The sequence below is a fragment of the Pseudopodoces humilis genome, chromosome 7 (genome assembly GCF_049639895.1).
Source record: "Pseudopodoces humilis isolate 2021_Gansu_Grassland_sample_001 chromosome 7, ASM4963989v1, whole genome shotgun sequence".
Classification (NCBI taxonomy): Eukaryota; Metazoa; Chordata; class Aves; order Passeriformes; family Paridae; genus Pseudopodoces; species Pseudopodoces humilis.
The window spans coordinates 60354764-60476659 of record NC_142206.1 but is presented as its reverse complement, the minus strand read 5'-3'; the positions used below and the strand labels follow the sequence as shown (position 1 = coordinate 60476659).

General features: G+C 45.7%; 1 protein-coding gene across 2 annotated transcripts; it reads right to left on the bottom strand.

The window, feature by feature from the left end:
* Positions 1 to 2589: 2589 nt before the first annotated feature.
* Positions 2590 to 64028, bottom strand: DDHD1 (DDHD domain containing 1). Of its 2 annotated transcripts, XM_088057949.1 has the most exons (13): positions 63326 to 64028; positions 49305 to 49478; positions 44771 to 44872; positions 38597 to 38725; positions 36726 to 36873; positions 25188 to 25294; positions 24762 to 24868; positions 14399 to 14667; positions 12971 to 13046; positions 8821 to 8970; positions 7301 to 7553; positions 5361 to 5540; positions 2590 to 3208 (listed from the first exon to the last, which is right to left on the bottom strand). In XM_088057949.1, the coding sequence occupies exons 1-13, from the start codon at positions 64026 to 64028 to the stop codon at positions 3027 to 3029; spliced, it is 2580 nt and encodes an 859-aa protein (XP_087914075.1). In that variant the 3' UTR covers positions 2590 to 3026. The 2 variants fall into 2 exon arrangements, with proteins under 2 accessions (XP_087914075.1, XP_014112976.2); XM_014257501.2 differs by lacking the exon at positions 44771 to 44872.
* Positions 64029 to 121896: the final 57868 nt, after the last annotated feature.

The following is a 121896-nucleotide window of genomic DNA, read 5'->3' as shown; positions in this document are numbered from 1 at the left end:
CTGGCACTGAAGCAGGGAGGGAGTGAACACAAATGGAGAGGAAGCTGTAGCGGAACCAGGACAGAATAATTAGGAGCAAAGGGACAGAATTAAGAAAAAGAATAAAATTCATGCTCGTTATCTGCAAAAATGACCTTGTAGCAAAACCATTATAAGCAACAAAGTTGGACAAAGACCTCAAGGCCAAGTTTGGCAAACAGGTCAGTATCAGGCAGAAGACTGACAGCAGTGAGGAACCCTCCCCTTATCTTGGTTTCTCAAGAAAAAACACCACTCAACACAGCTTGGAAAGCTCAACATCGTCTTTGCAGAAGAAAACAAGTCAGTAATTGGAAGCCAGGACATTCCAGCTCTGTGTTATGCCACAAAGCATCTGACCAGAAAGTTTGAAGCAGCAGACGTGACCCTACATGCACCACACAACAGAAATGGGGCAACCCTTCCACCACCTTCAGCATCTGCTTTGCAAAGAGGATTTCACCTTTGCAGCAGGACGAGGGGTAGTTTGTGAGCATTAAAAAGATGAAAGCCTGTTGAACATCTCTGCATACAATTTAGAATAAACCTCCAGTGATTCTTTCAAGGTGCGCTTTATATTCGGAATTTAGCTTGGGAGATTAGTAGGTGGTCCAGGGAGTTGCTAATTAGGACAGAATCACAAATAAACACACTCATTAACTCAGGAAAAACACAAAGGGATGATCAGGTATTGGCTCTCATTATCCCTTCTCCTCCCAGCAATATGATTTACTCCTCAGCTCTGCCTTCTCCCCGGTTTTCCAAGGGGCACGGACCTAAAAGTCGGATCTCCTCCCTTATATGGAGCAGTCAGCAAGTACCAGCACGTTCTGAGGCCAGGGGAGCAGCAATTCCATAAATCTGAAACATGTCCTGGACAACAGCAGGTTTTCCACAGACCACAAGGATTGCAGGAATTAACCCCTTTTGTCTGCAGCCCTTAAAAAAGGATCCAGTGTGGATCCAGTGGTGGAAAGGGAGAAGGAGGCAGCACCACAACCCAGCTCAAAGCCCTGAAACACCAGCCACGCACATTTGGAAATGTTTTGCATGTTCTAAATATAAAAGGAGATTCTCCTTTTTTGTGTTTAAGTTGTCCTCATTAGGAGGAGCTGATTAAAGAACTTATCTGGAGAGCCCAGTCCTGTAAACACAAGGCCGTTCGCTGGAGCAGAGACCTCCTCCTCTCAGGGGGTTATTTTCCTTTCCTGGGATTGCTCATCCACCAAGGTAAACAGGTCAGGCAGGAGAGCTCCAGTTCTCCGAGGCCAGATGGAATTTTTCACAGATCCACACTGAATCAAGGTCCTTTCCACCATGTCAGTGTTGGATATTGGCTCACTGCAGAGCTGTTCGTGCCGTCTTCCCTTCCCGCTACTCCTCCCTTCCCTCTTTCTTTGTTTTTCCCCCTTCAGAATTATTCCTAAATCCCTAACTCCAGCAGAGAATCCTAACTCTCAGTTCTTTCACGGAAGGAGCAGCCCAAATAAATATAATCTGGGAGAAGAGCCTCCCTCTCCTCCCAGACAGGGAACTCTGGCGTTTCCAGCCACTGTTCTGGGCTGATGTTGCCACATCTGTGAGAACACAACGCTTCACCAACACCACAGCCTGAGTTTTTTGCTATTTTCACTGAAATTTAGGCTCTGCAGCTCCCACATGTGCCATCCAGATCATAAATACCTCAGGCAGAGTCAGCTCTGAGGGTAAATATCCAACACTTCTGCTCCAGAGCTTTCCACGTTGTCCTAAAATCTCAGCAATGAGCCTCCGGTGTTTTATTTGGAGTTTATTCCCTTTCATCCCAACACTTCCCTCTTGACTTCTGAATTAGTTTCAGATACAAACCTAATCTAAATGTTGGTATTCTCAGGCCTCACAGAGTTTATTTTACGGTGCTGTCTCTCCCCCTGCACATAAATATACACATCCATATGTTTTTATACAAACACACACACATGTATGGATTTAATTATGGTAAACAAAAGACAGCTGGATCCTCTGCAAACCAATCTAATGTGCCTGAGAAACACTTGGAACCTGAAAAAGCAAAGGGCACTTACCTCTGAGAAGAACGTGACTGATGTCATTTGTGTGAAACCACAAATATTTATTTTTAATGAAAAAATACTTAAAGTGTGCCACAGTGTCCATATATTCATTTGAATAGTAGTACAAAGATATGTATTTCTGAGAAAAAGTCTTAACACTGTAGAAAATAAATGTGGTTCTTAAATTATGTCAAAAGAAATCAGTAAAAAAGTAATGTTTTATACACTGGAATAAAATGGAACGATTAGAGAGAATAATAAATTATAATTACAGTATTTCAAATATTTGCCTCATGCTCTTTTTTTTTTTTTTTTTTCTTTTTTTTTCTCTTCAGCATTAGTTTCTTAATTTATCACATAGGATAGACCCTCAGAAGCCAGCAGTGAGAATGGGCTTCCAATGTAAGGATAATTGGATGTGGAGCTGAATAAAGTCCTGGAAAAATGACACCACCGCTTGTTAATCACGGGTACGTAAAACATCAGCACATGGCAGGTTTAGGTTTGTACTGAACATCTATTTTTGTTTTTTTTTGTTAATGCAAATTAATTTAGGTTTGGTTTGTTGTTGTTGGTTTTTTTTTTTGGTTTTTTTTTTTTTTAATCCACTATTTTTTTTTTTAATAGTTTAATGAACTAAACAGCAATTATGGTCATTAACAAGGATGTCACCCAAGCACAAATGCTGACGGGATGCTACAATGCTGTCTTGGCTCTTTGTACAGTCCACGTTGACAGGAATTTGGAATTCTTTCAGGTCTAATTCAGCACTGCAAAACGTTGAAAACTATAAAGTGCTTTGAAATACAAATAACCTCTCCTCTTTAGAAACAGCAAAACCCCCCAAACATGCACTTAAACCTGAAACCTCCATGCCACGGGTCCTGCAGCTCTGCAGTCAAATCCGTTTTGTGCCACTGGTTTTGAAAGTTTCCTCTCCTGTCCCCAGTGAAAAATTCACACAGTGTCTAAATTGGATTTGTCAGTCTCTTCTTGGTCTTGCTTGTACATGAAGGTGAGGAGGAAGAGGGCAATATCCAGAGATGACCAGTAAGCAGTGTGGGATGTGACTGCAGACCAGTATCTGCTCTCCACGAGACCTTCCCTGAGCTCAAAGTCGATCCTGTGCTCCAGTTCCACTGGAAAAAGAACAAAAAATAAGGAGCAAGAGGGATGTTAGAGCTGCAAAAACACCAGAGCGTTTTGGGTTCTGATTCTGTAGTACAAACAACACACTCAGCCTCTCCTGCTGTTTACATTTCACAGGGCACTCAACTAAATCAAGATTTAATAATACAAAAATAACATTTCAATGCACCTCGTGCATTTAGCACAAACCTAAGAGTGGTGCTGAAAAAAACCTGCTTTTTTCAGTTAAAAAAAAAAGCAAAAATAAAAAAATGGAACCAAACCTGCTCTTAGAGGTCTTTTCCAACCTGAATGATTCTGTGATTCTCAACTTGGGAAAAGATGGTTGTGTTTTTTTTTTCAAGCAGCTGTTTTCCTTATAGTAACTCTATAAATATATTTATTTATACTTGTTATGATAACTACAGAGAAATATCCAGCAAATGCTGAGGCCCCAATAGGAAACTTTCTGAAATAAATGGATTTCTTGCATTTTTTAGTGTCTATACAAGGAGACTACACCCAACACTACAAGCCCTTCCTGCAAAGTCATCCCTCCACAGCTCTGCCCTTTTAATATCCTGATTATTCCAAGTATATTTCAGCAGTTACCCTTTTATTTCAATGGCTGCTTTGATTAATGCCACATTCTAAGCAATTAGCACTGCATTTTAACTGGGCCAGTGTTAACCTATCACTAAGGCACTTCAGCAGTCAGAAAATCTCCACCAGGAGCAATAAAATAAAAAGGACAAAAAAAACCCTAAAAGCTTGCTGAGCTACAAAAAGCCAAAGCCCCAGACTGAGTCAAAAATGCAGCCATTTATCAAAGCCAGTTTGAAGGAATTTTAATTCTTGGCTCGAGGAGCACGGAAAGGGAGCATCGCACAAGCGCCGGCAGACACGGCACAGATCTCCCTGCTTCCCCAGGAGCATCGCCCCACTTTGCAGCAAGGACAGGGAGCCAGAGCCTTGGAACACCAGCAGACAACCAGAGTCATTTCCAAGAAGGAGAGTTTATCCAAAAAAACCCCAGTGGCTGTGCAGGAAGGCCGCTGGGAGAGGCCGTTACGGGAGCTTGGGCGGGAGCCAAACCCCACCACAGCCCTCTGCGAGCACAGCCTTTGGTGGGGATTGCATCATTCAGCTCCCAGCCCCGCTGGCCTCTGCTCAACGTTCTCCTTCTATGGAGCAGGGATGGGTTTCCAGCATGGAGGGATGTGGGATCCATGCAGGAAACCCTCAGTGTGCCAATCTCCCCTGAAAGGACCCCCTCGGCAGCTCCGTGATGTTCCCTGTCCTGCTTCTCTACTTCCCTCACGTCTGACCCAAAATTTCCGCCCTCTAACACTGACTCAGACAGGTTATCTGCTGAAATTAGTATGAACAGACAGCAATCCATCATGTGAATGCTGTCACAGGACACTTGTGACTCCTTAGATTGCAGAAAAACCCCGTGTCCTGCAGCAGTGCCAAGGGGGAGCTCAGAAATAAATCCAAGGATGAATTTCCTGAGAGGAAGTACCTATGCTTTTCAAAAATCCCAGCTGCTAAAATTGCACTTTCTGTTCTGAGCAGTTCAGATCAGGACAAGGGCAGATTCTGTTCCCAGTCATACACGTCCTAAAATCCAGATTGCTTCAGGATGGGAAATGTATGGGGGAATTGGGAGTTTAGGTGGAAAAAAGGGTTTAAGCTGTCAGAGGGCAAGGTTAGACTGGATACTGGGGAGAAATTCATGGCTGTGAGGGAGGTGAGGCCCTGGCACAGGGTGCCCAGAGCAGCTGTGGCTGCCCCTGGATCCCTGGGAGTGTCCAAGGCCAGGTTGGATGGGGCTTGGAGCAGCCTGGGATACAGTGGAAGGTGTCCAGGGGATGGGATGGGCTTTAAAGCTTAAATCCAACCCAGGAACAGCTCCACAGAATCCCAGAATGGTTTGGGTTGGAAGGGACTTTAAAAACCACCTCATTCCACCCTCTGCCACGACCAGGAACACCTCCCACTATCCCAGGCTGCTCCAAGCCCTGTCCAAGCTGGCCTTGATATCCAACATTTATTATTTTGTGGCAAACCCACGACAGCAAATCCTGTCAGAAGCAGTTCTGGCGCTTCCAGCCCCACACCCCACTCTTGTTTCCCTGGATCCACAGGATCACCACTCACCTGTGGGTTCGAGGAATCCCGAGCTGCTGTGAGGCAAAGGTGGGCTCCCAGCAGTCGTGGTCTTCTTCTCATCCCCCTCAGGTCCCTCTTTTCCCGTCTCCATGCTCTGGGGGGTGGCACTGGACCGGCCAAACCTGGAGAAGAGCATCCCACCGAGGCCCTTCCCGATGCTTGCAGCTCCTGCATCCAGCACAGAGGGAAAAAAAAACAGCCCAAGATGCATCAGTCAAACTGCAAATAAATTAAAGTCACTGCAATTTAAAGTCACTGCAAATTAAAGTCACTGCAAATTAAAGTCACTGCAGCACCTGTTAATTAGAGCTGAGTGAAGGAAAACACTCCTGATGCTTTCTGAGGGTGGGAATGTCTGACTGGAGTGGGCTCTGTTTATCCCCAAACTCGGGTACAGGCAAAAGCTGTGATTTGGAAGCTGTATTTAGGGGGAAAAAAAAAAATCTGCAGAGAGAAATCTGGTGCTTTGAAGGATATGTTGTGATTCCTCTTTCATAAATTCTAAGTCAAAAATGCTTTCTAACAATATTGGTGCCTTCTGCACATTTCTCTTATCAAGGGTCCATTGCCCTAACAGAACTTAAAAAATGTTACAGCATCCTTTAAAAGGACTATTTTGGATGCTCAGGAAGAGGGATATAAAAGTTAAGAGTAGTTTTGTCATGTTTTATCCCGACTCTGCTGCCACCTCATGGACAAGACATTGAAGTTATTATAGAAAGCCCCCCAAAAAGCCACTCTGCTCTGAAGTATTTCTACTTGAGGAAAAACTGTTTTTATATTCTTATTTGATTGGGAAGACTCCTGGTACTAGGCTTCTCCCAAATCCCACACAGAGAGCTAAAGAAAAGCCTTGAGTCAACAAAAACTGCAAGTGTATGATCAAGGATAAGCTCCAGTGAAGGGAATTTAAGCTCACTTAAACCAGGGCTTATTTTGACTCAGAAAGCCAGAAAGGAGCAGACTTTATACTAAACCAGCCTGAATTTCCTATTGTAGAAGCATGAGTTAAAGGTAACTGTAATGAGTTACATGGTGTGATTTTTCTGCTATTTGTCCACACCAGGAAATGGAATCAGAGGACAAATTTTAATTTAATTTTTATTCTTTCCATGAAGTGGAGTGGAATCTGTTGAATCACTGGGATGTAACTTCAATAAGGCAGACAAAAATAAGGCAGCAATTGCATGAACTACATCATCTCCCCCAAGCTGTGACTCCAGTGCACATCAACTGGTTTTTATTTCAGAGCAAGTGTCAGCTGGGATTAAAGCCAGACACCTACAGAACTCACTGAAACCATCCTCTGCCAGTGAGGATTTTGGGGGTTGGAGTGGATGATCTCCAGGGGTCACTTCCAACCTCATCCACTCTCTGATTCTGTGCAAGGGATAGGAATAGAATCATGGAATGGTTTGGCTTGGAAGGGACCTTAAAGCTCATACAGTTTCAACCCCCTGCCATGGCAGGGACACCTTCCACTAGCCCAGGTTGTTCCAAGCCCTGTCCAGCCTGGCCTTGGGCACTTCCAGGGATCCAGGGACAGCCACAGCTGCTCTGGAAAACCTCAGGGCCTCACCACTCTCACAGGGAACAACTCCCAGTTCCCAATATCCCCATCTATTCCTGCCCTCTGGCACTGGGAGCCATTCCCTGTGCCCTGTCCCTCCATCCCTTGTCCCCAGTCCCTCTCCAGCTCTCCTGGAGCCCCTCAAGGCCCTGCAAGGAGCTCCAAGATCTCCCTGAATCCTTCTCTTCTCCAGCTGAACACCCCCAGTTCCCATCCCATCTCCAGATCTGAGTTTCCTTAGGGCTGTACCCCAACCCCAGGGAGCAGCAAAACTCCCCGAGCATCTCCCAGCCCAGGGACAGAGGGGACATTACCCAAAATGCTGAATGTCCCAGCCCAGGGACAGAGGGGACATTACCCAAAATGCTGGCTTTGCCAATGTTGGTGATGGACTCCCCGTAGTGGCGCCGCACCATCACCGGGGACGTGGTGGGGCTGGGCGCTGCCGACGCGCTCTCGGTGTCCGGGGCTGAGGTAGGTTCTTTGCTGGGGTTGAGGAAACTTGGCTTCATGTGCTCATAAGGGAGGGGGTTGGCTGTGTTGTACCAGTGGATCTGCACAGGTGAGATGTTGCTGTAGTGTTTCAGGATTAAGGGTTCTAACCTGTAGGCCTGGAAGGGGAATTTGGAGCAAAGATCAGTCCTGGGAGTCCAGACTGGGGGGGAAAAAAAAATCACCTTCCCTTCCCATCCAGAGCTGTCTCCAACCTCAAATCCAGAGCACCTGTCCTAAGCAAAGCCTAGAAGGTGACACTGGTGCTGTCCTGGTCTGATTCACTTTTGGTTTCACCAGGAAGATTTATCAGCCACACAGGTTCTTGTGAGCTCACTTTTACACACCTCTATTACAACATTTGTACTACATATTGTTACCAACACACAGGTTACTAACAGATGGTTTTACTGAGAGAACAGATTTAAAGTTAAGCTGATTCTAACACAATAAAGAGGAATTGGCTATTTAATGTAATGGATAATAAATGTAAACATTCTGTTTGATGGCTCTTTGTTGATCCCTGTGCAAAACATGAGTTATGTTAATTTAAAAAAATATTTTCCTACTGATTATTTATTTCTCTTTGTCCATTTAGATGTAGAAAAGCATCCTGCATTTCTTTATTTTAAAACTACAATGAAGTTACTATTTGCAGAGTGGAACCAATTGTCCTTGAAAATCCAGGAAAATTCTGGAGTAGCTGGAGCTGAACGTGACCATGTTTGGATTGAAGTCTGAATATACTTAAATTCAGCTATTTTAAATAGGAAAGTATCCCCAAATTGCTGTTGTACATGAAATTCCCAACCAGACTTACATCAAAGAAGTTACCAAGGGGATGCAGATCAAAGGTCCAGTAACTGATTTGGTGACAGCCAACACAGGCTGCTGTGGAGTAAGGAAAAGGCAAAGCTACAGCAATAATCCTCTCCCAAATACTATCAAAAAACTTTTAGGATCCTTTGGGGGGAAAAAAAAAACCCAGTCTTTGCTTTTCTGTATTATCTTGGAAACTGTTTGTGAAGCCTTTTTTAACAGCAAAAATGTTTTTGGACAGATGATGTTTGAATGGAAGCCAGGAAGTTAAACACAAAATCCTTGTCTGAAAAAAGATTATTAAAAAAAAAAAAAAAAATCAGATTAATCCCAAGTTTTATGCTTATTACTATGAAAAGAGAAGCAAAAAATATGTTATTTATGGCAATTATTTGTAGGAAATGTAATTCTACAATTCCAAACCCCAAGCCATTGTATAATAACCATTAACAAATAATCCTCTGCTGGAACACATTCGTGTTGACTCACACACTTTGAAGATCCCACATCATCCCAGAGCTTAAAAACAGGCAAGGTAAAAGCTTGAGACTGCAATTAGAGACTCACCACTGGATCTGTTGGATGAAAAATGTTTAATAAGCGGTTACAGATGGTTCTGGGCAGGATGTGATCCTGGCTGCCGCTGGTTCCGGGACGGATCCCACGCAAGGCCAGGAACACTGCCAGTGGGGATCCCATACAGAAGAAATTCTCAACCTGGGGAGAGATTTCATCCACATTAATAAGGATGGAAATGCTTCCTAGCACTGCTGGATTTGATTTCTCTCTCCACCTGATTGGTTTTAACAGAGGGACTCAAAGTCTTGGTTGAAGAGCACCACAACGTCCATAAATGAGAGTTAAACTGCCCTTGGCTGCATTTTGGGGTGCTAAAACCAAAAATCAGGTTGGGTATATGAACTCAGAGAGGTCCACCAGCACTGGAAAGAATGCAGAAAGAAGAGTTTGGGAGACACTAAAGAAATGAGTCTGATTTCTCCTGGAGCTTCCCAAACCTGCCAGACCTCCTCATTCTCATCCTAACCAAGTTCTCCATGATTTTCTTGCTACACACAGCTGGGGTTAAGTGACCAGAATGGTGCTTGCCACCAGTGCCACCATGTCCCAGGAGCAGGCACAGCCCCCTGAGACACTCTGATGTCACCCAAAGCTGCTGAGACCTCACTGCCTTCAACACCAACTGAGTAAATCTGAGCTGCCACATCTGAGAAGTCACTGAACCTGCATTTTGGGGTCATTACAACCAACCCAAGGTCAGAATTCAACACTGACCCCCCACTTCCAACCCAATCCAAACCATCAAATAGAAAACTCGGTGGTAAAAGACATTTCCCTAAGTCAAAATTGCCTTTCAGCCTTTATTTTCTTACTTGAAAAATTAATTTTACCATTGCCAGATGCTCAGCCAGCAAGAGGAATTGCTGAATTCTTGCTAAAGGCACGTGGAGGATCATTGGATCCGTCTCCCTATGCCAGCACATGGAATGAGGGCATAGGAATAATGGTCCTTTTCATCTCTTTGATTCCAGTGCTGCACAAAACATTCCTCCTCCTCTGTCTTGGCACTGGTACCACACCTCTTCCTTCCAAAAGAAGTCCCAACTCGATGGAAAAAGAATAAACTAGACCTTCAACATGGTTATTCCATGTCACATGCAGAACAGCACTGCTCTGTCATTAAAATTATCACTTGGTGCAAAGCTCCTTTCCTTTCTTCAACCCAAGTTTTACACAGATCTTGTGTTTTGGCAGCTTGGACAAAAAGCTTTTTCATCTTCAAACACAACAAAAAGAATTTGAAATTTAAATTGAATAAGTAACCTCTAACCCTGTCCATCTGATATTCCCGTGTCAAGCATCTGAAAGGCACAATTATCATTGTTCTGCTTTAGGGAGGAATCAGACAGTGCCTGCCAGCTTGCCCTTAGCAGAGGACACTCAAAAGAGACTGGGAAAACCCTCAAAAGTTATTTGGTTTCAGTGGTTACACAGTGTGTGGCTTTTGTCCCACCATTTCTGTTGATAAACAGTGCTGGAGTCCCCATGCCTGCAGGGATTTTATGTGGATGTGGCACTTGGGGATGTGGTTTAGTGGTGGACAGGTCTTTTCCAAACCTAATTCTAGGATTCTAAACCCCAAATCCTTTAAGCTGCAGCCCTAAGACTGTCAGTGCTGTTGCAAGGTGGCTGAAGATCAGGCTGCTGTATTGTAAAACCTACTGGGAATAGAAGATCAGAATCTTTCTAGGCAGTATTTATTAATTTTGGTGTTTTTCCTGGAATCAGGAGTGGGGCATTTTCCTGTAAATATTCAACAACATAGGAGATGTGTTTATGAAATGACCTTGGAGAGCAGCACTCCTCTCCTGGTTATGATTCATAAACAGAAGACTTAATGAATTTATTTGTATTTTAAGCAGAAGCTGAGCCAAGTAGTCATCCATTCAACTTAGCACTGCAGTATTTTCATAATTAAGTGAAAAAAAAAAGCTGAACGAGTCAACAGAAGTGAGGCAGCAGAGCCCTTTTGTGCTGGGCACAGAGGAACGTGAGACAGGCTGGGCCCTCCTCCAGAAGAGTTTCTGCAGCCTTGCCTGAGTGAGAAGTGCTGAGGAACCCTGAAGTCTTTTGGGCCAGGACATTGAAAGGCCAGATTTAAATGGATTTCTGTGTCAGTCCTAAGGAGCAACTGAGGGTCCTGCTCTCCTCTTCCCTACCATGACTGAAAATCACCCTACAATAAAAGATTTCCCATTTTCATACACCAGAGGCGTGAAGGGGTCGCTGTCACACCATTCCCCAAGTTCCCATGTTCCTCAGCCCCTCACCCTTTAACTCCAGCTCCTCTTACAAGGCTGGTGGGGACAAGGCTGTGATTCTAAATCCTCAATTTACAACATTAATTAGGTGTTGGCTCTGCTTTTAACCCCACAGCTCCCATTGGTCCAGCAGTAATTCCATTATCCCAGCTGAGCAGAAGCAGAGGAAGAGAGACAAAGATCCCTCCCCCTCAAGTTCCCACTCTGGTGGCTTGTCCAGTTTATTAGAGTACAACACACCCCATATCTTCATGTTTTGTGGGGCTTTTCCTCCCCATGGAGTCAATAATTCAATTTCCTCTAATATTAAGCACGAACCAAGCAAGCTGCTGTACTACTTCTTGCATTTGTCTCGCCAAAAAGCAACTTTAGTGCTTGCTCAACATCCAGCTCAACTCTCCTTCACGTGGCAACAGTGACTCCATCCCATCCTGGAAACTCTAATTTTTTTTTCAGTCCAAAAAAGAGCTGACATGAAGAGCCAAGGGATGGGTGGTTGGTTTCTTAACGAGGCTGTTCTCTTTCAACAAACCAGTCACCCTCAGTGAGCTGGCCTGGTCTGCTGCTGAGCAATCCTGTTTCAGTTCATTTCCATGGAAAGCTTCTCCCTCTGGAGCTCTGTCTCAAGCCATGGGAGTCACCAGAGTGAAGCTTCAGAGAAACAAAACATCTCCCTGGCAGTAAGGGCAAGGAAAAGGATGAACTGCAGTGGAAACATCACCTGAAGATAACAGATATATTCCATCTATTTAGGTAGATAAAGTCCTCTTTATCTAAAGTTTTTTCCCCCTTTTCTCCTCTCCATCTAAAAAGCAACTGTCCAGAAACTGTCCTTCAGTTTAAATGCAACTGAGTGAAGCTTTCCCAGAGCTGGGGAAGGACCAGCCTGACTCCAGCTTCCTTGATGGGAGAGATAATAGCCTGACACATGCTTTCAAGCAGTGATGAAAAGGAGAAGGCTGTGACAACATGAATTATGGCTGGTTTCCTCTTTTTTTACAGCTCAACATTGACCTTGGCCTCCAAGAGCCCTTCTGAACTCATAAGGAAAGAAAAATGGCAAGTTAAGAAACAATAATCTATTTTATTCTCATCTATCATGTCACATTTTTATGGTTTAATACTCCAGGATGGAGTTGAGCGAGTAGAAAGTGTTGCACATCCCACCCAGGAGCTGGAAAATGCCTTGTCCCAAAGATAAGGAATTCCAGCAATTTGTACAGCTGATTAGCAAGCAATCTGCTGCCTGAGATTGAAAGTGTGCTAACTGTCAGAGCAGAATGATTTGGAAGGAAAATCCACTCCTGGAGGAAATTCAATCAGATTTGCTCAGAGATGTGGCATGTTAGAAGGAGTCCCCAAGGAAGATGGATTATTCAATGGAGTAGAAGTGAAACTGTTTAAAATACGTGATTGATGTAATCTGCCAAATAGTTTTTACCTTCCCACAGAATTGTGTGTGTCTATAATAAAACAACTAGGCTTATGTATTAAATGTATTTATATTCTATATATTTACACATATGTTTACATATAATTTTATAGAAACATCTATAATAAAATCCCAGAATGGTTTGGGTTGGAAGGGACCTTAAAGCTCAGCTCATTCCAACCCCCTGCCATGGGCAGGGACACTTCCCATTAGACCAGGTTGCTCAAAATTTATTACAAATACAGAATTTCAATAAATAACAATATTCTGTGAATACAACATTTTTGCATGTATGCTCATACACTTCATCCAACATCCAAATTATTCTGCCAAAACTATGTCTAGAGACATGGGAAAAAATAAAAATAAACAGAATGACTCACACTGCAGGTGTATTTTTACAGCAGGCAGAAAAGTTCAGTAGAAACCTCTTTAACATACATACCTTAAATTTTAAGACAGGTGGTTTTGATATGGTGGATGCCTTTAACTCATGTAACCTCTCTTCTATCTCTCTCAACCTAGAAAATAGAGATCTTTCTGAGATCCAATAAAAAATGCAGCTTTAACCTCTCTGATCCAAACAGGCATTCCTGTGGGGTCCAACAGTTTTGTCTGCTGGGAAGAGAGAGTGATGGTGTCAGTATTTCCTGCAGCAGCTCAGCTGATCAAGAATCAATGTCTGTCAAATCCTGTTTCTCTGGCCACAGAAGAGATCAATCAAGACATGTCAATTCCCCTGTTCACCACCCCAAGCATCTGCCCACCCTCCTTCATCAGGAGCAGCTGACTCACCTCCTGTTTCCTTGGTGATTTTGCAGCCAAATCACCTGCTTTATTTTGGTTTTAAACCTCCCAAAACAACAACAAAGCCACAGGAAATGGTCTGGGCATTATGGAGTTCTGTATGGAGGTGCAATTTCTGGAGGATGGTGTCTCACCCTTTCAACTACCATGAAGAAAAGGTCATTCAGCTGCTTTTCTACTTGGCCTGAATTAAAAAAGCAGCTACAAGGTAAAGCACATGTATGGATGGGTCAGACTGTTCCCAGTCCCAGTAAATTCCAGAGGTTACAAGATGTCAGCAGTCTATTTTCCATCATTTCACACAGAATTGCTCACTGAAGGGAGAGCCACTTTTTCTGTGCAGAAGTGCCAGTGTCAAATGATACTTGGGATTTCTGTGGAAGCACTTCAGAGGATGCCTAAGGAGCTGGAGCACGGGTGTGAAAATGGCCATTTCTCCCTGATTATACGTTTGTGACATGCCTGAAGGGTCATCTTATCACTGCAACACTTCATTAGGTTTCTAAATTTCCCTTTTCTCAGAAATGCTGCACTTAGTCCAGCCCTGCAGCTGACAGAGACATCCTGCACCCACCCCTAGTGAGACACATCCTGATTCCACCACAGCAGGGCTGCTGCTGCATCAATGCTTCCCAAAAACCACCAACACTCAGGCTGGTTTCAGGAAGGAACCAGAAACCTGTGATTTGTGATTTGTCACGTCCCACTTGAACGACAGAAGTCGCTAATTTTAGATTCTCTAATGGGTGTCTCACAGCACCACAATATCCCCAACCCTCCAAGGCCAGGTTGGATGAGACTTGGGAGCAACCTGGGATGGTGGAAGGTGTCCCTGTCCATGGCAGGGGGCTGGAACTGGATGATCCTGAAGGTCCCTTCCAACCCAAACTGTTCCATGAGTCTGTGTGGATCCAGAGCTCCCTGTGCTGTGTTTAGCATTTACCACCCAGCCCCAGCAGAAGAACAGCCACCAAAGATAAGTGCCCTGGTGGGTTGTGGAAACAGCCAGAGGGCATTTTCCAGGGATGTGGTTCTGTCCTTTGATCCCTGGCAGCGGGAGCATTACCGTTGTTTGGTTATGTAAAGTTCCTCCAGCAAACGCTGCTCCTCGTAGCTCATCCAACGCTCTTCCAGTTCCTCCTCCTCCTCCTCCTTCTGCAGCAGCTGCTCATAGAGCCTGACTGGATTCCAGCCTGTCATGATGTCGTAGGTGATGACACAGCCCAGAGAGTGGGACACGATGGACACCTTCCCTCCCTTCTCCTCAAACTCCGGGTTCCGGGAGCAGAAGAGGGAGTAGAGGCGGTTCAGCTCCTGCTGCAGCCCCTTCACCAGCTGTGCCAAAGGGTGAGGAGAGAGGGTTTAGTATCAACATCTGTTGCTCCAGTTGGTGTTCAGGGATGTTCCCAACCCACACTGACCCGCTCCTGATAAATCAGGCTGGGAAGATGAGCTCCATCCCATGTCCTGGCTGGTGGTCCCTGACTCCAGAGGTTCATCCCTCCTCTCCAGAGCCACCACACAGGACACGTGGTGCCCCTAAAACAGCTGCACTGCACAGCCCAAGGCATCAAACTGAAACAAACACTTCAATAAATGGCAGCTGTGCTTGAAGGACTCACCTGGGAGCTGAGCAACACCTGGCACAACAGTGATTGTTGGCACAGTGGCATTTCCCTTCTTGCTGCATTCTCTTCCATTTTCTGCAGCACTGCATTGAGCATTCCTCTTGTATCAAGAGGTTCAGCTCCTTTGTTAATTTAAGGAGGATGGAAGGAGCCTGAGCCACACATGACCTGGAATCAACTCATCTCTGCCATAACCTTGGCATCACCCTACCAACAACTCATACCCCTCCTCCCTCAGTCACTGTGAGCAACAGGGGGCTGGGAAGAGAGAAATCCACTGAAATGGATGTGCTGCAGTGAGAGCCTGGATGGCTTCTGGGAAAACATCCTCAGATTCCCTTTTGGGTCTCAGTAAAGCAGGCTTGGACTCATCATGCCTTTCATTCTCCTCCCCACTGCCCAGCCGAAAGGAGAGGCAGCTTCCTGTCCTCCTTCCCTTCCTGAACCTGCTGGAAATTATTCCCAAGGAATCAGAATGATGTGATGCTGCTAAAAAAAAATAAAAAGCCTCATCTCAGGTAAGAGGATGGTACGGGAGGAAAAAAAGGCAAAAGAGAGAAAAACAGAGCCAGAATTCTGACATTTGATATAAACAATGCTTAAAAAAAAACAGTTTTCTGCTTACAGGTTTCCAGGAGGGATTTTCTGGGGAAAAGCAGGGGTGCAACATGGCTCTTAAAGATCACAGACTAATCCTATAGTACTACAGCAATAAATATATAAATGCTGGTCCTGTGTTCATGCAGTCTCTGAGAAGCTTATCTGCTGCAAACCCTACACTGTAGGATAACAAGGTACATCTTCCCAGAAAGTATTTTAGAGAGAAACACTGGAAACCATGAGATTTGGGAACTGGCCAACACAAAAAAACCCACAACAAACAACCAAAAAAACCAACAAAAACAGCAACAAAAAAAGCAGCTTTGCCTGTGAAACTCAGCATGGAAGCTGAGCAATGTTTCCAGGCTGTGGCAGGGAGGAGGACAAACAAGAAGAGTGCAAATCATTCCCTTGTTAGCAAGGGGAAATTAAAGCTATGGAACATATAATTTCAACATGATTTTTCAAGAGCCTGAGTCATTACTGAATATAAATATGAATGGCACCAGAAGTGCCAGTGTTTGATACACATTTTACTGAGTGAGAATCCACACAACAAACCCTCTGCCTGAAGCACTGTGAAATGATTAACACAGCCTTGCAGCAGCTCGGAGGAAGGAGTAGCAGAACACCCATTTTCAATTATTTTTGACTGTGATGCTGCCTCTTCTTCCATTTGGGTCTACACAGACTGTGGGCACAAAGTTTCACACATGAACAAACAAGCAGAGGTTTCAGCAAGAGCTGGAGCTGAAAATGTCAATCAGGATGAGCTGTGGCTGGCTGGTATTTTCTCCATTTAAAAGGTTTTGATTAAAACCCAGAACAAAATAGCAAGAACCAGTTGAAATCAAAGTGTTTGGGGATTCCTGCCAGGATTCTTTAAATAATCTTCTGGCATCATGGTATTTCCATTATAAAGATCTGATCTTGCAATCTGAGGGCATAAAACAGAATATTCTTGGAAAATCCTGGTTGGACATTGAACCCAGCTTTGTTTTTAATTGTCCTCCTCCTCTAAAAACTTGCTGTGACTGGGAAGTGAAGCACAAACATGGCCATAACTAAGAAATCATTCATAGATCTTCAAACAAGTGCACATTTGCAATTTTGCAGACCAGAGTCCAAGCACTGAACTCAACCAAATCATCTGATGGAGATCATTTCTAGACCCCAAATCCCTAAGGTAATTGTGGAGAGGAAGGTCTGCTGTGGGAAAGGCTCCAGATTTCTAGGCACTGTGAATGGTCTGGTTTGCAGCTCTGCCAAACCTGCAGTGAGCACTTATGCATGCTGGTGTCCTGCCAACAGTCCTGTGCCAGTCCTAAGATTAGAAACTGAACCTTTGTGGTGCAGAGTAAGAGCAAGAAAAAAAAAAAAAAAGAAAAGCAGAAAAACAAAAAGAACAGGAAAGAAAATGAATATTCATTTAAAGTCCCAGCTTAAAAACTGTTTGGCTAAGCAGTATATGAAGTTAAGGTAATATTTATTAGGGGATGGAACTAAATGATGTCTAAGGTCCTGTTCAAGCCATTCTATCATTTAATCCTGATTTGCTTTCTTAGTCTTAAAAAACATAAAATATTGCAATTTGTGAAAGAAAAGTTTGGTTTCAACAGAGTTTTAGTCCAGTAAATGCAACATGAACTGCTTTCAAATCTTTTGTAGTTACAGCTTGATACGTCCTAAAAATCCATGTAAAAATATCTTCTGAAGACACTAAGTGGCTTTATATTGCCTAAAATCAGTGAATATTTTCATTGGATTTAAACATGAAAAATATGACTGCCTATCCATTTTTTCCTCCTAAATGGCATCACTATAATAAAATTTTTAAGAGTTGCTTTTTTTTTTTTTATGCACAGCTTGTCCTTCTACTCCAAAAAACGAAAAACCAAACAACAAAATAACAACTCCCTCCTCAGCCTCCCAAAGGCAGTGGGGAGTGGCTGCTCCACGTCTGCACCTCATGGTTGGGTTACAGGTAATGGGTGCCTCATCCTGAGCTTGTTGACACCTCCATCCATGGAATTCCTGCTGAAATCAGCCCTTTCCCCACTGGTTTCCCTGGTGCTCCTGCCTGTTGTTTGTTTTTTTTTTTTTTTAATTCTTTTTTATTTTTTCTTTTTCTTGATTCTGCTGCACTTCTTCTATACTTTTCTTCACTCCTTGATTTTTCAGTCCCCTCTGGGCTGAGCTCCTTTGGGATCCTCCCTCTGTTTATCTCAGATCTCTGGGTCAGGACAGAAACTCCAAAGCTCGTTGGGATCTTGTTTCTCGTGTTTATCAGGATGTCGGCACAGAACTTGGCAGGTCTCTCCAGACTCTCTGCACAAATTTAATTCACTGCAGCCTGGCACACTTTGGGTTCTGATGGCACAAAATGGCCCCAAACTGTGCAGCCTTTTTGTATTTATGTTTATTTTTACCCAATTAACGATAGACATGTGGATTATTTTTCTTAATGACCCAATGACCCATCACCTGTGTGCTGCACTGTGACATTTTCTATCCAATTACCCAAAAACCTCTAGAAAAAGAAAATTAAGAAGAAAGAAGGAGGAAAAGAAACAACACCCTAAATCTTCCATCTTGTCTTCTGCCCTCTAAACTAGTTTAAACTCTAAACTTTAACTTTTTCACCCAGTGACTTAAGAAACTCTCTAATTTACACACTCACACTTTTAGCTTTTCTATCTAACTTTAACAGTTGTTTTCATGTATCAGCATGAAAACACACACATAAATTTCACGTTGTATGAAATTCAGTGTTTTTCTGGATTCCAGAGCTAAGCATCAGAGACAAGGACACACACTCTGTGTCTCAGACTCCAACACTTGCTGGTCCATGGGATCTGTTACATGCTTGGGAAAGCACCTGCTGGTTCTGCCTGAAAACAGGAGAGGAGAAATCACCCAAAAAAATCCCAGGAATGGTGAGAAGAGCGGAATGCAGCATGACCAGACTCCTCTCGCTCTTTCCAACTCCCCTCTTCCACTCTCCCTCCCGGTTCTCAGCTCATTTTGGGGACAGTGGGAGCTGTTTCTCCATCTCAGGTTTATATAGGGATTTTTATAGGGCTTTCCCTACAAAAAGCCTGGAGATTCCTCGAGTTTCTGCCCAACCCATTTTACCACCTCCTAAGGCTTCTCCCACAGACTAAACAAGCTCAAATACCTCCCAGAAGAATAAAAGAGGCATCAGTCGACTGAGTTGATGTTTTTCCCTGTCAGCTGCTCTGCTCCATCACCCCCAGCTCATCCAGAGGGATCAGGGGGAATGCAGCACCTTCACCTCTCTGTTTCTGAGCAGATCAAACACTCCAACAAAGGGAACAATTCCTATTTCTTCTGGAAAGAACTGAATCAAATCCCAGCTGGCCCTCCTACCTCAGCACTCATTTAGCATCAGCCTGAGGACACTGAAATATTTCAAAGAAAGGGCCTGGAGTGACAGGAAAAGGGGGGAATGGCTTCTCACTGATAGAGGGGAATATAGATGGGATATTGGGAAGGAATTCCTGGCTGGGAGGGAGGTGAGGCCCTGGCACAGGGTGCCCAGAGAAGCTGTGGCTGCTCCTGGATCCCTGGAAGTGCCCAAGGCCAGGCTGGATGGGGCTTGGAGCAGCCTGGGATAGTGGAAGTGTCCCTGGGCATGGCAAGGGTTTGGAATGAGATGACCTCTTCCTTTAAGATCCCTTCCAACACAAACCATTCTGAGATTATCTCTCTTTATCAGCTGAAGTTTTGCCAAGAAATCCTCCTTGCAGGAAACCCAAGCCCGCAGGATCAAGTTGCTCCGAAGGCAGCAGCTCATATTCAGACTAACTGAGGTTAAAAGCTCCCTGCCCTTCAGAAACCAAATTAAAGGCAGAGTAAGGAATGGTCTTTCTGCACATTCATGGCATGAGGGCAATTCCAGGGGGAAGCCAAAAATCAGTGCTGATCAAGGAGCAGGAGGCTGGACTGGATGAGGCCAAAAATTCCCTTTGCTTTCCCAGTTATGTGCCTGCCTGGCACATGGCTTCCAAGAAATCAAAAAATAACAGCTTATCCCATCCATTCAGGAATCCTGGGGGCACAGGCCTGGGTTTTGTAAGGATAAATGGGGAGTCTGAGTCAGGTGACACGTCCCTGTCACCTCAGGCTGAAGAACACTGATAAAAAGGGCAGCAGAATCGTGTCTTTTATCACCTCCTGGGTGCTGGGCGAGACTGAACTGCTGGATCATGATGGGAACAAGAAATTGTGGAAGGAGAGAGACATCCAGAGGTGCTGCCCTTTTGTGCAGAGCATTAACAGCAACTTCTGCTGGGCTGGAAAAATCCAAACCTCTGAATTCCAGCACCAGCATCCCAAGCAGCTGTTCACCCTCCTCTGAGGAAAAGCAGCCTTGAAGATATCAGCATAAATAAGCATGGATGGCACGCTCCTGGCAAAGCAGAAGGAAACTGGGATGTGTGTGTGTGTGGACAAACACCCCCTGGATCCACACCAAGGAATCCAGAACTCCAGCCCCTGGTCCATTTTCTGGGCAGATTGCTGGGGCTGAAGGGGATTTTCAGTGCACACCAAAATTATCAGTGTAGAAAAATGACATTTTCCTCTCAATATCCAAGAAATGAGTTTTTTCCAGAAAACAAGGAGCAGAAAACCCCTGCTGGCACCTGAGCAGCAACACAGAGTTTGAGTGCTGCTCCTTTCTCTGTGCTGTCTCCATGGGATCCTCACCCACTGGACAATCTTCCCACAGTTTGAAGCCCATGAAAAAACAAAACAAGAGAGAGGTGGTGATGGAAAGGGAGTGCAGCACACCTGACCTCTGCACCCTCTCCAGCCTGAGGATCAGGGCAGTTTCTGCAGGCTTTGTGGGGAAGGAAGGTGATGGAGATCTGAAGAACGGCGAGTTCTGCTCTCTCCAAATGTCAAGAGAACTTCAGGAGAAAGTGCAAACTGGTTTGAAATTCAGCCAGCAGAAAACAGGTAGTGTGAGCCAGCTGGAGGGGGAGGAGGGTCCTTGAAAGCCAAGGGAGGAGCTGCAGCTCAAGGGAGGATTGGGAAGGGTTGGGAAAGCGAGGATGAGGAGTTGTAGCTCCACGTGGCCCAGGAGAAGGTGCCAGCAGAGCTGGTGAGGCTGCTGACCCCCAAGGAGACAACAGTTGTCACATTCCCTGATGGAATCACTGATGGGTGCCAGAGGAGTGTCACAACAACAGATGAGAGGCCAGAACGAGCTGTGCCTGTGGGAACAGACGGGAAGGGCTCCGTGTCTTAGGGATGAGACAGAAAAAGGATCTGTGGAATGCCTGAGTCTCTCTCCCAGGACCCCTCCTGCTGATGAAAAAGCTGAGTCTAACCCATTTCTAACAAGTCACTGTGCTCAAGATGAAGTTTAGGCTCAGGCACAGCCACTAACCAATCACTTTATAAAGCTGAGAATACACTCAAGGGCAATCAAATTAATTAAAGCAGCCATGGAAGTGCTGCCAAGCAGCTCCTTCACCATTAGGTTCAACAGGATATGCAAAACCAGTCCTGAAATAGTCTCAGCTTAAAATATCCTGCTTCCCATCTTGTTTTCAAACACACCTGAACCAGCTACCTTTTATTGCTGAAAGGAGTGCACAAGAGAATGGTGTTTCCATTGCAAAACAACCCAAGAGGGATGATAGCTCTGGCAAAAGCTAATAATTGTCCCAAATTTCAAGAGGTTAGTCATTAATTCTCCTTTTAAATATGTGTATAAGGGCAAACCATGGAGCCACTCCAAGGTCAGGGCTCTGAGCAACCTGTTCTAGTGGAAGATGTCCCTGCTCATGGCAGGGATTGGAATGAGATTATTCTTCATGTCCCTTCCAACATAAATTATTCCATGACTCTGAAGTGGACAGTGAAGCTTCTCCATTTTTATAGTGCAATATTTGCAAAAAAATCCTTAGAAATCTTGGGATGACGGATGTAAATTATATTTATTTATTATTTATTTTTATTTGTAAAAATATATTATTTTTTATTTATATTTTTATTTATTATTTATTATTATTTATTTATTATCCTGCACTAAAGGCATTTTCTACCAAGACATATATCAATAATTTACAGAATTACAATTAGCCTGCAAGTAAGTACAGGAAAGATCAGAAAATAGAAAACTAAGGTTCTTAACAGTATAACGAAGGTGACAACTCTGAATTTACTATGCAGCAATTAGTCTTTCTTATCTGCAACCATTTATTATTAAGGAAATATGAAGCTACAGTGACATAGATGTGAAACAAAGTCACCCACTGAGGACACTAAAACCCAAGATTACGTTACCACAGATGGACCAGTAAGGTCAGGGGCAGAATGTGAAATGACTGTTCATTTAGAAATAGGCCTGTGTGCATCACAATATCAATTTATTGCTTTTTCATATCTCTGGGTAATGTTTACAGAGGGATTTGGTCCAGAGGAGGATACAGCACAATTCTCCTCCACAAAAACACCCCAGCTGAATCTGAATCTGAGAGCAGACTGGGATGTTCACGGGGCTGTGCTGAATTAGTAATGCCTGCCTGCTATCACATCACACGCCAGAAGCACCTTTTGGATATTCTCCTGCCACACTGGAGAAGAAACAATGCCTGAAATCAGAGAGGGGCTCACCCACCACGCTCTGGGAGGGCTCCAATGAGCGCCCCTGGGACAGCTCTGTGCTCTCCCGTGACACCGACAGGACAAGGTCCTGGAAGGAGAGAGGAGCTGCCACGTGCAAACCCCTTAATGAGCTGCTTGAAGAGTGGTCAGGAGCTTGAAAGAAGAAGTTGTGATACTTCTGTGTGGGGAAAAAACCTTGAAAAGGGGAAGAAAATTCCTACCCAAGCATTGTGCCCTGGGTGCTCGCAGCCCAAAATGCCAACCTGGGCACTGCGGGGAGCAGGGAGAGGGGGAGGATTCTGCCCCTCCCTTGGCCACAGGAGAGCACAGCTGGAATGCTCTGCCAGCTCTGGGGCTCCCAAAGGCAGAAGAAGCTGCTGGAGAGAGTCCAGAGGAGGCCACAGAGCTGCTCCAAGGGCTGGAGCCAGGCTGGGAGAGCTGGGAATGTTCTCCTGGAGAAGGGAAGGATCCAGGGAGAGCTCAGAGCCCCTTGCAGGGCCTAAAGGGGCTCCAGGAGAGCTGGAGAGGGACTGGGGACAAGGGATGGAGGGACAGGACACAGGGAATGGCTCCCAGTGCAGGAGGTCAGGAATAGATGTGAGATTGGGAAGGAATTCCTGGCTGGGAGGGTAGGCAGGCCCTGGCACAGGGTGCCCAGAGAAGCTGTGGCTGCCCCTGGATCCCTGGAAGTGTCCAAGGCCAGGCTGGACAGAGCTTGGAGCAGCCTGGGATGGTGGAAGGTGCCCCTGCCATGGCAGGGGTGGAACGGGATGGTTTTTCAGATCCCTTCCAACCCAAACCAGGCTGGGATTCTGTGGCTGCTGAGAGACATCAGCTGAGCAGCAGCTTCACTCTTCTCTAGGCCGAGCTCACCACATTCCTCAATTTATTTCCCAGAGACAAAGGAAAGTTTATTAAGCTCCTTTTGAGATCCTTTGAGGATTTCTGGGTGGAAAGCACTGGAAGAGCCTGGAGTACACAAAGAATTGTGTTGGGATGATAAAGCAGCGAGCAGGGACATTAATTCTGAGCAATGTGTGAATCCTCAAAGACAAGGCTCATTTCTGAGCTGGAAGGAACAAAGTGCTACAAGAAAAACACACTGAAGATGGGAAAACCATCCAGAGGAATGCTCCACTTGACACTGTTGTGCTAAACTCTGCAAAGCTAGGTCACAGAAAAGAAAATGGGATAAGGAAGACTAACTTGTGTGTATTGTTGCAAACCTTTCAAGGAAATTAATTTGATGAAAAGAAACAACGCAGTATTTTGTAATCAGATCTAAGCAGGCTCCTTTCTATGTCAGTTCTCACACCCAGGGATGGTGATAAACCTGTAAAACTGCAGTTCTACTGAGCAATGAATTAAATTTTCATGCACTGCTGGCCAGCACACCTGAACTTTACTCACTAATCCATTTCCCATAAGATGTCCACAGACATGCCAAGCCTCTAATGCAGTTTAAAAATATCTGCTTTCAAGCTGCCAGAGAAATTTCCATTGATTGCCACAAAAGTTCATGTTGGCTTCAGGTACACAACAGACAGGGAAACCTGAGAGACAGAGCCCTGATCAATGAATTCTGCATTCCTAAGCAGGAAGAGAGGTACATATTCCAGTTTGAAAACTGTGTTGCCAGTCTAAAGGACTTAAGCACACCTGATTTGACTGAAAGGTAGCATCAAATAACCAGGTAAGACTTAAAAGTCTCAACTTGCCCCAGTCTAACCATGCTCAGGGTACCAGGGCTGCAAAAGGATTAACACTACAGCATAAATAACACAGCCAACACAGAAAAAAGCTCCAATTCCTACAGAAATTAATCCTAAAACATCCCCACAGGGCTTTTCCACTAAGTGTGATACACAAGGGATGCCACTGGCATGAAGCACTGCCCATGTTTTATGGGCTTCATTTATTCAGGTTATTATAATTTATTCAAGGCTTACCATTATTTGAAGGCCACTATAATTTATGATTGAATTCCTGGCTTTTCTCCTCTGATTAATGGGATCACTCAACAGCTACACAGATGGGCCAAGGTGGGATGGGAGCGTCCAGGATATGAACAGTCCCCTATTAAACTGAGTAACTGGGGATCCTTTTGGTTTGTGCACACAAATGCATTCAGACTGGCTTTGGTTGCTTGTGCTGCCATCCCATCTGTCTTCAGAAATAGCAAAAATGAAGTGACAAATATCCATGGGTTTTGTCAGGGGTACAAAGAACTTCACCTCTCTGGTCTCCCATGGCTCTAAATATCCAGGAATTAAGGAGAACAACATTAAACTCCTTCCCATTTCTCAGCTGTTGATATAGAACCATTTTAGACATTTCTGCTCTAAATAAATGACATGGATTGTACTTTTTGCTGTCTTTCTTCTCCTCTCATTCTTGAAACTCTGATTACTGTGAGTGATCATGACACACCTACACTGTTAACACTCTTTACACAGGTTTTCCTTAGAAGGGAGCTTTCCTGACATTCCCAAATGCAGATTTTTTTGGCTTCTATGCCCAGCTCTAGTGAAATTTACCTAAAACCATGTTTTCCACACTCACCTCATCCCTGTAAAGAGGACTGGTGTAGTACATGATGTCCATGGCGCTGCTGTTGAGCATGTCCCGTAAACCCCGCACTTTATCCGGAGTTATGGAGTCCACAGTGTCTGGGGAAAAAAAAGAGACTTAAATTACATCCAGGAGGATGATAAAATAGAATCATGGAATGGTTTGGGTTGGAAAGGACCTTAAAGCTCATTCAGTTCCACCCCCTGCCGTGGCAGGGACACCTTCCCCTGTCTCAGGGTGCTCCAAGCCCCGTCCAGCCTGGCCTTGGGCACTTCCAGGGATGGAAATGTTCAAAGCTGCACCAATAAAACCAAATTAAAACCCAAGCAGGGCACAAGCAGAGAACTCAGATGAATTCACAGGGGAGAATTTTGCAGCCTGCAGCCGCTGGAACAGCAGAAGAGCCGAGTCCTGTACCTCCATCGAGGGTCAGCTTTGATCTCCACTCCACTGGAAGGAATTCCACGTGTGTTGCAAGATTGGAAAAATACTTTTCTTCCACTTTTCTTGCAGTATCTCGCATCCTACAAAGAAAGAAATTCATGTTTCTCTGTAAAGACTACTCTTGGCACAATGCATTTCCTGAATTACTGCTTTTCCATCCCTACTAAAACATGTAATTCCCTCAGTTTCAAGCTTTTGTTATGAAATACTTAAACTCTCATATAATAAAAAAATTCTGTGCATGCTTCATTGCATGCTCAAAAGAGTCTGAATGTATCACAGTATGGGCTTAACATAATCCACCTAAATTCAATTCAAAGGTATTTGTAAATTCTGGTGCATTTGGGGCTGAATGTGAAAAGTAAGGATTAGAAAATTAGAAAAGAATTAGAAAATCAGAAAATAGAATATTAAGAATTTCACCTCTGCTTTTGAAATCTAGAATCCACTGAAATCAACCATTTGATTTTCAAGTTCAGTGCTTTTAAACACAAAGAAAACTCTTAAAAATATGGCTTGAAAGAGAAGAATTTTATTTTAATTTTACATACTGAAGTGGAAGGCTTGAGAGCTCCAAGGGTGAGAACCAGGATCACTTATGAGTGCTTTAACTTGCAGGAGCAGATGGAGAGGCTTTTAAAAGACTTTACATTTTTACAGCATATCTGAACATGAACACTGCAACTCTCTCAAGGGATGAGAAAAACTTAAAATACCTCAACCCCAAAGTATCTCTGACCCTCTCTCTGTTGTTTGGGGGAAAATGGGAATAATGGTAAGTTATGTTCTTTTAAAAACATGATTTTGTGTTGTGTGAAAAACCCATCATTGAAAAGGGAAAACTAGCATGAGATCAGACAAAATATTAAATATCCATTCATTCTATCAATGTCACTCAGAATCCAAAGTGAGGAAGGCTTTTATTTTCCTTTCTTTCCTTTACCTGAATCCCGGCCCCAACAATATTCCTATTTTTGTAGATGAGCACAACAAACCAAATCCAGCTCCAGTGTTGGGTTTCCAGCACTTGGTTCCCAGTTCCAAACATCAAGTTTTTTATTTATTTCAGTGTTTCAATGTGTTTTTTCCCCCTGTTTTTCAAAGCAACCCCCTTCTAAGTTAATTCTACAACCAAAGGCACAACGACATTAATCTTCCACCTGCACTAATGTTTTTTAATGAGTTAAATCCCTGAGCTGAGGCACTTTCTTTGGATGTATTAATGCTCCTCTGTTCTCCAGGAGAAATGAGACAGTTCAGGATAAATCACCCCCAACACCTGGGACAGGAATTGCTTGAGCTGCTCCATGTGCTGGGAATTCCTGCACTATCCAAAAATCCTATATGGATAACTCTGCCAAAACCCTGTCTTGAAAAGGAGGTGGATGGGGTAGGAAAGGGTATGATAGTCAGTGGTTTAAAAAAAAAAAAAACAAACAAAAAATATTTATCTACAATTATCTCTTATTCTTATTTTTTTTCCCCCCAGGAAAAGTTCATTATGCTACTGAAAAAGCAGATTAATCATGTACCACATTTTTGAGAGAGGCAGTGGAAACACTTTTCCATCACTGACACTTATTTTCTGATGAAAGAAAAGGAAAAAAAGGAGGAATGGGGAGAAAAAAGGGAGAAGGGAAATGAAATGGGGAAAGGGGGAAAGAAAAGCTGAGGAAAGGGGGGGGGAAAGGGAGGAAAGAGTAAAAGGGGGGAAGGGGAAAAATGGGAGAAAAGGGGGAACAGGAAAAAGGGGAGAAAAGGAAAAAAAGGGTGAGAAAGGGGAAAGAAAAAACAGGGGAAGAAAAAAGGGGATGGAGGGAAAAAAGGGGAAAGTGAAAAAAATAAGGGGAAAGAAAAAAGGGAGGAAGAAGAAAGGGAAAGGGAAAAATGGGGAAAGGGAAAAAAAGCAGGGAAAGGAAAAATGGGGGGAAAGGGAGAAAAAGGGGAAGTGAGAAAAAAGGGGAAGAAAAGGGGGAAAAGGGAAAAAGGGGAAGGGAAAAAAGGCAGGGAAAGGAAAAATGGGGGAAAAGGGAAAAAGGGGAAGTGGAAAAAAAGCAGGGAAAGGAAAAAAGGGGATAGGAAAAAATGCAGGGGAAGGAATAAATGTGGGAAAGGGAGAAAAAAATGAGGAAAGGGAAGTAGCATCCTCTACATAGTTTTTTCCCAAGCAGTTACTGCAGGCCTGTGCAAACAGCCAAGAAATGCAACTGCTCAGCATCTCTATTTTTAAATTAAATTGGTGTGATTGCACTCCTAATCTCCTGGATTCTTGTCCAACAAGATGGCAAAAGGTTTAAATAAAGCAGAATATCCTTCCCATGATAAGGGGGAAAAAAAAAAAATCAGCAAGAGGATCTGATTAAATCAGGGTTGATTTAAGGCCTGAGCTGAACCATCCTGGCCAAGCACAAAAACCTCCCTGCCATCCCTACACACACACACAAGGACATGTCAGAGCCCAGCTTCAGCCTGGAATTTCTAGATTATAAAGAAGATAAAATGCCAGTGAATATATGAACATTCTTGGAGCTCCTGAGTGAGGAAAATAAAGGAGATCTTTGAAAATGCCCACAACTCCTTGGTCTTTCCAAGTCAGCTTCGCTTTCTCTGCATGAAGGAGGTGGTGTTGGTTGGGATAAAGTTAATCTCCTTCCTGGTACAGCAAGATTTGGATTTAGGATGAGAATAATGTTGATATTTTGGTTGTGTTTACCCTAAATCAGGGATTTTTCAGTGTCTCAAGCTCTGCCAACAAGGAGGTGCACAAGAATATGACCAGGAGAATAATTATTATTATTATTATTATTATCATCATTATCAGCATTATCATTATTATTATGTTGTTGTTAAGTTAATAATTTTAATTATTAACTCTTTAATTATTAAACTCATCTCAACCCATGGGTTTTACCTTTTCCTAATTCTCCTCCCCATCCCACTGCAGCTGGGGTTAAAGCCTGACACCAGCAAAGAGAAACTCACAAACAGTTAAATTAAGGAGGAAATTAGCCAAGCAGCAAATTAAAGCTGCTCAGCTTAAAAACATAGAAATATTTATTTCAATATTAAGTATGAATAAGGCACAGATCTTTTACACAGCAACAGCCACCTGAAGTGAAGGAATGGTAAATAACCTGGTCCTATTAGAGCAGGAAAAAACATTCACATTATTTATACATCAAGAGCAGGTGGAAATACTGTGGAGGAACAGCTATTAGACATCCCTAAATCTTTAATTTTTTAAATACAACTACAACAGAGCTTTCTGCTGTTTGAAAGAGCCCAGTTCTTATTAAAGGTGTCACAAACTGACTCAGAGAGGTTTTTTTTTTTTAAATAAAAGTCAAAGCAAGAAAGAGGAGTTTGGAGAAAATAACGTGGCCTTGCAATTCTGCCAAACCTTTTGGGAAAAGCTTCAGGTCTCCCCTCCTAAAAACTGGGCTGGTTTCGGGTCTTTATCCAGAGCTTTGGAAATTTTACTCAGATGTGGGTTCACCTCAGGAAAATTGAGGTTGTCCTGCCTCCAGCACAATAGTCCTGAACTTGTAAAATCCCAGAAGGGTTTGACTTGGAAGGGAATTTAAAAATCATCCCATTCCACCCCTTGCAATGGGCAGGGACACCTTCCACTGTCCCAGGCTGCTCCAAGCCCATCCAACCTGGCCTGGGACACTTCCAGGGATCCAGGGGCAGCCACAGCTGCTCTGGGGCCTCCCCACCCTCCCAGCCAGGAATTTCCAATTCCCAATATCCCATCTATATTCCCCTCTGGCACTGGGAGCCATTCCCTGTGTCCTGTCCCTCCATCCCTTGTCCCCAGTCCCTCCCCAGCTCTCCTGGAGCCCCTTTGGGCCCTAAAAGGACTTTCAGGTCTCCCTGGAGCCTTTTCTCCTGCTGGAATGATCCTGAACAAACAGAAGCACTCAGGTCCATGAGAAAATGAAACTCCAGCTCTGCACATTTCCTCCTTTGGCCTCGCAGAACTCCTCCTGGTACAGGTGCACAAAAGCTCTGTTTCAACCCATTTTTGTCACCTGTCACTTGCTGCCAGAGCTGCACTCACCCTCCATCCACCTCCTGCTCACAGGAATCACTGAAATTCCCAGTGCAGCACATCCCATCCACATCCAGTAGCACTGCACCTCATCCCCCACTGATTCTGATCAGCAGTTTGACAGAAATGCTGAAAAAAATTGGGTGAATTTTCCAGGCAATGCAGCTACAGACACGCACACCTGCAAAAATCTGCTCTGCTAGAAAGATGGGGTTATTATTTATTTTTTTTCCTTCCTCTGGCTCTTACAAATCGATTTCTTTTTAAAATTTTATTAGATGGCAAATCCCTCTACTCACTTGTTAAATTAACACCAACTGAAGTCATAAATCCTCATCAAAACAGGCACAGAATTCACCTGATACAAATGCATGTTGAAATACTGACCCCAGAGCAACAATTACTTGAAGCTATGCATTGAAACAGAACAAAACTACTCTAATTTATGGTTTTCCTAAGAAAAAAACCCACTCATGCACAGATGCAATGCACACCTTAAAAAGAATTCTGAAATATTGCTGTTTTCCATGCAAGAAGTAACGGCCTGAAAATAGGTACTTTGAGATTCACCATGAATAAAATGTGCCTGGCTGCCTTTCTCTGATTAAAATAATAAATAACAAACTCATATTTTCCCAGATATACAGCCTTGCTGAAATTGAGTATATTCCAGAGATTTGTTAACATATTTAGAATTATTACTGTGGGGTTTTCTTAATCTCATGCTACTGTAAGATCCTACTTTTGTGTAAGATTTACAAAAACTCCATCAAAAACAGGGCAGTTGCAAACTGAGTTAGCTTCAGCTGCTTCCCAAATTTTGCAGAATGATGCTGATGTTAACAGAGCAAAATGCCTGAAAGCTTGAAGGAACTGTTTTAATTTCAAGTTATCTTTGCAGACTCTCTCCAGTCCAGATCCATGAGAGAGAAATAGGGAATAGTCTTTAATTTAAAAGACCTTAAATGTGTCAACTACTTACTGTGAAATCTTGATTTCATAAAATCATTGAATCCCAGACTGGTTTGGGTTGGAAGGGACCTTAAAGCTCATCCAGTTCCACCCCTGCCATGGGCAGGGACACCTTCCCAGGTTGCTCCAAACCCTGTCCAACCTGGTCTTGGACATTCCAGGGACAGGGCAGCCACCTGGCCAACCTCTTCTTCATTTCCAGGGCCTCACCATCCTCACAGTGAGGGAATTTCTCCCTAATATTTTATCTAAACCTGCCCTCTCTCAGCTTAAAGTCATAATCCTTTAGCCCATCACCCTGATTCTAAGAGGCATTGGGATGTCCCCAGGAAAAAACCACCTCAACTCTCACTGTTCCCTGCAAAGCCACGTGGATCCACCCCTGGATTTTGGTCACAGAACTGGTGAATGATGTTCTAAATCATCCCCCAACTGCTCTCACCCCCCTGTGGAGGAATCCAGAAACGGAGAGACATTTCTCTCTTTGTCCTATTCTCCAAAAAGGAATTAATCCTATTTTTCACTGACAGAAAGGTTTCCAAATATCCCTGGCTAAACCAGGATTTATAAAAAATTAAGTAGAAAGTAGTAGAATGTTTAGTATGTCACTGAAGTGAAAAAATATAGATTTCAGAGTGTTTAATACATGGAGTAAAGATAGAGGAAAAAAGGGGTAGTTTTTAGCTCTCCTCCTTCCTTCTTCTCCATAATTCTACAGTTTTTAAGAGCACAAAGAGTGATTGGTTGAAAGTTAGTTGCAGTTTTAGTTACATAAGTAGATACAGAAAACTTATTTGTTAATATATAAAAACAATACAGGTGTCTATAGTTAATAGGGTAAAAACAGATATAAAGATGAGATGGCTGCGTGGTTCAGGGCCATTTTGTGCCATCAGAACCCAAAGTGTGCCAGGCTGCAGTGAATTAAATTTGTGCAGAGAGTCTGGAGAGACCTGCCAAGTTCTGTGCCGACATCCTGATAAACACGAGAAACAAGATCCCAACGAGCTTTGGAGTTTCTGTCCTGACCCAGAGATCTGAGATAAACAGAGGGAGGATCCTAAAGGAATACTTCTCAGAGAAGCTGAGAAATCCAGGAGTGAAGAGAAGTGCAGAAGAGGTACAGAAGAATCAAAGAACAGATTAAAAAGTTACACCCTGGAGCTCCCTCAAACAGAGGGCAGCGCTCACTGCCCCTTTGAGGAAACAATACCACTTTATTGAGGAAATTTAGGGCTGGCTTGGGCTAAGTTTGCTAAGGTGAAGTGAGAGCAGCAACCATGAGTAATAAAAGCAGAGATTTGCTGAGAGATAAAGAAATGGGAGGGAGCTGTTTCCCAAAGCTGAGCTGCAGAAATGCCAACTCCAGTCTCTCAAAGAGTGACTGCAAGACACAAGTCATGTTCTGCCACTGCTGCTCTCAGAAAATTGCTGTGAAAATAATTGCTGTGAAAATTGCTGTGAAAATTGCTGCTCCACGACACACACAGACTCATCCTGCTTCAGAGGAGAGATGGAAACTCCAGGATGCAAACACTGGCATTCACGCTTCGTCCTTTGGAAGAACAACAGGATTTTGCGTGATCAGAGGAACTGAAGCTGCTTTGTTGGTCGATCACAAGATCCTGGGACAACCCTGGGAGATCCAGGTGCTCCAGAGTTTCTCCCAGCGCTGCTTTCCAAGGGCAGGGAGGTTTGCCCTGCAGGAGGAGCTGGCACAGAGCCCTGCAGGCACTCCACACCACCCAATCCCACCTTCCCCACAAAATCCCACATTTTTAGACCAGCTGGAGCGATCCAGTTTCCAGTTGTGATGGTGTGGGCAGGGAAAGGGCAGAAACAAGGGATGAGGAGAGGCTGGGAATGGGAACAGCCCTGGGGATACACCCAAATCCTGAACAGGCTGCTACAGCTCCTGTCCGACAGGCAGCCACGTGTTAGGTAATAAATACACACAAAACAAGCTGTTCCAAAAGCATTTCATGCCCTAACTATCACCTTTTACCTCGACCTGAACTTCTCTTGCAAGACAGGCTCAAGTTGAAACCTGTAAGCCAAAACTTAGCAGCTGGGTGCTTAATTCAGAATTAATACCTGCATGAAAGGATGAAAAACAAGCATCTAATATGTATTTAAGGCAATGCAAGCATTTAAATGGAACATAAAGCTAGCAAATACCTGAAGAGCTAAAATTACAGGAAAGGTTTTACAGGAAAATCTTCATTTGAGATTCCAGCAGCACACATCAATGCAGTGAAAGGTTTCTGAGAGGCTCTGCCCGGGCTCGCACATCAATGGAAATGTACCAAAATAGCTATTCCAAAGTAATTATCCTAATGATAATCCACAATTAAAATGCTTTCTAATGGGACTTGCAATAATAATGTAATTGTTGATTAGGCCAAGATGATGGTGCTTGTGCAGGCAGCTGTGTGAACAGCAGCACAGAAAAATGGGATTTTGGAGTCCAATTGGGATTTTGGAGTCCAAAGAGGAGATTCAGACAGAGGCAGAGCCCAGCTTGAGGCTGAGAGCACCCCAGAAGTGACACAACACTGCAGCTGGTATGGAAAACCACAGGAGAGACACTCCACTCATCCCCCAAGCACGGGAGCTGATGGAATTTAGTTCAGCCTAAAGGTCTGAACCCCGCCTAAGGCAGGTGAAAGGCCTGACCTTCACCAGGGTCAGGTAAAACAACAGGAGCCATGAAAAGGCTGGGAACATGGATAATAACATTCCTGGATGTCCTGAGGAGGCCACCACGATGAGGGATGGAGCACCTCTCACTTGAGGAAAGGCTGGGAGAGCTGGGATTGCTCAGCCTGGGGAAGAGAAGAATAAATGTGACATTGAAGGGAACCTTCAGGAGAGCTGGAGAGGGATTTGGGACAAGGGATGGAGGGACAGGACACAGGGAATGGCTCCCACTGCCAGAGGGCAGGGATGGATGGGATTAGAGGAAGGAATTCCTGGCTGGGAGGGAGGTGAGGCCCTGGCACAGGGTGCCCAGAGAAGCTGTGGCTGCCCCTGCATCCCTGGAAGTGTCCAAGGCCAGGCTGGACAGGGCTTGGAGCAGCCTGGGACAGTGGAAAGTGTCCCTGCCAAAGGAATCAAATGAATTTTAAGCTCCCTTCCAAGCCAAACCATTCCATGATTCTAAATTATACTCTTATTTTATTATGTATTTATATATTATATACATTATTTACTTTTATATATAATATATATAATATATATAATATATTATTATATTTATATATAAATTGTATGTGAGCAACATCTCTCCCTCCCATTCACCCTCAAATACAATGAAACCACAGATCAACCTCCATGAAAAAAATACATTCCAAATAACAACATGTGAGTGTGTACAGCAAAAAGACATCCCAAAGAGATTTATTTTTAAACCTAACACTCTACCTTATCATAAACCAAGGATTCTGCACCTGATAGCAAATAAAATCCCCTCCAACTAAAACACATTCTGCCATAATTCTTTGGTTTCTATTAGGCAGAAATACAGACTACAAAGCCTTCTCCCTTAAAGAAGCATCCCTGTGGTACCAGCACAGCTCAGAGCACATTATTCTGCTCATGCTGGGGCAGCTGAATCAGTGTTCCAGCCTGGAGGAGGGACTGTCTCCTCCCAGATAAGCTCCCAGTGAATATCAGTGCTGACAGGAGCAGCTTGTTGCACCAGCTGCCCTGCTACATTTAGATAATAAATGTGTTTAACTACACAGGGAAGAAACAAAATTATGTCACATCCACCACAGACTTGCTCATCCAAGCATCCAGAAGATGCATCTTCTCCATTTACCTACTCACAGGACACCCTGCAACCACAGCACCCAGCCAGGCTAATGAGGAGATTGAGTTCCAGTCCTTAATGAAATTAGCGGGGATAATTTGGAATTTCCCTGGACAAGGGCTCTGTTTTCACCTCTGTAACCAGCAGGATCTGCCTAATGATGCAGCAGCATGGTGTGAGCTGCACCAGCTTCTTCTCAAGGTGGTAACCTGAGGACAGAATGTGTCAAATGACCTCTGGTGGGGTCCAGCCACAGGTTTCCTACTAAAAAATGTGCATTTAAAAGGCAAAATATCCCCCACTGACATCTTCTCTCCTTAGTTTCCACTTTGAAGTGTGAATTTTTTTTCAAAAAATTGCTTTTCCTTATTAATTTTCTTTTTCAAAAGGCATTGCTGTGCCCCTAATGTAAAAGCATGTTAAAAAAAAAAACACCCCAGAAACCAAACACCACACAAATATCATGGATGAAGGTGCTAACAGACAGTGCCAGTATGGCTTGTGAGAGCTTGGCAGACATTCCTTCTGAAATCTCTCCCTGGAACATATGGGATGTTCCTCACTGAAAAGTTTTAAGCTGTTATTTAAAAAAAAAAAAAAAAAAAAGATACTTCAATCTAAAACTGATGCTTCAATTTGCAAATTTAGTGCAGAATGCACAATTTATGCCAATAATTAGCATTTTAAAAGGCTAGACAATGCTGTCTGGTATTTCTTGAGGATATGAGTGAGATTTACCAAAGCACATGAAGTCTTGTGTCCCTTTTTGAGAAAATATTTCTGCCAATTCGAGCAGGATTTATGGAATGAACATCTCTGCCCTGTGACCTGAGCTGAAGTTAATCCACCCACATAACCCCTGTATCTATGGAAAATGGAAGAGAAAGATAAAGCAGAAAAATTTAATGATTCCAAGGCTGAAGTTTTATTTCTGGTCACTGTTAAAACAGCAGCTTATACTGAAGCTATCTGCATTCCCAGTATAATTCCAGCCCACAAAAATGGACATTTTTAAATTTTTTAAAATTAAAATTTCGAATTAAGTTTTTAAATTTAAAATTTTACATTTGTTTTGGTGACTAGCTTTGAGCCAAGGGCTGTGGATCCTTTTTCTCTCTGCTCTGGATTGCTGGCTCTTAAACAAGGTGAATAACAGAGCAGTGAAGTGGCAGGAAAAGGGGTGGGGAGCTGCAGGTTGGTGCTTTGAGGTGACAAATGACCCACAAGTGACATGGAAAGGTTTACCTTGGCAGCCCAGAGGACCCTGGAGTGGCACAAAGAGCTGCAGGGACACAAGAAGCTGATGACACGATGGCACAGAGCGCACAAGCACTGACCTACAGAGTCATTCCGGAGGCAAAGGGAGGGTGACAAAGCTCCCATCACAAAATCCCAACAATCCCAGCTCTTCTCACAGGAAGACACACTGGGCTTGCTGGTGTTCCTGTCAGCGCTGATGGAACCTGGAGATATTTGGGACACACCTATTGAACCACCCAGATCTGTAATTAACACCTTTTCAGCCTCCTCTTTCAGCTAATGAAGGGTTCCTCAATGCCACCCTGTCCCCCACACAGCTGTCATCAGGACTTGATAACTTTTCTGAGATTCAAACTCATCTTTGCAGGTGCATAAAATCACAGATTGCTTTGGGTTGGAAAGATCTTAAAGACCATGAGGTTCCAACCCTTGGCATGAGCAGGATGCCACTGCAGGGCCCCAACCTGGCCTTGAACACTCCCAGGAATGGAGCAGCCACAGCTCTGGGAAACATCATTCCCAAGAACCATTTGCAAACAAACCACTCTCCACAAAAGTCATTCAGTGAAGAGATTTCACAGCCTTTTGGTCACATTTTGCTTTTCAGCTACAGAACTCCATGAGCAGTCTCACAGCAACAGCTTCTTCCACGAAGGGCTTCTGTCCTGTTAGGGATGACAACGTTCCTGCATCTCCCCATTCCCCCTCTTTCACAGGATGCAATTTGTTTGCCCTCTATCCCAACAAGCAGCTCTGAGAGATTCCACTCCAAAATTAACTCTCCCATACCACTCAACCAAAAATCTTCTGCTCAGGTGTTACACACTTGATCCACCACTTGGAAACAACATTCCCCTCGATTCTGACCAAATGAGAAACCTCTCCCTGCTCAGTGAATCACTGACCACAGGAGCCAGGACTTCACACAGAATCCTTTAGGCTGGAAAAGACCTCCAAGGTCAACAAGTCTGATCTGTGCCCCATCCCCACCTCGTCCCCAGCCCAGAGCTCTGAGTGCCACATCCAGGCATTCCCTGGGCACCTCCAGGGATGGACACTCCAAACCTCCCTGGACAGCTCCTTCCAATGCTTAACAACCCTTTTCCATGGAGAAATTCCTCCTGATGTCCAAGCTGAACCTCCCCTGGTGCAACCTGAGGCTGTGTCCTCTTGACCAGTTCCCCAAAAGCCACAAGTGCTGGTGATAAAATCAGAATAAATCTTTGCTCTTCTGGCTCACAGCTGCTCTCCCTAAGTCCACACATCCCAATTAACATAAAAAATGGAATACCCACAACAAAAATGACTTAATGACTCAGGAGAAGAGGAGGAGAAGGAAAACAAGGAAAGATTCAGCCCAAACAACAACAGCCTTACCTCAAGGCTGCCTCAAACATTCCAAAGCACTCACATGGCTGTGTTTTTGATGATCCTCCCTTGGTCCATTTTCTGCCCAATCCCATGCACAACAAACACAATGTGACTAGTCTGGGGTGGCTTGTCTTCCAACGTGGCTTCCTCTACGTAGCCTCTGTGTAGCCTCGTGCCACTGCTTGAAGCTGCAGGAAGAACATTATTCCCCCATCAACGACATCCTGCCAAGTTCAGCACTCTCATCTGCTGACAGAAGCTTGGCTTTTCCCAGGCCAACACATTGAAAATCAGATTATATAATAAAGAATCATAAAATTCAAGGATTAGCATCTATTTTTAAATATAGGTACTTTTAAAGCCCCTGAGAGGTTTGAGCAGCCAGGTGATATCAACAGAAATTTCCACTGCAAATGGAATTATTTTCAGGTATGATTTGAAGAACATTCTTCAGAAAACAATTGTGTAACTGTACACCCACTTTTACAACACAAAACCCTCCTCCTGGGTGTCTCAATCAACGAAATTCCTTCTGTCTCCACCTTACTCCCACAGCACAGAAGGATCATGGAAATGACCACATAAGTGATTAAATGTTGTTTATCCACACCAATTAAGAGAGCTGGTTGAAAACCTTTAAAATGTATCACTTCGATAGGGAAAACTTGCTTTATTTTCAGCTGATCCAACCTGAAATTTCCCCCCTTGTTCTCCAGCTCAAGCTCAGAATCGATTTCCCAGGGCAAATGTGGGCGTTTTCTCCCTGCACTGCTGACAAACCCACGGGCACAATGTGTCTCCATCCCCCTCTAGTGACACGCAGGGGACCACACCAGGCACCAGGGCTGCCCTCAAAAACTGGAACTAACAACTTTTTTTGGTTTTAAAGAGGAGAAAAACACCTCAAACCCACTAAGGGCATTTTTTCCCCCCAAGACAGATTTTGTTTATCAAGTCAGCTTGTCTTTGATATTCCTCCCCTACAAATCGTTTAGGGAAGATCTTATTATTTATTACACATTATCCCAATGGTGTTCTGGATAAATTACTGCATTTCTTCTGGAACTGAAGCACTGAATAATATTATTTTTTTTTAGGAAACATTAATTAAGCGTTCACCCAGGAGTCCTGGGGGGTGAGAGGGCATTAATTACAGGGCAGAGGGATGCAGATTAAAGTCAGACCTATGACCTGACCCTGTCCCTTCAAGGAACAAACCAGCTGTGTGGGCTCTTCTTCTGCTACCCTGCACAGCATAAATTCCCATTTTCTAGGCTGGCAATAATCTGTTTTCTCCTTGAGAGACACCATCCTCTCTTCCAACCATCTCAGCTTTGCTGCCTTTCTGACTGGGAGTTTTGAGCTTAAACGAGCCTGAATTCCTACTGGAAATAATTTCTGCCCTTTCCTGTCAGCTCATCCTTCTGTTTCATGAACAGAAAAAAAGGCTGGATGGAGGTGGGGAGAGGGAAGGTATGGTCATGTATTTCAGGAATGCATATTTATATATGGAAATACCCAGCAGTAAAACTAAGGTTGCAAAAGGAACTGTAATACTTATATTATTACAGGAATAATTCTAATTTTACAGTAGCTTCTGGACTCTGCTACTTTAATATTTTCATGTATTTGTTCTCTAGTGCAAACTGCAGCATCCAAACCCATCAAAATACGGAATAAAATTAAAATATAATAAATCAAATATGTGAGGTAAATAAAACTTTAAAATATTCACATCTGGTTACAATTATTTACACAAGCTGAGGACTCTGAATACTCATATAAAGTAAAAAATGCAATGGCCAAAGTGGGCCACTCGCATTAAAACTTGAAATATCCTTTTGGAGTTAAAGCAACAAACTTCAAATTCTGGCATTTACAATATTCATTACAAAGTCTGGGAAGGATTACCTTTGGAAAACCCCAACTTTTGTGTAACAGTCCTTGCAATTTTGGATGTCGTGGCGTCACTGTACAGATAAACTTCATCCACACTGTGCCAGTCCACGTGGTTACGGCTCAGCTTTAGACTATGAATAGCTGCAGCAAAAAGGAACAACACTGAATTTAGGTGGGGAAAAGGGGGGAAAAGGCAAAGCCTCTTTAAAAACACAAAAACAGAGAAGGGTGATTTACACACAGAATAAAAATCTAGAGCTCCATTATGCCTGATTTTGTGTTATTTCTTACCTTGAGGAATTTTTACAGCTGGGTTTTGTCTGGGCAGGACAAGCAGCAGGTTGAAGACCACCTGTGAGGACGCTTCACATCATTCCCCTCCCACCCTTGCTCTGCAGTGGGAAATACCCAAAATATTCCCTTAAAGGGGGCAGGATAATGGAACATGAAATACTAGAGGTGGGTTTCATGACCAGGTGGCTGCCCCAGGTATTTTCATCACTAAAAAAAGTGGAATTTCAGCCCTCTCTCCCATGAAAGCTGCTCTGCTCTAACACAGAGGCTCTCAAGGCTCCCTTGCTAGAAGGCTCTGTTGCATTTCTTCCCTTTCAGAAACATCTCAGAGCTGGAAACGCAGCTCAATGAGCCTCTGAATGAGCAATTTCTGGCACAGAACAGAATTTAGCTCTTTCAAAAGCCACTAGGAGCTCCAGCGGTTGGGATTTTTTTTTCCGTTCGCCGATTGTGTTTTTCCAGATTTGGAACCGATTGAGCTCCGGGCTCTGACCTCATGACACACAGCCTGACTGTCAGGATTAAACAACAGGAATGTTGTGATGCAAATCAAAATCTTAGGCTTGGAGCTGGCAGGAGCCAAGCAGTGCCACAGCTCACTTACAGGAATTTGGATTTCACCAAAATTCGCTGCTGAGGTTTTGTCGAACGCGGGGTACCACAGAATTTGGGGAGCTGACAACAGCAATAGCCCTGTGACCAAAGAAATTGTGATTTAAGTGTCACTGCTCTTGCTGGAAAGTCCAAAGTCATGGAAAACACCCAGAGGGGCTGTTTTGGGGGTTGTTTGTTTTTTCCATAGCAAGCAGAGCTCTAATCTGTCTCCTCCTTGAATCACCCAAATGAATTTTTTATACTCTTCTAAAACCATTCTGAGAAAGCCTGAGCCATCACAATTTCCAGTTTTAACTCTGCTACAGCACAAACCAGCCATGCTCAGCCAGATGTTGTGACCTTTCTCCTGCAGTATTTTTTGTTTCTTTGCCAAAGCAGACAGACTTGACCTAGACTGATGAAAAACTAAATGAAATCTGTAAGGAACACGGGGATTAAGAGAGGATTAGCTCTTATGTTGTGGTAAACAACTGATTCACCAAAATAACTGGAATTACATCGTTGTTTTACACTGACAGAGCAAGAAGAGGAAAGAAATAAGCCTGACTTTGGAGAGCAGAAATGGTCTGTCCACGAGGTCTTCAAGAATTGTTCCATCTGCATTCTGCAAAATCCCTCTCGGAGTATGATCCTGGGGAAGCTGGCAGAGGAGGGATTGAAGTTTGATGCCTTTAGAAGATGTTGTGCTCAGTATCCAACAAAAAGAAGAGGAGGAGATGTGGTTGAATCTCTTATTAGCACTGGTAAAACAGCAGCTTGTGGAGGAGCTGTCCTCAAATTCCTTCTGGAATCGAGTCCAGGAAGGAACATAAAGGAACAAGTAGATTTCCCCTACCCTGCATTACTTATTCCCACTTGGGAAGAACAAATTCCTTGCCTTTATCCTTCACTTCTTCTTCCTCAACTCTTCCTGAACGTGGACATTGTAAGGAATATCAACATTCAACTACAAAATGTGGAAGCACCAAAGTTCTTCAAATGAAGTTCAAAGGGCCAAGTGTGAGGTCCTGCACCTGGGTCAGGGCAATGCCAAGCACAGGTTCAGGCTGGAGGGAGAATGGATTGAGAGCAGCCCCCAGGAGAAGGATTTGGGGGTGCTGGTGGATGAGATCAACATGACCCAGCCATGTGTGTCTGCAGCCAAAGAAATGTCACCAGCAGAGAGCTGGGAGTGCTCAGTCTGGAGAAGAAAAGGATCCAAGGAAAGCTCAGAGCCCCTTCCAGGGCCCAAAGGGGCTCCAGGAGAGCTGGAGAGGGACTGGGGACAAGGGATGGAGGGACAGGACACAGGGAATGGCTTTTAGCTGGAAAAGGAGAGATGTAGGTGGGATATTGAGAAGGAATTCCTGGCTGGGAGGGTTGTGAGGGGCTGAGACAGAATTCCCAGAGCAGCTGTGGCTGCCCCTGGATCCCTGGAAGTGTCCAAGGCCAGGCTGGACAGGGCTTGGAGCAGCCTGGGACAGTGGAAGGTGTCCCTGCCATGGCAGGGGTGGACCTGGATGAGCTTTCAGGTCCCTTCCAGCCCAAACCATTCTGGGATTCCAGGGAATATTCAGCACTATTTCTCTCAATATTTAGTAACACTCTCAAAAGACATCCTTAAAAATTTGGCCTACAAAACTTGGTTACAAAAAAACCCAAAAGTCTAAATTTTGGTCTACAAAAATTTAACAAAACCCCACATGAAAGTGGCAGTGACCTTCAGCAGGACCAAACTTGTCCCCTGACTGCAGAGTAACTTCTGGGAGATGTGCTATTGATGTACACATTGCATTCAAGCTCAGATAAATTTCTTACAGCACTTGGAGTATGAGCTCTTCCTTTCTACACAGAAACAGAACAAAAAAAAATAAATTCATGTGTTGGTCCTTGCTTCTCAGTTTTCCTTCAGCCACAAAATATCAGGAGTTTTTTAGGTAAGTGGCAGGATCCAGAAGAGGAATATGGGCAATGCCTTCCAGAGAATCTACCAATTTGCCAATAAGGCAATAAATTTTGCAAGTTTAATTGACGTATTTATATCTCATTTTGATTCTTTCAGTAAATTCTGCTGACCAACTAATTCCCTGCTTTGCTTTGGAGCTTTTTTTGCTTTCTTTTTTTTTTTTTTTCAACCAAAAATCTATGGTAAGATTCTTGTCTTCACTTTTTAATTTCTATTAAAACTGTGATGTCTGTTCATCCTCATACCCTGGATGTGATGCCCACAAACCTTTTGCCTCAGGGATGGGGCTTGGAGCTACCTTGGATAGCGAGAGGTGTCCCTGCCCATGGCAGGGGGTGGAATGAGCTGGGTTTTAAGGGCCTTTCCAACCTAAACATTTCTGGGATTCAATTCTGTGATTATTTGGCAGTGAAGAGATTATTAAAACCCTTGAGAGTTCAACCCAAAGGAGCTTCTGCTGCTGACAGCCCCAGGGGATGTTAATAGTGAGACAGGGAACACAAAAATGTGTCTTTGGGGAGGATTTGACAGCAGCCTGAAAAAAAATCCTAAAAAACAAAAACAACAAAAAACAAACAAACAAAAAACCCCAAAATAACAAACATGAACAAAAAAATAAAAAAAAAAAATGAAAAAAATATCCAAACTGTGCTTTGCAGGCGTGGGATGTCAAGGACTGACACTGCTGGTTTGCATTACTGCAGACAGCTCTGTGTAGGTGCATCTTCCCCAGATGCAGAAAACCCCTGCAGACTTTTCTGGAGAAGAGAAAGCTCCAGGGAGATTTTACAGCAGCTCCCTAGAACTTGGAGGGGGCTTTTAAAACAGTGGGAACAACTTTTTACATGGGGAGACAGAGCTAGGACAAGGGGGAAGGGTTTTAAACTAAATGAAGAGAGATTTGGATTAGATGTAGGGAAGAAATTCCTTAGAGTGGTGAGGCTCTGAGGTTGCCCCTGGATCCCTGGAAGTGTCCAAGGCCAGGATGGACAGGGCTTGGAGCACCTTGGGATAGCAGAAGGTGTCCCTGCCCATGGGAGGGGGTGGAATGAGATGGGATTTAAGGTCCCTTCCAAACCAAACCACTCTGGGATTTTAGTCTGGGATTGAAGGCCAAGTCCTTGGAGATGAGGCCGAATTCTGGGTTGTTCTGTAGCCAGAACTTAGAAATGAAACATTTTTCAGGACTACCAAGACAGACATCTACAGTGTGAGTGTATGAAAAGCTCAACCCTGCTGGAGATGGAAGATGGGATCAAGAAAGGATTTCTTTCAGCTGAAGAAATCAGTGAAAAAAGAAATCACACAAACCCCCAGTTTCACCACGATGCATGAACACCGAGGGAAAACATCCCCCTAAAGAGCTGAAATATGAGAAATGAACCATAAAACACAGAACAGATCTTCCTAAAGCCTTGCAGAACCTGATCTCAGTCAGGCTTTTGACTCATCTTGGGTCAAAGAGATGGAGAACAACTGAGGAGCAGAAACCCTGCACTGTGCTTACGCTCATGGCAAGGAACCCGTGGAGAAGCCAGGGATGTTCACATGGAAACATCCTCCCATCTCCAGGAGCTGAACACCTCCTGGGGCCAGCTGCTCACAATTAAACACCTTTCCTAACTAAATCCCTGCTTCTCTAACTGATGCTTTCATCCACCTGCCAACACCAAAGCACGGGGTGGATCTTTCCCCCCCCGAGTTTGACGGTGCTCAAGTCAAAATCAATCCAGGGAAAAGCATCTTTGAAGGGCTCAGGGCTGACCCTGCCTCCAAGGAGACAGGCACTGTCATTCCAGTCAGGATAAAGAGCAGAGGAAGGATACAGACTCTCTTAAATCCTCTCCTGCCTTCTTTTTTTTTTCCCCCCAAGGATTTTTAAATGAATCTGTTTTGCCAGCAGCAGGTGCCACACAAGCCTGACACGTGGTACATGGAGCCGAGAGCAGAATTTGGCTGCTGTTGTTCCTTCTGGAATGACTCTCAGGTTCTGGTACACAAACCTGTAGATTTAAGAACCTTTTCTTACTTAGTTTTTATTTATTTTCTTACTTTTTTTTTTTTTTTTTTAAAGAGCCATTAAAAAGACCATTGCTCTTAATTAAAAATGTCTCACATTGCTGTCATTTTTACACTGCACTTCACCACCTCTCAATTCATCAGTGTCACTATTTGTCACACAACCACCTAACTCCCATTTATTTCTTTTTTTTTAAATTCATTACCACAACTGAACATGATTTGAGGGGGGAAAAAAAAATGCATAACGTAATTTCAAAATTTCAATTTACAGAAAGGCAGAAGTCCTTATTGCTTGAGTTACACCGATTCACCTTTAACAGACCTGGGTTCCTTGTGTGAGAAGAGGCAGGAAAAAGTTTACCACAAAACATTTTGGTTTCAGGCATTTTCCATTTGGACCCAATCACATAAAAAAAAATAAAAATTAAAGGAAGTCAAACATTCATGTCAAAATGAATTCTCAGCATTCACAACATCCCCAGGAGCTCCAGGAATACAAGGTATGACAAGAACAACTCAAAACTTACCCAGGTGCATTTACATTTTAAATTTTAAATTAAAGGTTTTAGAAGTCTAGCTCCATAATAACTGCAGTCAGTGAAAGTTTAATCACTCCTGCCTTTAATGGTGGCAGAGAGAGCCCAGTGACAAGAACTTTGGAGCCTTCTGCAATCATTAATGGCTCCTGTAAGATCTGAAATCTGAAAGATTTCACTTTCTGAAATAAATTTGCACGACATCAGCTGCTGCAAAGGTCAGGGCTGTTTTCTGCACACAGCTTCCCCTTTTGCAGCCCATGTCCAGGGACTCATTTCATCCCAAAGCTGAGGCAAAAATTAATTATAACATAAAATTCAAGATTATTATCCAAAAGAAAACAGCAAACAAAAACATTATCTGGCAGGAACCCTCCGTTCCTGCCCTGACAGAATTCATCTCATACCAGGCCTGCTGCAATCCTAAAAAAAAAAAGTCACTTTTATTTTATTGAAAAAGCCAAACCACACACAAAGAGTGCAAGAAACAAATGTTCACACTTTTCATCAGTCACAAACAATTCCAATAAGAATTACTGCGTGACACTACAAGCATCTACTTTTCTCTAGGACTCACAACACTTCTAATTTTCCTCTAAGTTTTAGGATGCTTTTTCCTTCCCCTTGGAAGGAAATGGCATGGATACAACTCAAAAAAACTGAAGCATGTAAATCTAACATTTAACTGAGACAACCACATTAGAATTTAAAGCTTCCTAAGCCAGGAGAACTACCAAAAAAAAAAAAAAAAAAAGAAATCTCCAATTACTGTACCTTGGGAATGCTTTCGCTTAAGACATGCAGCATCTGATTTCTCCTTATATCCTCTCCATTTGAACAAAGAAGGGAGGGAGAAGGGAGGGAGGTAGTAGAGAACTAAAAGTAAAAACACTGAGCTTCAAAGTAAAATTTTTAAAAGGGGTGTCATTTTTTTTTTTCATTAGTATCATCATTTTTAGGAAAAAAAAAAGAAAGAAAGAAGTCACATTTTCTAGAAAGAACTAAAATGTATGTATTAAAAAAAAAAAAACCCAAAATAACTCAGATTTTGTAGCAGAAAGTGTCAGAACCCAAACTCAACTTCTTCACTCTTCATAACCAGTTATGGCATCACAACAGAGCTAAAGAAAGAGGCAGCTGGGACCAGAGTCCCACAACCTAAAGCATCATCCCCCTCTTGGTACAGGGTAGAACAAACTGACCCTTCCTAAATTTACACTAAAAACCTCCATTTTAAGCACAGCTCTGTTTTTTTGGGGTTTTTTTTTCCCCCCAAAGAGTGTAAGAGGATGGTTAAAAGTCAGATTAGACAAACTCTCCTCCTGCTGCCCTGCAGGACTCAGAACTCCCTGATCCAGTAAAGTGACATTCCACACTTGTGTCACCTGCCACAGTCACCCCAACAGCTCTGTCAGCAGCTGCCTCAGTACAGGTGAAAATTAAATGTATTTATTGCTGCACATCACTTCTCTGGGGGGGTTGGAAAAATCAGGCTCAGAGCTACAGCACTCGGGATTCCACGGAATAATTTAATCTACAATATTTTACTGGCTGTGGGAAAGCAACCCTCAGGAAGAATGAACACAAGCAGTTCAAGAAAAGTAGAAGAAAAATTGCTTTTCATGGTGAGGGTGGTAAAATATTGACCAGGGTGCCCAGAGAGGCTGGGAAGTCTGTTGCTGGAGATACTGAAAATCCCACAGGAAACATCCCAAGCTCTCATCACATCCTCGAGCAGGGAGCTTGGATTTGAGCATCCTCAGAGATCCCTCCTGTCCTGCACAACTCCCCAATTCTGTGAACAGGGCTTTCCCATCTAAAGGTGAACTCAGCTGAGCCAAAAATCTGTATGAATTTTTTACACACTGAGAAAATTCTGTTTGAAAGCTAAGATAAAAAAAAAATAAAAATCATCTCTTCCAAATGCAATTTTTCGAGGTTTTGTGGCCTTGACCACATGCTGAAATTCTGTAGGGAAAAAACCCAGCAGAGTTCTGCTGTCTCAAAATCAATGCACTGAAATATTAATTCTAACTGAAAGGAGTTTTTTTTCCCCTAGATTTCTATCATTGAATCACAGACTTGACCACAGAATATTTTCTGGCAGAGGGACTGCTGGGGTTCATCTGTTCCAACCCTCTCCACAGATCAGGATCAACTTTAAAGCCAGATCCAATTTCAGGTTTGAATCAGGTTGCTTGGGTGATTTCCAGCTGAGTTTTGAGCTTCTCTCTGTGCAAATACAAAGAACTGTATCTGTTCCTGCCTTCCTGCCCCATAAATAAAGCTTTCAGCTTCACTTCATCATCACTAAACAAATATACCTGAAAAAGGTGATGGAGCAATGGATGATAGGAACTGAACTGGTCTTGTTTTATCTTAGAGCAGCCTGGATATGTCAGAAATCTCTGGATAATGCTGCTCCTTTGATGGGCTACTTCAGATAGGTCCTGAAGTCACTGTCTGCCTAAAAAGGCAATTTCTAAATCTTCTGTTATTCTGTAAATTTTAAGCTCATTCACAGCTACACAGGTGAACCTCTCCAGCTCTCCTGGAGCCCCTTCAGGCCCTGCAAGGGGCTCTGAGCTCTCCCTGGAGCCTTCTCTTCTCCAGGTGAGCGTTCCCAGCTCTCCCAGCCTGGCTCCAGAGCTGGACAGAGAACATTCCAGAGAGATCTCACCAGAGCAGAGGGAGAGAATCCCCTCCCTTCACCCGCTGGCCAAGCTCCTTTTGGTCGCCAAGTGCCCCATTTCTGCATCCTGCCATTCTAACAATAATTTACCTGATGCACTGAAGGGGGATTAGGCACCAAGAGGAGTCACTGGCATCAGGCATCATAAACCAAGCTCATTTTGAAATTAAAATTGAAATTAAAATACTCTGCAAGGATGAAACTCAAAATGCAACTAAAGCTTGCTCAGCAAAGGAGTGATCTCCCTGCTGCCCCATGGAAAACAGAGCTTGGGGAATCATTCATTGTCATCTGTGATTTCTGCTCCCTTCTGCATTTAAAGCTCGTTGTGCTTTACTTTATTTATTATATTATATGTAGGCTGCAGGTTGGAGACCTTTTTCCTGAATAATTCTGCACTTTCAGAGGAAGGATTGTTTGGATTAAGAGTTTAATAATGGGCCATTTTATCCTTCCTATCACCACCAAAAGCCCTGGATGAAGCTTGGTTATTTCCTTGTTAACACGCTGCAATCCAGGAGCAGAATTAATAAATTTAATCACTGGAGTACAAAGGGACTTTTACAACAGCTTATATTAATTTTGCTGAGGAATCAGAGGATGTGGCCAATTTTTAATCCCTCACAAAGCTTTACCACAGCACTGGGAACAGTCACTTTGCTTCCCAATGGATATTTACAGATTTATCTCAACTTTCACTGATCATAAATAAAAGGTACCTGTAAATCTTTATGGCACCAAAAACTGTTTGATACAGGATGCAATTACAACAAATTGGAGCATTTAAGAAAGGTATAAACCGAATTTCAGCTAACCATGTTTACTTCACCAGCAATAATACAAGTTGCAGAGTTTCTCCCAGCACCACTGCAGATGGAATTGTGGATGCCAGAGGATCCAAGAGGAACTGAGAGGCAAATCAGGATGACAAAACCACTTTTCACACACTGACAGCTGTAATTGTCCTGCAACTCTCCTATTACTACCAAAAAACCCTGTTGACACCTGCTGGTGACTTGACATATATTCCACTGAAGTGATGCCTGACATAGCTTGGGGACTTTGTTTGAGTTTTTTCCTTTCTTTGTTGTGTTTTTTTTTGCTTGTTTGGGTTTTTTGTTTGGGTTTTTTTCTTCTTTTTTAACTTTGGTTTTAGAAAAGGCACTGGTGCCTGAATTTGGAGTTTCTTTTTCTGATCTTTTACGTTTTTATAAATATCATCTTTCTCATCACTCTCCCCAGTCCATCCAACATCAAATCTGGAAATTTCTGTTCCACAGTCCAGACTTTATCTGGGAAAAAACCCAACCCTGATCTCTCTTATTTACTCTATCAGGAAAATCCAAGTACCACTGAAGCCAGCCATCCTTCCTTCCTTCAAAAATTAAACTACCAAAGTCTGGGAGCACTCAGGAACTAGAAAAATTTGCTTTCCATGTAAAAACCATAAATCCACTGCCACTAACAACCCTGAGCTTTGTGCCTCTGGGACAATAAATCAGAAATACAGGTAGAAGTGCCTTGCAGAAGGATGTTTGTACAGGCACAGTGCTGTGGCTCAGGTCACACCACTTCATGCACCTTTCTGACAGAGCTGTTGAAGCAGAAGATTGTTCTGCAGCCTTGGCCAGGTGAAAAGATCTTTGAAAGCAGAATAGAGAAAAAAAAATATTAATAATGAAACAAACTCCCTAAATCAACAAATGACACTTTGGTTTTCCTAAGAGTAATTACAGAATTACCCTGAGTATTGCTGTGCTTCCAATTTATTAACGAGGTTTTATTTCTGTGGTTGTGCAGCTCACACATAAGAAGTCATGGCCAAAAACCAGCCATTCCCACACTAACTGCTTTGTAAAAATAAAGTTTCTTTGTAAAGAATAATACAACCAAATCCCTACTAAAATATCTTGAGGGCCCTCTGTACTTGCAGTTTGTGGTTTGTAGATTGTTCAAGCAAGTGACAGCCAAAAAGAAGTGTGAAAGCCAAAAATACTGAATTTTTGCTGTGCAACACCTGCTCTGAGCAATCAGTTCAACTGTGTACATGAAATAATAGATCAGTGATTTCAGAAATCTGTTCTTAAAAAAATATTCCCTGCAGCAGACCAAGATTCTCAGCAGCACTACCTGAGCATCCTCAGCCTGCTTGTAAAAATGTAAGGATTTCCCAAACAGAATGAATGCTCAAGATTTACTGCAGCTGAAAACTAATAAATGCAGCCTGAATAAAAATGGAAAATGGAATGTGGTTTGTAAAAATGATCCTACTCCCTTTAGGGCAGAATTAGGGACGCTGGCCAGAGAACTATCAGCCAGTTTGCCTTTGGACACTGACTCCCCTTGTCCCATCAAGAGATTTTAGTTTGAAGTGGGATTTCAAACACAATTAAAAGATATGAAACACAATGGGAACAAGATGTTTCTCCATGATTTACTTTTTACAGCATTCCCCAAATGTGCTGCAGCAGGAAACCCCGCACCGGAAAATGGGAGAACAAATTGATGTTCCCCAATTTACAGCATGAAAACCCAACACAGGTCACATTCTTACTTAGGAAAAGCAGACCCCAAGTGTCCAAAAAAAATGTATTATAGTGATCTAAACAATCTTACCCTCCTTCCCATCAACAGGTTTGGATATTTCCATATCAAAGCTCTCCTGCAGCTGCTGGCCTTTGAAGCGGTTGAGATGCTCCTGTTCTATTAAGTTACTTTCCTCCTCTTCCAGAGGCTGCCAAGTCCCATCAATAAACCACTGTCCACGCATTACAGGGATCTTTTCTGTTTCTAAAATAAAACAAACAAAAAAAAAAAACACAAAAAAAAGAATTGTTTGGTTTCGTTTTTTGGGGTTTTACGCAACAAATCACAAACTTAGAGCAGGAAATGTAAGTGGAATCTGCAAACTTAGCAAGGCCAGATTTTCCAGCTGTGTGTGAGGATGTGAGAGATGAATGGAAAAACAGAATTCCAGAATGGTTTGGGTTGGAAGAGAGCTTAAAATGCATCCAGTGCCACCCCCTGCCATGGCAGGGACACCTTCCACTGTCCCAGGTTTATCCAAGCCCTGTCCAACCTGGCCTTGGACACTTCCAGGGCATTTCCAACAACCCAAATTACATATCAATTAGCATAAATGGCAGCATTTAAAAATGCAAGTTTTTGTTTTTTAATTGAAGTCTGTTTTTGTGAGGGCTGGTTTTGGTTGCTGCTGTTGTAATTTCAGTTTCGGTTCTTCAAATGAGGGAAGTGGGGGCTCAGCATTTGCTGTGGACGTGGCAAAAGAGAAATCTCTTTAAAAATATACAACTTGGTGCTTAGTTTATATCAAACTGTGCTTAATTGTTGCCCACATTAACTACAGAGTGCAAAAAATCCCCTCTTACACCCATCCTTGTGAGCAAGCCGGAACAGTGACATCCATTGCAACTCAGCTTTGAATTTCTCCTCCTACCTCTGGAAAATCAAGGAGAAATACAACATGTGCCTGTGCCCCACAAGCCTTAAAGACCCCCCAAATCCAAGTTTTCATGGGATTAACACAAATTTGGGTCTGCTGAGAGCAAAGCAGTGGGACCAGTGACCTCCAGGGCACACTGGGAGTCTGTGTGTATATATAATATTTATGTATTTATAGACTGACTTAGCCAAAAGCAAATATCCTGTGTTACACTGACCACAAAGGTTTAGCTCTACAAAGCAAATAAGAACTCATCCACCAAAAAAAGGCTTTAAAAAAAAAAGGGGGGGGATGAGGAGAAAAAAAAAATAGATTTCACTGCTCCAAGATCTGTTCTGACATGGAGGGTGGAAAAAAAGCTGGTAAGGACAAATTGGAAAAGAAACAATAGATGCAAACATGCAGTAAATGGAATTCAGGTTAAAATGAAACATGAAACAATAGATTTCAGAGTTACTGAGCACAGAAGGGATCGCTGATCTGTCACCAGAGCTGGCTGAGGTGAGCCAGCCACGGGCAGTGGTTTTTAGCCTGGTCCCAAGGCTCTGTGAGCACCTGCAGAGGTTCAGGTCACAAAAACTCCACCACAGACACACCACGAGTGCTTGCTGTGCCCAAAAGTCATTTCCACACCAACTGCCGGCAGATTGTGCCAGAGAATTGCAAACAGAATTTACTCAGAACCTCTGAACTACTCTGACATTTTCATCCCTCAGAGCACTGAATGCAAAAGCCACAAAAATTAAAGGAAAATCACCTTGAAATAATCTCCCCACAGGGCAAGGAACACTCCAAAGGTTCCAAAAGCCAATTTGGAAAGCTTTGCTGTAAGAGATTTACAGGCAAACACTGTTTCCACAGCCCCAGCAGCGACAATCAGCTCTGACCTCTGTGGCAGGAGGATGGCACACAGGTGGGCAATGGCACCTTGACATTGGTACCAGCAAGGAAAGGTGGACAGCAGGAAAACTCACGGCAGGGAATAAAGCAGATATTCAGGAGCCCAAATTCCCACTGAACTTCCTTCACCTGGCCCTCCCTGAGCTCTCCTGAGTGCAGAACAGCCCCTCTGTGCACACCTGACACAAACTTCCCATGAGAGCATCTCCAGCTCGCTCATCCCAGCTTCCCACAGATCCCAGCTGCATTCCCAGGCACTGGACACGCTGCTTCCCCCTCCTCACCAAAGCTCTCCCATCCCTCTGCAGCCTCAGCTCTGCACACACAGCTCAGCTGGGCTGGCCTGACCAAAACACAAAAGTAGTTTGAGACCCAGTTCTGCCATTCAGCTGCTTTTGCCCTCCTAAAATAGACAGGAGCCAATTGCTGTGAGCTGAATTCCGGCTGCTGTGGGTGCTCGTGAGCCATCAGCTCCAATAAAGAGGCTGGAGTGTTCTAAGGGTGTGGTTGTGTAGTGGAAATTAATCCTGGAAAATAGCAGAAAAAACAAAGTTCTGTGGCTACAAAATGCAGAAGCCAACAGTGCCTGCAAGTTAATAAAGAAAAAAAATTCCAATATTTCATTTCTATTATTATATATATACATAGATTAATATTATTATATATTATACATTATTAATATTATTATATATTATATATATTATTATATATTACTATATACAATGTATTACTATATAAAATATATTACTATTATATAATACTAATATAATATAATGTATATAATTATACATTATAATATATAATTATATATTATAATATATTATATTATAACATATAATATATATTATAATATATATAGTATTATATAATACTAATACAATATAATATAATACTATAATAATATATTATATATAATACTATTATATAATAATATATAATAAATAATATATAACTATATATAATATTAAATATTATATAATTAATATTATATAATAATATGTAAATATTATCTAATTTTTATAATTTATATACAATATAAAATTAATATTTCATATTGTATATTTATATATATTTTATATGGTATACATTAATAAATAGTATATAATATTAAAATATAAAATTATTTAATATATAAAGAATATATATCAAATATATGTTAATATTTTATTATACAATATATATTGTATAAAAATATATTCCTATATTTATACATTGTATATTTATTTTTATTGTAATATATTATAATTAATTATATATTTTTTTCATATTTAAATCTCCAGAAAATTCAATATTTCATGAAAATTTAGACTAACTTTGGAGTCTACATCCCATCAATGGAGGGTGAAAGGTGAGAATTCAGTTTCCACAAACTGAGAGTTAAGCACAGCAGCATCACCACACACAGCAGCTTCTTTCCTCAAATTTTGCTGTATTCCCAGACATTTTACACCTGTCAGAAACCCCCATTTTTCAGCCCATCCAATGCCCACAGATGCAGCCAGGCTGCCCTGCCAAACAAAGCTCTGTCTGCAGGAAGAAATGAGAAGTGAGGGGAGATAAAGGCTCCCTTTGTGGCTGCAGCACTGACAGGGTGATGTCAGATGTTAATCCTCACTGGGAAAAATCTGTGAGCAATTCCTTAATTCTTGCCTAAGCAGCCTGATGAGGCTCCATTCACTGAATCCACAGGCAGAGAGAAGTTTTTTAAAATAACAGTCATATCAATACTATTTTGTACTCCAAACTGAATGAACACAAGACACCTCTTTTTCAGTTTTGAAGGGCTGCAAGTTTTTCACATGGGAATTTCCACCTACAGATTGCTAAAATTCTAACTATCAAGTAATAAAATAAAACTTTTTTTTCTTTGCCTGAGAGAAACTTTCCCAGAGTGTTTCCTTACAAGAGCAGCTCTCAAACATAACTTGAGCCCTTCCCAGAATGGCTCAGACAGGAAAAACTATTTCAAAAAAGAAAAATTTTAACATAAAATCCCTGAGGAACAGTTGAGTTTGGGAATAAATTAATATATCTGGCTTTGGAAAGGGTGCTCATATGCAAATACAAATTATTTTCAGATCCAAAGACAATTATGGAGGTTTGAAAAACCTGAGTGAGGCAATTCTGTTTTCCAGCTCTGTGGGATTTTGGGGGACCAAGAAGTTGCTTTTTTTTCCCCCTCTCCATTCCCTCCTTTAAACAGTTGGATGCTCTGAGAGCAGCCAAACCTGAACCACAAACTGCTTTTATTTCCCATCACAAGCTGGGGAGGCAGGTTTGAACACTGAGCTCCAGGGAAACCTCAAGAGAAAACCACCTGGGAGAAAGAGGAAGCCAGAAAATGACATTTCCTGCCATCAGCAGCACGGTTTGAAAACTGAAACACAGAAAAATGAGTGCTGCAAAGCGAGATAATCAAATCTGTGATCACACAAAAAAAAGCCAACATTTCCTGTGGAGGCAGCCTGGGAGAGCTGGGAATGTTCACCAGGGGAAGGGAAGGATCCAGGGACACCTCAGAGCTCCTGAAGGGGCTCCAGGAGAGCTGGAGAGGGACTGGGAACAAGGGATGGAGGGACAGGACACAGGGAATGGCTCCCAGTGCCAGAGGGCAGGGATGGATGGGAGATTGGGAATTATTCCCTGTGAGGATGAGGATGCCCAGAGAAGCTGGGGTTGCCCCTGGATCCCTGGAAGTGTCCCAGGCCAGGCTGGACAGGGTTTGGAGCAGCCTGGGACAGTGGAAGGTGTCCCTGCCATGGAAGGGGTGGAATGGGATGGGATTTAAGGTCCCTTCCAACCCAAACCATTCCATGACTCTCTGAGAACCTCCAATTCTATGGCAACCAAATTCTAAAGGTCCCCAGCACCGAAAGCAAGTTACACTTCAGTTAATGAAGACAGGGAAGTGCATCAGTGGCAATTCCATGGAACTCTGGACGGGGAAATAATTTCACACAAGAGATTTTGCAGTGAAATCTGTGACTGGGAAAGAGGCTCCTAACCACATTTCCTCTGCTTCATCCTGCACAGGGGCTGCCACTGAAAAACTCCCAAGTTTAACCCAGAAGATTTAATGCAAACTTGTTTCAGTTAAGAGCATTAAAAAGTGATGAACCAGAATTGCCATTTCAGCACCCAATTCCACCAATTTTTTAGCACTCACTTATCCCCCTTCAATAAATTCATTCATGTCTTGTAAACTCAGATGTTTCAGAAAACTGCATTCTTTCAATTACTTTTGTTTTATGGAAGAGTTAAAGATGTTAAATTACATCATGTTGTAATTAATTTTGTCAATACAGAATTCCAAATCTATAACATGAAGTGTTATTTATCCTTATCCCTGCAATCTCAATCCCCAGGAAAGGATTTGCCTTGATTTCTTTACTGCCTTAAGTCTTGCACCATATAATCTGCAGCTGGCAGTGCTTCAGACTGAAAGATATCAACATATTTTACTGGTTATACACTCCCATGGTTTATTTATAAAAGAATTTCTACATAAATCTGAATGGTGGAGATTAAAAGTAGATGAAAACCACTTCATTTTAATTAGTCACACGTATTTTACCACTTTTAGAGGAAATCACTTTAAGAGATTTACTCTGCAACAAAGGATTCATTTATTTTTGCACAAATGGGTCTTTTTTTTCCCCCCTGAAAATCCAAAGAATAAAAGAATACGAGTGCTGTAATTAATGGTGTGATAAGAACATGAGTGATTTGCATTATGATAATCACCAAAATCCTCTGAATAATGAGAATTATGTTGAAATAAGAACTGTATGCAACATATAAACTGCATGTGTATGTAGTGTATGTGGATAACCCAGCTATTCTTCCTCATAACGATCTTTAAAACCCTGTGTTCATATCTAATATAAATTAGAATAAAGAACAGGCTAATCCATCACAAAACCAAAGTATTAACTGAGTGTTAAAACAGTATTAATATTAATTTAATAATATTTAAAATTATTATTAATTAAGTATTAAAATAAAGTATTAACTGAGCAGAATTTGCCTTAATTTCCCTTTTAACACATCAATTCCATCTCTGAGTTCCTGCCACCACATTGCTGGACAGGACATAGCCTTAAATCTCAATTTTGCACAGCTCAAACAACCCTTTTTCACCTGCCTTAATTCAGGACCACAAAACTAAGATAAATCAGAGATAAGAACTCAACTGCTGGCCAAGCCCAGGCACTCTGCCTGGCCCATCACTCCCAAGACACTTATGATGATTTACCCACAAATGAGATCTAAGAGGTTAATAGAATATTCAGAGGCTCAGAAATTTAAATTAAAGCTGGTGTTTTGCTCAAATTGACAACTCCCAGCTCTCCAAGCCCAAAGCCAAGGAGTTAGGCAAGAAACACAGGTTCATAAACACTACCAGGTCGAGATCCTTTTCAGTGCAGTCATTTCAGATTCTTCATTTTTGGTGTTGTAACATTTCCTTAAATTTGATTTCCTCCCTACAACAGTGGCAAACAATTTGCAGCACGTGAGAATAATATCTGCACAAGCTGGAGGTAACTTTGAGGCTACAAATGTGACACCTAAAACTGAAAGTTAGTTAAATAATGAAGTGCTCATACATTTACCAAGGACTTGTTCCAGGACACTTCCAGGGATGGGCCACCCACACTTTTCTGGGCAACCTCTGGCAGTGCCTATCTATAGAAATATGAATAAATAAATAAATAAAAATATATTCCAGAATAAGATCAAGGGTGCTGTTGGAGAACTAAAAAAACATTTGTTATCCTTTGCTGTTATATCAAGCCTAAAATCATGCTCTGGATATATTTAATCAGGAACTTTAGTGATAGGACAAGGAGATAAGAGTTCAAAGTGAAAGAACTGGAATTTAGTTATGTGGAAGAAATTCTTGTCTGTGAGGATGGTGGTGGTGTAATAAAATAGCCCCAAACTAAAATTGCATTATTTCACATTTGCTACCTAACATAACACACTTCAACTATTTTCTTTTTTTGAAAAAAAGCTTAACACTGCTCACCCTTCTAGCTCTCCTTCACCTTATTTCAGAACACAGCAGGTGACTGACTTTTAAATAAATGGAGCCACTTGTTTCATGCCAGCCTGGTGACCTCCCTTTGATCAACCACAAACACCTGTGACCTGTCCTGCTCCTCCAAAAGGAACAAGTCCTGCAGAGAAGCTCAAGGGTGAAGCCTCAGCCCCAGAAAACTTCAGAGGGATGCAAACTTGGAGCCTGTGACTGAGCTGAAAAGAGATTTCATTCTCTGAGCAGTAAAAATCATCATTTTGTTGGTTCGTCCAGTAATTCTCAGTTGTTTTGTTGAAGCAATTGGTAAATTCCAGGTTACTTGAGTTTCATTGGAGAACTCACAGCAATCTGACTGGCACAGGTGGGATTTTCTTTCCAGAGCAGCTAAACCTGTGAGCCTCAGTTTGCTCCAATGCTGGATCCCAGAGGCAGGAAAAGATGTTTTTCTCTGCTGCAAACATGGAATTGCCTCTGATTTACCACAACTGCCTGAAGTATGCCAGCAGCAGCCTAAAACTGTTTTCCCCTGAACTGTTTTTAATCCATTTACACTCTGAATCAAGCAGTCAGGAATGAAAGGCTGCTCCTTGGGGCTGGTTCCAGTCCAAACATAGAAGGAACCCCACAAAAAGTCATGAATGTGCTCCAAGTCATCGAGGCTATAAATCATCCCAAAACACAGAATCACAAAATGGTTTGGGTTGGGAGGGAAATTCAAGATAATTTTGTTCCACCCCCTTCCATGGTAGGGACACCTTCCACCATCCCAGGGTGCTCCAAGCTCTGTCCAACCTGGCCTTGGACACTTCCAGGGATCCAGGGGCAGCCCCAGCTTCTCTGGGCATCCTCATCCTCACAGGGAATAATTCCCAATTCCCAATCTCCCATCCATCCCTGCCCTCTGGCACTGGGAGCCATTCCCTGTGTCCTGTCCCTCCATCCCCTGTCCCCAGTCCCTCTCCAGCTCTCCTGGAGCCCCTTCAGGCCCTGCAAGGGGCTCTGAGGTGTCCCTGGAGTTTTCCCTTCTCCAGGTGAACATTCCCAGCTCTCCCAGCCTGGCTCCAGCACATAAGTTTTTCAGGAAGGATTTTCTTGGTTTAAGGAAACACTTTAATTACTGTATCCACAATTGCTCTTTCCACAGACCTGATTCTGGTGATCCAAGTCAAAATCCTAAAGTTCACTTTACAGGCCATGCCAAGCAGGAAGCACTCCTCAAAAAAAACCCTTGGACTGTCGAAACATGAAGTTTTAAACTTAAAATTGTATTTTCATAGAATTCTTATCCATTAAAACAGTTCAATCCTAGTGTTCTGAAGCACTTCCACCACTGGCATCTGCTGCTGGAACCACTGAGTTTGTCCTTTATCAGCTCTTTCCCCTCCTCAGGGAGACCTGCATTTTTTTAAAACCACAAAAGAACAACTCCTGTGCCACATGACCAACACCAGAGCACCTCCCAAAAACGCTCCCAGCCCATCCCCAGCCATGGGACTTTTGCACAATCCTCACTCCCCGAACACCTCACACTCCTGAACACCCTGCAGTGCTCCCCAGCTCCACCAGCACACTCCAACACAGGGAACAACAGGTTCCTGGAACCTCTTCCAAAATAAAGAAGAGCAAGGTTGCCTCAGTGCACACCTCAGACCTGCCAGTGATGAACAAGGCGACAGCAAAGGTTATTGTGCCCTTGGATGGCTTTGTCTCCTCCCTTTTCCACCACAGGGATTATTTCTCTGTGCTCTCCTCCTGAACTTCCTTCTTCAATCTACTCCAGGCCAACTCCACACTTCCCTACCCCTTCATCCCCATGTTTAAATTTTCCTTCCACTTTTTCTAACCCTGAAGAGTTTTCCCTGCCAGAAAACCAGGATGATCCTCACAGAAACCCAGACTGGTTTCGTTTGGGAGGGACCTTGGAGCCCACCCAGTCCCACCCCTGCCATGGGCAGGGACACCTTCCACTATCCCAGGCTGCTCCAAACCCCATCCACCCTGGCCTTGGACACTTCCAGGGATCCAGGGGCAGCCACAGCTTCTCTTGGCAACAGTTTTAGTTCCTTTCACTGTAAATTTCACTGCCTGGGATCCCATTTGCCCCTCCATTCCTTCCAGCACTCAGTAATTCTGATATTTACAATATTTATTATCTGGGGAGTTTCTCCTCTCCAGCTTCACCCCAGAGCAGCTGCAGCCCCTTGGAGCACATCACATCCCACCAGTGACCTTTCCTCTGGCCAACACTCAAACCACTCCTGCCCCATCACTGTTCTCCACCTCACAGGTATCTCAGACAATTGCTCACACTTATTTTAATTTCCTGCTCTTTTGCAGATTTTGTTTTTCTCCATCCAGGCCCTCTGCTCACTAACTGGCACAGTGTCAGCTCTTACACATCCTTGTGCTCCTCCAGGAGCTCTGGGCAAGGTCTCTGCTTTCAGTCTTGTTTTTCCCTAAAAGAGTATCACACAAAATTCACCTGACATCGGTCTTTAATCCAACTCCGCCACCTCCAAACAAATCCCCTCCTATTCCTTTGATCTCAGCCCATGTTCAAGTCTGAATGAAGTCAGAGCAGAACTCCTGATCCTCCCCATCCCACAAACATTTCCTCCTGCCACAGTTACAGCAGAAAACACCCCTCTCACCCACAACTTGTAATCCAAATATTCCCCACACCTCTGTCTTCGTCCTTGTGGACCAAATCCAGCAGGAAAAGTGCTGGACCACATTAAAGGATGAACACAACTTTCTATGCCATGTCCATCCTCAGCTACTCTGCTGTAGCTGAACCATCCACTGGAAAAGTATTTTGGTCCCATTTAAAGGAGAAACAGATTAATTTTGCTTATATAAAACATAAAAGCTGAGGGCAGGGAAGAAATTTGCCCTCAGAGAAACATCCCAGGTGGTGCCACCTCAACTCTGGCCTAGTGAAAGCATCCCAAAAGTCCCAAGGTCTCTCTCTACTGAGAGACCACAAAAAAATCCATGAACATACAAACAAATGCAATTTAATACATGGAATGCTGGAAATCTCAAAGTTATTTCATCTAGGTGTGCTAGGTGACAGAATCCCAGAGTGGTTTGGGTTGGAAAGAACCTTAAAGCTCATCTCATTCCATCCCCTGCCACGGGCAGAGACATCTCCCACTATCCCAGATTGCTCCAAGCCCCAGCCAGCCTGGCCTGGAACACTTCCAGGCCTTTTGGTCAGGAAGGAATTGGCCAAAAATGAAGCTACAAGATGTTTTTGTAAGGATGGTACAGTAAAAACAGACACAAAAAAGGAGAACCCAGGAAGATTTGGAGTAGTGAAAGCAACGTTTCACCTTTACAAAATAAACAGCCAAGTGTTTTCTTTGCAAAAGAATTACACATCTGGAGATAAAAAAAGCCATAAAATAACATTCAAGAATTCAGCCTTTAATCAAAAGGTCCTTCATATAAAGGAAATTTTTATCAACCAAATTCAAAGACTCTCTGACATACCAAAACCAATGTTCTAAGTGTGCTGTAAAATGACTAAAAGCACTGCTAAAACCAGATTAAACCAAATGAATTATTTGAATTGAATTATTTGAATGGTTTATAATTTAACAATTATAAACTCTTGATTCCATACCCTTAATTTTCAAATCGATCAAGAAGGCAGCTAAAATGGTTTTTTAAAGCAGCCCAATTCCAGCCTGAGCAGAGAGATCTTAAAATTAAGACCCAGTGGTCCACTCTCTATTCACAGGTATTTCTAGATTAATGTCAGTAAAATATCTGTTATATCAGTACATCTTCACTCAGGGATAGTTCTAGTGAACAATTTATTTTTTTTTAATACAGAAATAGGCTTTTTACTTAATAGATTTCAGCAACTGTTAGGTAGAAAAATAATATACATTAAAAAAACAAACAAAAAAAACCCCCAACCTTACCAAAGCTGTGTCTGGGAGTGGAATAATTTGAATAAATAGTCAACTTGACAAAGTACCCATGAAAAAAAAGGCTGGAAAAAGCAAATACCTGACAGGACAACGGTAGCATGGGACAAATCCACAAGCCAGAAAACAGGAGAGAGTCACTCAAAAGTTCACATGGATTTTACAGACTCACACAGGATTTTGAAAACTCCACAGCAAAATGGTTGTAAAGCAGCTCTCTTTGACCAGGAGGGCTATAAAGGGCTGGATAATTTAACATTTAAACAGAAGACCCTTGTATAAAATATCACACTTGTCATCTCCACAGAAAACAAGAAGCAGCCCTGCTCCAAATCACTGATATCTGAAAGCCTACACTAATAATTTTCATCCTCTTGCACCATTTTTTGCTGATTCTACAGCACTAATTAAATAAATCCCACAGGTCACAAGGTAAGGATAAAATTCTCAGTAATTAATCTGCTCAAATTGTAACTCAGGCTGATATTCCTGATGTTACTGACAAATCCTGTAGCGAGCTTAAAATGCAGATATAAAAGAATTAAAATATTTCAGCACATGCCAAGCTTTAACCAACATTTCCCTGGCATTTTGATGTCCCAGGAATTGTCAGCTGAGGAACCAACTGCTCAGTGTGGTGATAGCAGCCTCCCCTGGAGCCCAGCACACACAGGAAAAAGGGCAAAATAACAAAGAGAAAAGCTTTTGACCTTTGCTCTGAGCTGAACCATGAATCAGCAAAACCAGCCAGCAGTTTCTGTACTCTTCAACAGGCACCTCAGCACATTTTTAAGTCAGTGGTACTCATCATACCTCATGCCTGTGTGGCCAGAGAGCAGGATTCTCCTGCCTTACTCAGAGCTGGTTTGACAATTCCAAGTCAGGGCAGCAGCCCTGGATCCTGGATCCCCCAACCCTTTGGATCCAGAATTACACACACGCTACCAGATGGGAGCAATATGGGAATTATGGCTCCACCAAGGCCTTCAAAGGCACAGATCAGACTGAATCTTGGGATTTGACCTTGCTGTTTTCTCAGATCTGGATGCAGTAGTCAGGAAGAATGGGAGAAATGCGCTCAGGAAATAGAGGCCAGCAAATGTGCAGTGAGGAAGTTAAACCAGAAGGCACCAGAAGACCCTTGAAAGACCAAAAGTTGATCTGAGCCTTGCAAAGGACTGGACCTGCTAATAAGAAAAGACTTGAGCATTCTCCTTAATCAGCTTTCTGAGGACTAGAAATCACCCCCGTCATTAGTCTGCTCAGGCCCAGGAGTTTATTTCTCCCCTGCTTCTGCTGCTAACCTCTGGGAATCTCTCCTTCAGCACCAGAAATCGTCTCTGCCCAGCCTGTGCTGTCATCTGAAACATCTGCTCCTCGAGCTTAATGAGACTGAATCAGCTTCCAAAATGGACAAGGCACAGTGTCAAGAAATTAAACCTTTAAGCTGCTGATGAGCACAGTCTCTTGCTCCCATTACCAGGAGCAATCCTGCCTCACCTGACAGCTCTGCTGGCTCTTTCCCTTCTCCCTATGGCACAGTTACAGGGATGGCAGCAGTTTCCTCCTCCCCTGGATGTCCTGCATCTTCTCTTCCCAGGAATGGTGTGGCAGGTGCACCCAGTGCCAGCAGCAAGGGGCTTCAGGGTGCTGAAGGGGAGAAGCAGCTCCAGTTTCTGCTCAAGAAGCTGTGCCCAGGCTCCTCTAGCTCAGAACTTGTGTGGACTGAGAGCTCTGCTTGCTCCTGGAGCTCAGTGTCTGTCTGCCAGGGTGATGATTTGAAAGACAAACTGGCACACAAGTGAACTGTGCCACACAGTATTGTCATTTATGGACATTTATCCTTTAAAGAGGCTGGAATAATTAGAGGGAAAACAACAGAAAGCCCTGTTTTTCATCTCTGAAACAGCTCTGCTGTTCCCCTGAGACTCCCACACGAGTCTCAAGATGACAGAAACCTGCCTGCCCCTCTGCCCAACCCATGCCAGGAAGTGCTCAGCTCCTCTGCAGCTCACTCTACTCCACATCTCCCTTGTCCTTGAGGGAATGCAGGAGGAAAGGAAACCCTCAGCAACAGCAGGGGAGCAGTGGCACAGCTTGGCAGGCTCAGGAAAGCAGGGGTTCACTTGTCCAGCAAGACCCTTGAGCCCTTCCCACCAGAGGAAAAGTGCAGGGAGCTGGGATCTCTGCCCCTTTCACTTCTGCTCCACAAGGTCTCCTGTCCTCCAGAAAAGGACACACAAACGCAAGGGGAAGGGTGGCAGAGGGGGTGTATTCCCACCTCATTTTGAAGTTGAGGGGATGAAACAAATTTCCCTCTATTGGAAGGGCAGGAATTAAGGATTATGTATGCATGAGATGCCTGTTGCAATTCCTCCAAGAGAAAGGAGAAATTCCACTTTGTGCCTCCTCCCATTGGGCAGATGATAAGAAAAATATTAAGCACAAGATCATCATTTCCCTGGTGGAGAGGACAAGGGTTACAAAGGGGAAGCCAGGGACTGCCCTCTCTTCCATCATTCCTCACTGAAGATGAGGGATCAAGGACATGTCTATGGGGAGGAGGGTGTGGACAAACAACTGATGTTTCTGCTCTGCTCCTTCTGCAGGAAAGGTGTGCAGGGAGGGAACTGGGAGAGTGCTGAAGGCAAATATCCACCCTCACTCACCCTCTGCTTAGGAAAAGCAGAGCATAAGAATGTTCTCAGCCACCTTCCCTCCCACTTTCTTCCACACATGCCAAGAAACGAGCAGATGCCCAGACCTCCCTTTTCCAAGTCTCTGGTGCCAGGTGCATGCCCCAGATCATCTCCTTCAGGTTTGTGTGCACGGGGAGGTGAGAAGGGGAAAGATGTTGAATTCCCTTTGCAGCGGGAAGTGTCTGATGTGCTCAGTACACCCTGAGTGGGGGGCACGGCTCATCCTCAGCGAGACTCCCCTCCCTCAGGGATGCCCAAGTCTTTTCCCCTACAAGTGTCCCTGGCAGGGTGCGATGCCCAGCGCCTCGGAAGAGGAATTCCCAGTCCCTCCTCGCTCAGGTACGTGCTGGAGATGGACCAGCGGGTCCTCTTTCCCTGGATAATTTCTCCTATATGCCTTAGACAGGAACACACACCGGCAGCGAGCGCGGCCCGCTCCGTGTGCCGGGGCGGGAAGGGCCACCCGGTGTCCCCGCGGTGTCCCCGCGGTGGGGTCACCCCGCGGTGGCTCCGTGCGCACGGGGGACGATGCCCAACATCCCTCGCCGGACCCCGGGGCACCCCGGCCTCCCCCCGGCCGGCACGGCGGCACTCACGGTTCCAATAGACGGGGTAGCTCTCGGCGCTGGCCACATCCACCTCGTAGAGCCCGCTCCTCACGCACACCGGCTCCACGGCCGCCGGCTCCCCCGCGCCGCCGCCGCCGCTGCCCAGAGCGCGGAACGCCAGCTCGATGCGCAGCGAGTCGTAGCCGATGAAGGGCTTCCAGGTCTTGCGGTCCTCGCGGTAGAACCAGCGCACCTCCTCGGCGCCCAGCTCCCGCACCACCTCATAGCGGGGCCGGCCGCCGCCCGGCCGCCGCCTCTCGGGCAGCGCGGTGGCCGCCAGCGAGAAGCCGCTGCCGCCGCTGTCGCTGCTGCCCAGCCCCGCTCCCTCGCCCTCGCTGCCCTCGCCGCCCGTGCCCGTCGAGTACCGCAGGGACGCGCCGGACTCGGCCGAGTCGAAGTCGCCGGCGGCGGCCTCGTCGCTGAGGCTGCGCTCCCGCGGCGGCGCCGCCGGCTCGGGGTCGCCCTCGGAGGAGGAGGAGGTGGAGAGCGCGGCGCGGAGCGGCGGCGGCTGAGGGCGGCGGGGCGGGAGGGCGCGAGCCGCCGCCTCCTCCTCCTCCTCCTCCTCCTCCTGCTCCGCCGCCTCCTCCTCCTCGCCGCGGCTCGGCCGCTCGTAGCCGCCGCCGCCGTAGCCGCCGGCTTGGCCGGGCAGGTGCCGAGCGCCCTGCGGCGTGCCGGGCTCGGGGTAATCCATGCCGCAGCGCTCCCTGCCCGGCGGGGCCGCCTGGCCTCGCCCCGCCCCGAGCCCGCCCCGCTCCGCTCCGCTCCGCCGCCCCGGCCCGGCCGCCCCGGCGCAGCCGCCGCCGGCTCCGAGCGGGGGGGGGCGGCGCCGCTTCGTCACGCGCGGCGCGACACGGGCGGGGGCGGAGCGGCGGGGCGGGACCGGCACGGGGACACCGGGACACGGACACACGGCGGGACACTGAGAGCGACACTGAGAGCGGGGGACACTGTGTGGCACTGAGTGTGGGACACTGAGAGCGACACTGAGAGCGGGGGGCATTGAGTGTGACACTGAGTGTGGGACACTGTGACACTGGGAGCGTGGGGCATTGAGTGTGACACTGACTGTGGGACACTGAGTGTGGGACACTGTGTATGGCACTGTGTGTGACACAGAGCATGGGACACTGAGTGTGTGACACTCTGTGTGGCACTGAGTGTGACACAGCGTGGGACACTGGGAGTGTGTGACACTGTGTGACACTGAGAGTGTGAGACGCTGAGTGTGGCACTAAGTGTGGGACACTGTGACACTGGGAGTGTGGGACACTGTGTGTGACACTGAGAGCATGGTGTGACACTGAGTGTAACACCGAGTGTGTCACATAGTGTGTGGCACTGTGATGTAGCTTGTGGCACTGAGTGTGATATAGCGTGTGACACAGACAACAGGTGACACTGAGAGTGTGGGACATGGAATGTGACACTCCACTGAGTGTGAGTGCTCAGTGTAAAACTGTGTGACACACTCAGACACAGCGTGTAAATCTGTGTGTGACACCTTCAGCACAGCCTCTGTCCTGTGTGTGTGTGACACCCCCAGTCAGGGTGAGCAGCCCCCAGGTGTGTGTGTGACACCCCCAGTCAGGGTGTGTGGCACCAGGTGTGTGTGTGACACCCCCAGTCAGGGTGTGTGGCCCCAGGTGTGTGTGTGACACCTCCAGTCAGGGTGTGCAGCCCCCAGGTGTGTGTGTGACACCCCCAGTCAGGGTGTGTGGCCCCAGGTGTGTGTGTGACACCCCCAGTCAGGGTGTGTGGCCCCAGGTGTGTGTGTGTGTGGCACCCCCAGTCAGGGTGTGTGGCCCCAGGTGTGTGTGTGACACCCCCAGTCAGGGTGAGCAGCCCCCAGGTGTGTGTGTGACACCCTCAGGCACAGCCCTGGGCTCCATGAATGACCCCAAAGGACACCCTGTGTGTGTGACACCCCTAAATCCCACCCTGCTGCCCCACGGCCGTGGTGATGGCCTGAACCCCATGTGGGTGACACACCCTGACACGCTGCTGGGGACTGGAGTGTCACAGCAGCCCAGGACACGACCTGTGGCCTCACAGCAGGCGAGACCCCCTGACAGACACCCTGTGTGTGTGCCCTGAAACACAGCCCACACTCGGTGTGCTCATGGCTCCCAACACAACCCTCTGTGATGCGGCCAACGACCCCAAGACATGGGGGTGTCCCCATGGAGGTGACAGATGCCCTTAAAGCACATTTTTTACCCTTGTGTGTGTGTAAGGGACCACATCCTACAGCCCCATGGGGGATTGGGGGGGGTGAGACACCCCCAAAAATCATCCTGATACTCCTGAAACTCATCCTCCTGCCTTGTGGGGGATACCAAACACCCCCAGCACTCATCTCGATGCCAAGGGGGGTTCCTGACTCCTCTTGCTGTCACTCTGCACAGGAACACAAGGGTCAACAGCCTGCAGTCACCCTTGTGTGAGAGAAACCCCACTCCTCCAAATCCCCCATGCCCCCCCAAAACTGAAAAAGGTGGGGTTCACCTCTGCTTGTTTGTGAGAGAGACAGAAGGCCGCTTCCACCCCCAATCCACACCTGGTAATCAGCAGGAGGAGGTGTTGAAATGTTTATCTGTGTGATAAAACACCTGGCAGCCCCAAAAGGACGAGGGAGGGTTCCCAGGATTTACACCTCTGTAAATCCCGGTCCCAACACACACCCCACAGCTGAGAGGGGCTGCCATGGATCTCCTCCAGCAACCCCCAGCACCCTTTCCCATGGGCTGGGGGTTGGTGTGGGAAGGAGAGACTCCCAGAAACACACCCTGGCTTACTGGGGTGAGGTCACCTGTTGCTGAGACACCCCACTCCTTTTTGCAACATGTCCAAGAGGGAGGAGGGTAGAGTGATACTGCTGTCTTGGGGACACCTGGATGGGCAGGGAGCTGATACCTGCACCCCTGTCCCCTGTGTGTGTGCAGTGTCCCCTCTGTGTGTGTGCAGTGTCCCCTCTGTGTGTGTGCAGTGTCCTCTGTGTGTGTGTGCAGTGTCCCCTGTGTGTGTGTGCAGTGTCCCCCTGTGTGTGTGCAGTGTCCCCCTCTGTGTGTGCAGTGTCCCCCTGTGTGTGTGCAGTGTCCCCCCTGTGTGTGTGCAGTGTCCCCCTGTGTGTGTGCAGTGTCCCCTGTGTGTGTGTGCAGTGTCCCCCTGTGTGTGTGCAGTGTCCCCTCTGTGTGTGTGCAGTGTCCCCTCTGTGTGTGCAGTGTCCTCTGTGTGTGTGCAGTGTCCCCTCTGTGTGTGCAGTGTCCTCTGTGTGTGTGCAGTGTCCCCTCTGTGTGTGTGCAGTGTCCTCTGTGTGTGTGCAGTGTCCCCCTGTGTGTGTGCAGTGTCCCCTGTGTGTGCAGTGTCCCGTGTGTGTGCAGTGTCCCGTGTGTGTGTGCAGTGTCCCCTCTGTGTGTGTGCAGTGTCCCCTGTGTGTGTGCAGTGTCCCCTCTGTGTGTGTGCAGTGTCCCCTGTGTGTGTGCAGTGTCCCCTCTGTGTGTGTGCAGTGTCCCCTCTGTGTGTGTGCAGTGTCCCCTGTGTGTGTGCAGTGTCCCCTCTGTGTGTGTGTGCAGTGTCCCCTCTGTGTGTGTGTGCAGTGTCCCCTCTGTGTGTGTGCAGTGTCCCCTGTGTGTGTGCAGTGTCCCCCTGTGTGTGTGCAGTGTCCCCTCTGTGTGTGTGCAGTGTCCCCTCTGTGTGTGCAGTGTCCCCTGTGTGTGCAGTGTCCCCTGTGTGTGCAGTGTCCCCTCTGTGTGTGCAGTGTCCCCCTGTGTGTGTGCAGTGTCCCCTCTGTGTGTGTGTGCAGTGTCCCCTGTGTGTGCAGTGTCCCCCTGTGTGTGTGCAGTGTCCCCTCTGTGTGTGTGCAGTGTCCCCTGTGTGTGTGTGCAGTGTCCCGTGTGTGTGTGCAGTGTCCCCTCTGTGTGTGTGCAGTGTCCCCTCTGTGTGTGCAGTGTCCCCTCTGTGTGTTCAATGTCCCCACACACACCTCACAGCCAGCCCAGGCTGCTGCTCTGTCCCCTCGAGCCAGATATGCCCTACAGAACCATGAAATCAGGATTTCCAATCATTTAGGTTGGAAAAGACCTCCAAGACAATCGAGTCCCCACCTTGTCACCCAGCCCAGAGCACTGAGTGCCACGTCCAGTCCTTCCTTGGACATCTCCAGGGATGGGGACTCCAACATCTCCCTGGACAACATCCCAATGCTGACAAACCTTTCTGTGAAGTAATTCTTCCTAATATCCAATCTAAACCACTCCTGGCACAGCTTGAGGCCCTTCCCTCTCCTCCTTTCCCTGACTGTCCCCTCCTGTCAGGGACTTGTGCAGAGCCAGAAGGGCTGAAATGTTCTTCCATAGCCACAGATCCACATTCCTTCACTCCTTTGCTCCAGGCTGAGCCCCTTTCCCAGCTTCCTCAGGAATTCTCCAGCCCCTTCCCAGCTCCCTCGGGAATTCTCCAGCCCCTTCCCAGTTCCCTCAGCCTCTCCTGGGGCTCCAGACCCTTCCCAGCTCCGTTCCCTTCTCTGGACAAGCTCCAGCCCCTCTTTGTCCTTTCCAGCACAGGGGACAGTCACTGCCCTGCTCCTGTGGCCACTCTGTGGCTGGCACAAGCCAGGTGCCTTTGACCTCTTTGCCCACCTGGGCATGCTCTGGCTCATGTTCAACCAGCCCCTCCAGATCCTTTTCCACAGGGCAGTTTTCCAGCCTGGAGCAGTCCATGGGGTTGTTGTGACCTGACAGGGTCTCAAGCTGTGCACTGATTGTACCCCCAGCCCCACCTGCACACACCTGCACACCTTTTCTAGGGTGACAGCAGGGGAAAGGGGATGAAAGGGGATGTCACCTCTGCCTGGGAATTACCCTGAGCTGGCCTGTGGTGGATGTGGAGCCTTCCCCTAAAAGTCTGTGTGTGTGATTCTGAATTTTCAGCAAAACCCCTCTCACAGCCCCACTGTCAGCTGTGGGCAAAAAAACCTCAGGGTACAGAGCACGTGTTCCCTAATTCCCCCTTCTCCCATGCGTCCTGCTTGTCTCCATCCTCCAGTCTGCAGCCACAAGAGGACTTCTGTGCATTGCATGGTGTTGGATGTCCAAAAATAGGTTTGTGCTCCACCTCCTACGTTCGTTTTCAGCCGGGGAATCCTGTTAATGGAGTGTGTTAAAACCCAGAGAGAGGCCAGATTGAGTTCAGGCTGGAAGGGGAGGTGAAGCTTTTAAAAATGTTCACTGCTGGCGTGGTGTTTCCCTGAGTCATGAAAATCCTGCTGAAACACTGCACACGGATCCTTGGATGCATCAGCAGCGCTTTCCAACCCTGAAAGCTCCAAGAACATTGTGAATTCAACTGAAGGAGCTCTGAGCTTGCTTCTTCTACCTTTTCAAATGGAGAAAGAGAGAAAAGAGAGGAGACAAACCAGGAACAAGCAAGAAACCAGGGGAGGAAGCTGTGCCAGGGTGTTTGGCCCCATTGTTTTGGCAACCATGATCTGTTTGTTTAACTTATCTTTGCATTTCTAATGAGCTGCATGAGGTAACCTCACCCTGCAGCCTTGTCCCAGATTTTTCCCCACAGTAGGGAAGAAAAAAGGGAATGTTCCTTATGTTGTAGATTGAATTTTAGACACAGATTGTAGGATTCTCACTTTTTATCCCCATTTCCATCAATGCCAATGTGATTTCAACATCTCATCTTTTCTCCTCTGAGAAGTGTTTCACCCTTCATGTCATCCTACTCAAATTTTCCTTTTTTCTCCTTGTCTGAGATCAAGGGAAGATTTTCCAAATGAACAAGGGGCACTCCAAATGTTCTTTATGTATCTTAAATATTCTTTCAGATCATGAAATGGTTTGGATTGGAAAGAACCTTAAAGCTCATCCATTTACACCCCTTGCCATGGCAGGAACACCTTCCCCAGGCTGCTTCAAGCCCTGTCCAGCCTGGCTTTGGACACTTCCAGGGATCCAGGGGCAGCCAGAGCTGCTCTGGGCACCCTGTGCCAGGGGCCTGCCCACCCTCCCAGCCAGGAATTCCCAATTCCCAATCTCCCATCCATCCCTGCCCTCTGGCACTGGGAGCCATTCCCTGTGTCCTGTCCCTCCATCCCTTGTCCCCAGTCCCTCTCCAGCTCTCCTGGAGCCCCTTCAGGCCCTGCAAGGGGCTCTGAGTTCTCCCTGGATCCTTTTATTCTCCAGGGTGAAGAAGCTTAGACTTAACTGAGCACCAGATGTTCATCAAAATCATCATCATCATCATCATCATCATCAACATCATCATCAAGCTGAACGACAGCACAGAGAGTTGTGATGTGACTGTTCTCCCATGGAGACCTGTGGGGACACATGGCCTCCAAAACAGTTTATTAAAGGCAAAATTAAGGGAACTCCAGAGCCTGGAGCCCCTCCTGAAGGATTTCTGATGGATTTCACTTTGATTTTGGAAGGTCTTGGCTGGGGCAGGCTGGTATGAAAGATGTTGGAAGCCCAGACTTCTCTCATTTGAACTCAAAAATGGAATATTTCCCCATTTTTACTTTTGGTAGCTCTGATCTTCCAGATATGGAGGAGCTTGAAACTTTCTGGCACGACATGGGACTCAGGTTCCATCAGCACAGAGTTACATGAAATGAAAAATAAGACCAAAAACATAAATTTCATTTACCATCTGAGGAGGACATTTTCCTTTGAGTGGAATAAATGTGGAAGCCTTAAAGCCAAGTGATCTTGATTTTGAAAAGTCATTTATTGAGCACTGTGAATTTCCATACAAGTCCCTTCCAACTCAAGATATTCTATCCTATGATTAAGAGTGGTGGGTACTGGGATCCTTCTATAATGAGATCTTCACAGAAGACTTCATATATATATATGTGTATATTTATATGTATGTATGTATATTTATATGTATCCATGTTTTCTCTCTGCAGAGTTAATACAATTGGGAATTTCCTGGGAAAAAGATAAGGAAGTCCATGAGAAGCTCCTAGGGATCTCCCTTTCTCCAAGAGGAAAAGGAAGAGTAGTGAGAATGTGTGTAACTGAAAGAATAATGCACTGCAAATCATCTCTGACTATCCACTGATTTTTAATGTTACTTTAATAAATAAAATGTACAAAAAATGGATTCCTCCCTAGAGGGAATTAAGATCCATGTGGATGTGGCACCTGGGGACACAGGTGGTGGCCTTGGCAGTGCTGGGGGAATGGTTGGACTCTATGACCCCATAGGGCTTTTCCAAACTTAATGATTCCATGACTCTGAACTCATTTTACCACATTCTCCTAATTTTCCTCATCACAGCACTTTGTTTACAAACAAACTGCTCTGATCAGTGCAATTTTTAGTGAAACTATTTACAGTTTGGAAACTCTCTCATGATGTGATCATCTTTTATTTTCCTGCAGTTCCTACATAGAGCACAATGAATAGCACAAGTGAAAGTGCTTGCAAGAGTCCATTAGAAACAGCCTTTACTCATTGATGAATCCTTTATTTCCAAGCCACTTTAAGATCTTTCCATTAGCTATTTTTAAACCATTTGTTATGCACTCACATTGATTTCCTCTATTTATTTATTTCTTTTTTCCCTCAAATCAGGGTATTGCACGGCACTGAGTCAACACCACTCCTGATAACAGCTCTGCTTGTGATTTTATTAAAGAGCAAGATGAAGTTTGTTCTGTGACAGGAACCATTTGCCATGAAAATTGCTGATTGCTGTTCCATTACATCCCCACTCTCCATCTCCTTCTTAGCTGGTACAAACCACTTCATCATGCCAGGGTCAACCTGAAACTTTGTGCACTTACCTGAGTCATGCTCTTCAAATATTGACTCAGTGCTGTTTTTCTTCTTGGAAATGGTCCCCTGTGCTGCTCACAAACTCTCACATTCCCACCTGGTGTGAGAACAGCCGTCTGAAGAGCCAGCTCTGCAAATGATGACACACATGTCCTCTAGACTCGCTGGCTTTAAAACATTACTTGTGCCTTTGATGTTCTTTTTTTAAAGTTGCTTGGGTAGGAAGCATTTCATCATCATTATATAACGTGGAAATGGCATTCAACTTTGTCCCAAATACAGGCAGGAAATATTTATTGAACACTTCTGCTTTTTTTTTTTTTTTTGTTTATTTTGTTTTGTTTCACAGCTATTCAAATATATTTGGATACACAGAGAGTATTGGTAGCTAGACTCTGCAAAAATATTGTTCATCAAATTAAGCAGAGTTCCAAAAAGTCTTTGCATACAATGAATAATTTCTGAACAAGGTACATTAACTGTGTGGCTGGTTTAGAAGGGATGTTGGTCAATTGGTTTAAAAATCCCCTTTCTGAGTGTTTCTCTGCTGCCAGACATGTGAGGCTCGTCTGTCTGTTTATATTTTTCTTTTCCTTGAACACCAGCCCTATTGGCACTGTTCTTATACCAAGGTCAAAGCGCCTTTTGCTGGGTCTGAAATGTTCTTCCAAAGCCACAGATCCACATTCCTTCCCTCCTGCTCCAAGCAGCAGCAGAATATCCCCCTTGCTCTAAAAGACAAGGTTTAGTGGGCAAGGAGAGGGTCATTCCTGGGATATCAAATCCCATTTCTCTCAATGAAGCTTTGTTAAATTGTAGAGGCTTTTTCTTCCTCCTTTTTCCTCGCCACTGTTCCAGGGAAAACAAAGGAAGCAATGATCCCTGTCAGAAATATTTACCTTTTCAGGCTTTGATTTGGCGAAATCCTGGTGTTAAGAGTTCACTTTTGTGCAGGTGAGGCTCGTGGAAAGCCAGGCACAGAGAGATTCCTGGCAAAGGAAGGGCTGAACTGGAGATGTGCTGCTGGTGTGGGCTCAGCCACCACTCCAGGCTCCTCCTTACCTCATCCTGGATCTCCAGGGTTGTGGATTTTGTCCTTGGAGGTGGGTAACCTGGCCAACATGACAAAATTGATGAGATAAAGAACGAGTTTCTGACCATGAGCCTGGAAAATAATATAGTCAGAGAGATGTGGCACATGAATTATTGCTCCCTCTTTTTCTAAAAAAATGGCTCTGCATTGTCCCCCTGGAAAGAAGGGGACAAAGAAGTGAAAAGCATAAAACCTTCAATCTTCTAGCCAAGACCTCTTGAGCATTTCTCTGAGGATTGCTACAGAAAAGTTGGTTGCAAGGTAGGCCCACAGAGGTTGTTAAAATACCTCTCCCATAAATAGGACTGCAGATGCATTTCCTGCACCATGGGGTCACAGAATCCCAGACTGGTTCAGGTTGGAAGGGACCACTGGAATCACCTGGTCCAAGCCCCCTGCTCAAGCAGGGTCCCCCAGAGCCTCTAAGTCAGGATTGTGTCCAGATGGCGCTTGGATATCTCCAGTGAGGGAGACTCCAGACCCTTTCTGTGCAACCTGTTCAGTGCTTGGTCATTTCATCATATTCAAATGGAATTTTGTGTTCCATTCTTGGCCCATTGCCTCTTGTCCTGTTGCTGAGCTCCACTGAGAAGGGCCTGGTCCATCTCAGATCCCCTCCTCCAGAAACTTAAAGCCCTTCAAACTCAGGTACTCCTTCACATCTCCTCACAGAGCACTGAGGTGTCCCAAGGATGCCAACAACTGCTCTGTGAACAGGGTTAAGTGATGCCATCTCACTGCAAAGATATTCCCTCTTCTCAAACTGCTCTTCCAGGAGAGCTTTGTCACATATCTCTTGGCCCTGGGGCATTGCCAGGGTTAGAGGGGCTGTTAGCACTGATTTATTTTTCCTTGCTAGAGATGCTGAGTAGATGGATGAAAATAATGAAGAAAAGGTGGTTCTGGTGTTTTCAACCAGTTAGAACAGGATGCAGAAATTCCTCAAAGCTTCACTTTCTTCAGGTCTTTCATTTAGCCAAAGCCCTTAAAATATAATCTGAGAGCAAACTTATTTCTTTGAATTTTTGTTTTTCTTTTTGTTATTTTTATTTCCAGAGGGAATACTGAGAGTCTGGGCACAAAGGAGGCAAATAATCAGTTTTGAAGGTCCAAGAGTAATAAATGAAGGCCACACAGATACTTTTTAGGGACAAAGGGAGAGGTGTTGTGTAACATTCCAGTCAGTGTTGCCTGTGGACTTGAAGGGATCAAGGCTGGAAACAAAGGCTCTGTATTTTCACAGTGCCAAGCACTAAGCCAGGAGAAAAAGCACTGAGATCCTCCAAAGGAAACCATCCCAAAACTTGGGGAAGCTGGCTTCTTTCTGCAGATTCTGAAGTAAAGAGTAGGAGGTCACTGTCCCTCCCACACACGTTGCTTGTTGGGCGTCTGAAAGGACACAGCACACACAGCAAGAGCTGGAAGCACCACAAGGAAAAATAAAACCCCTTTTATTCTGCACAAAACCCTCTGTCTGATGAGTGGCTGAGAAGCCAAGAACAAGACATGGTTACAAGTTGTGAAAAACTCCTGCACATAGAGATAAAAAAAGGGAAAAAATGAAAATTACTCCCTCATTCCCTTGGAACAGGGTTGGAATACACAGGGCCAGGGTGAGCAGGGTTTTGTAGGGGTGTGGGGCTGTGCCAGAGTTCACAGCTGAGGATCTTGAGAGTGGGGTCAGAGGAGGAAAAATGACATTTTAATGCCCTCAGGGCTAGAGTCACAAGGCCTGGAAGGTTACACACGAATGGTTTGTCTCATAGTAACACCCAAGTCGCAGGACCCTGGGAACACTTGGCACTAAAAGTGGCTTTGAGGTCACTGTCAGCATGATCACGTGTGAAATCCTCGCTTTGCTGCCCCTGGTGTGAGAATTTCCATTGATTTCAGCAGGGTTAAAAATTCACCTGCTCTCTGGGGTTCATCCTTTCCCTTCCCACACATTTATTATTGTCAATTGATCCCGATGCACTGGATGTATTTCTGGCTCAAACCTGCTGTGACTGTTGCTCACAGTGAATCATAAGAGATATTAAATGTATTACCCAGCCCTCGTGGTACACTCTGTTCCAGGAAAGCATGGTAGCAATGCTCATCATCCCATCCTCGATGGAAGCACCGAGGGAAATATCTCCCAGCATGAGACCCGCACTGGAAATACTCACATAAAGCCAGGTATGACTTAAATGCTGTGAAAAACGAGGTTCACATCATTTTTAATAGAATTTAAAAGTTTAATAGAAAGACAATTAGGAGATAAAAATAAAGTAAAATATACAGATATGGCTGGGTGTCTCTGCATTCACCTCACTAACAAAGGACTGTCCTTTAAAAATCCATATCCATAAATTCTCATACATATTCAGACATTCTTCTTAGGATTTTTGGTGTTCTTCTGTTTGGTTTTCTCTTGCTCCCCTTCCCAATAAATCAATCTTGGTGTCACTAGGTTTTATGTCCTTTGATAACAGAAATGTAATAAATTCCTCCCCCAGAGCTCTGGTCACTGCTGTCTTCATCTGGACAAGATAATCTAAGAATGGAGGAGGGTCTCTAATTATCTTTTTCAGTCTTTGGGTTATACAAACAAAAGTAGTTTTTGTTTTAATACTATGCCATAGCTCAACATATATGTATATTACACTATTATTTTTAAGTTCATCAATAGCAGAAATAGAAGGAACTATATTAATACAACAAACTTTTCTAACCTTATACATCTAACATCCATTTTAATATTTGCGAAAAGCCAACAATATCATATGTATCTATAACAAACAGCCCCTGATTGAGAAGACCTTTAAGCCTGCACGAATCTGCCGAGATGAAGACGTTGCAGTCTGTGTCAGGTGTCACCTGATAGCAGGTGGGTGACCCTGGACCATCTGACACCGTCACATTGCCCCAGGGAATGGCCTCGTGACTCCTGGTTTGGGAGGTAGAGCCCTTTGCTGCCTGTGGCTGCAGTTTGTCACCGTGCAGGAGGGCTCTGCAGCCAAAGCCACCCTGCTGTCACCTGTCCTGAGCTGCTGGATGGTCAGCTGGCGGCTGGGACCACATTCCAGCTATAAATATTTCACTTGTTACATGGAAGCGCTTCCATCAAAAGCCTCCAACTCCCACAGGACTCTCCAGTTTTGCTCTTTGATGAATATTCCAGCTGCTTTGTTCTGCCCCTTGTGCCAGTTTAGCCACTTCTCTTCCACTGTTAAAAGGTCCCCTCTTTTATGTCATAGCTGGAAATGGATTGAGCTGTAGTTTTGGGAGGGACTGAAGGCCAGGTTCCTTCAGCCAGGCCAGTGGGGCAGGCAGGAGATCTCCTTTCTATAGTGGAGTTCTCCTTTTATAGTGGAAATTCTATTTTAGCAAGCAGTGAAGAGCCTGGCAAGGAAAGTCAGGAGAGGCGAGCTCCTTCCAGTTAAACTTATTTAACTTTCACATTTTCAAAGATCCTATGGGCTGAATTGAGGCAGTCTGTGCTAATATGATACAGAGGGATCAAAAAGGAAAAAAAAAAGGGAAAAAAACCCCAAAACCAAAACCAAATAAACAAACAAACAAAAAACACAAAAAAAAAAAAATAGAGAGAGAAAGAACAAGCATCAGATGTGGAAAATCCTCCTGTGGCAGAAAATCTGACACCTGACTGTGGTGGAAAACTTCCAAGGACTCGGATTATGGAAAAGGCCACTTGAGGAGATTTCCTCCCTGTTTCTTTGCAGAGGCAAACAATCATCTCACCATGAAGCAAACCTTTTGCTTCTCATCAACTTTCATTCACTTCCATCCGTGTACAGTCCCAGAATTTCTCATTTATATAATTAATACTGACACACAAGACTATTTCCAACACCTCCTGTCTGAGTGCCAGGGATGGGGACATGTGTGGCCACTCAGAGTTTGAGTTCCTCCTGCTTCTGACCCATGGATCTACCCCTGGGCTGGCATAAATGAAGTAACCCAAACCTTTCAGAGTATTTTCCCTTCTTTAGAGGGTTAAATCATACCCCAAAGTATCCCAAAGGCTTCCAAAGAAAGGCTGGTTATTTATTTAAATCCCAGGTCACAGTAACCCTCTCCCTCCAGGGCAATATGAGTTCGAAGCTTTCAGTCATGCAAATCATGTTTGTACAGTAGGGTGGATCTGCAAACCAGTGTTGTCTTTAATGATCATCTCCCTGCTCCCCAAAGAGGTGCTTGCTCTGGAAAACAGGTACCTGCCCTCTCAGATTGGCTCAGAACAGGTGTGGAATTTCGGGTGGGAGAGGGAGGAGCACGAATTCGGTGTCACTCTCACTGCATCTGATTTCACGCCCTGATCTGAGGGTTTGTTTGTGCCACAGCTCTTTTATCTCTGGGTTGTTACCTGGGATTTGTGTTTCATGAGGGAGGTTCTGGTAACACATCCAGAGCTGGTGGCAGCGCTGCCATCAGCCTGATGAGCAGCAGTGACACGTTTAGTGAAGTGAACATCCTTATCCAGGCCATGGTGTCCTGTGCCTCGCTCTCTTTTCACACTGATTCTAAGGCAGCAGGTCTGGATGGGGAAAGGATAAAACTGAAATGACATTGTGTATTGCCACCCTGTCCTGGCCTGGATGGGCAGCCAGGATCACAGGTCATGCCTTGGGGAAGTAAAGCACAGCCAGACAAGCTGGATATGGTGCAGTCAGAGCTCTGCGGGCAGAGAAAATCCCGAGCAGAGGGTTTATTTATCCATCACTTTCTGTTCAGGCCCTCAAGAAAATGGAGAGAAGATAGGACATTTCAGTGCCTCACACCTGAGCCAGACCCCAGTAAGAGTCACCCAGCAAAAGGTTCTGCCCTTTCTGCTACCTTTTCTATGCTTTCTATGATTAATTTCTGCTCAAAGTGAGAGGCACAACTTCTCTTGCTCGAGGAGAGCCCTTCCCCTCCTCACAGGCAGTGCTGGGTCCAGCTCTGGGGTCCCCAGTGCAGGAAGGACATGGAGATCTTGGAGTGAGTCCACCAAGGAGGACCAAAGGGATGGAGCACCTCTCCCACAAGAAAAGGCTGAGAGAATTTGGATTGTTCAGCCTGGAGAAGGGAAGGCTCCAGGGAGAGCTCAGAGCCCCTTGCAGGGCCTGAAGGGGCTCCAGGAGAGCTGGAGAGAGACTGGGGACAAGAGCCTGAGATGACAGGACACAGGGAATGGCTTCCCACTGCCAGAGGGCAGGGATGGATGGGACATTGGGAAGGAATTCCTGGCTGTGAGGGTGGGCAGGCCCTGGCACAGGGTGCCCAGAGAAGCTGTGGCTGCCCCTGGATCCCTGGAAGTGTCCAAGGCCAGGCTGGACAGGGCTTGGAGCACCCTGGGATAGTGGAAGGTGTCCCTGCCCTGGTGGGGGGTTGGAATGAGATGGGCTTGATGGTCTCTTCTAAGCTCCACCATTCTCAAATTCTAGGATTGCTACTAGTCTTGTGATTTTTTTTTTAAATTTGCCATCAATTCCATATGCTTCCCTTCTGTCCTTTCTCAAGGCCCAGGCAAAGCCAGCCAAGAACCCACATTTTGCAACTGTTGTAACTTTTGTAACTGTTTTGGATGCTGGAAAAGCAATACCCCAGGAAAGAGGCCAAAGCTAGCAAAAATGTGTCAGGTTTCAGGGCTGCTGATACGATGGGGGAAGGATCTCTTTCCCCAGCAGCCAAATCATAAATGACAGTTGAAATCAAGCAGCAATTTCTATTTTTATCCATCTTTTCTCTTTGCTTTACCTTGCTTTCACCAAATCTTTTTGTAGAAAGAAAGGAAGGACCTATTGCAAGTACTGTCTGGGGAAAGGCAGGGATCTGGGCTTTTTTCCATGGATCCTCTGACAGTTACACAAGGAATGTGCAAACACATTATCCCTCCTCTTTTATTGATCACTTCATGGCAAACACAGGTGCAAAAGGCCTTTGAAAATTAATTTTTCCTCTTTTTCTTAGTCTGCTCAAGCTCAGTTATTTCATCCAAACTAAACACTCTGCTTAGGGAAAACATCCCTCTCCTTCACACCCAACTTTGCCTCTCTATGTGGCCTGTGGATTCTGCAGCCCGTGGATGTACTGGGGAACAAAAATCATCTCTGTGTCTCCTTGTCAACAAAACTCTCCCCACACATCTCTGCTGCTCCTGGTTTTGGGGGTGGCCTCATCCTCTGACAAGAAGCTCACCCACCCCCTGTGGGGTTTGAAAGGGTTTGAAAACGTTTTGCTCAGAGCAGACAGGAGAAGCTCCTCGTTACCACCAGGTGCCTGCTGTGAATCAGTCGATTGCAATTGAGTGGAAAGATGCTTTGGCTTGAGGCGGATCCATTAGTGAGCTTCTCTGAGGGTTTGATTCAGTCAAGGAAGCAGGAGCCTCTCCAGGAGCTTCTGTGGGCTCTTGCTGTTTTATTTTACTCAGCTGTTGGTACCTAAGGCTCCTCTGGCACCCTGAAGAGAGAAGAACAGAATCCTGGAATTACAGAATCATAGAACCACAGATTCACAGAACCACAGAATGGTTTGGGCTGGAAGAGACCTTAAAAACCAGCTCATTCCAACCTCCTGCCGTGGTCAGGGACACCTTCCACTATCCCAGCTTGCTCCAAGCCCCATCCAACCTGGTCTGGAACACTTCCAGGGATGGGAAGATGACATGGGGGTCTTTTCTTTTGCCTTCATCCAAGCTTGCTGTGGGTTTCCCTCCACCCTCACTGCAAAAGTCAGAGCTGGCCCTTTGCAGCCATCCCCCATCCAGTGCCTTGGAGGCACGAAACTGGTGGAGAAAGGATTGCCCCACAAGCACCCAGCCCTCTCCCCTGCTGGAGAAAGGATTGCCCCACAAGCACCCAGCCCTCTCCCTGCCTCTGCTCCTGGAGGAAGGAGAGCTCCCCTGGGAGCTGGCAGGAACCAAGCTGGTCCTTGGAGCCAGGGAGGACAGGGAAGTGCAAAGAGCAAACACAACCACCCTGAAAACAAACCCCTTGATGCTGCAGAGCAGCACAGATCACCCAAACCATCTCCATACAGCCCCCTCCTCCTTAACCCCACAACAACCCACCACAACTAAAAAGATGTCTCAGGGGACTAAATTCTGGAAATTCAGCTTCCTTCTGGCTTGATTTCAGCCTGGATTAACTGTTCTTTAAGATATAAAATACCTTTTGTGTCAGATTTGATTTGTACAGGTGATGCTTATTTATTTCAGATCATTCTTTCCCCTTTTTTGGCAACAACATAGCTGATGATCCAGATATACCTGCTCAAATTATATCTAGAATGCTCAAGAGGCTTTAATAGCTCTTAATAAATATGATTATGTATGATTTAAAGGCTTTAACCAAGACAGAGAATCACTGGCCTGGGTGTGGTGCCAAACAGAGAAGTGCAACCATGTCTGATCCCCAAAATGTGCAAACTCCAAGGAGAAACTAAAAAAAAATCAAGAAAAAGGAAATGTTTAAACATACTGGCAGAGAGTAAAGTGAAACACTGAATGATCAAATGGTCTGTGGGAGGGCACATGGGGCTCTGACAGAGTCTGGATGCAAATCCAGATCAGGAGGTATCCCCAAGCCAAATAACAGCTGCTCCCTCTCTCACATCTGTCTTCAGAGCCCCTCTTAGAGAAGGATCAGGGAAAAATGACCGTGGTGAAAGCACCACTGCAAGAAAGGGCTGAGGGAAAATGCTCATGTTTCCTGCAGCCCTGCTCCTGCCCTGTGCTCTCCCCTCTTGGCAGGAGGAGAACATTAAAGCTGGGGAGGCAGGAGATGGATGCACAGCTCTTCCAGCCAGCTCAGGCTGGAGGTTTGGTTGGTTTTGGTTGGAACTTTGTCCATGCTCCACAAAAAGCAAGCTCAGACATGTGTCAGTACAGCAGAGCTGGCTGCACTTCCATGGTAGATAAATAGTGATTGATAAAAAGCTGCCAACTGTTTAAATTACTGCCATAGGAGTCTGTTTTATTTTTGTTTTATTTTTTTTTTTTTGTATTGGAGTTAGCTAGTTTTTCTGCAGCAAGAGCATCCCAAGCATTTGGAACCCATCTGCAGCAACTGCACATCCAACATTGCCCAAAAGGATGTGATGGAGGGATCAGAGATTTAAACTTCCTATCCCCTGTGGCTCCTTACAAGAATCATTAAAAGCAGCCTTTTCAAACTTATCCTGTGATGATGAGAGACTGCTTTTTTTTCCCCATCCAATCTCTACGTTTTCATTTCCAGATCTGCCCTTTGGCAGAAAGAACTGCTCATGGAAAGACAGTCCTGCATCACTGTTGGTAAAATGCTGATTTTTTTCATGCCATGCAGCTTCTATGAGACAGGAAATATTACAGCCTTTAGAAATCCATATAGGAATTGTAATAGTAGGGCTAATTATAAAAAATGGTGACTTTTCTGAGCCTCACATACAAATCTGTGTTTTTTAGATGTGCTTTTTGTCTCTGCAGGAGTCTGACTCTTTAAATGAAAGAAAAGAAGTATACAAGCAATTAGAATCTGTCTTTTTGTGGAGGTTTTTTCCTAAAATAATCCATCCTAAGGACATCATGCACAGCATAAAATAATGAGAAATACATTGTAGTCCTGAGGAATTGGAATTGCACCTGAATCCTTGCTCCACAAAGGGCATGTAGACACATTTCAGTGCAAAAATTGGAATTTCTTGAAGGTCAATGACCACAGATAGAAATTATTTTATTAGGCAACACTAATCAGACTGAGGCTGGTCTAATCAAAGGTGTGAGGAGTCGGCTTTGGCTCTGCTTGACAGTGCAGAGCCCATTAATCTGAGTGCCAGAGATGCTGAAACATTCCTTCATATGGCATGAGCCAAGCCCTGCAGGCTACCAAGAGCTGCCTCTGAAATTCATGGGAACTGGGAGTGTGTGGCACCTGGCAAGACAGAGCTTGCTGTAAGAAACCTCTTTGGAAAGGAAGGGAATTGCATGCCAGGGCCTGGTGCAGTAAACCCGCTGTGGCCTTGGCCAGCACAAGCCGGTGCCGGGCTCACGGTGTAGGGAAGCTCATAAAGCAGCGTGGGGAGCGTGCAGCATTTCCAGGCTGGAATTTCATTCACTCAGCCTTGCTCACGTGGCTCCCTCTTCCATGGTTTTACAATAAATTCTTGGGTAGTGTCTTGGTAAAGCCTATTTTGCTTGGAGAAAGGAGGAGATTCCCCACCATCAATGCCTTTGCACAACCCTGCTGGGAAATGGGAAGAGGTTCCCAGCAACTGCTGAGCCAGTGCCCACACTTGGCATTGACCTGGAGAGTGCTACAAGAGAGCTGAGCTTGGTTAAAACTTCACACCCAGTCAGACAGAGAATGGAAAAAGGCAGATTTTCCTTCTGCCACCTGTTTAAGCTCCAAAGTCAAGATGCACAAAGCCAAACATGCTGATGAGATGTGCACCCACATATTCCCACTGTGCTGGCACTGCTGAGGCACCTCCAGTCCTGGGAGCAGTTTTGGGCCCCTCATGACAGGACACGGAGGGGCTGGAGTATGTTCAAGGAAGGGAACGGAGCTGGGAAGGGGCTGGAGCACCAGGACCAGCTGAGGGAGCTGGGAAGGGGCTGGAGAATTGCTGAGGGAGCTGGGAAGGGGCTGGAGAATTGCTGAGGGAGCTGGGAAGGGGCTGGAGAATTGCTGAGGGAGCTGGGAAGGGGCTGGAGAATTGCTGAGGGAGCTGGGAAGGGGCTGGAGAATTGCTGAGGGAGCTGGGAAGGGGCTGGAGAATTGCTGAGGGAGCTGGGAAGGGGCTGGAGAATTGCTGAGGGAGCTGGGAAGGGGCTGGAGAATTGCTGAGGGAGCTGGGAAGGGGCTCAGCCTGGAGCAAAGGAGGCTCAGGGGGCCCTTGTGGCTCTGCACAAGTCCCTGGCAGGAGGGGACAGCCTGGGGGGTCGGGCTCTGCTCCCAGGGAACAGGGACAGGAGGAGAGGTAATGACCCCAAATTGCACCAGGGGAGATTTAGATTGGGTATTAGGGAAAAAATTCCTCATGGAAATGGTGGTCAGGCATTGGAAGGGGATGTGCAGGGCAGTGTTGGAGTCCCCATCCCTGGAGTGATTTAAAAGCTGTGTGGATGTGGCACTTTGGGGACATGAGTCAGTGCTGGCCTTGGCAGTGCTGGGGGAATGGTTGGACTCCATGATGTTAAAGGGCTTTTCCAGCCCTAAGGAGTCCATGATTCTGTCTTCCAAGAGGTTCCTCACAACTCACCAGCCCCTCAGCTCTGCAGGAGGGTAGCTCAGGAATTGCTGGAGCTGTTGTAGTGGCTGGAAATCACCAGGAGAGGATGAGGTCTCATGGGCAAGACCAATGGCAGAACAAAAAACCCAAAGGGCAGAAATGCCCTGTGAAATCTTTTTGCTGGTATTTTGTCTTTGAAGCTCATCCCTGCAGGTATTTTCCTAAAGCCAAATTCACTGGTGTTGTCATGAGGGTTTCTCCAGCCATTCCTGCAGCAAACCTTGCTTACCTGGCATCTGACCTCCTTTCTTACTGGTGATTCTTATCTCTGAGTTGAGCAAAGCACATGAAATATGATTTCATCTGCTAGGGAAGCAGGTAAGAAGGATAAGAAGAGATAAGAAGGAACTGGCTGGCCAGTGTGAGATGCAAAGGAGATTACAGGACCTTTGCATCACTCCTGTACAAACAAGGTGGCTGATGAAGCCTGTGAGAAGCAATGATCAAGGCTCACCACACAATATCTGGTGCATCTGCATTTTGATGGGACCGAGTCTCTGGCTTTTTTTCTTTTGTGTGTGTGTATGTTCTGATTATACACAAAACATCAAAATAAAATCAACAATTTATACCCCGTTATCTGCCCTACCCGTGAGGTGGACAATGAAATTTCTTAGAACCACAGAACGTCCTGACTTGGAAGGGACACACAAGGATCATCGAGTCCAACTCCTGGCCCTGCACAGAGCACCCCAAGGGCCACACCATGTGCCTGAGAGTGTTATCCAAATGCTTCTGGAGCTCTGGCAGCCCTGGGGCCATGATCACCTCCCTGGGGAGCCTGTTCAGTGCCCAACCACCCTCTGTGTGAAGAAATTTGACCCAATTCTGAAGACACGTAACGCAGTCCAGCTCTCCAGGGCATTAGAAGTTGCTTTAAGTGACCTCTTCTCTCCTTACACATTTACTGCCCTATTTCAGCCTGTAGGTCCCATTAATTTTATTGCTTTCAGATCCCAGTTTACAGGGGAAAATGTTTGTATTTTATTGTTATCATATGCTGTGAAGGTTTGACCTAAAATCTATTCTAAACAAGAACACTGTATAAAAAGAAAGTGGCCTTTTCTGATCTGAGGACCTTGCACAACAAGCCATGAACATTTTGTAACAACAGCTGGCCCAGGGGTCCTGCCAGGACATGATCCTGGCTTGGCTTTTGAGAAGGAATTCTTGGCTCTGAGGGTGCTGAGGCCCTGGCACAGAATGCCCAGAGAAGCTGTGGCTGTCCCTGGATCCCTGGAAGTGTTTCAGGCCAGTGTGGACAGGGCTTGGAGCAACCTGGGATAGTGGAAGGTGTCCCTGCCCACGGCAGGGGTGGAATGGGATGGGTTTTAAAGGTTCCTTGCAATCCAAGCCATTCTGTGATTCCATGACAAGGGAGCAGAGTACCACGTGGTGTTTACTCACACTGGGCAATTTCTGGACCAGAGCAGCTTTTGGAACGTGCCTTGCTTTATGCCCAGAGCAACTGTAGGTCCTGCTGACACTCTGAGTCATACTGAACAAGGCTGGAAAAAAAAAAATCTTGGTCCTGCTGCAAGCCCAGCCAAACTCCCATCATCTTCCCCAGCGCCAGGATGTTATCCTGGGACTCTCCGTGGTGCAAGCTGTTCCATGCAGATGCACCTCTGATCTTCTTCAAAGCTCTGCTGGTTTTCCTGGGGCTGCAGATGGCTCTGGGATCTGCTGCTGGAGCAGGGCTGGAACAAGTGCTCAGAGGAAGGAGCCAACAAACAGAGACTCCAGCTCAGAGGGGCTGCTCCGGCTGCCCGCTGGCTTTGCAGATCCTACATCCCTCCAGAGCCCCCCTGCCTGGGGCGTGGGCAAGTGGGGATCCATCAGGAAGCAGGGGAAGACAGCAGCAAAATTCAAACCTGAGAGTATTGCTGAACACTGCTTGAAATTCCTTGGAGATTTCAAGGATGGTGAGAGATGTTAAACATTCCCCCTCCCTTGAAGTTCCCCTTTTCCAAACATCACTACTGTCCACACAATGGAAAATAAAGTATCCTCTCTAATGCGTGGTGAAAAGGTCAAACCCACTGCGATTTGGGAATATAATGCTTCCGACCAGGGCTTTCCTGGGAAAACATTTCCCAGAAATTTTTGACATTACCAATCTTGGAAAAGTACTGCTTGAGCCATGAACGGTGGTAATCAGAGGAAAAAAAATAAATAGGCAGATGTCTTGTATGACCACGAGATGGCAGCTGGAGCCTGGGAAGTCCTTTACAGACACAGTAGCTCCTAAGGAAAACCAAGTCATTTGCCAACCCAGTCCACATTTGGGAATATACACCTGCACCATGTTGGCTTTGAACATTTTGTGTGCTCTGGAATATCTGATTACCCCTTTCATTTCCCTGCTCCTCTGAGCCTTCCTCGATTAGTCAGTATCAAATAAATGGTTTTAAGCAAGGTAATCCCTGCTGATATGAAAACAGCAGCACATCTGGTCTAACAGTGCTGTTAGGATCCAGTCTGCTCTGACACCTAATTCAGCAGAGACCCAGAGCCAGACGCTCTGCCTGCCTCATGCCACCACCACTCCTGACTGCAATTTCTTCTGGAGCTGGACTTTAAATGGCTGATTATGTGTGACCACATTTCAGCAGCAGTTTAAGCAGGCCCTTGGATGCCCTTCATCTCTGCAATGCAATTTGCTTGGCCTCGGGCTCTGCAAAGCTCTGGTGGAGATGCCCCACCAAGATTTGGGAGAGGATTTACAAGCAGTTGAACAACACCTCAATGAAGGCAGTGTGAGGCCTGAGGTTTCTCAGCCTTGTTAAAGTCCTCACAGGGACCAGAGAAATGTGAACTGGGAAGTGGCACTTCAGGGCAGAAATTAATTATCCTGAAGAAGGAGGGAATGAACATTTACATAGGTGGGTTTTAAGACTGTGGGAGAAGCACATGGAGTGGTCAAGGTAGTAATTTGGAAATCCTGCTGTGAAGCCATTTGGTTTGGAGCCAGCCTACGTGAGAAGTGTCAATGGACTTGGCTGCTTTCCCCAGAAGTGACAGCTTGGTACACTCCATCCCCACCTTCCCCAGCTGTTCTGCATATGCCAATGCTGCACGGGAATTCTGCCCTTTGCATAATGGAAAACATGCAAAAATTTCCATATTTCTGCCTGTGGGAGATCTTCACATGGTGTTCAACCATCACTGCCCATCTTTACTCCCTTCCAGCTCTGTAATTCCCTGTTGAGCTGTTGTTCTCCCAGCTGGGGAGTTGAAAATCATGACAAAAGCTGAGCCATTTCTCAGCTGAGCCAGGTAACAGTACCTGCCACTTCAGAACCACCTTAAAGAACAAAGGGAAATGGTATCCAGTCTGTAATTCCTGTTACTGTGCTGGTTGGCACAACAGGAGCTAGAGGAAGATGGAATGATTTACCCACATCCCAAGCTAGGACAGACCCAACCCCTAAAGCCTAGTATACCCCAAGATGACCACATTGCCCATGATATCTCCTGCTAGAAGAAAACATCCATGCTCCTCTCCCCCTCTGCTTTCACATGCCACGAGGAGATATTTCCTAGGAACTCTCATGTTTCTCACAGCAGCAGGAGGGATTTTCTTGGCAATTGGGAGGCAGTAGGAAGGAGTTGCAGGGGGAATGCTGAGCAGAACAAGGAAGAAATTGTTATGGGCCCTGAAAAAAGGTGAAGAAACACCACAATGATTTCTGCACTTCTCGAACAGTTTGGTTTGTGGGATGGGAGCTACCACTGCTGTGGATGAATTTTAGTGAGCTTTCCTCTTTCTGAAGGGTGTAAGCTGACTTTATAGGACAGGGGAACACAGCCAGATCAGAGCTGTTCAATTCTCTTTTCCCTGACCCATTGTGAGCCATTTACAAAGGTTTAGACCAAGTTAAAGCAAAGATGAATTTCAGAGCCTGTGGGTTTATATTTTGCAGCTGCTTTTCTGAGGCTTGATCCAAGAACCAGCAACGTCACCAGGCACCTTCCCTCTGACATCAGAGGGCATTAGGATGCGATTTATGCATTTGGAAGAGGTTTTCTAATGATTTATAAAAACACTGGAGAGAGCAGCAGTGATTCAAGTCAGGCTGAGGGTTCAAGATTAGCACTCAAGGAGAGTGCCAAGACCTGTGGATTTGCATGTAGCTTGGAAATGGGGCACTAACCTTGGGAATGGTACAGTCCTCAGGAGGAAGGGACAATTCCCACCCCATTCTCCTCTCATCATCAAAGCTTTTGTATCCCAATGACACCCCCTTGCTGTCCCTGGGGCTCTGTAGGCTCTCAGGAGCCAGATCATAGAATCATAGGATGGTTTGAGTTGGAAGGGACTCATTCCAACCCTCTGCCATGGGCAGGGGCACCTTCCACTATCCCAGGTTGCTCCAACTGGCATTGACATTTCCAGGGATGGGGCAGCCACAGCTTCTCTGGGCACCTTGTGCCAGGGCCTGCCCACCCTCACAGGGAAGAATTTCTTCCTAATCAGGTCTCACAGAGATGGATTCATACTGTTCCTGTCCCACTGCTTTCAGAGCATTGTCCATAACCATCAACTGCCCATGCATGCAGACAAACTTCAGCTTCTGGAGATGGCTCACCTGTGCAATGGAATGCATTGGGTCCATGTGTCTTGATGTGAAAATGATTTTGCAGCCAGGAGCTGGGATACTACTTGATGTCCCATGCAGGAGAAGGAGGGAACTAAAAACCAGGAAAGTGATCTTACAGATCACATCAGGGATTGTGAACTGTGGACTTTGAAAGCCATAAAACTTTGAAAATTTGAAAGAAAGGAATCATAGAATCATTTAAGTTTTAAAAGCCCTCTAAGATCATTGAGTTCCATGGTTCCCCCAGCACTGCCAAGGCCACCACTAACCCATGTCCTCAAGTGCTACATCCACAAGAAATGGAAAGGATGCATTGAGAAAAGTTAACCAATGTCATCTCTTGATTATTGCAGAGGGCAGTGTCTCCCTGCAGCAGAGCTCCAGTGATGTCACTGGGAATGCCTGGCTTGCTGTGGGATGGGACACTGGAAAGGGAATGGGCCTTTGCTGTGCTAAAATATAAAGACCAAATGCCACTTTGGGGTCTTCCTCAGCAGCTCCTAAGCCCCCCCGCTCAGTACGAGGCAGACCTGTTCCATCACAGCAGTGCCTGTGATGAGAGCTCACAGGTGCACAGGGAGCTCCCACCACAGCAAAACTGCTCCAGTTCTGCTCCCCAAGGGCAGATGCAGTGAGAGGATCAGTGGAAAGAGCTGTGGGCTGTAACATACCAATTATACCCTCTGCTAGAGCAGATCCAGTGTGAGACTGTCTTTTTGCTTTCCTGTCCGGGTAGTGTGGACAAAAACTTGGAAGATGTCCTAGCTTAAGACCAGGAATGCAAAGAGTAGCTCCATCATGCAAGCTTCTCTCTTAAAGCTGTTGAGGCAGCTGAGATCTCTTCAGACATGAGCATCTGTCTCTTGTTGGGAAGTTGCTTCTGCAGCCTGGCTCAGGGAAGCCCTTGCACAGCTTGCCAGTCCATCCCTTGGCCCAAGCTCACAGAACTTGGGCTGCCATGGATCCTGTCTGACCAGGGGCAGGCTCACAGATGTGCCCCAATTGTGTGGAGAACTCAGGACCATAAAAAGAGCTGAAAACTGGGACACCCCTGAGGGTTTGTTTCCACAGTCATCCCCAGCCATAAATATGTGGGCTGTGATTTCTAAATCCCATCCTCCAGATTTCTTTCTGGCAGATGTCTGAGTCTTTTCTCCTTGCACTCTCAGTTTTGTGGCGCTTGGTCACAAATTCCTGTGCACAGCATGGGATGAATTTGTAGATCCAGGGTCTGCAGTGAGAAGGATTCTGTCAATCAAAGGAATCCTGCTGAAAGCAGGAGGAGTGAAAGGCCAGGCTGGATGGGGCCTGGGCTAGTAGAAGATGTCCCTTCCACTTGGAACAAGACAAACTTTAAGGTCCCTTCCAATATACAAATCTTTCTATGAAGCAGTCATTCGCACATCGGGAAACTTCAGATGTTTCTTCTCTGAAGATGTGCCCACTGATGCCACTTCCTTATCTCTTTCCATGAGCAAGAAATAGAAAGATAAATCAGTGCTTTGCCTGCAGAGCCCACGGCCAGAGTGAGATTCTCGGTGTGGAAATGTCACCACTGTGACAGTCCTTCGACCTCTGGAGGACAGTGCACTCCTGCCATCTCATGGACATCTCATGAACAGGGAGGAATTCCTCAAAACGAAGACTGGATTATGATGAATTCTTCTTCAAATCTATTTCAACAGTTGAGAACTTAGCTAAGTATTAAATAGATTTTTTTTTTTTTGCCTTTTTGCAGTCTTTTGATTATGCAGTTGTCATAATGAACTCAGTGTGGTTGTTTCCGATTTGGCCCCGTAGCATCTGGCAGGGAGCCTCTGTCTGAATGTGAGACTTGCTGCATCCAGATTTGATTCCTTTTCCTTGGCACGGCTTTGCCTCCTGCTGATGGAAGCTTTAAAGAAAAAAAAATACCATGACATCTGAAGCACTGCCAAAAAACATCAACATGCTTTCTGGCTGCCATCTATTGTGCAATGCAAACCTCTTAATTTAATATTTCTAAAACTGTGGTGCACCTGTTTGCAAGAGAAACTACCTTGTCACATGACGACATGTTTTGCCAAATTGCTTTAAAAAAAATTTTATTTATTAGCTTTTGAGTGTGAGTTTCCTCCCTTTCCTCCCTCTTTTTCTTTCTCCACCCCAAGATTTCTCCATGCAGAAATACTTCTTCAGAGAATTGCTATCTGTAATTATATGCTGCATTTCCCACCCTCTGGTTTTGACTGACGTGTGTCTTCTATCTACAGTGAAAGCTGCAATGACTGGTGCATTTGTCTGGAACACACTGGTGCCCACTGTACCCAGTTTATACCAGATAAATCCCAGCTTGGCCCAGCTGGGATCTTGCCAGTGCCTGCAAGGTTACATTGGTTCGACCAACTCTTCACTACCTATCACTGGACTGAAGAGGGCTCTGCTGTCTGGCCAAATCTCTCTGTCTGCCACGAAAGAAAGTTTCTTCTTCAGCTTGAATTTATTCAGCTTGAGTTTATTTCAGTTGTTTTTCAAGGTAGATTTCAGCTCCACAGCTGCTTGGCTGGGATGGGAATCTTGAGACAGAGCTGGATGTCACAGGTGGGTTCAGGTGGGCCAGGAGAGCTTGGAGTGAAGAAGTCTCCTGAAAAACAAGTGGCATCACTGCATTTTGCTCCCACCTGGTAGATCAAAGTACTGCTCAGTGATAACGTCTCACAAGTCACCTTCCAGGTGTCACAGAGGTAAGGTGCTTTGCTCAGGTTACACTTGCCTGTTGCTGGTCTTGCTGTCACTAGAGCAAGCACAAACAGAGTGTGCTCACTTCAGGGATTGTACTTGAAAGACCTTCTCCTAGTTTTGAGTAGTTTTTCCACCTCCCTTTGCCTAATTTTTTTTCTGCTCTTCAGGGAGCAGAAGGGCTGGGTGCAAATTCACTTAATTTCAGATCAGAACCAATTCAACACTGTAGGTCTGGTTGAGTTCAAGAAGAACTTGCACAATCTAGATTCTGGAAGAGCACATGTTATTGAAAGACCAGGAAAGATGGGTTTCTTCTTCTGTGTGGTTTTTTTCTTGATCCGTTTGCCTAAAATTTGTTGCCTCCTGCCTAATTTCTGGCCTATACCACCACGTTTACACCCTGTCTAGTTAGTCATTATTTAGCAAAATTCCTCCTGCCTCTCTTTCATACTGTAAGCCTCTGCTTGAGTTCGTGTTCGAGTTGAGTTCAGCACTCCTGGCCTCAGCTCAAGCTCTCCTGGCCTTTGCTCTTTGCCTCACTGCTTCTGCCATGTAGAAAATCCACAGCCCTGAGAACAGGCTGAGCTCTACAGTAGCAGTCCAGAGGGGACAGCTGCGTCCAGGAGCAAAAGAACACCTTTGCCACAGAAGGGATCTGCTGTGGCAAGGACCCCTTTGGTTTTCCCCTCCATGGAGCAGCTTGCATGCAGAGTGTGGGCTGATGCCACCTTGGTGTCGTTCTCATTCTTGGGTTCCCCTCGCAGAGCCTCATCCCCTGTGCTCTGGCAAGGCCCCAGGGGAGGTGGGATATTCCCAGAGGAGAGGGGACTGCTGTGTCCCCATTTTCCCTGTCCCTTATGTCCCTGTGTTCAGGGGGGTGCAGGAGGATGGCGACTCGTGCCGTGTCCTGTCTGCCTGTAGGGCCTGTACCGGGGCAGCCCAGCTGCGACTCGTGTCCAGTGTCCCCCTGTCCCTGCTGTCCCTGCTCCCAGAGCCCTGACTCCGGGCAGAGCAGTTCCCTGTAGGGGCACAGCCCATGGGGCGCTCCCTGCCGAGGCCTGGCCCGGCCCCAGAGCAGGGTCCCCTTGCGGGAGGCCCCGGGGTGGCCGCGTGTCTCCAGCCGGCTGTGGCCGGGCGGCTGCCTCGGCCGTGAGGGGTGCAGAGCTGCGGGAGCCCGGGGCTCTGTGCCGGCCGCACTGCGGAGCTGCGGGAGCCCGGGGCTCTCTGCCGTGAGGGGTGCAGAGCTGCGGGAGCCCGGGGCTCTCTGCCGTGAGGGGTGCAGAGCTGCGGGAGCCCGGGGCTCTCTGCCGTGAGGGGTGCAGAGCTGCGGGAGCCCGGGGCTCTCTGCCGTGAGGGGTGCAGAGCTGCGGGAGCCCGGGGCTCTCTGCCGTGAGGGGTGCAGAGCTGCGGGAGCCCGGGGCTCTCTGCCGTGAGGGGTGCAGAGCTGCGGGAGCCCGGGGCTCTCTGCCGGCCGCACTCCGGAGCTCCCCGCTGCAGCCGGCAGGGCTTCAGCGCCCGCCCGGTGCCCGCCCGCCCGCACGGACGCGCCAGGCCCCCTCGCTGCCCTCAGGGTGGCACTCCTGGCCCCAAGGCTCTCCAAGGGCAGCAGAGCCCTGCACGGGGGCTGTGTCCAAGGGCCTGCAGGGACAGCAGCGGGGCAATGGCTCCCCAGTGCCACAGGGCAGGCTGAGATGGGCTCTGGGGAAGGAAGTCTTGGCTCTGAGGGCCGTGGGGCTCTGGCTCAGAGAAGCTGTGGCCGCCCCGTCCCTGCCAGAGCTCCAGCCCAGGCTGGATGGGCCTTGGAGCAACCTGGCCAGAGGTGTGCCAGCCCATGGCAGAGGGGTAGAACTGGAGCACCTTGGAGGCCACTCTGGACACTCACAGGCACCGTGTTTGTTCAACACCACCTTCACTGGAGCTTTGTGCTGACTGCAGCTCTCAGAGGGAGCAGAAGACCCCGAGAAGGGAGTCAGTGTCATTTTGAAAAAAACAATCAGGTATTGTAAACTTTTTCAATAACAAGTAATAATTGTTCTTTTATGAACAATTCTTTTGCTATACTTATACATATTATATATTAATTAACACAAAAAAGAAGTTTAATTGAACACTGAAGATTATGTAAAATTCCTTGGTTATGATACAGCCATAATTTATTTCAACTGTTTTTATAAATATAATTCATAGTAATTACTACTATGAATGAAAAATTATGTATAATAGAAGGTATAGCTGTTCTAATAGAATTAGTATTTGTTCTAATAAAATTAGTATTTGTTCTGTTTGTCAATACTATTATATTCTAAAATAGTATTACTATACATTCAAGTGATTCATAGATAAAATAATTAAAATACTTAAAATATTTCTAAACTAATCAAGAAGTTAAATCAATGTCCAGCAATGTGGCCCAATCCTTCAAAGGCCACCACCCTCAAATAAGTGCAAGGCCTCTGCATGGAGAAACATTAATAAAGATAATATAGAAACAAGGAAGAGATGCAGTGAAGAGGGGCAGGGTGTGGCAGGAGCCCTGAGCCTCTGCCCCAGCACAGCTCTGTGCTCAGCAGTGAGTGCAGCTCTGTGCGCTGGCTGCTCACAAAGATGTGCAGAGCCCTTGGCCAGCACAAAGAGCACCTCCAGCAGGAAGCTCTTCTTCACACAGGCTCCTCCAAAATCCTGCCCAGCTTACCTGCACCTTCCTGCTCACAGTCCGAGTCATTCGAATCAGCCTGACCATTCTCTTCTTTAGCATTCTCATGGTCCTCCACATTTCCCTCAAGTCTCTGACTGTCCTCCGTAACCGAAGCCTTCTCGCCTCAATTTCTCTCCTGCGCCTTCTTGCCTCTGCCTCGGCTCTGCGGGCCACTGCTCTCAGCCTCACGGCTGCTCTTCTGCGTCTCACCCACAGCCCTAAAGGCAGAAGCAGAAGTTCAGCAGCAGCCCAGAAGGGTCCTTGCTGCAAGGCCGCCGTGAGCAGGGGTCCCCAGCCAGGCTCAGGGGGCTCTGGGGTAGCCTGCTCCAGGTCCTCTGCGCTCAGCTTCGCATCCTCATCCAAACCGTTCTGTACAGGCTGGGGGAACAGGAGGAGGAGCAGCGTAACCAGGCCAAGGACTGATCTGCACTCCATGGTCTGCAGGAGGAGACCGACAGGTGTGTCAGTGGGGTGAGCCAGGGAGCTTGTGGGGGCTGAAGTGAGGCCCAGAGGCACAGGGATGTGAGGGCAGGAAGCAGAGGGCTGTCCCAGACAGCTGGCAGGCAGCAAGGCCTGTCCCAGTGAGCCAGCAGCAGCAGCAGCAGCAGCCCCGTGCCCTTCCCAAGGCGCTGGCACCAGGAGCTGGCCCTGGATGCAGGGGGACAAGGCAGACCCAGGTGTAGAGCTCGTGCCCCTGCCCTGGCCCAGCCCAGCCCTGCCACGAGCGCACTCAGCACTTGCCCAGGCTGTGCTGGGCCAGCATCACCTGTGAGGGTCTTTTCTAGCTGCCCCCATTGTGACCCGTTCCCCTGATGTCACATGGGCCAGAGGCATCACAGCCGGGCCAGCCCCACCCTTTGGCCCCAGCCCAGCTCCGGGGCTCCCAGTGGGCCCAGCCGTGAAAGCCCTGGCAGCTGCCAAGTGCAGCCCCTCGGGGAGGGAATGGGCCCCAGGGGCTCCCTTCACAAAGCAGGCAGAAGTCCCTGCTGACCTGGTGTCAATGACAAAAGAATAGAACCAATAATGCTGAATAGGATCCATAATATCAACTAGGAGAGCACCAGAGGTGCTGTTGGGATGGCGCTGGTTTTTCTACCAGTGGACTGGGTCAGCGTTGTTCAATTTTTTCCTGCTTGACTCTTCCTGGATGCAGCGCTTCTAACACCCCTGTGAAACCCCCCCATTCTTGGACACCATAGATAAGGATAAGGAGCTGCAGCCAGATCACCTCCAAGCTCCTTTAGATCAAGAAGCAGCTGAGGTTCGGTTCTGGCAGAGCATTTGAGCTGCTCTGCACAACAGAAGTATTTGTGTATTAGCAGGGACTGGCTGCTCATGTTGTATGGGAACAGTCAAGCAAGGGGAAAGAATCTGGTGTCAAAGTGCATTCACGTGCTCCATGTTGTTATGGGACACCTGTGTGCAGGAATAAAGAACAGCTTTCCCTCAGAAGGGATCTCCTGTGGCACAAACCCCTCTGGTTTTATCCTCCATGGAGCTGTTTGTTTGCAGAGTGTGCGCTGATGTAACCTCAGTATCAGCCGTGAGGGATGCAGTGCTGTAGGAGCCCATGTGTCTCTGCTGTGTGGGCACCAGTGCAGTGCCTGTGTTTCTGCTGTACCAGCGGAAGAGGACATTGATTCCAAAGAGAAATTTCCTAGGGATGAGCAGCTGCAGATGGAAATTTCTCTGTGGGTTACTCCCACTGCCAATAGAGTCCCCTGCATCTCCAAGAAGTTCAGATTTGCAGTGCCAGGGCCTGGGCAGTGTTTGAGGTGAACAGAATCTTTATTGTATCCCCAGTGAACACATGGAGGTCACAACAGCAGTGCCTCTTGCCTGTTGCATGGTCAGACCTGCCAGCCCAGGTGAAATGCCCCACATGGCCTTTGATTGCAGAGCAAAAACCGTCTGTGTAGCTGCCATGGTCCTCAATGGCTGCTGCACCAGGGAGGCCATCGAGAGGAGGCCACTGCTCTTGTCAGAGGCCTGGTGTGCAGTGATGTCCCTTGCTTTGCTGAGTCCCACAACTGCTCATTCTTTTGCCTGTGGTCTGAGGTCAGGTGGATGCCATCTGCTCCCAACAGACCCAGCTGCTCCAAGGTAGAGCCACACTCATGGAATCCAAAACCTTGAGTATCCCCTGAGTAGCCAGACATTCAGCTGTTCAGTTTGTCCTGGCCCATGTCAGGGGTTGGAATGAGATAGTTTTTAATATTCCTTCTGACCCAAACCATTCTAGGATTCTATGATTTCCCCATGACTGACTTTGGTTCCCTCAAAAGACCTCGTATCTCGTCTCTTCTCCCCACCTGTGGAAAGTGCATTCTGGTGCTGCTGGTGGTGTTGGGACAGGTTGGTGGCTACTCTTCCTGCCATCCCATGGGTGTAAGCTTGACTCCTCTCTGAAGTCTTTGTCCCTAAATCAGTGCCCTCTAATGATAGTTATCTCCCCTCCTTCCTTTTCCATTCAGCACTTGAGCAGACACAACATTTCTCATCGTTTTCCATAGAACAGCACAGGTCCCAGTTCCCATATTGTGGAGCCCTCTGCTATAAATCAGCCTGATAGGTTTATTCTCTACGTAATGGGAAATTATGACAAATGCAGCTGTATAATCTAGTTAGTAACTCACCATAATGACTGCTTCTGGGTTGATTTATGGGTTTTGTCATATGTGAGCTTTCAGAACTTTAGAGATTACATTTTTCACACTTTTTTTTGTTGGAATCTCAGTTTGTTAGACTTTACTGCAGCATTAATCACTTGCAGTACAACCCTGGACTTCACAAATGTATCACATCAGCATGAAAAAGGCAGAGAAAACAAGAACTGTTGCGAATTAATGAGCCGGGTAACACATGTCTCACAACCAGTGATGAAACAACCTGTGTTCTTCTTCAAGCTGCAACAGAAAGCTCTGAAGTCTGGCTTTTTAAATTTTTTTTTCTTCCCCCCCCCCCCCCCCCAAAACACAGGCAGCAGCAAAGAACTGAAACAACACAGCCAGGCTTGAAACCTGGAAGATCTGCAAGGCTGAGTCTATCCTAGTTAATGGTGAAATGATGTGTGAATCTGTCCTACATGTTCAAATAAAGAAGATTGATTCACAGTTATAATATGGCTTATAAGCAAAACACTGGGATTATATAGGAGAAATGCATGTGTCATGAAACAACCGATAAATCAGAGAGACACTTCCAAGCTCTACTGTGAAGGTCTGGGAAATGTTCAGAGTTGCCATCTATGGAGTTTGGTGCAGGATAAACTGGAACAAAAGGCCAAATTGCTTTGGTTTGGGCTGGTTTATTGTTGCTTTTTTTTTGTTGGTTTGTTTTTTTGGTTTTTTGGTTTTTGTCAGATAATGTTTTATAATACTCCAAGAAATATGTTGAAAAGGTCACCATGATGCATCAGACACAAGCAGCGGGGCTGGGGTTGATGCAACACATTCCTTGCACTGGGAGGGTGGACAGAGGGAAGGCCTGTTCTGGGATAAATCAGCATGGATCAGGGAGATGGCTCAAACCTGGGCTGGCCAAAGCCTGACAATCACAAAATATCCTTGGTTGGAAAGGTCCCACAAGGATTGTCCAATTCCTGGCCCTGCAGAGTACACCTCCCCAAGAACCCCAGTCTATGCTTTGGCTTGTGCTGGTGGGCAGGAACACACAGCTGGCTGTGGTTTTGGGTGCATGGGTAAGATGATCTGCAGGTGGTGAGGAGCATCCCTGTCCCCTCAGCTCCTGGAGAGCTGCAGACACTGATAACTGGTAAGGACACCCACCAGGGGCATGACCTGGGGCTGCTGATCTGGTGTCTCCTTTCTGCTGCTGCTTTCTGTTAAAGATAACAGCCTGTTACCAAGTTCTTGTTGCTGAGGTGATAAATGGCTGGCGAGATTCCCTCCCTGTTTTTGTCTGCACAACTTACTATGCTCGGCACCAGGAAGGATGGGGCCAGAACTGTGGGATTTGGGGTCACAGTGTTGAGACTGAGATGAACAGCCAGGCAGAGCAGCTCCTCCTGGCTGTTGCAAAAATTAGCCCTGTGCTGGCCTGGCCAATGATGCATAATTAAGATGGTGTTGGGTATTCACTGGAAGAAGAGGAGGTGTAAAATGAAGTTCCCGAAGCTGGCTGGGATCCTGGAAGCTGGTCAGACCCCACCTGACCACGGTGGTTGTTTGGCCAGCTGAGGTGATGGAATTTATTGGGCTGTGCAAGGACAGTTGTCTGTGGAAACATGAAGGACCTTCGGGGGGATGAAATATGGTCTCATAGTAGAAACAGCTGGGCTCAACACTCTTCATTCCAGCCATGAATCTTTGCTCTCAGGAGCAACAGATTCCACCTTACATTAAATCAGAATGTGATGATGATGATGATGATGATGATGATGATTATTTTGAGGAACGTAAAGAACTTTTCTTGTTTACTTTATTAGCATTTTTAAATCATCTTGTTTAGGTAGTGCAGGACACCCACTGCATGAGAAGCATGATATATTAAATGTTACCAGTGTGGCACCTGCAATGAGATGTAAATGCTGAATCTCCTTTTTGAGATGTGGGAGTCACAGGCTCAGGTTCTTTAGTGACCAGCAGGAGAAGGGAGACAGGCAGTGCACAGACACAGAAGGTGACAGAGGTCATGGCCAGAGCTTCCCTGTTGGGTAAAAGCAACCCTGCTTGTACATGTTTTGATTTTAAAAACACAGATGAGGCAAAACCATGCTCCTGTGTTTTTTACCTTTGGCTTGATATAGGCTGAGACAGACTGTTTCCATGAGTCTGTTGCACCCATTCAAGACTTCAGGCAGCAATGCTGGTCCTCAGCAGATAAAACTCTGCTTTGTAGGAGGCATCACCACCTCAGATGGAATTTGGAGCAGAAGTGTTTGGTTTTGAGGCCTGGGCAGACACAGCCCTGCTGAGCGGCCAAGGGCTGGAGGCAAGGCTGGGAGAATCACCTGTGTCCTGCTGGGAAAATGTGGTGGCAAGAGGGTGAAGGCAAGTATGGAAACAAATCCAGTTTTAGGGAACACTGGTCATTTGGATTGAGACAACCATAGAAAAAGTGAAGACTTCAGTGGATAAACCCAGCAAGTGCCATTCTCTACAGGTCTTGGATGATGTCAGCAGAATGTCTGTGGAAAGCCAGGGATGAGGCAAGCAAGAAGAGCATCCCAGTGACTACAGAGCTGCAGGTGCTCACTCCAGTATCACCTCAAACCCAGGGGACCAGAATGCCCCAGCAAAGCCTCAGCTGTGCCTGCTCCTGTGCACAGCCAGAGGCAGGAGCTGGACAAGGTCCTGCACCAGCTCAGCCCAGCTCTATCTAGCCCAGCTTTACCAGGCCAAGAATAGGGTCCAACCCCAGGCTCAGCATATGTGATGTGGGAGAGATTTTAGCTTTGATCATCACAAATACACTCTATTCTTTACATCCAGAAATCACCTATGGATGGAGGATGAAGGACATGGACACGGGAGAAAACCCCCAAAAAAACCCCACCATGCAGCTCCAGACCTTTAGGTCTAAGCAGTGTGGCAAGGTACAAATCCAGCTCAGAGCTTCTCAGTCTGTACCTGTTGGTCTCCAGGAGGAGAGTCAGGGCGAGGAAAGGGAGTGGGAGAAGATCTTCATGCGCTGCCCTGGTGGCTGCTGGTGCAGGAAGTGATGGATGCTCATTCCCAGCCCTCCCTCAGTGGCAGGAGCCCAGCGGTGTTCCAGCACAGGCAGGGAGGCCCTGGCTGCTTTGGGCAGCTGCCTGATTTCCCTGTGCCTTGAGCCGTCCCGGCTGGATGCTCTCAGCTCCGACATGGTCTGGAGGAGAGAAAACAAGAGGCATTCCTGCTGTGTGAGGGGAGCACAGGGAGCAGAGCTGTCCCACAGCACTGTATGTCACGTCTTGCTGACAGATCCTGGCTGCAGCAAAGAGGCTGCAACCCAAAAATAGCCCCTTCCCTGACACATGAAATGAATAGATGGGAAGGCCTACGTGCACCCACACCTCCGTGTCCTGTGCTGTGCCCCAGCAGAGGAGCTCACCACCAGGGAAGGGGTGCTCCCTGTGGCCTCCCAGGAGCAGGGTGGATGTGACAAGGCTGGTCCAAAGATGCCAACCTGGCCTGGTTCTGCATCTACCCACTGTATGTCCCAGCTCTTGGCCTGCAGCATTACGTGCATCTCCCATCTGCCACCACCTCTGGGGCCTGTCCCTGTCATTTCAGAGAGCTTCTCCTCCTGGAAGGTGTTTCTGCTAAGTCCCATGTAATGTTTTACCCATATTCTTGGCTTCACACCTTGACAGAGGGCAGGGTTAAATTAGGTTTTAGGAAGAAATTCTTCTCTGTGAGGATGGGGAGGCACAGGTTGCCCAGAGAAGCTGTGGCTGCCCCATCTCTGCAAGTGTTTCACTCCAGGTTGGATGGGGCTTGGAACAACCTGGGATAGTGGAAGGTGTCCCTGCCCATGGTAAGGGGTTGGAATGAGATGTTCCTTCCAACCCATTCCATGATTATCATCTTAAGATTTTATGATTTTCTATTGTAGCACAGAGCAAAATGTCCTCTTTAGGCTTGCTGGCATCTTCCTGTTGCTCTGCTGAAAGCCTGTTCCTGCTCTGCTTCTTCCCTTCATCTTCCTTGGAGGAAAACTGTCTTTTATTTCCTGCTGGAGAAAATGGAGACCATTTTTCATCCCCAGCCCTGAACACTGGGAAGTAAAACATAGGTGATGGACTAATGCCATTAAAATTTCTTTGTCCCCATGCCCATATCTCCATGTCTGCTCCCAACCCAGGGGTGCTGGGTTTCCTCCTGGGTAGCAGTCCCCAGAGGGTGGAAAATTGGAGGCGAATTGTTGAAAAGGCTCCGTTTGCAGCTCAAGTTGATGGCTCTGCTCTGAGGTCAAGGACCTGCTGCTTTTGCCAGCAAAAAGAGCCCAGATGTTTTTCAATTTACACAGGCGAGCTCGCCGAAGGCAGGTTAGCACTGTCATGCTGCACGTTTGGGAAGGACCCCTTCTTCTCCAAGTCCCTGGCATAAAATACACTCTGTGAAACAGGAGGTCAGAGTGCTGAAGTGATTTAAGAGCCTTTGCTCTGACTCAAGGATTTTGAAGGGGTCTTCGTGTTTGTTGTGTTTCTGGATTCTAATATCAATGAGAGAATTAAATCATTATATTAAACATCAAAACACTAATGCTTTGTTTTCATTGGCATGAACCAAAATGATCTAACTCAAAAGCCATGAAATATCAGGGGTTTTTTTGCCGATGAATAATAAGATCTCTGGCTGCATGTGATAGTAAATTTAATAATGTCAGTGATTTGAAAGGTTTGAGTCCTAAACGTGAAGAAATGTGTTTTACCCCCTCCACCCTCTACCTCTTTTTCTCCCTTCCCCCCACACTACTGTCAGGAAGTTTTGTGGTAAATAAGCCAAAATGTGTAGATTAGAGCCCATCTCATGTACCAGGTGAGTGCCAAACTCTACATACCCAGTGCAAACCTCCATCTCCCAGGTGGTCTGAATTTGCTTATAGCTGGGTCCTGTAAGCAGATTTAATATTTCATAAGCACTACTCCATCTCATGCCTATATTATTGACACCACATGGAAGTCAGGAAATTGGTTCTTTCTGGGAACAGTTTGCAGAAATATGCAGCCTGTCAGCTCCTTTCTCATGGGGTGCATTAACAGAGGGGCTCGCAATTACAAGTAATGAACCTTCTCCAGATGTCTGCAGTGACTCAGCTCCAACTTTATCTTCGATGGACAAGATGGACTTGACAGGACGGATTATTTGTGGATATAATGTAACAACTTCGCAAAACGTGGAATTCCCAATTATTGCAAGGCAAGGCGACGTGTTCGGCAGGAGTGAGAACGCCGAGGTTTATCCACTAAGGTAAACAACAACAACCCAAAAGGAAAGAAGCTGTGCCATTTCCCCCCCTCTTGAAACTACCAATGTTCCCATGCTGTTTTAATTCTTCCTCTTTATGATACCGTTTATGTTACACACATTAAAGTTAAGTCATGTCTTTAATAAGATGGAAACTGCAAGTGAGATTTTGAAGGAAAAGGAGCTCGGAGTCCTAAATTTACTCTGTGCTTGGAGGGAACAGAAAAAACAACAGAAAGGATGGGATATACCAAAGAAAGCAATTTTAATTGTCATCTTCCATGGAAAATTGAATCCAGTCGTTCCCCACTGCTGTGAGTGCCAGCGTACTGTGCTATATATGGCTGGGTGCTTATTTTAGCAGTTCAGCTGCACAGAAAAAGTGCAACCAAAGTGAGATTTCTTGGGTAAAGTTCTGCCTGCAAATGATGCATGGGGTTTTCTGGGTTGTAAATTTAAAAGCAGGTATTTCAAGGCCTGCATCAGATAATTGGGACAAATTTCTTTCACTTTGGGCTTGACTAAGAGCGATAATTTCATGCTAATGCCCTCTTAAGGAATACTTGTCAGGTGTGGATAAAGAGATGCTGAATTATTTTTCTTTCAAATCAGGTCTCGTGATACCCAAGTTGTAAGACTGGGGTCTCCTTGGGGAAGTATTTGTAGATCTTCTTGGGCTGAGCTGCAGGTTTGTTTGATGTGGATCTTCAAGATAAAATTACTGTGCTCCAGATGTTCCAGTTTAAATGTTTGTACATAGGGATTTCCTTGGTTGTTGAAGAGAGGAGACTCAAAACAGACTCGATCATTCATGCATCTATTCCTAGCACATGTTTTGCTATGTTTGAGGAGGCAAATGTCAAGAGCAGCTTTTATAAACAGGCCTTTCTTTCTCAGAGCACAGTTTGTTTACCAGGTAACGTGCAGAGCAGCCTGTTGATTTAAACTATCACGCCTCTCCCACTAGCTCCAAAAATCCTCCTTTCTGGTCAGGATGAGAAAATAAAAGGAGAAATTCTGCACCCTACCTGTTGCCTGCCAAGGATGAGATGTGCTCTGCCTCCATCCCCACTGGCAGCTGTTGCATCTTCTGCAGTGCCTTTTTCCAGATGTGGAAAAGACCTAGCTCTGGGGATGCTGGACCCAGCTCGGCCCCAGGTGGTGTTGATCCATGAAACCCTGCTCCCATCCCTGCTGCAATCAGGCTCTTTTCTCCCCTCAGGGTTTTCTGGGGCTCAGGACATTAATGCTTTCTCAACAAGAAGAGCTCACTCAATATTGTTCCTGCAGGACACAAATTCTCTTGGCACTTGGGAGTTTTGTCCCAGTTTAGGCAGGAGAAGAGACCTTTCCCATGTGGTTTAGTGCCAGGGAGGAGGCAGTGGTCTTGCTTCCCTACTGTGACTCTTCATGGGTGTCCATGCAGCAATTTGGGACAGTAACATGTCCTCAGGCAGCAGCAAACATCTGTGGAGATAAATTACTTCAAAGAGTGGCTGATAATTATCAAAAGGAAGAGCCAGCTCTTTGTAAATAAGAAAAAAAAACAACCCACTGCAGGATGGGGTCTATCCTGATGCCAATTTTGGTGGCATTACATGCAGCAGTGGGGGAGCAGGGCTGGTCCCCTGTTTTGGGTGTCTGCAGAAGTCAGTGCAGGGGGTTGTGCTGCTTAAGGGGGAGCCAGGGGCTGGCTCAGCAGTTCCTGTTCTCATCTGGTCATTTGGGTTTGCCTTGACATCCCAAGTAATGGCTTTGTCAGCCTGAGATGCAGAAGAGGGGTTTAATCCTTCACTTCCATGTATACAAAAGCCCTGGTTTTGACAGTAATTCAGAAATTTGGGGAAGAACAGACAAATTCATTAAACAGCGTGGCAAAGCAGATGCAGGAACAGGGGGATGAGTAACAGGGTGGTGGAAAGGAGCCCTACTGTAAGGCTGGTGCCAATCCTCTGTGCCCCTCAGCAAGGTGGGGAAGGGGCTGTAGAGCCCGGGTTGAGCTGAAAGCACGAAGCAACTGCAGTTCTCCCCATTTTCCGAGGGAAGAGGGAAGTGAGCACCGCATGGAATTGCAAAACAAACCCCTGCAGCAGCGCGCTCCCCTCTCCCTCCTCCTCCGTGCGCGAAGCCCAGCGGTGGCCACAGGGCGAGCTGACCCTGCTGCCTGCAGCCACCTGCACCCGACACACGTGGCGATCTCCAGCCGGAGCATCTGGGGCTCAGGCCGCCGCTTTCCTGGCACCTCATCCCTCTCCATCCATGGTGGTGGTCTGGCGTGAACCTGCGGCCGCACGGCGCAGCATCTGCCGGCGTCAGGAGCAGCGCTGCCGGCCACGGGCTGCGAGCGGGCGGCCTCGGCGGATGTTTCCCAAGCGGCTCGAGGCTTTTGTAGTGAGAAAGGAATGTTCTTCCTGTCCCGCCCCATCCCCTTTCAAAGCCCTGCGTTTCCCAGCCAGCCATATGATTCCCTTCCCGATATATTCTTCCCTTCAGCTGTATTTCGCTGTTTTAGGGGTTTCTCTAGCCTGTAGTAACACAGGCAGTCTTCATGCTGTCTTGGGGGAAACATTTCTCTGCAAGAGCCCCCGGAGAGGAGCTCATCTCCTTACGCAAGTGAGGGATTGACCTGCAAAGTGCATGCAGACGTCTCTGTGACCTTTTTGGATACAGTTCTTGGAAGAGGTTGCCCAGAGAAGCTGTGGCTGCCCCTGGATCCCTGAAAGTGTCCAAGGCCAGGCTGGAAGGAGCTTGGAGCAACCTGGGATAGTGGAAGGTGTCCCTGGCCATGGCAGGGGTGGAATGAGATGATCTTTAAGGTCCCTTCCCACCCAAACTGTTCTGGAATTCTGTGATTTTTTTTTCCCTGCTCGAGCATGTTCATGTGGACACCTGAGACTTGGGCTTTCATTCCACCATTTCCCACTGGGGTGGCAGGAGATGTGCTGGCCTGGTGGTCTTTTAAGTGCTGCTAAAATCCAGACACATCAGCCCTCATCCTGAAAAAAGGCAAGACTGTTCCATTTTCTTGTTACTGCTGCCAAATTTTGGACCCTCGTTCTCTGCAGCCAGTGGAAGAAACTCATCACCCAGTTGAGTGGTCAGCACAGAGGGAAAGCAGAGCAGCTGTGTGCTGGTGCCTGTCCTTTGCAAGGTGACAGCCCTGCCCCAGTCCTCATGACCCAGTCCCTGGAGAGCTGCTCTGGGCATTGCCACAAGCTCCTGGAGTTTGCTTTGGTTTGTTGCTGTGCTATGCATGTCAAATCCTGCCTGGCTGGATGACGGCTTAACAAACTGAAGTCCTGAGGAGAATTAAAAAAAAAAAAAAAAAAGATGAAGAAATAAAGAAGAAACGAGAAGGGTTTTAGGCCAGAGATGTGATCTTTCTAAAGCTGGGCAAGGAAAGCTTCTTGTTGCTGCAGGATCTTAGACTTAGCTGTGGATGATAAGATGCATTTTTGTTTGGTTTAATTCTGACTTTTTCCTTTCAGCATGTGATGATTTTTAAACCAAAAATATGCTACAAACTGAGCTGCACTTTTGCTATCCTGCACAGGCTCTCCCCAGATCCTCTCTACAACATCACTCAACTCTCAGTAATGCTGTTTTAGGCACAGAAACATTTGGTGTGTGCAGGTGCTGACAAAAACAGTGGGAAAGTCACATGCTGGGCTCCAAAAACTTGAAAGCTCTGTTTTACAGTGGTTACAGTGACCTTACATGGGTGAGAGAGAGGAGGTTTGAACCTCCTCACGACATCCACTCCAATTGCAGTTTCCCAAAGAGGAAGATCTTCCCTGGGAGACTCCCACAGAGTGAAACACTCGCTGCAGCTGAGGGCAGAGGTTGTGTTTAAACAGGAGGGTGAGGAGCAGGCTCACTCAGCCATCCCAGGTGCATTAAAAGCAGCTTCAGAGTTTCTTGCCTGATTTTTCAGCAGCTCATGGGGCCATGGAGTTGCTGGATATGTTTTGGGACCCTCCCCCACCCAGAGGTGATGAGCATGAGGGCATTGAGCCCTCCGCTCACTTGGCAGAGAGAGCAAGTGACCAAGTCACCTGGTGGATCTTGAGGGTGAGCTTTGAGAGCAAAGCCCTTGGACATGCACACACACACACACACACACATATACAAAAGTGGTGCCTGCCAGCAAAAACCTTGTATTTTTTTAGTATGGGAAGATACATCTCAGGATTGCCTCATTCCCACAACCTCAGCACAAACTCAGCACACAGCACAGCAACACAGGGGAGTACTCTGAAAAGAACAAGCTTTGCATTTTTGACACCTCTCAAAGCTCATGTAAAGGATTCCCTGGGGAACACACTCCTGGCTCCATCCATACTGACTGTACAGTCACTCCTGGCATTGCCACAGCTTGCTTTGTCTAAGTGTGGATGTCTGTGGCTTTTATGTCCCAAAGGAGACAGTCCTCCACTCCGTAGCTGTGTTTTCTCTGCTGAGTGGATTATTTGCTTCACTCCTGAGGTGAAAACCAGCATTGGTTTGGGGGATAGACTCAGCCAGGGAATGATGGGGTAGAAAAATGGCAAAAACAGGTGGGAAAAACAGCCTGGCAGTATAAATGCAATTCTTAGGGCTAAGAACCAGCAGGTGACAAGCAGGTGCAATTTTCCTGGGATAAAAGGATCTGTCCCACTTCAAATAGCATAATAAACTTGCCTGTGGTTGGGTCTCCATGGGCTGTGCCCGTCTCCCTTTATGCCACCCGTGTGGGAGACTGACACCACGAAGGATGGTCCCAGGTGTCCGTGTGCCTCGTGTCACTGTCCTTGGCTGACCAGAGGTCCCCTTTGTTGCCTGGCGTGTGGCACAGGGGGCTCAGACCCCGGCACGGCCGCGCAGCCGGAGCAGCAGGACTCCCACCGCCCTGTCCCGGAACACTTTGTCCTTGGATGCCGCTCTCGGTGCGAGGACAAAGACCTACGAGCCAACATAAATCATCGTTTGAAGTCTGCAGTGACAGCATGGAGAAACACTAATGGGATCATTTAATAAAATCCACATTGTTTCCATCGGGAAGCTGTATAAACAGCGCTATCAGGAGCTGCCTCAGCCAGCCCTTGAAGGCCAGCAGTGCGTGCTGTTCGGATCGTGCTCCTTGCACACGGAGGGAGGCAGGGAGCTGGATCGAAGGATTGATTAATCAAACAGTAGTTTGGCTCTGGGATGGCCCACATGGAAGCTGGGATGCTGCACAAACACACCCTTCCCTTCGGCGGCGAGCTGGCCACCTCCTCGAGCCCAGCTGTAGGTGAGGGATGCACAGAGGAATGTGTGACGCCTCTTGTTTGCATTCACCCTCTCATCCAGGGAGGACCCTGTGTCCCTTTGTGGCTGCTCCTGGCTGAGAATCTCCCTTGCTGCTCTTTCTGGGAAAAGCAGCTCAGTTAATCTGTGCCAGCTTCATCTCTTCCTGCCCACTGTTGTTTGGGGACTGCCAACCCCCTCTCCCTACTTAACACGTTTGGAGTGAGGCTGGGTGTGGATATGTTCATGGAGTCACAGAATCCCATAATGGTTCAGGTTGGAAGGGACCTTAAAGCTCCCATCCAGTCCCACCCCCTGCCACAGGCAGGGACACCCTCCACTATCCTACATTGCTCCAAGCCCATCCAGCCTGGCATTCAACATTTTCAGGGATGGGGCAGCCACAACCTTCACATCCACAAATATTAATGAATTTTGGCCTCAAGCCAGCACCTAAATCCATTCGTCCTTTATTAATCTGATCATAAGATGCATGATCCAGGGGAGTCAAGGAGTTCTCAACACCTACCCTTATATCTCAGTTATTGGAGTCACGTGACTGAGAATTTCAGTGTTTGTTTAAAAACTTTTCTCAAATAAGGTGTGAAGCCTGAGATCACTTTCAAGACTCAAAATTTTGCTATCAAGACCAGAATTAAAAACTGCTGTGGTTTGAGCGAGTGTCACAGTTTCAGGGAGTTTCAGGTGAGGAGTCCACAGCCCCATCAGTGCCAAGCCTTCCCTTCTTCTAAGAACATCTTCCCCCCTTTTTTCTCATTTCCCAGCTTAGAGAAGTAGCTGAGGAAGCTGGAGCCAGTGCTGCTGTTGCCATCACTGCTCCTGGAATTTCCTTGTCAAGTATGGCATTTCTCTCATTTCTGTCCCTGCTGAATTATTCTTTCAGCCCCTCTCCTACTTCTGGAGGTCTTGGTGGACTCCATCCTCTAAAACCTTAACTGGCCTTTTAGGAAATCTGACATTTCTTCCTGTGAGTCCTCAGTTGAAACCTTGTGGCCATTGCACCTTTCAGTGAGACCAAAAACCTTAATTTATATCACTTCAACTTCTTTTTGACCCACATAATTAGTTTATCTTGCATTGATGACTGTCCATTCTGCATCATGGATCTACTGCTGTGCAGTAGTGCAGATTCAGTGCATTAAGCTACTCTCTGATTCCCAGGGGGTCTCCTGACTTTCCTTAGTGCTTGTGTTTGGACTCTGTCCTGGTGGAGTTCTCATCAGATTTGGACCAGAGGGTGTTGGGCACTGGAACAGCCTCCCCAGGGAATGATCACAGCCCCAAGGCTGATGGAATTCAAGGAGTGTTTGGACAAGGCTCTCAGGCATATGGTGGGATGTCCTGTGCAGGGCCATGAGTCAGACTTATGATTCTTGTGAGTTCCTTCCAGCTCAGGATATTCCTGGATTTGTTGGAGTCAGTCATGGATATGGACAGGACACCTCAGGGTGGATCCCTTTCTCTGCTCTCTGGTATTCTGCTGTTTCCTGGCTATCTCCAAAAAAATTGCTCTGCACTAATCTTTTTTTATCAATTGCAGCAGCTTGCTGGATTTTCTTCTAAATCTTCCAGATGTCTTTGATCAACCATGCAAAACACTTTTTATTTTCTCCTGAACTTCCCCTTTCTCTTGAATAAAAAGTGCAGCCACGCTTGCTGAAGAGGCTTTCTTGAGACAGTACCACTTTCCTTTCTATCTTATGGAACATGTTTTGCCTTTTAATTTCAACAAGGTAAGACCTTGGTTGGACAGGGTCAGGTGATTTCTGCATTTGGATCTGGTGGAGCTGGGATTTCCAGCCCTAAACTCCTTGGACTCTGATACCAAAAATAGATCATAACATCACATCGCAGCAAAAAAAAAAAAAAAAAAAAAGAAAATAAATTCTCTTCCTGGGTCCATCATTAAACCCAGACACAAATCCAGGGGATTTAGACAATGCTGTCAGCAAGGTGGAAGTTGTTCCTGCCCTGCTCCACCTTCCCAGAGCTCTGGGAACAGCATATGGCAGAATAAGCTGATCTTTATGAGAATTTGCTGGTTGGTTTATTAACTGTTTGGCAGCCTTCATCTACCCAAAATGATACTGTAACTTAGAAGAGCATAAAGGAAAACAGAAGAGAGGAAGAAAAATCTTTGTTGAATCTAATTAGTTGAATCTAATCAAGGGCTACAAACACAACCATGCTTGAATTATAACTGCATCATTATTTCTTGACTGTAGGGCAGAGTTAAAGAAAGAATATCCTGAATGAACACACCCTGGACTGGTTTGGATTTCTTTCCCATTGCAATTTAATTCTGATTTTTCTGACCCTAGCTCCTGGGGCTTGGGATGAGTCCAACATCTCTGTAATGGTGTTACTCCACCTGCAGCTTCCACTTCAGCTTGGATCTCTGTTTAAGACTGCTTATTTTTCAAAATTGCAACAAAATTATGGAATCACAGAACAGTTTGGCTTGGAAGAGACCATAAAGATCATCTTGTTACAATCCCCCTACCATGGTCAAGGGTGCCACCTATTTGATCAAGTTGCTCAGGGCCCCAAAATCCAAAGACCCTCTCCAAGACCTCACTGTGGAAGAACGGGCACCTGCTCCTTTCATTGCTCTCTCTTTGCTTCATCCTTCTGCTGTCCTGGTGACTTGGATCCCACTGCACTATGCACATCCCCACCTGTCACTAAATTACATAAAAGGGGATAAAAATGGCAGCAGAAGGGTCAGTAGAGCTAAAACGGAGGTCTTAGGATTCATTTAGGCCTGTGTCTAGGTTTGAGGACTGAATAAATCACACACAGAATACACTGTGATCCACAGATATAATTTTTTGATACAAAGAAGAACCTTTCTCATGATGGGAAGAGTCAACCATCAGAGTGAGTGACCCGAGGAGGTTGTGCAGTCTCCATCCTTGGAAGTTTTTAAGACTGACTGGATAAAGGTCTGAGTTGAGCTCAGAGGTCGGATTAGGGGCCTCCTGATGCTCCTTTCAGACTGAGTGGATTTGTTTTTATCAGATAATGGGTTGGACTTCATGATCTTCAGGTATTTTCCAGCCTAAAAGATTTTGTCGTTCCGTAATTTTCCAGACCATGTGGCCACGTACAATTGATGCACCCTGTGAATCCTTCAGTTTGGTCCCTAAATGTGGTGGAGTCCATCATAGCAAGTGCATGAACTTCATCTTGTGCCCTGATCCCAGATGTGAACTTCCCTGGGCATCTGGGCCTAGAGATCAGGGTTCCCAGCCAATGGTGGCCATCCCATCACTCCTTATTCACTGCTGTCTATGGCAAGGACAGGCCTGAAGGGAAGAACAGACAGAATCCAAGGGGTGTCCACATTCCAGGGCTGAAGACAGTCCTTAATATGTGTTGGCATGGCAAAGAAAACATGGACCAGATGAGCACAGCCTCAAAAATCAAGCCAGCATAAAACATCCATAGCATGTCTCTGGGATTTGGGCACAGCTGCACCAGGGAAGGAAACAAGGCCTGGGAGAATTCTTACCCTATTGGGCCAGATCTTTTTGGGTTTTGAAGCAAAAAACTGGTTTGAGTTGGAAGGGACCTTAAGACTATCTTGTTGCAACCCCCTGCAACAGGGGGACACCTTCCACTAAACCACGTTGCTCCAAGGAATGTTTGATGGGAATCCATGACATTATGCTTAAAGGCTGTCTTCCTTCCCTCAGCAGGAGCATGGCCCTGTGACACTCAAACCTCCAGGGATTGCTCCCACATTGCTGAAAGTGCCAAAGCTCAGCACAAGCAGCAAAAAGCGCCAAAAACCCTTCAATCAGAGGGGACCCCGCTGATAAGAACAGCCCCTGTCTGGGGCTGGGGTGCACTGGAGGAGGGCACAGGGTATCATGGGCTGAAGAGGAGCCAGCAGTGCTCTGCCTTTTGTGAGCAAAACACACATCAGGCTTGCAGGAAGACATGCAAAGTTATCCATCTGCTCCGCACAGCTCCAGGAAGACCTTGGCTGGATATTGAATCCAGCTTTTGGCACCACACTTGAGAAAAGATGTGGAGCCCTTGGAGAGGATCCAGCGGGGAAGAACAAAGGGGAACAGAGCTCTAGAAAACATGACCTGCAAGGAGACACTGAGAAATGTGGGGTTGTTTAGTCTAGAGAGGAGAAAACGGAGGGAAAATATGATAACAGCCTTCAAGTATTTTGGATTTCCCCACTGGATGAGAGATAGGAAGCAGTTCTTCTGTGTCTGCTTGGGCCAGCAGATAAAGTGGTTAGGCTAAGGGCAAGGGTGACCAAGGTCAGACTTTGGGAAACGTTTTCCAAGGGCAAGAACCAGGATTCCTAGTGTGGGAGGAGGTGGAAACTCCATCACTGGAGGTTTTCAAGAACAAGTTATTTAGCCGTGTGTCTGGACAGACTGGTGGATGAGAAGACCCGCAGGGATTGGACCTCTTGAAGTCTCTCTGGCCAACGCTGTCTCACGTGAATTCCCTCTTGCTTTGTCCATGGGGACTTCTAAAAGTCCTGGGGAATCATCCTGTCCTCTGGAAATCACATCAACAGCTTCTTCCACTTCTCACATAAATGCTGCCCCAGCAGCTCTGAAGACAGAGTGAGGACGGGGCTTCCCAAAGCACCAATCCTTGGGCCACCTGCAGTCAGCATCTCCAGGCAGGAATGCTGAGGCTCGCAGAGAAGCTGGACACTGCTGCTGCTGCAGAGCTGGGTGTTGGAGGAAAACAGTCGTGTCAGGGGCGGGAGGTGCTGTGGGTGGTTTCATTGTAGTTGTTTCTGTAATTTATGGCTGGTGAGCCTGGAGTCCGGGAGGAGTGTTCCTTTTTATGCTCTTTTGAATAAATCCAAATAAATAAATTCAGGGAGAATCTCTTAGGCAACCATGGCCCGGCCAGCATATAGCTGTTAAGATTAATATCTGTCTCTTGGACTGCGCCAGAGGACCAGAGAGGGAGCTGGCAGGGATCTCAAAGCACTTTGTAGAATGTGTTGGAAATTCTGGCGAGTTATATGGTGCTCCAGTGGGAACTGAGGCGTTGGGCAAAACTGGTCCCAGCAGAGGGTGAAATACGGGATGTTCCAGCCTAGAGTGTTTACCTTGAGCAAAAGCTAGGAGCATTTTTAAAAGGAGAGGACATCCCAGCTGGGAAAGTCACACTGCTTTGCTCAGCCCTTGAAATGCCACCATTATGTGGGGTGGAGGGGAGCATCATCCCTCTCTGTCCCTTTGGATGTTCTGGGAAGGGGAGTGAGAGATAAACCAGGCAGTCCCAGGCTCACTGCATCCCCATCATGGTTTTAGCAGATGGAGGACACCAAGGGTTGAGCAGAACAGCCAAAAGACCAAATTCTTTTGGAGGGGAACAGGGTGCCGCCAGTAAAATGTCACCGCCCAGCTGAAGCAGTGACAGAATAATGGATAAGGGTGAGCCCCAAGGAAATTTTGGATCCTGAACGCTCTCAGACGCTGTGTTCAATAAATTTATGACATGGGTGTTCAGGGGAGTTTCTCCCGGAAACATTTGTTTTATAAATGGCTCATTTTCTAATTACATTCTGCAGGGCTGAGCAGCAACAAGAAAAAGGAAGGGGAGAAAAAAAAAATTAAGGGAGGGCCACGAGTCCTGCCAAAGCTGACTTGATGCATGCTTGCTGCAGCTTTCACTTTGATGTGAATCAGAAACATCCCCCAAATGCAAGTGATAGCCCTGGAGGGAGATCTCCCACACAGGGAACCCTGCACCTGTGGGACCAGGAGCAGTGGGGTGGCTGAGATGGCTTTAACAGGGAGTGCCCATGGTAGCGGGCCCTCGCTGCAGGCGGTCACGGCCACTCTCCACAGACTTCTCAGTGAGCCTGCTTCCCTCCCACACAAACCATCTCCGTGGTCGACTTGCTCTTGATTGAAGAGGGCATTTGCAAATGAATCCCACTTCCTTCCAAGAAAACCAAGGAAAAGGCCACCACGTTTCCTGACATGGGGCAAGACGAGCCGAGCCGAGCAGCAGGGGATGGCGGGGAGACCCTCACCAGTCCCCTTCAAAGAAGCAGGGAGAGGTTAGAGCTGTGCTGGCCCCAACCACCTCCTTCCAGCCCTTAACAGAGGAGCTTTTGGCTCGGTGCTGTGAGCCCAGGTATCCCGCAAAGTCGGGAAAGAGCAGCTTTAAAGGACGGAGGAGAGAAGGGAGGTGAAGGACACAGCCTGTCTTCCTCCTAGAAGGGAATCTGGTGGCCACATGTATCCGCGTCCTCTGGCTTGATGATGATGATGAAAGATGTCATGCTAGGAAACTCTGGAGATCAGAGGCACGCGGACCACATACCGGCATTTCAACACGAGAACACAGCTCCCAGCGCCTGCCCAACCTCAGAATTTGCACCTTGTAACACTAGGAACGGACATCTGTAGACGAAAGGAAACCCCTGGTGTACACACGGATTTTATGGAGCAAAGGGGGGGCTCTTTCATCCCTCCAACACTGCCCTGCTGCCAGCTCTTCCCTGTTGGATGAGAAATCCAAGTTTTAGCAGCACTGGCATGTGTGTGTTTGTGTGTGTGCCTACGTGCATGGGTGCACGCGTGCGTTATTCTGGGATTAGGAATCTTTTCCAGGCTCAGCAACAAAGGGTGGCACATGGCAGCTATTGTCCTCGCTCAGCCAGGGTGAAGTCGGGGGAGGTCACAGATGTCCTGACCATATTTAGCTCTCAGAACAGGATTAATTTAGTTTAGCTGAATTTTTTTCTTCTTCTTCTTTTCTTCTTTTTCTCTTTTTTTTTTTCTCTCTAAGGAAGAAATTGCTGGCTGGCTGACAGGGAATGTAAGTCACAAGTTTCAGGACCAGTAAAATTGTTGCTCATCCCGCAGAAAGTCTCAAGAAATGGCTGCTTCTCTGGGGAAGGGCAAGATCCTGGTGCTCACTGGAGCCAGTCTGGTTTACTGGTCACCTCTGATAATGAGGGAGCTTTTTTGTACAAAATCAGGAATTTTGGCTAGCCCTCTCTGAGCAAGCACTGCCATCTTCTCCTGACCCTCCATTCATGTGGGGGCACAGCATTCCCCAGAGCAATTCCTTCTACCAACTGTTTGCAAGCCTCCCCCCTTAATGAAAATACGAGGGAGGAAAAAAATAATCTCCAACCTAGTGACCCTCCTTCTCCTTGCCAGATGAGCTGTTCCTCAGAAACACCTGTCTGGTAAATTAGAGTGGGAATTGTAAACGCCAAGCGCAGCATATTTTCCTTCGCCACCAATATATTGAAGTTGCATATGGTGCCCTGGGGGAAAGGGGATTGTTTCAAGTCAGATTTTCAAATCGTGAGCAAATCCTTGGGAGAGAGATTTGCTGATTTACAGTGGAGCTTGAGAACGTATCACCATCCCGTGCTTCCAGTGAGGAAAACACAGAGCAGGAGCTGGGGGTGTTCACCAGGACCACCTTTCTGGCCAGATCAGTGCAGAGATGGACAGTACCAGAGGCTGGAATTAGAACTGGGGTTATTTCCAACTCAAACACATGTGAATTTTAATCATTATGAATTAAAAACCAGGAGGGGTCCCCTCAGCATTCAGATGTTGGGGTTTAAGGCCAGGGAATGGATTCAGCCACATGCAAATTGCCATCCCTGGTGGGAAGGGAAGTAGCAGAGAAACCAAGGGGTGGTTTAATGTCCCCTTTTTTGTTCTTTTTCCCTGTCCCCAGAAGTGATGAGTCTGACCAGCCCCACCATCGCACAGATGGGAATTTCCATCCAGGAGCCGTGCAGGAACCCTTAATGCACACACACACACACACATAAAGGCAAAGTGACCAAGGCTTTTGGATCATTCCTGAATAAATGTTAATGCAAATAAAAAGCATTTAGGTAAGTGTTTTGTCGTTGGGTCCCTTCCTGGCTGGAGTAAGTGATTGTTCCAGATTTATGCACTACGTGTTGTTTTTCTTGGCACTTTGTGCAGCGCCGTGGTCTCCAAAGGCTTGCAATTTTAGGGATACTTTTTTGATATTTAAAGAGAGCCTTTTGGCTGAATTCCACACACTGCCTACAGTCACAGATGCTAAAACTTCTTTCCAGTGACTGCCACTTATCAGGCAACACCTTTGTGCTTAACATCTTGCCCTCGAGTTGACCCAGGGACCAATGGATTCCCATTCCTGCACGCTGAGGTTGTGGCTTCCCCAAAAAATGGTGTGTGGATCAGTCCAGTAAAGCTGAAGCAGCTGGAAATCTGCTGCTCTAACAGGTACTGGCTGCAAGAATTCAATAAAAAATAATAATTATTCAATTAAAAAAAATAATTGATACAGGTTATTCAGTGAAAAAGAGGGTAAATACCTATATATGTATTTATAGATGTAAAATGAGAATATTAATTTTTTTCTGACTTTGGCGGGGTTCAGTGGAAGGGAATAATTAAAAGGCAGCATGGAACTGTAAAATCATAGAATCATCTAAGTTGGAAGAGCCCTCAAAGTTTGTTAAGCCCAACGATTAACCCAGCATGGCCAAGCCCACCACTAAACCATATCCCTAAGTAATAATATAATAATAATGCAATAACATAATAGAATCAATTGGTAAGTATTACAATAATGCATATTAACATAATATAGAATAGTATGTACAGTATAATAAAGGTAGAGAGGAAGCAAGGGAAGGACAGGGATGTTCAGTTATTACCAAAAATGGTGTAGCAGATGATTTTTTAGATTTTAGTTTGTTAAAAGAACTTGGTATGTCAAGTTTAGGCATTTCAAGGGGAAGGAATAAACATGGATGCTGCTCCCACCTATCCCAGCTCCCAGGGCCAGGCCACGCTGCTCCATCCGCTCATTACCAACCCCGCTAATTTTATTCCTGATTATTTATGTTTTTTCATGAGCGGCCATTAAATGTTCATTTGTTAAAGGCTTAACACATTCCATTACACCACAAAATTTATATTTGTAACAAAACGATGTCTCAGAGTGATTCAGAATTAAATTAATGTGACATGGACTATTTATCAATATGGCAGCTGGGCTGCTCGGGAACGAGGGATGATTTAGTGGCCTGGATGTGTGCAAACCTATGGGCTGTGCCCTGGTATTTCTCTCATACTGCAGAGAAACTGATAAAATAATCCTCCAAAGTACCTCGACATATGGTTTAGATCATCAAAGAGAAAAATACTTGTAAAAGCACAAAGAAGGAAACCAATAAACATGTACATCTTACCAGTTAACTCCCTCTGTAGGAAATGTAAACCATGAAGGATGGTGGGGTTTGAGTTAAATTCTGTCATTTGTGTATTTTTTTAATTACAGTAACATGCTGACTTAAATTACAGCGTGTCCATGCAGACAATGGCAGTGCAGGGAGGAGGCAGGAGCTGGTGCAGATCAGCAGCTGATTTACACCAGCAAATGACCAAGCCCGTTCCGCTGCCCCTCCAAACCTGGAATTGAATGGTTTGGGTTGGGAGACGCTTCCAGAGGTCATCTGGTCCAAACCTGTGTGGGTTTGCCACTCTCCCAGATCTCACTGGGTTGTTTTTATTAAAAGAAGAAATTCACGCCACTGTGCTAAGTTTTGCAGTCTTTTTATAATTTTAAATAAGCACGGTTTCCTTGTGTGTAAGATTAAATGTTTGTTTTTGGAGGGGAGCAAGGCTAAATTCAACCTGTATAGTGGCAGATTCACATCAACACATGTTTTATCAGCTTCCATTTTTTTAAAAAAAATTGGAAATCTCCATATTCTTGTGATTTGTTCTACCATATACCAGACTTTAGGTAGTGATATATAGATAAAGCATATTAAGATTATTTTTAAAAAATAGATCCATTCTGTCTACACAGCATTAAGTCAGCAACCTGTTTTCAAATGTGCTATGAACTAAAGAGAAAACTCTCCTTGCATTTATTCACATATTCCAGCACCAAATTAAAGCAGAAAATTAAGTGAAACTCATCATGACACCTGAGGCATTACTACAGAACATTTGAATTAATAATATCCTGAATTTTCCAAAATAAACTGAATGATTGCCAAACAATTACCAAATTTCAAGTGTCAGACAATGTTCATAGTATAGATGAGTTCAGGAACAGATAAATCTTTCTTCTGGTGGAATTCTCTTTATTTTACCATATCTTTTTAGCCACGTGGAAATTATTCTCGCTTTTGAATTTCAGTGTTTGGAAGATCTTCCAAAGAAGATCTTCTTTGCCATGATGTTTTTCAAATACTTTTCACTCTTTTGATGGAATATCTAGAATTCTTCATGGGTAAATCAGCCATTTCCCAATGATTTTGCTCTGGGTTCTTTTATATTTTGTCATGTCAATCTTTGTGGTTATAGCAGTGCAGGAGTTATTTATGGCTTCCCTGAACACCCTCCATTTCCTAGAAGACAATGTCTGTCACCTGCAGCAAGCAGGGAAATTTATGGAGCTCATCCCAAGCTCCATTTGTGATGATGTCACTCTCACTAAATGGAATGACTCCTCCACTTATTGTCAATATTTCAAATGGGAAGTTATCAAGCTCAACTTTAAATGGATTCCACTTGGATTTCTTTCTCATCGATCACATGGATAAGCTCCATCATTTTGTTGTCCCACAGTCTCAGTCTTCCGGAATAAAGAAATGGGATTTCTTCCAGCTCCCTTCTGCACGTCAGCCTGAGCTCAGACAAGAAATTCCTCCTTTGTACCCCTCCACTGCACCCCAAATCCCAGCACAGATCCAGGATGTGAGCCCAGACCTCACAGGGACCCCACCACATGTTTTAGCCTGGAGAAAAGGAGGATCAGGGGGCCCTTCTGGCTCTGCACAAGTCCCTGACAGGAGGGGACATCCAGAGGGGGATCAGGCTCTGCTCCCAGGGAACAGGGACAGGACAAGGGAAACGGCCTCAGGCTGTACCAGTGGAAGTTTAGATTGGCTGTTAGGAAAAAAAATTGTCATGGAAAGAGTTGTAAAACATTGAAACAGACTGGACAGTGTTGCAGTCACCGTCCCTGGAAGTGTTCAAAACACATGAGGATGTGGCACTTGAGGACATGTTTTAATTGTGAACATGGGGGTGGTGTTGCAGTGATGGCTGGACTTGATTATCCTGAAGGTCTTTTCCAACCTTAACAATTCTATGAGTCTGTCTCTTATCTATTCATTTTCAGCAGGTTTAATTGTATCTAGTAACTAAAAATGCTGCTTTTACATCACCCTTGTCTTCGATTTTATCATGGAATCCCAGAATGGTTTGTGTTGGAAAGGACCTTAAAACCCATCCAGTCCCACCCCTTACAGACTTTCCACCATCCCAGGGTGCTCCAAGCCCCGTCCAGCCTGGCCTTGGGCACTTCCAGGGATCCAGGGGCAGCCACAGCTGCTCTGGGCACCCTGTGCCAGGGCCTCACCTCCCTCACAGGGAAGAATATGTAACCTGCTGGTCTCTGAAGGAGATGGGAAATTCTTGGGCAATGAAAGGAAATATGACTGAAAATTTGTTTTTTCAACAGGAATATACAGATTTGCCATCAAATGTAGTATAAAACACAGTTTTTATCTACCCAGGATAACATTTAGAGACCCCAAACGGAGGCATAGAGCAGAGTTTGGCAGCACAGTTCCTATGCTTACTGATTTCACACCAAAATGAGGAAAATCCATTAGCAGCTGGAAATTCTCCTGACCTGGGGATTTCACCTACAATTAGAGAAAGCCGACAACTGTGTTAACCATCTGCTATTTCTTTTCTAAGGACGATCAAACACTCGAGAAAAATGCTCCTTTTGTAAAGTGTTGTCGGGGGAACAAGTGCATGACGTGGGTCCATATTTATCTAGGAAAGCAAATAAACCACTCGTCTTGCAAAGGGAATTAGCTGGAAACTCCCAAGGACAGAAATCATGTGTGAAGCCAGCTGCAAGCCTCATTTTGGGGTGTTCATGGCCTCAGTGTGTTGCTGTTGTGTTTTTCTTCAGCGCACACCTGATGGGACCAATGTCATTCAAACACTCTGCAGTTGCTTGTTCTCCAGCCAGGCCTCACGTCAGGACGTGCACCTTGAAGTCTTGAAATCCTCAGTGCCTTCTTGTGTTTTAATTTTTGCATTCTGCTCTTGGGGAAATTTCCTTTAGTAACTTGTTTTTTTGAACAAAATTCATACAGCCTTCCGTGGCTGCCAGTGCTTAACCACAGTGCTGTAAGAATACTGGTGAACATGTGCTGGACAAAAAAGGGGAGCATATGTTGGTTTTTTTAACCCAAACACCAGATTTTTAATAATTTTTTTTTTCTTTTTTTTTTTTTTTTTAATTGAAGGTATTTATTTGTTCTCCTCTCCACCCAGCTGCCCTCACCTGCCTGATCCTTCAGGCGACCTCAGGTCCCAACAATGCAGTTGTGCAGCTTTTCTGTTCTCAGTCTGCTGAGGATAAAGTCCCTGTGATGGTGTCATTCTTGCTCATTTTTGTCCGTGACATGAGGCCTTTGGACTGGAGTTTCTTCCAATTTGTGTCTCTTTTGTGCATACATGGAGCATCTTCCCTGGGTCAGGAATGGAGAGTGGTTGTTCTGCCCTCAGATTTGGGAAGAGATGGATTTCCTGCTAACATGCACTTTTAATGATTTCCCTGGAAAGCCTGCAGGCATCAGAAGCTTCCATACCCAACCCCAAGCCAGGAACTCTTGCCAGGCAGGCTGGTGCCATCTCCAGCCACCAGGAATTGCTGGAACAGTGGGTAACTCTCTCTACTGCTGCTCAAACTCAGGCTGCCTTCACAGGACATCACACCTCCCCAAAGAAGGACCTTACAACCCAAACACATCCCACTGTGGGTGACAGGAGAGTGGGTGGGGTGCTGGACTGGGGGAAACCATGGGCAGGTGGCCAAGGGACACCCCATGGTAGCCCAGCTGTGTCCACACCACGTGGAGGTGAGTCTGGGTGTGTGTCTGGCCAAGCCAGAGGAGCACAGATGAAACCTCTTTCCAATACATAATAAAAGGAGAGTGAAGCCAGCTGGAATATCCTGTACATTAAGTGTGATGACTAACTGTAGCAGATGTTGGTGCATTTGTTAAAGTTTCCACCAGAGAAGGAGGGACTGGAATATGAGCATTTGAAAATCAAAGGTAGCCCATGAGGGAAGAGAAATGGGAGATGAAAGGGGAACAGAGCTGAAGGGAGGGGCAGAAAGATGATGGAGAAATTGTGGTGTGGGGTGAGGGGCCAGGGGAGCGTGTGGGGCTGGGGCTGTGTGTAGGGCTCCTTCCCCAGGAGCCTCCTGCAGCAGGAGGATAAATGGCTGCATTCCCAAGGGTGGAAGAGATGGAAAATCAGACACACAGCTCTGGGCAGATGTGGAAAGCAGGGCTGGGGAGGTGTTCAGGCATCACCCACCCTGAGCCAGCCCCAGGGGAAACTCTGAGGTCCCTTGTCACACCTGGAGCCCGGTTGTGCTGCACCAAGATGCCACAAACCAAGAGCCTCCCTGGAAAGCAATCTCCTTTGCCTGCTGTGGAATTCCAGGTCTTCTTCCTTAACAGAGATATTCATCTTGGTGGGAGTTACACTATTCCCAAGTGTGAGCCCCAAATCACGTCCTATTTACAGAAGAAAGGATAAAGTCATTTAGTTCATTTTATCACTATGTAAAGGTTGTTAATGTCCTTCCTTATCAGTACAGTTTTCTGAGGAGAATCTATCCAGGAATTTGCATCCAACTTAAAACATGAGTTTTCCTGACTGTTCTCTGTTTCTGACAAAAAAATAAATGTGGATTGTAGAGTTTCTCAAAAAAGCAAAACCTGTTTCAAAGAAGTGCTAAAAATTATATTTTTTTGTGTTTTAAAAGAGACCTCCACAATGTTGTTTTACCTGTTTTGTTATTTTCCCCAACTCTGTCACAGAATCAGTATTCTGCTTCCAGAAAACAAATGTGTCTTACAGAAAACTCAGTTTCCAGTGAGCAAAATTAGCCATGCAAAGAAAAATCACAGTTTTATGGAGAGATTTTTTTATTTCTTCAAATTCTGTTAGTAATTTTTTAAAATGCTATAAGTGATTTTAAAAACTGCTAAAAAGCATAACCAGTTCTTGACTTCCCCCTTCCTTTTCAGCAGCCAAATACTTAGCAAGCATAGGTGTATTGGACAATATTTCAGCAAAATTCAGAGAGAAATCTTATCCCCTGAGGAAAGGCTAACGCAAATGGAGCACCCAAAAAAATTTATTAACACGGCTGCACACCTATCCAAACTGATCTTTCCCCCTTTAATGTTAAAATAATTACAAGATGATGTATCGACTGATGTATGAAGCAATTTCCCTCAATAATTAGTAATTGCCTGTTGCGGGTCTGATGTAACAGTTTGTCAGGTTTATTCAGCCAGTGTTCCCTTCCACTCAGGGCAGCACAACTTGGAGTTTAAATTCTTTATACACAAAAGTATAAATGGAAACGAGTAGAGAATGCATGTAACTGATCCACATGTTCCTGAAAAAAAGACCTTTTGGTTATTCCACGAAAAATAGATCTGTCTGTGTTACATGACACTGCTGGTGCTTATATATGAGTAGTTTCAACAAGACCAAAAAACCCCAAATCTCTCAATTTAATCTCTCAATTTAGTTCTTTTTTTGTTTTTTTTTTTTAATTTTTTTTTTTTAGAATCTAACCAGATGCAGCAGTTTCAGTTCTTATGTCACAGTTACCAAAGTTAAAAAGCAAGGCGGATGTTCAGTTTTGCTTAAGACAAGTTCTTCTCTTAGCCCAGTGCACTGCACTAATAAAATAATTTTCACTTGGAATATAATGCAATAGTGCCTTAGCCTTCCCTTGGCAAATGAGATAAACATCAGGGGAATAAAAAAAACCAGCACCAAGGTTCTGCTTGGAAAAATGGAATTTCTGGAAGAAAGATTAAAATAAATGAAATATCACTGGCTTGGCGAGCAGCAACTGGGGGAGAATGAAACAAATATTGGAATGACATAAATCCTGAGGAATTACAGTGTTATAAGGAAGGGCTGAAAGTGAAGAAGGTAAAATTTTGGCTGTCTAGCCACAGAAGTTTCCTGGTGCAGATATCCATTAGTGAAGTGGTCTTACGAGGAAATGGTGAAGGATATATATCGTATGACATTTATAACCAGACTAAACAAAAACTGCACAGTCCTTCCTTCACAGACAAGTGGCCCACAAATCCACCTCTACATCCCATGGATCCCATGTGCTGCAGGAGCAGCCACATTCCACAGGAAGCACAACATGGAGTGGGGACTTTTTATTTTGAACCACAGCCCAGCCAAACCTGGGCTTTAAATGATGCTGGACTCTGATTAGAGTGGTTTAAGCTTGAACTTCAGTCAGAACCAGTCCTGAAACTAAGTATCCCCTGGCTCAACTCCCTGATACCAAGCCAGGGTTTGAGAAGACGTCAATAATAGAGCAAGGGTGATTCCACCCTTTCTTGGTACTTCTTGCACCAAAAATCTTTGATGATGTGTTGGAATGGCCTTGGGATTGGGCTGCGCTGGAAGACCCTGTAAGCTTTGGGATTTAGGAGAGTCTTCCTCTGTCTCTGGCAAAGATTTAGGTTCTGCTCCATTTAGGATCTCATTAGACCCCCACCACCTCCAGAGCTGAGCGTGCTTCACTAACACAGCTCTTGGGTGACCTTCCTTTCCCCACTCTCTGGTGGGGTCAGGAGGTCACTGGTGTGACACCATTTACTCTGTGGGGGTCAAGGTGGGACCCTGCCCCTGCAGCAGAAGGTCAGAAATCTGCTTAATTCAGATTAATCCTTGTTTCTTCCACTGTCCAAGGCTGGGAGAAGGTTTTATCCAAGGAGACCATGAGAACAGTGATGTCCTCCTCATTGAAGACTGAAGAGATCAGCTGGGAGAGATTCCTGCGGGGATAACCCAGCTCTCAGTCACACATCCCTGGTGCTGGTGGTCTTCTACAAGTCTGCTGCTTGTTAAACATCCTGGAACAGCTTTATTGTACCTCAAGGCCTAAAATTTCTTTTTTGTCCAGAATTTGGAAGTAACTCTCCTCATTTTATCCTGCTTCTTGGAGGTTTTCTTTACTTTAGAAACCAGAGACACACTTGCAGAGCAGGATGAAGCTCTTGGGAGCTATTTTTCTCTTCAGTTTTTCTGGCCTGTATGAAGCAAACTTGGCAAAAAGCTGAA

Coding starts and splice junctions, on each gene's coding strand:
- DDHD1 (XM_088057949.1), bottom strand. CDS start 64,028: ATGGATTACCCCGAGCCCGGCACGCCGCAGGGCGCTCGGCACCTGCCC. Junction 44,873..49,304: donor ACCTGTTGATGGGAAGGAGG/GTAAGATTGTTT, acceptor TTTTACTTTTAG/TTCTCTACTACCTCCCTCCC. Junction 3,209..5,360: donor GGGATTCCTCGAACCCACAG/GTGAGTGGTGAT, acceptor TTCTTTTTCCAG/TGGAACTGGAGCACAGGATC.